The 144,179-nt window shown below is 40.0% G+C and overlaps 3 protein-coding genes across 6 annotated transcripts in view; all 3 read left to right on the top strand.

Moving 5' to 3' along the window:
- Nucleotides 1-31,351: 31,351 nt before the first annotated feature.
- Nucleotides 31,352-125,658, top strand: ITGA1 (integrin subunit alpha 1). Its single transcript, XM_042451259.1, has 30 exons — nucleotides 31,352-31,610; nucleotides 56,230-56,350; nucleotides 56,565-56,677; nucleotides 58,016-58,104; nucleotides 58,696-58,810; nucleotides 63,537-63,664; nucleotides 65,529-65,677; nucleotides 67,183-67,333; nucleotides 71,445-71,610; nucleotides 80,367-80,440; nucleotides 80,921-81,065; nucleotides 82,019-82,161; nucleotides 83,645-83,788; nucleotides 84,085-84,342; nucleotides 85,168-85,298; nucleotides 86,821-86,984; nucleotides 90,308-90,444; nucleotides 91,647-91,757; nucleotides 93,096-93,181; nucleotides 95,796-95,931; nucleotides 97,539-97,619; nucleotides 102,974-103,050; nucleotides 105,096-105,185; nucleotides 108,962-109,064; nucleotides 111,032-111,145; nucleotides 112,329-112,436; nucleotides 115,384-115,488; nucleotides 116,582-116,674; nucleotides 118,171-118,287; nucleotides 121,931-125,658. Exons 1-30 carry the CDS (start codon nucleotides 31,574-31,576, stop codon nucleotides 121,973-121,975), a joined length of 3,531 nt encoding a protein of 1,176 aa, XP_042307193.1. The 5' UTR covers nucleotides 31,352-31,573; the 3' UTR covers nucleotides 121,976-125,658.
- Nucleotides 40,803-49,180, top strand: PELO (pelota mRNA surveillance and ribosome rescue factor). The gene is made up of 2 exons (XM_042451260.1): nucleotides 40,803-41,837; nucleotides 48,454-49,180. Exons 1-2 carry the CDS (start codon nucleotides 41,112-41,114, stop codon nucleotides 48,883-48,885), a joined length of 1,158 nt encoding a protein of 385 aa, XP_042307194.1. The 5' UTR covers nucleotides 40,803-41,111; the 3' UTR covers nucleotides 48,886-49,180.
- Nucleotides 125,659-143,913: 18,255 nt separating the features above from the next.
- The window catches only part of ITGA2 (integrin subunit alpha 2), an 80,383-nt gene continuing 80,117 nt past the window's right edge, over nucleotides 143,914-144,179 (top strand). For all 4 annotated transcript variants that reach the window (XM_042451768.1, XM_042451767.1, XM_042451769.1 and 1 more), the window contains exon 1: nucleotides 143,914-144,179. This exon is cut by the window's right edge and continues 93 nt beyond it. The gene's annotated coding sequence lies outside the window, so the exon portion shown is untranslated.

Raw genomic sequence — 144,179 nt, 5'->3', positions numbered from 1 at the left:
AGTGGAATTTAGTTGAGAGCAAACACATCATAGAAGGTTCTTCGACAGCAAGAAGGGCACTGCTGCTGAATGGAGAACTAAATCAGATGCTGTGTGGGACTTCCATTATAATTCTGCTTCCAGCTAATTATGGATAAGGAAAGTCTGAGCAGTGCAAAAGGGCCTTTGTGTGAAAGCTAGCAGATGTAGGGACTGTTAATAAGTGAAAAATAGATAAAAGTTAAACATTAAAGCTCATACAGGGGGCGGAAAAACCATGCAAGCTTAGATCCTAGACTTTGTAGTATGTGTTGTGGAGTATTATTCCTGAGCAGAGATGGTACTTTCTACATTGAAGCCCCATAAATCAAACCAGTCCTATGCTATTTGTACAGCAAACAACTTAACATAAAAGAGAAAGAATGACTGGTCGGATTTGGTTTGCATGAGACATCCATCACAATGTGTGTATATGTGTGCCCACATGCATGTACCTTCATGTGTTAATATATTTTATGTAAATGAAAATAAAGCATATTGGGCAGGTTTTTCTTTTTAAGATAGCATCCTTTTAAATCAAATACATAAATCTGGGTTTTAAAAATAAATAGCTACCATTATTGCCATGCTGTTTAATGTAGCAATTTATCAGTTTTCAAAACGAGATGTGCATTTCCAGCTTTTTTTTTTTAGTGTGTTTGTTTGTTTGTTTTACTGTAAAGTACATGCTAATTCCACTCCAGGAATATAATTCTTTAACAGATTCAGAAAAGCTTTATTCAGTAAGCAGAGTTGATCACGGTACATAGGTGTCAGGACTGAAGAGTTTTCTCAGTTACCCCAAATACTTAAGAGTCCAAAAATTCACAGTTACAAAAGCCTTCATTCCATTTGTCAGCAATTCAAAATGTATTGTCTTCCCAGGTCTTAGCTTCCTTCTTTTTCCCCTACATGGCTACAGCATCCCAGAAGAACCACTGTAGTAATCTGCAATTCATACGTCCTCCCCACACCTGTGTACAGTCTGTCAAAACCAGAAGTGGATTGTCTTTGGATTCCTTCCTTTTTTATATGGGATGTTTAGGAGTCTATTTTTGGCATTCTGTGTGGCACCCAGAGAGTTGTGGAGTAGAAATTTGGTCCATGGGCCTCCTGTAGAGGAGTCATCTTCTTCTTCTTTTTTCTGAGGCAGCAAAAATGTCTTGGATCAACCTTGTCTATTTTGTCAAGATTTTTGAGTTTTCAAAAAGATTCTTGAGTTTGAACTCCTCAGACTCTGTGTATTTTGTCTTCTTCACTAATGGAACAAAAGCTTCATGAACAATAAAATAAAAGCTAGAGAATGAAAGAGATGTTATATCCTCCTTACTGAGTGAATGCTCAACTGCAAAACTCACAATTGCTATAAAAACTGGATCCAACCTCCTCATGGTGGCATTTAGATGTTTCTGTGTAAATGGTCCAGTTAATTCCCTACAAGTTAGAAACCAAACTTTAAGCAGCTTAAAGGGTGTTGAATTATATCCCACAAAATGAGTTTCAGCCTTTGAATATCTTAATTTCAGACCCTAGTCTCCAGAGTCATAGTCCAACACTCAAACCATTACACCATGCTAGTAGCAATGCCAGTGGTAAAAGAGGGGGGGGGGTGTCCCACTTCCAAAGGAGTTATCACTGCACATTTTCTCAGTTGTGTGACTGGGGCTGCTACCCTCACTACACTTTCTTCCTGACTCTCCCTTAATACCTAGCCAGCATGCCTTCCAGGTTTTTTTTTATTTTAGTTTTCTTCCCACTTTTTCACACAGTTTCAGAGCTCTGCTACTGTGAGTTAAGTTGAAAAGAAAAGAAAAGCAATGGGGGGGGGAATCAGAGAATCAGGCTGTTTAGAAATATCAAGGAGTGGGCGGACAGCAGGAGGAGGACACACTGACACCATGTGACTGCCAATTGACAACTGCCCCAGCAATGATGTTTCACACCTAGAGACTTATGGAATTGTGAGGTCATTGATGGGTTTTCCTATCAATGAAAAAGGACAGGTCAGGGACACAGCAGCTACAGGTCAGAGATGGTGTCGTGTGGTAACTATTGCCAAGCCCACCTTTTTCTTGGTGTAATTGTGGTTTGAAAGCTGCATGTGATAAAGTCCTAAAACCCAAACCATTCACTACCCCACTGACATTGGAACCACTAGTGACCACTGGCTTCTCCTAAATTAATATCATTCAGCTATGTAACAATAGATCAGCATAAATAACTGGAATCTCAAATATGCTATTATATCAAGCCATGTATTCCCAGCTACTGTAAGTTTCAAAGTACAACATTTGTCTTTAATATGTTGAATGGAGTGATTTATTTAATTTTATTTAGTTTTTATTTTGTTCTCACAGCAACATCATTTAAAAATCTAAACTCAAACCAAACAAATATAGAAACAGGCAACAAAAGTAACAGACCACCATTAAATTAGTCACAATGCACAACAACCAGTCTCCTCCTGCAAACAACTTTAGAAACAGGAATGCTTATAACAAGAGACCAAAACTGTATAGCAAGGGTGGAGAAATGTTAGCACACCAGATAGTTTGGACTTCAGTTCCCATGGACCCTATACAGCATGACTAGTAGTAAAAGATTGTTGAAGTCCAAAACACCTAAAGGCCCAAAGATTCCCCAGTCCTGTTATGTAGGAGGTGACCAAAAGGAGGGGTGGGCCTGAAATGTCCCCAAAGTGGCTTGAAATTAGATCAGAATCGGCCCCAAATCTTCTGTAAGTCAATCAATGGGTTGTGCTCCAAGCACAACTTGAAAAAGTTGGTTTTTTGGCCTACAACCCAGCAACCTTTGGATAGGATGGCTGCAGGCCAATTTCCATGGAGATTCTGTAAATCCCCCCCCAAAAGTAACTTGTTCATGCTCTGCTTTCACAGAGCCTCTCATAGGTATGATCTTCTATCCTTCACTATATCTTTTCACCTATGTGAGCTCCTGGTGCATTTATCTGCAAAGATTATTAGATAAGGGTGAATATGTTGACATATAGATGCTTTGCTAGGCTGAATTATTGGGGGTGGAGGAATAACTTTCTCAGAGATATCCAAGATATCAGGGGAAAGGAAGCAGTGGAAGTGGATGAAATCAAATGCACAACAGCTTTGTTATCTCCTTCAAAACCAGAACTGGCTCAGTTTTAGAAGGAGGAGTCAGAGGACCTTATGATTCTGTATGTTCAGCTTCACTGGACCCATTGATAATGGACAATGACTATCTATGCCTAAGAAGCTGGGGGTGGATCAGAGAGCTTTGCACTGACTATCAAGCCAATAATAAAGAAACAGAAAAGAAGAGAATGAGTTCTATGATTTGAACAGATTAGGCAGAATTATAAATGCAGGCAGCTGCTTTTCATTTATGTCTTATTTAGTCACTTGAATCTACATTCTTCTAAAAATGTTGGGGGTGGTGTAGATATCATGTTAAAATGCCTTCTACAAATGGATTTTGCTAGAGTACAGCTCCCATTGTCCTAATGACCATGCTTTCTAGGGATGCTGGTAATTGTAGAACAACACTTCTGGCACATGCTTCAAGTCATGGAAGGCTGTGTTAAGCTGTGTCGGACACATTGCATTTAGGACTTCAATAAAACTCTACTCTGCAGGAATGTAGAAAAGCACCAGACTACTGGTTTATCAACTGTAGAACTGGGAAGATCTGGGTTCAAAACCCTAACTGGGCATGAAGATCAATGAGTGAGTTTGTGTCTGTCACTATCTCTTGGCCTACTCTGTACCCTAAGCTAGTTCTGAAGCCATAAATAGGAAGGAGAACCAGGTGTATCACCTTGACTACTTGGAGGAAAGCTAGGAGATAAATACAACAAATAAACAAATAAAGACAAAAAAGTTGCATCAATTAAGCTTTACAGTGATAAGTATGAGTGATTTCTGACATTCCCATTTTAAGCACATTTTCAGAATTTTAGTAGAATTTGTGGAATGTTAGAGAAGAAACAGTGAGTAACCAGAGAATTCATCTTCAGCCAAGATCCAGTGGGAACACCAGTATGAGAGAAAGCATTAGGGAGAAACAGGACCTAAAATATTAACAGAGAAGAAGACACCCTTCATACACATACAATGCTGTGTTTGGAAGAAGTAAGAACATAAGACAAAGGCAGGACATGAGACTAAGAGCCTGTACAGACTGGCACTTTGTGCTGCCCTGCAGGCAAACTAAGGCTGAACTAGGGCAGAGTGTTCCACTGCTCAGACACCTTCTTGGCGCACACCCATACACACAGGGCGTGCCATGATGATGTCCCTTGGGCACAGCGCCCAAACAGCACTATGCACAAGGGGTGTTGTCATGGCGCACAGGCATGCCAATGGTGCCCCTTCAGGGATACAAAGAGAACCCACCAAGAAGTGGGTTCTTTTTCATCCTTCCAGAGGAATCCATCCGGGGCAAAAATGGACAGCGTTGAACCCCCATCTGTCAAGCCCCTAAGTTGTAAGCAGTGAGAGCAGCTTTTCACAGATGGATTTGATGTCTCTTTCTAGTCATCAGAACATGAGGAATCATTAATCCTCATAAACTATTAAAACCTCAGAAATCTTTGAAGGAGAGGGGGGAGGGTGGCACAAATTGCCACCTCCTTTTCTGCCATTTGCACTTGGCACTTTGCCTGCTTAAGGGCAAGACTAGACATAGAAAAAAGGAAGTTGCATGGCACAGTTGACTCAGAAATTTCTTCTAGTGTAAATGTAGCCTTTCCGAATTTGTCAACTGTTAAATATCCAATGACATTAGAAGAAGAATAGATAAATTAATGGATGGTAATACTGACCATGAGAGCCAGCACAGAATTCAGGTTTGAGTATTGGACTAAAACTCTAAAAGGTGTAGTATGAATCAATGCTCAGTCAGGGAAACCCACTGGGTGAACTTGGGCAATTTCCACTCTCTTATCCTCAGACAAAAGAAATGGCAAATTCCATCTGAACAAATCTTGAAAAGAAAACCCCATAATTTTTGCCTTAGGGGCACCATAAGTTGGGAAAGACTTGAAGATGCACAACAACAAGACTTCTAGTGGCTACGAATCAAGATAGCTAAAGTCATGATAGTTCCCTACTTGCTGAGGAACAGGTGCAAGAGAATACTAAGGTGTTCGTTGTTAATGGTAACAACTTAGTATGACTGTGCTCAGAAGTTGCATGTTTGCATGTCTACCTAAGAATTAGGCATAGCCCCTTTTTATCTCCAGCTAGACTTAGCTTGCTTATCTTCCAAATTGTAGTGTGCAGTTCTCCCTCTATTTTCCATGTTGGAACAGTACATGTTATAGAGCCTCTCATCATGCCATGTAATGAAATCTTCAGTATTTATAAATAAACCTATTTCACATGCTTTTACAAAGGTGATTAAACTTGCTTTCCTAGAACTTGAACGTGTGAGATGAGGGGATGGCACTGGTTGTTGTTACTTGTGAATACTAATTATCCTACTTGTGAAAAAAACAACCCTACTATCTCCCACATTCTCCAGCATTCTTGTCCTGCTTTCCATAGATATTTGGTTGGCTGCTGTGAGAACAGTATGCTAGGGGACCTGATAGGCCTTCAGCCTCATCCAGTGTGCCTCTTACCATTATCAAGTACTAACAAATAAGAAATAGCATGGCATATCAACTATCAAGTAAAATCAGAAAGTAATAAATAATCTAATATTGAAATTAAATATCATTAGGGGTGTAAAATATTGGACAGGTATTCCTAGAACGTGTGGCATCTACTTAAACATCTCATCACTACCAATCTGATTTATTTTTTAAAAAACAGCCGTAGTTTTACTCATTTTGTCCTTTGATTCATTTGTTCCATTCATTCAGCCTTTTCAGTTAATATATGACCATGAAAACTCTTAATCAAAGAAGTCATGAAGCTTGCCAAAGTCTGACCATCCTTCAGAAGTGGAGATGATCAGTTCATTTCAGAACTGATCTTTCCACATCATGAAAGCAGAAGCCAGTACTACAAGAATTACTGTTTTGTTTGCCACTGTACTTGGTTAACCACAACAAATTAAGCTCAAGACAGGAAAGCTAAACATATCATTTTGTTTCTTTGCACATCTCTAACATTGTAACAGCCTTATGCAAAGGGATTTTGTAGCATATCTGAGGCTGTGTAAAGACATTGTAACATAAGCTTTCATAGATTTAGGGCTGGTAGACACCGGCACAATATACCAGCTTCCCAATTATTATTATTATTAGTTTTATTTATACCCCGCCTTTCCACAAGATGTGATCAAGGCGGCTTACAACAGAATCTCAAAATACAAAGCAAACAATGCACAGGGGAAAACAGTATACAATATCATACAATGCCAACAATATAAAATTACAGTACATAATACAATGCAAAAAAACACAACATAATACAATGCAGAAAAACAATGGAATCTCAAAATACAAAGCAGCTTACAACAGGATCTCAAAATACAAAGCAAACAATGCACAGGGAAAAACAATACACAATACCATACAATGCCAACAATGTAAAATTACAGTACATAATACAATGCAGAAAAAAACAATATAATACAATGCAGAAAAACAATCCCCTGACAATAAAACCTGCACCCCCACCTCTCAAATTCCCTCCCTCCAAAAAGGCCGCAATGGCGGCACCAGGCAATTGTCCTTGGCGCTCCTCCCCAATGGTATAGGGGTAATGGAGAGTCCCTTGAGCCGCAGCCCAGATGGAAGTGGGCGGGCGGGCGGCGTCATCTCCGGGGAGGCCGGCGAGCCGGCTTATGAGGGGCCGCTCTCACCTGGCCCCTCCCCAATGGCATGGAGAGGTGTGTACAGAGGATGCATGCCCTGACACTGCCCTGAAGCTGGCATCACACTTCCCACCTGCCCAGGAGTGCCAAAAAGGCACCACTGTGGCAGAAAAGCCAACCTTTTTCCAGCACAAAAAGGAGCTGGAAAATTTTGCCACCTCTTTTTGCAACAGAAAAAAGCCAGAGTGGGGTCATGGCATGTGGTTGCCGTGGCACCTTCCTGGCTCTTTCAGGTGCGATGTCACACCACACCGCCCCTTTGTGCTGGTCTGTTTCAGCAATTGGTCTACTTCCTCATATGCATAGAATGATGCTCAGGAAGGATTTTTATAATCTTATGCTTATGCTACCATTTCTTCTACACGATCTCAATGAACTACAAAATCCCTTTGTATACTGGTATTCCATTCTTACACAGCTATGTCTCTGAACTGTAACAGCCTTATTTGTGATATTCTGACAATAGCCTCGCCTTCTCAAAGGAGCAGAGGTGAAGCATCATTTTCATTGCAAACAATTTTGATCAACAGCACAAATTATCTATATCTTGATGAAGATATCATGATCATGAGTGTTCTTTTCATTGGGTGTATCCTTCTGCCAAGTGGAAAACACCATCATTGGAACCCCCTGTAAATTTCCATGTTTGAGTAAATACATATCAGACTCATCTAGAAGAGCCAACCCTCTTCCCCAAGGAAAGTGGGGCAGCTGCTTCACACAGCTGATTTTATTTGTTAGGAAAGGGTAGCAAGAATATTTCTTCTTTACTTAGCTATAACTAATTAATTCACTCTCTCTCTTGATCTCTCTCTTCAGCTTTTTTTAACTATCAAGGATGAGGAAAAGGTCTTTTGGGACTTTGCTTCATATAACACAACTAATTGGCTGCTTTGTGTACTACACAATGTGATTTGGGTAGATTGTGGGAGAAAGCACCATTTGCTGCTCTGCCGTCAGTAAAATGTCTCTGACTAGCCCTGACCCGTTATTAGCTATAGATTCAGCAAGGACCGTTGACTGATGCACACAAAGAAAAAGCAGGGTCTGCATAGTTTAAATGTAAATTGTAAAAAGATGATGGAGATTATCACACAGGAATAGTCAGATAAGGACCGAATCTCTTTCCTGTCCTTATCCCATATTTGACTGCAATCCCATGAAAGGCTTTCAGATTGCATCACGCTTGTCCCATCATTGAAGTGGCATTGCATTAACATGGACTCCTGTTAATGCAAAAATGCTAGGCAATGCTGCTTCATGACAGCACAATGACAGGGATATATGCAATATCCTTTGAAAGTCTTTTGCACAATCACAGTCAATTGTGCTTTCTTGACAGAATAATGTCTGGATAAGCACAAAAAACTATACGAGAAAACACATTACTGGTGTCATCTGTAGAGATTGTAAAGAGTGGAAGTTCTTTCCTAAAATAGTTCACCTACTCCCAGTAATGATAAATATTATCCTGACAGCACCAAAACATGATTGTCTATTTTTCTGAGTGCATGAAGCAGTGCCACATCCACTGCAAGAAGACAAGATGGGTGTGCTCTACCTCAGGTTTTGCCTGCTGCTGCACTGCAAAATTAATGCAATTTGACGCCGCTTTAGCTGGTTTAAAGTTATGGAATCCTGGGATTTGTAGTTTGTTGTGGCACCAGAGCTCTATGACAGAGAAGGGTAAATATCTCACATAACTACAAATCCCAGATTTCTATTGCATTGAGCCATGACATATCTTTTCGAGCGGGCTTACCCCTGACTCTATCCCCCGGTATATTTTCTCACCCCTCCGTTGTCAGCTGGTTGAGCTGGCATGAGTTTGCTTGTTTTTATTGCAATGTTTTAATGTATTTTAATATGTTTAACTGTATGGATTTTCTTGTTGTACACCGCTCTGATTTTTAGAAGGGCGGTATAGAAATAAATTATTATTATTATTATTATTATTATTATTATTATTTATGACAGTTAAAGTGGTGTCAAACTGCATTAATTCTGCAGTGCAGATGATTTGCTACATGAGTAAGAGGAGCAGGTGTCATTCCCACCTAGTCAGCTCAAGGAACATAGTAACTAAAGCAAAGTTATTTTGTCAGGGAAAAAAGCAGAAAATCACACAGACATCTCTCTTCTCTTTCCTAAACATAAAAATGAATAATAAATTAAATAATTAACAAGTGACTGTCCTTTCATGACACCAGAACGTGCTACCTAAAACAGCCACCTCACTCTGGTAGATAATAGAGCCACCTCTGATGGGAAGCAGTTTCACTTTCCTATGTGTATGGGAGGCTCAAATACCGCAAAAGCATGACAACAAAAGGAACAGACACAGCTCCCCACTTGATGCTTGGGTCCAGCTGTACAATCCATTTACACAAGAGCAAACAACAATTCCTCTTTGAAAAAGATGATTCTTGCAGAGATTTTCTTGTCTTTTTGACCCGCCACAGGAGCTTCATGTTTCTCACTTGTTTGTGTTATCAAACCATCTGTAAAAACAGAAGAAGGTTCATAAATGGACTCTGAAGCTGGGTTGCTTGGAGACGTTTCCTGTGTGACACGTTTCCTCCACTTAAAAGCATGCAAAACATGGGGTGAAGTCTGTCTACCTGTAGTAACTGCATTTCTCCATGAGGCTGTAGTCATCTGAAGCTGGAAACCTCAGGGAAGCCAATGAATATTTTTTACTTGATTTGCAATAGGCAATTGCTACTGGGGAGCCATTATCATTCTGAGAACACCTTCAGCTCCTCAAGTTGCTGGTCACAGGCACTGTTTTAAAGACAGTACAGATATTGCAACTGGTACAAATCTGCTTCTGGGTCAGATGATCTGGGGAAATGGCAGAGGGGGCAATGTAGGTGAATAGGCCCAGAATATAGGTAAATTCTAACAAACTGGGTCATACGGCAACTCAGAGCCAGACCAGCCGGCGGGGGGGGGGGGCGGGGGGAGGACACCAAATCACTTTTTCAGCAGCTGGGCAGGCAGCAAAATCTACAGAGTAAATGCTGCAGTTGCCATCTTTCATGGTAGCTCTTGTATTCTGAGCCTTGTGTGATGCTGCCACTCCCATAGCTTGTTCAATAAGAGGACTCATGAATGATGGTGCTGGCATTTCACTTTCTGACTTGTTTTAGTGGCCATGCTTTCCCACAACTACTGTATATAATCATGTATATGTCTAGATGTTTAGGTTAAAAAATTGACCCCAAAAACCTGAGTCGACTTATCCACAGGTCAATGTAAGTACTGTATCTTAATTCTTATCTAAAAGAAGGAATCATTCCCTGGTGAAAACCAAGAGTATAATCTGTCCTGGAAGCACTGACCCCCACTACTCTCTCATCCATCCGCCTTCAGAGTAAGCACAAAGAGTTATGTCTGCTGGACATTTTTAAAGTTCTTTGACATTGTTTTGCTTTGCTTTGTTCTTTTGCTATATGTCCCTATGTTTTACCCTCAATTTATCCAAGGGTCATAGCAAAATCCATAATTTTGGCCCCAAAACATGCCCTCGACATATACATGAGGTCGACTTATTGTCAAGTATATATGGTATGTTTCCCTGGTCCCATCTGTACTTCTTGGATTTTTTGGTGTGCCAACAAGCATAACAAGCAAACAAGCAACTTTGAACCGAGCCAGAAAGCCACCAGTTCTTGATCATTTTGAACCACTACTGCAAGGTTTTCTCCAAAACTGACACTCCACTCCCTGCTTCACTTCAAACTGTACAATGGGCCAAAGTGCGTGCATGCTTTCTCTCTCTCTTAAGCCCTATCCCCTTGTTCTTGACAACATACCGAAGACCACCTCCATGCTGAGGTACAGTGACCTAGCCCCAGCTGGAACTGGATGGAGACATGTAGGCAGGCTTTAAAGCCACCTCACACAAAAAACAGGGCTTCTTACGTGAATTTTGTCTTCCTATCTGGACCCGTGAGAGCACCAGTGTGGTGTAGTGGTTTGAGTGTTGGACCATCATTTCTCTTTTTTGCTGTCCTTGAACTGTTTCCCAGGCTAATCTCTCTTGTGGCTTCATCCCATCCTTTAAGGCAATGAACAAATATTCATGCTGAGGTGAATTATGACCACTTGAATCCAATTTATCTCCCTGTCAGTTCCCTTTCTTTCCATTTTCCTTTTTACTATAAAGGTTAGAATCTCAAATGGGACGAAAAGCCACCAGTCTCATTGTGTTTCCACAGATTTCTCGATTCTCATACTGTATAATCCTGCCTTCAGAACAAGTGCCAGCAGTAAGGTTGTGGTCCCTCAGCCTTTCATAGGATAGTGGTTTGAGCACTGGACTACAACTCTGGAGACCAGGGCTCGATTCCTGCTCAGCCAGGAAATCCACTGGTTGGCCTTGGGCAAGTCACATGCTCTCATCCTCAGGGGAAGGAAATGGCAAACCTCCTCTGAATAAATCTTGCCAATAAAATCCCATGACAGCCATAAGTCAGAAACTATTTGAAGTCACACAACAACATCTGGATACCCTGAGAAGCAAAGCAATTCCTGGGACTTCAGCTGATGCCCTGAGACCTGGCAACTCTAGTATAGATTGATTGTTGACAAACAACTCTCAGTGCCCAAGAACCAATTTTCTGTTGAGCATCAAAAGCCAATCCAGACTCAGTTCATGCCATACCAGGAACTTATGCATAATCATCTTATTCTGAGATGAAGCAACTGGGAGCTTTTTATGGGCTGACCTGCTTCCTGCAGCCACTACACATTGAACTGTTTGCAAAGATGAAGCCTTAACTTATTCTGACTAGAATGTGCTGGCATTTTTTTTTGGGGGGGGGGGGGGGGTTTACATTTAGGAAGTAAAATAATTCTATTTTAGCAAAGCTGTCTTGTTTTAGCAAAATAAGACAGTTTGCTTGCCATTGCACAACTCATCAATAACCACTTCAGGCTCTCCACTGGCTGCTTAAGATGATCCCTCTTTTAAATTGCTAAAGAAAACAAAACCTTTCAGGCCTGGGAAAAATAAATAAGGGAATAAAACTACTCCTTCCCCTCCTCTTCCATTGTTTCTGCCACCTCTCAAGGGTCTTTTTTTCATACCCAAACAGCCTAGGATTTATGACTGGAAGTAAAGCTCCTTCCCCCCTCCCACCTTCCAAATGAATTTCATTTTTATTATTCTGCCTTTATTTTCCCTTTTCCTGACAGGTTCTTTTTCAACTAAATCCTCCTTTTATTACCAAGAGAAGATGTGTTCTATGGTGGCCTATCTGTTCCAATATCAAAAGAGAATCTTTCCTCTCTCTCTGTTTTGTAAACCCATTCATCACAATGGAACCTGAGCACCTATCCTCCATAAGCAATCCTTCACCCAGCTATCATCACAATCATTAAAGGCACAACAGGAGCCTTAAAAAGCAGGTTGAAATGCACTTTGTTGCTTTGCTGTAATCATTTTATTGCGCTTGCAATGACTGTCCAGATAACTATCAGGGGGATCCCTTCTGGTTGATGCACTGCTGCCATAAAACCAGCATTTTGTTTCTATGAACTAAAAGCATTGGGGAAAATTAGGCAGCATGTCAGGCCATCAGGAATGCTGTACAGCTACGAAAAAATATGTACTGTATTTTTTCCAGCAGGAATGCTGAAAATGCTGTTTATTCCATCGCTTAAGCACATTATAAAGCAAAATGCCTGGAATCTTTTTACAGTAACATGTAGCATGCACTGTAAAGTGTCATCTGTTGTGTGTGAAACAGAAATCTGAGCTTGTCGGAAGGATGTCCTTACAATCTGAGGTCAGCCAATAAGAGCTGAGACAGATAATATTTCGGGGTCTTTCAAAGAGTGGGAAATCTGGAGACTGATTTTTCCCTTCTTTCCCAGGAGAAAGCATAAATATTAAGCCAGGCCATCTGAAAAGTGGAAACAAACATCTGGAGAATAAGAAGGAGTGGGGGGAACCATCTTACTTCCTGGCATACATTAAAGGAGGGTGCACACATCTACTATTTGAGGACAGCATTGTAAACATCACCATTAGTGTCAGCCTGGCTTAATCATATGCCAAATATTATTTAAACTATGACACTAGCAGATAGCATTTATAGGCTTCCCAAACAGCATTGTCCAGTTGTTCATCAGTTGTATTAATGGTATCTTTAAAGATCTGAAAGAGTTACTACTATTAAGGAAGACTACAGTTCATACAGTAGTCTAAAGGAAAGACTAGTGTTCATAGAGCAAGGCTGAAAACAGCTTTGCTAACATCCTTCATCAGCTGACTGCCCACCATGAAATACAGTGAGCTCTTGGTATCTCTGGGGTTCAGTTCAAGGACCTCCCACCACCACCACCACCACCAAGGATATTAAAATCCATGGATGCTCAGTCCCAATAAGTACAATGGTATAGTAAAATGGCGTCCCTTATGTAAAATGGTGAAATAAAGGTTTGCTTTTTGGAAGTGAAAGGTACACCAACATGAAAAACACTTGGTAAGAGTTGCATTTCTCTACACAACACATACAAGCAGTTTCATTCTGAAGGACAAAAAGTACTCCAAAAGGCTGCAGCAAGGAAACAAAACTTCTGAAATTTCCTGAAAGAAAGGTTGCATTTAATGATCACAGTAGTGTAAAATGCTCACAAACCACATCATCTCGTCCATTTATACTAAGAAAGCCCCATCTTTTTTTCATATAATGCTTCCTTTCCAATTAAAAAAAGTGCTCAGCCCAAAGACAAAATATTCTTTGAATAAGTGATTTGATCCAGTAAATTCAATTATGTAAGAAGTTTGGCTGGGTTGACAAATGACTATTCTTCCAAGTTCCTTAAAATTGGATATATTTATTTGATCTCAGACCTTAAGCTAGGCAATAGCTTTAATGAATTTGTTTTTTAACCCCTATTTTATAATATTTACCTTCAAAGAGGAAAGTTTGACTCAAAAACTTTGCACTCTGTGACTCCTCCAGTGGATACAAATTGCCTATATGAATCAATAACAGTATTAAAGTTTTAGCTTTGAGGGCCTGCAGGCTGAAAATTCTGCAAATACTTTCCATATGTTTGTTAAATCAAATTCAGTTGCTTTAAAAAAATGTTTTGAAAAACACAAAATGCCTTAGAGCTCATGATAATTAAGTTCGCTGTCACATTTTATGTCCCAAATCCCATCTGGTTCCATCAGCCAGAGAAGCTGTGGCAAAAATGCACATTTTTGCACTACAAATTACCAAGAGGTTTTTTCCCCCCAAGCATGAATAATCTTGAGGAAGGACATGTTTCACATAAAAAAGAAATGAAAACATGTTCATACTCAGGAAATCAGTAGATATATGAAACACAAGGGTCTCAAAGCTATTCCCTACCTTTGCAATTCTCTTTGGTAATGAAAAAAATAAAGCAGGGTTCCTTTGCCTCCCTCTGAGGCTGAGAGAGTGTGACTTTGGAGAGATTTCTATAGCCAAGTGAAGATTTGAATCCTCCTCTCCATCATCATAACCCAAACCACTACACCATGCTGCCTCATTTACTCATTAACAACCATAAACATGAATCCCAAGTTACAAGAAGGATTGTTAAATCCCTTGTACATATTGAACAAGATACCTTCCCATCAGGGGAAGATGCACACAAAAGCCACGGATTAGGGCAAATTGTGTATGAAATTAAATACGGATGTCCAAATTCTCCTTTTAATGTAGAGTGTTACAGAAAACTGGATGAAGTATCTATGTCAGAAAGGCCTGAAACTCCTTTGATAATCCTTTCTAGAATAGAGGAGATGAATTAACAACTGGGTGCATGGATACATGCCACTGATTTAATAGATTTGCAGGACTTGTAATGTTAGGGATGCTGTGGCTTAGTAGTTAAGATGTCAATTCTGACTATCGGTAAAATGAAACATTGGCAGTTTGAGGCCTGAGTGATGCATGATGGGATGAGCTCCTGTCACTAGTCCCCTCTTCTGGCAAACTTAGCAGTTCGAAAGCATACAAATGCAAGTAGATAAATAGGTACCACTTCAGTGGGAAGGTAACAGCAGAATAATCCTCTGACAACGCTGGTTCTTCGGCTTAGTAACGGAGATGAGCACTGTCCCCTAAAGTCAGTTATGACTAGACATTCATGTCAAGTGACTACTTTTACCTTTACCTTCACCTAGGACGTGTAATAGCATTCAAGCTACTATGTGCAATTGTAAAACAAATCAGATGTTGGCTGATTGGTCCATTGGTGGGTTGTCTTCATTTTCTATACTTCCCATTCTGGGTGAGAGAGAGGAATTTTATTCCCACCCTGTTTAGGTCCCAGGAAAAACCCAGGCTTCCTACTCATGTTCCCACTGCTCTAGCCCTCTTCTACTATTTCATTGCCAATATTTAGTTATTTTAGTATGTTGGCTAGCTTGTTCTGGAAGGGATATAATTTTGCTTTGCTACTAAGTTTCATGAATCTCTGCTGTATGTCTGCTTTCTGTCTCAGTTTTTGGCAGATACAACTGAAAGTACAGATGGGGTGACAGGAAAGGCCATTCAAATTACGTATGTTTTTAAATGACAGTTCATTATAGTTATGTCTTCCAATGCATATTGAAAATTTTAAAAACAAACAAAAACAAAGCCCTTCAGTTTCATGTTGTAGTTAACTGCCTTCAAGTCTATCTTGATTCATGGTGACCCTGTGGATGAGACATCTCCAAGATTCTCCATCCTCCACAACTCAGCTTAGTTCCTGCAGATTCATAACCATGACCTCCTTAATTGAGTCCATCCATCTAACATACCATCTTCCTCTCTTTCTACTTCCTACCATCTTTCCTAGCATTGTTGTCTTTTCTAATGATTCATGCCTTCTCATGTTGTGGTCAAAGTACCCCGGTTAACCTCAGTTTGATCATCTTGGTTTCCAGGAAGATTCAGGCTTGATCTCTTTTAGGACACGTTTGTTTGAGTCTTTTGGCTGTCGATGGTATCCTCAGCACTCTTCTCTGGGACATCTCAAATGAATTTGTTTTCTTCCTGTCTATCAGCTATATTATCTATGCTGGCCACCTCATTCACCATTTTACCCAGTTGGACTCTTTGCTGAACTGACCACGGATGTGGTAGCCTGAACCATTGCATACATAGCTAGGTTGACCAGGGGTGGGGCAAGGAAGCAGCCAGACTTCCTCATTAGATGGGTTATCAAATATTATTTTTAGGCTGCATCTGCACTGCATAAATAATGCACTTTGATACCATTTCAACTGCCATGGCTCAATGCTATGGAATTCTGGGATTTGTAGTTTTGTGAGATATTTAGCCTTCTCTGTCAGATTGCTTAGGTGTCACAACAAACTACAAATCCCAAAATTCCATAGCATGGAGACAAAGCAGTTTAGGTGGTGTCAAACTGCACTTGTTCTACAGTGCAGACGCAGCCCAAGAGAGACATCAAAGTGTGTTAAGACCAGCTATCTTGTTACTCCTAGAAAGTAAACAGATTCTTGAAAATACGTCTTGTAATCATACTGCAGTCCCTTACATGTTCCCTCTCAATTTCATCGAAAGAAGGATTGCATCCTGCATTTCAGGAAAAGGGAGTGGATGGCTTTCAATACTAAACTTCCTCTAAATTGTTTTTTCCTAGGACACTTTTTTTTTAAATTCAAGATTTTTACTGACAAGGTTCAACTTCCTCCACAATTCTTCTATATGAATAGTATCAGCTTGTCTTACTTTTCCTGTTGCCAAAGGCATGGATTTCCTTGAAAGATAACTCTAGTTTGGGAATAATAATCAGAAGAATCGTGTGATAAATTCAAAGCCAAGGCACATCCTAAAATGAAAGTTAAGACACATCCTAAAATGAAAGCTATAGTTTTAGTTTTGCTAAACCAAGCTGCTTGCTGAATCACAACAATTTATGAGTGATAGGAGGAGAGTAAGATGATGTTTGTGTTCAAGAGGATATTTGATATCACAAATTATGCAGATTCCAAAAAACGGATATTCTTCCCTTCAGATAGCCTCTTCAATTATAATTGTCATAGGAATTCCAAAAACTGAATTTAGGGCACATTTTCTCTTTGTGGTGGAAGGGAATGGCTAGTATGCAATAAGGAATAAGATAAGCTGTTTTTGGCTCTTCTCAGCTGTGGCCCAGCCAACAGCAACTCCTTTAGACTTTAGAGCAGAGACGGTGAAATGAAGCAGGGCCATTCCTTCACCTCCATTGAGCACCAAGACCCTTTTGGCTCTTCCCAAATATCTTCTAGAAGTGGGCACACCACCAGGTTTCCATCCCAGCTGTTCAGGAAAAAAACCAGTAACTTCATGGCCTCATGTAATGCCTAGGGATGTAAAGAATAAGTCTTGTTATCCATTTCCCCACCAAGGAAAGGGTTTCCTGACACTCTAGAAAAACTGTCAGGAAAAATAATACAGCAGCAAGACTTTTACCTTTTAGGATACGTACATCCCAGTGTTTTGGAAAATTATTCTGTACAGAAATATTTGTGGTTTTAGGACTGGAGCATGGCTTTGGTGCGGCTTCTGGACTCTTAGGACGCATGCATCTTTTAAACAGCATACCATCAAAGTGACCCAAAACAGCTTTATTTTGGCCTGTCTGTATGGGACCTAAGACTTATATTTTATAACATAAAAGCTTTGTCCAGTATATGTTGAGTGGTTAGTTAGAATTGTTTGTATGAAAATTGTACTTTGTCTAGCATCTTATGTGTTTTTGTATTGCATTTGTTATGTATTTTTATTATGTGTATAAATACTAAATATTAATAATGATAATGATAATGATAATAATCAGCTATTGAGCCTTCATAAGGCAAGCTTTAATTTATGATTTTTTTTCTCTGTCGCTCCTACTCACTCTTTTCTCTTAGCCTCTTTTCTGTTGCATTAAATTTTGTGTTACTTGCATCAATGTAATTTATATTGTTTTATGTACAGTATTTGCTATTTTGTGTTATTCTGTTTGCCTTTATTACTATGGTCCACTTTGTATCTTTTGTATATATTAGTTTTGAATACTTTTGTTTTATACCTTGTTTGGTTACCTTTTAAGCAGATAAAGTACCTTTTGCTTTTGGCCTTTTCAGTTCCATTGTTTCAACTCATCTCCTCCACTCACCAATGCCAATGAACTTACTTACTTCATTTTAAACATTTTGGGAGGCTGGCTTTACAGTAATGGAGCTGGATCTGTACTTCCTAGACTCTATCACTACTAACACGTGCAGCATTTTGATTCTACTTTAACTATCACAGTTCATTTCGACATAATCCCAGGATTTGGTGTAGTTTGGTGAGATACTTTGAATCTTTAGGCGAGAGTTCTAGTCCACTTTGCCTGAACAACAACACTTGAACTCTCTAGCCAAAAATTATAAGTTTGTCGCTGGACTCCAAATTATAGGATTCTGTTAAAGTTGCATTTAGTTAAAGTAACTGTGTAGTCTAGATAAACTCCTTATTCCTTCCCATTGTTTCTGCTTTTCTTGTTGTTCTTGGAGAACTTTTATACTACCACAGTAGAGTCAAATTCAAATAATATATGATTCGTTCTTATTTTTCTCATTTTCTTATTATTAATACTTTTTTTAAAAAAAAATGACTAGTTTTTACCTGTTTGGTGGAGAACAGAGATTATCATGCTAATTTACTTCATGGTAAATTCTCAGGTACTAGGACCATGTGCCCACTATGATTTAAAGAAAATTGCTGATTGGGTCATTCTCATTTGAAACCAGTTCTGATCCTAATGTGATCGGTTTCAATCACGATGAAGTGAGGCAAACGCAAAAAAACCTCTTTTTCCTGACACTAGTTCTTTGGCAGTTCTTTTGAAAAGAACAGATTTCAAAGCATGTTCAACAAGTGGGAATGACGGGTCTGAATCACATAATTCTGGAGGGGAGGGACCAATGGCAGAGGGGTGTTTACCATCCCTCTTCAGTTTTTGGTACATCCCCCCCCCCTCAGCGCTGCCTTTTGTGTTTGTGGTGTGACCTATGGGCGCATGATTTTTAAAAAAAAAATGATACAAAATTCAATTCATTGGTTTTGCAACTACTTGCAATTACCCAGGCGATCCAAGGGCAGCTCCTAGGGAGGCAAGTAGTTGCAAAACCAATGCATCAAATCTTCTATCAATATAGTTCCCAAGCTGGGCTGCCACTTATGTCACTGATGACACACATGTTTGACATGCATTTTGAAAGGGCACAAACTAGTGAGGATGACAATTGTGCCAAAAAAGAAGTGATTACAAGGGGATAATGAAAAGATCTGCTTTCATAGTGGGAACAACAGACCTTTTGGAATCGATTTACTAACACAGAGCAAAGGTGAATTGCATACTGGTTGAAATGTAAGTGGGAATGAGCCCCTAGTCTTACCCCTATTCTTGAGGATATATCAACATTATAACAAAGCTCCTCCAAAAGAAAAGCACATTTGTTTGCATGCTTGTGTTTACACAATGCAATAAACCAAGACTTTAGATAATCCTGGTTTAACTTTAAATTAACTGCATGGTGATACACATCACATGCATGATGATACACACAGACTGTATTTTTCTGCTTTGCTCACTGGCATGATCACTAAACAAACCAGGCTTATCCCAATCAATCTGTCTGATCAGCCTTGTTGCTCCCTTTGCAAGCTAGGATAAGAAACCAAAGTTTGTTCTAGATTTACAATTCCTAACTTGTTTGGGAATGGCAAGACAATATTCCCATTTAGACGACTTACTAAATAAACACTTTTTGTCTTGTTCAGCAACTGGGTTTGCAGTAACCAGGAGCAATCAAGCAGTTTGCAGTACTTTTATATCATGCCAAGATTCTACAGATTATTCTGGGCAAAACACAACCAGTGTTTACTTTGGATAGTTATCAAATCTTTCCCTTTCTTTGGCTGTTCTCACACCTTATCCCACATTCATTTTTGGCTGTAGTAAAGTAAACATTAAAGCTGTCCAGCACTTGCATCCATACATGATGATGGGAGAAACAACAGCTTGGACAATCCCTTTTGTGTTCAGTGTTCTACCGTTGCATTTTATTATTTTATCTAATTTTTGCATAGCTGTCCTTCCAGCCCTAGTCTTCATCTGATTTCTTGACTGCAGTCGCCATTGTCAAGGTCCATGGTATGGGATCCAAGGTATGGTAAATCTGTTAACTATTTCAATTTCATTATTTTCTAGATTGAAATTATGTTATGGTCATTATTTTTGATTTCTTAATATTCTGTATTAAGTGTGCCTTCATACTTTCTTCTTTGACTTTCTTTAGTAATTGTTCCAAGTGTATATTGTTGTTTTTTTGGTAGTAGTATGATGTCATCTACATACCTTACATATGCTGACATTTCTTCCTCCAGTCTTCATTGCTCCTTCCTCTGAGTCTAAGCCTGCTCTTTGTATTACATTTTCTGCATACAAGCTGAACAAATAGGGTGATAGGATGTAACCTTGTCTGACCCCCTTTCCAATTGGGAACCATTTGTTTCTCCATTGTCCAAAACACACTGCATAAATAATCCAGTTTGGGTCAGTTTTAACTGCCATGATTCAGTGCTACAGACTCCTGGGAACTGCAGTTCATTGAGGCACCAGAGCTCTCTGACAGAGAAGGATAAATGTTCAACAAAACTACAGTTCCCAGAATTCCCTAACATTGAGCCAGGGCAGTTCAAGTGGTCTCAAACTATACTAATCCTGCAGTGTGTTTTGGACCCATATTCTTTTCTAATGGTAGCTTGTTGTTCTTTGTACAGGTTACACATCAGGACAATTAAATATGATGCTACACATATTACTTTAAGAACCAGCCATAACTTTTTCTGGTCTTTGCAGTTAAAGATTTTGGTGTAGTCTATAAAGCACATGTTGATTTCCCCCCCTAGAATTATTTGATGCACTCCATTAATTAAATAATAAATGATTTATTTATAGCCTGCCCAATTACAAGGAATCTGGGCGGGATACAATAAAAATACATAGAAAATACAATAAAATTAAAAATTAGTCCCTTCCCAACCCCCCATCCCAATACTAAAATTACGATTAAATAATCATCATTTAAAAACAATAAAATACAATAGTGTTAAAATTAAGGGAAGCATTGGTGGACAGAGCAACGTAAATCACAGTATATCACAATATATGAGGAGAGGAGCTAGGTTGGTAAGGCCTGCTGGAAGAGATCCGTCTTAAGAGCCTTCTTAAAGGCTGTAAGAGTAGAGATGTGGTGGATCTGCTCCAGCAGGTCATTCCATAGCTTTGGAGCAGCAGTGGAGAAGGCCCTCTGGGTGACTGAAATTAGTCTAGATCTTTTAGACTGAAGTGAATTCTTCCCTGAGGACCTTAGTGTGTGGGACAGACAATACAGAAGAAGGTGTTCCCTTAAGTATTCTGGACCCAAGCTATGTAGGGCTTTTTATTATCCAGTGTATTTTTGCAATGTGATCCCTAATGCCTCTTCCTTGCCTAAACCCAGCTTGCACCTCTGGAAAATCTCGTTGCACATATGGTAGGAGTCTTTGCTGTAGTATTTTCAGCACAACTTTGCTTGCATGGGAAAGTAATGCAGTGATCCTGCAGTTACTGCAATCTTTTTACATTCCTTTTTTGTATATTGATAATTTCCAATCTGTGGGCCATTGTTTTGTTTCCATATTTGTTGGCAGATTTTTGTTAGAACTAAAATTGATTCTGACTATTTGGACTGTAGCAGTTTTGTTGGTTTGTCATGTGTTCCTGCTGATTTATTCTTCACAATTGTTTTGAGTGCAGCTTTCACTTCACTTTTCAAAATTTGGGTTTAATCTTTATAGGATTTTTTCCACGTGTTGTTCATCCCTTCATCTCTTTTATATAACTCTGCTATGTATTGCTTCCATCATCTTTTCATTTCATTTTGATCATGTATTATACAGTCGATCCCTGTTATACGCTGGGGTTTGGTTCCAAGATCCCCTGTGGATAACAAAATCCGTGGATGTTCAAGTCCCATTAAATATAATGACATAGCAAAATGGTGTCCCTTGTAAAAAAAAATGGAAAATCAATGTTTGATATTTGAAATTTATACTTTTTTTGAACATTTTCAAACCGTGGATGCTTGACTCCATGTATTAAAAAATCTATGTATAAGAAGGGCTGACTGTATTCCTCTTCTGATCATTGAGCATTCCCATCTTTGGTTTAAATTTTCCTTTGATTTCACGGATCTTGTGGAAGAGGTCTCATATTCTTCCTTTTGTTATTCCATATAAAAAGATTATGATGACTGCTCTTCCTTGACTCTGATTGTTGGCTAATGGATGAATTGTAATTTTTAGAGAACAGGAATTCTTGGTAAATTCAGTGTTAGTATTTTATTGTTGTATCGATTGTAAATTGTACTAAGTGTCTTTTAAGGTTGTAATCCCGCCTCGATCCGTGGGAGAGGCGGGAAGTATAAATAAACTATATTATTATTATTATTATTATTATTATTATTATTATTATTGCTGTTGCCTTCTATTTCTCTACATTGATCATTACAGCATCGGAAAGAGTGCCAGTGTGCACCAAAAGACACAATGGCACATGCGGGGAATGGCTCCCCCGTGTAAAAGAAGAGCGCACTGTAATTCTCTTTATCCTTGTACATTAATAGTTGAACAGTTGCATTCATGGTTCTGGTTCTGTTCTTATCCCCCTTTTCTTTCCCTTTTCAGCTTCTTTTTACTGCTTGAAGTGTTTCCAATCACACATTGTTTCTTCTCTTTCCTTTTGGCTGCAGCTAGTGGCTTTCTGCATTCCTCCTTGACTATGTCCCTGGCTTCTGTCCATAGTTCATCCAGTTCCCAATCAAGTAGGCTTAATAGCACAAATCTATTTTTCACTTTATCTTTGAATTCTATTGGCATATTCTTCAGTTCATATTTTGGCTTGATGACTGAACTTGTGATCTTCTTCAGCTTTAATTTTAATATTGGTTCATTCTTGTGTGCAAGTGTGAAATAAGTAAAATATACTTGCATTAGTGGCAGAATACGTTTTAAGTCATCTCACACTACCATTCCTTCCCTTTCTTTCTTCCTGTGAACAGCTAGCAAATAACCATCATTTTTGGAAAAGAAGAAAATCCTTTAATATACCAACTTTTAAACTAGCAACTGCATTTGAAAACATCTGTGCATGTAGATTAATAGTAGTCATATTTTTGTCTGGTTACACCCCAATAAGAAGCTCAAATCTGCTAGCCATGCATGAGCATGTACAAAGAGAATGTATAATCACATGTACTATCTAGTCTGTTGTAATTCAGTTTTAAAACCACTACAGTTTCCTGGAAATTACTCCTTCTTGAAGACTGACATACAGGAAATACGTTCAACAAGGTTTCATTAAAATTCAAGACAAAAATAGCAACCACATTTTAACTAGAATTTGTAGTCATCAGCAGCTACATTTTATTGCCCTCAAAGGAACACAGGAAAATTCCATGAACTTCCGATTATTCGTCAAAATCCTGGCTCCAACTCAGAAGGGTGTGGATGAACAGTCATTAATAAACTCAGTATCTCCAGAGTCTTGAGATGCATACAATTTTTCGTAGCAATGCAAGAAGACATAATCTTTGCTCCCTCTGTTTTGCAAACAATGATACAAAGGCATAGTAGTGAGATCAAAGAACTGCAGAAACAGTACTTTGGAAGGAAACTGATTAGGAAAAGAGGCCTGTTTAGAGAACAAAAAAATCACATGAAAGGCAGGAAAATTACAAGCCAGAGAGCTTACATTTTGAAGAGAGCAAGCAAAGCACCCCAAACATGAAACCACTTGGAAGTCTAATACCAGCTAAGATTTGCTTACCAGATGATCTGGAAAATTCCCTGGAGGGGAAAAAAAAAGACCTGGAAATGAGTCTAAAACTTTGTTACAGTTTGCTTGGTATTTTCCAGAGCAGACTTCCAGAATTTTTTTTAAAAAAAATCCTGCTATAATAATTAGCTTCCACTATAAAGTAGTTACTTGCTGTCACAGTTACTATTTTGAAAGTAACTCTTTATGTGGGGAACATATGGATGTAGCAGTGTAAGACAGTAGCACAAAAATGAGGTACCACTTAAACCATGTGATATTCCTCATCCACCATTTCATGAAACCATGCTCCCAAATCATAAACTATAGAAGGAAGGAAGGAAGGAAGGAAGGAAGGAAGGAATAAATAGCTAGCATAATTTTCCTTGGGTGACCACTCTGTCTCCTTAGTCAACAATAGGGAGATACAGTATATCCTTCTCTATGTGGGATAGTGGTTGGAGTGTTGAACTATGACTCTGGAAACTAGGGTTTGAGTTCCAGCTCAAACATGAAACCCACAGGGAAAGTCACATACTCTCAGCCTCAGGGAAAGGCAATGGCAAACATCCCCTGAACAAGTCTTGCCATGAAAACCCCATAATAGGATCACCTTAGAGCCGCCATAAGTCGGAAACGCCTTGAAGGCACACAACAACAACAATACAGAGTATATTATCATCCCTTATCATTCTTCCCTCCTTTCTCTGAATCTGCTCTCACCTGTCTATACCTTCCTTAAAATGAGGTGGCCAGAAAGGTAGTACTCCAGATGTGGCCTGATAAGCACAGAACATAGTAGGACTATTACTTCCCTCAACTTAGAAACTATGCTTCTATTAAAACAGGCTAACACAGCATTTGCTTTCTTTGCTTCAGCATCATTGCTGGCTCATGTTCAACATATAATCAACAATAATCCCAAGGTCCTTTTCACATGGAGTACTGCCGAGCCAGGTATTCCACATCCTATCCTAGATATGCATTTGGTCTTTGTGCTTAAATATAGAATTTTTTATTTGGCTCTGTTGAATTTCCTTTTATTAATTTCAGCCCAGTTTTCTAGGCTATCAAGGTCCTTTTGAATTGCCCCTCTATATTCCAATGTGTTAGCTACCCCTCTCAGTTTTGTATCATCTGTAAATCTGTTAGAGATTCTCTCCATCCTCAGACAGTCAGTTAAGAAAACTTCCCAATATGATTTTTAAACTAATTTAAAATCATACAAAGGTTTTAAAGACATACAAAAGTTTTAAAAGACAGATAAAACACCCCAATAAGAAGCTCCCCTGCTCACACATTAAAAGTCTGCTTAAACCAAAAATTATTTGCCTGTTAGCAAAAGGAAAGCAGGGAAGGGGCTAACCTCACCCCTCACAGAAAGGAGTTCCAGGTAGTGAGAGCAGCCACTGAAAAGGCTCTGTCCCCATCAAAGCAGCATTTTGGGCCCATTGAAGTTTCCAAACAGTTTCCAAAGGCAGTCCCATGTAGAATGTGTTAGTAGTCTAAATGGCTTGTAATCAAGGCACATGTTATTTTAGCCAGATCTGATATCTCAAGGAACAGGCACAGCAAATGCACTCCTGTCCACTGCTGAAACATGGGCATCCAGGCTCAGAGTTGAGTCCAGGAGAACACCAAAAGCATGAGCCTGAGATTTCAGGGGGAGCGTAGCCCTGTCTAGAATAGGTAAAGCTTCTTTTCCCAGATCTGCCTTTTAACTGACTAGGAGCACCTCTGTCTTGTCTGGATTAAGTTTCAATTTGTTTCCCTCATCTAATCTATTACTAACAACAAACATTGGTTCAGCACCAAGACACCTCCCTTGGAATCGGATGGAGAGGAGAGGTAGAGTTGGGCGTCAGTTGGTGACGCCACACCCCAAAACTCAAGAGGACCTCTTCCAGCAGTTCCACGTAAATTCTAAACACCATGGGGGACAAAAAAGGGAAATGACCAGGGCACTGAACAGGAGTTCCCCAGCATCACCTTCTGAGTTTGTCCCTCCAAGACCACAACCACTGTACAACAATGCCCCCAAGTCCCATCCCAGAGAGTTGGCCCAGAAGGATTGATGACATCAAAAGCCACTAAGGGTTTCAGCAGAACCAACAGGGACATACTCCCACTGTCCAGTTCCCTACATACATCATTCACCAAGGCAACCAAAGCTGCCTCTGGAGTTTATCGCACTGGCCCTAAAACGGGCCCAGTGTGTTCTAAACGTGTGTGTGTGCGCGCACACATGGAACAGGATGGGGCCCAGAACCCCATTTTATTGCACACTGGAATGCCGCCTTTGCCGCCGGGCGTTCCAGTGTGCGATGAAATGGGGTTCTGGGAACCATTCCGTTCTGTGTGTGCACATGCATGCACACATTTAGAACACACTGGGCCTGTTTTAGGGCCAGTGCGATAAACTTCTCTGTCTCCTAACTAGATCTGAAAGCAGATTCAAATGGATTTAGATAATCTATCTCATCCAGAAACATTTGGAGGTTGGAGGCCACCACACACTCCAGAACCTTGCATTAAAATGAAACATTAAAAACTGTCCAATAATTATTAAGAATGGCGGGACCCAGGGGGGCCTTTTTTAGAAATGGCCTCAGCCCAACCTCTTTTAGGCAGGATGAAAATTTCCCTTGCTGCTGTGAGGGATTCGTTCATTTGGCCAGTCCCCCTCTAGCTGCTTTCAGAAGTCAGGAAGTACAGTGCACCTGCATCATACACCGCGCAGAGAGGAAGGGGCGGTGCGTCCCATAGAGAGTAATGGGGCATGAGCCTCTCGCACGTGGTGTCGCGGGCACAAGCCCCATTCATTTAAATGAGGCTTGAGCATGCACAGAATTTGCTTTACGCTGGGGAGTCCGGAACGGATCCCCCGCATAAAGCAAGGGTGCACTGTACATATGTGGAGACTGTGACTATTCTGTAGGTTGCTCCCTCATTGTTAAAGCCCTCTTTTTTTTTCATTGGCATTTTCTTCCTGGTGCTCCTCTATCTATCCAGAAAGTCCTCATGTTCTCTGATGTGTTAAAGAGTATCAGCATGTAGCTGCAGTGTACTGACTTTCTCTTCTATGAGAGCCACCAGTACTCACTTGCTGCAAGTGTAACCAGGAAGATTTTCTGGCAAGGAAACAAACATTGCACACAGCAGATGCTGACAGATCCTTCTGCCTTCATCCATGCAGGACTGTTGCTGTTTTTAAAATCCCCTTCAGGATGTAATAACACTTGCTGATATGACAGGAGTATGCCACTGGCCCTCAGATAATGAGCTGCTAAGGGAGTAGTTATACAGACCTAGTGGCTTCTAGCTCTGCCTCCAAACAAGTCAGTGACTCAGCAGAAGCCTTGTCCTTTTAGACTAGTGGTTCTCAACCTTCCTAATGCTGCGACCCTCTAATACAGTTCCTCATGTTGTGGTGACCCCTAACCATAAAATGATTTTTATCTCGGTTCCAAAGACCTTTGGAAATATGTGTTTTCCGATGGTCTTAGGTGACCCGTGTGAAAGGGTAATTCGATCCCCAAAGGGGTCGTGACCCACAGGTTGAGAACCGCTGTTCTAGACCATGTGCACAGGGAGAACATACAGCCCAAAACACACTCAAATTGATGTTTTTGGGGAGTTTTTTAAAAACACACACACACACAGTCAAAAAGACATGGATGACCCCCCCCCCCCAAAAAAAAAAAAAAAGAAATAGCTCATCTTTTGTCCTCTCCTCAAAGGTTCTCCTTCTTAACGTAGCAAAATGCTAGTATGTTTTTTCCATCTCCTGCTTGGATGGCTAGATTTCCATTAACAGTGCTATTAGTTCCTTTATCCCGAGTAGCATACATGTTAAGGAAACAATATTGCACCTCAAGTTCCACTGTTACATCCAATTCACTTAACAATGGTGTACACAAGAGGTAAGGCAGGCGTGAAGTCCTAGGGCACATTCAGTAATGGCTGTTGGGTCCCATTTCAGTGTATGGCAATTTGCTCCATTTTCTACTCTGAACATATATAGAAGCTTTGCAAGGTGCTGAACCTAATTTGGGGATAAATTTTCTGCACCATGGATAGCTCTATTAGAGTTTGGGTTAGAACCCTGAGCAGATGCAATGCCTTCACTGATTTGAAAATCACCACTTTCCAATGGACAAATTGCCTAGTTGTCCACCCTGCCCTTGCAGCCTTGGGTCCTCATACAAACAAGAAATCTTGTGCTCCTTTGTAGGACTACAGCACTCAGAAATTTCCAAGCTTTGGATATGTCCTGCTCTGTCCTTCCACTCAAGATTTTATCAGGTCTTTGTGTGCCATTGTGATTTGTATCAGTCTCTCTCTTAGTGTGATAAGAATTCCAAGGGCTAGTATGTAGCTCTTCTTCCTATGGATAAGAAAGCATCAAATGCTCAAGTTATCCTTGAAATAGGTTTTCATAGAATCATAGAATCGTAGAGTTGGAAGAGACCACAAGGGCCATCCAGTCCAACCCCTGCCATGCAGGAACTCTCAATAAAAGCATCCCCGACAGATGGCCATCCAGCCTCTGCTTAAACACCTCTAAGGAAGGAGACTCTACCACTCTCCGAGGGAGTGTGTTCCACTGTCGAACAAGCCCTTACTGTCACGAAGTTCCTCCTAATGTTGAGGTGGAATCTCTTTTCCCATAGCTTGCATCCATTGTTCTGGGTCCTGTTTTCTGGAGCAGCACTCTTAAGCTTCTCTTCTCCAGGCTAAACATCCTCAGCTTCCTAAGTCATTCCTCATAGGACATGGTTTCCAGGCCATTCACCATTTCAGTCACCCTCCTTTGGACATGCTCCAGTTTTTCAACATCCTTTCTGAATTGTGGTGGCCAGAACTGGACACAATATTCCAGTCTTATTTACAAATATACAAGCAGAGCACATTGGAAGCAAGCAGACACTTCTGTGGTGGGCAAAAGAACTGTTAACCATGCCTCGGATCCCAGGAAAAACATTCAGAATCCCAAGTCCCACCACATGAAACCAACTCATATCTCTTGGCCCATTTCTATGGATTTTTATCACACATGGCTTTTAAACTGCCATAAAAATTCAATAATAGCACTTTTGGCAAAACTTATCACACAACACCATCTCCATCTCTCTCTTGTTGCCGCTTTGTCCTCCAATCATGGTTAGCTTGCACCTTGCCATTGATGGGGAAACCCATCAATGAGCTCCCAAATGCACTAATACAGTCCTAGCCCAGAGATGTGGTAAAGAACCATGCAAGACTGAAAACAGCCCAGTCAAGCTAGCGAAGAACTGTGTGGTAGGGAATGCTCCCTATCTGGTATGCATGCACTTTACTTCACTAGAATGATTGCAGCGAGAACAGTGGTCATGCAATACAGTCCTATGTCTCTGACCACTAGCTAGAGAAATTCCTAGCTGACAAGAGACAACATCCAGGTTCTTTCATTAAATCCTTAGCTACCTCCAGGCAACACTGTACTATAATCACAGTAATCAAGCTGGCTGAACTAATAACAGTATTCACCTTTACAATGATAACAATCACCAAAAGCAGGGAACACTAAGTTTTAGCCTGCAGGTCTAGTATGGTTAACCTGCAACTCCCACAATTCTGTTACTTATTCCACAAATATATGTACATCAATATGTATCTCTGCTTTCATCCCAAGCTGAAATACAGTCAAGGATGGAAAGAGATGTTTAAGAGTGGAAGACGCTGCCTAAGAATATGGTGGCATCTCCTACCTTGGAGGTTTTTAGGCATAGGCTGGATGGCCATCTGTCAGAGGTGCTTTGATTATGTATTCCTGCATGACAGGGAGTCCCTTCCAGATTCATGATTTTATGAAAGGAGTCTAGAAATCTAAATTTCTGTGTGAACAGCAATGCATGTTCAGGGCATATTTTCACCTTATGACATGCAACCCATAGGAGAAAAGCACACACACTTCTGACATTTTTCTTTTTCAGCCACCTTTAAAATATCATAGCTCCTCTATCCTTCTGTTTTTTCCCATTTGTCATCAGCTTGTTGCAAACTGAGTTGAAAATACAAAAGAATGTGCACTCATTTAACTGGGGTGGGGGAGGCAAAATGTTGCCTTTCCCAGTAGGCTCAGGCAAAGGCAAACTACTACAGCTTCTCCTAGCATGTCATTAATAACTTTTGCCATCTTATCCACATTGTGGCTCATCACACATATCCCAATTTGGAGGATAAGCAAAGATGAATGGGCATGAAGGAATTGTTCTGAGGTGGATTTTGAACAGAACACATTCTAGTGTTCACTGAATTCTCAACAGGCATAGGAATGAATTAAATACAGTTGGCCCTCCACATTTGCAATTTTGATTAATATGTTCTCTCTAGGAATCTCTGTGTCCTCCAGTGCAGCTCTACCAGAAGCTGATCACAGAGTTGTGCTGGAGAACTTAGAATTTCCTAGAGAAAATTTTTCTCTAGACATTTATAGATCCTCCAGCAAGTTGATTCTGTGATCAACTTCTGGCACATGTTGGTCATAGAGTTGCACTGGGGGAGCTAGATATTCCTAGAGAGGTGTTCTTTCAGGTAAAAAGAATAGTGTTGTTTTATTTGCAGTTTTTCACATTCATGAGGTCCTTCACCCCTAACCCCAGTGAATGTGGAGGGATCACTATACTGCCTTGTATTTTTTTAGAACATGACCCCTCTTTTAAATATAGAATCCACGGTTATCATTATTGATGTATCACTCTGAGAACTGTCACTGTTGTTCTTAATTGATAGCTGGATAACTGAGGCTGAATGACAGTGTCTCATGGACCGACTGAAGGCAGAATGAGACGAAGACCCCTTTAAAACAATGTTTGATAATCTATATGATAAAAAAGCACTGTAAATACTAATCTTAAATAAGAGAGCAAGTGAGAAGTTGCAATTCTGGCCTGCAAAAGTTGGATTCCAAGATCTTGTTCCATAGCCACTAGCCATGCTGGCTGCAGAAATTTGGGAGTGGTAGTTCAGATAATAGCAACAGTAATTTCTCCCAGCTCTCACTTGTTCAGAGTGTTCCACGAAGTCTTGTTTTAGGGCATACCATATCAACCTTCCACAGATGTTTCCACAGAGATTTCCTTTAGGGTAATATGCCACAGTATAGATCTTACACATTTTTAAAGAGTGATGCAAGTGAAATAAAATCAGACCAACAAAGGGCAGCTTCAGTTTGCAAGTCTGTTGAAATGCGAACTTAGCACACACTTCGTGTAACAGAGCTTTCTTTTGTTTCTTGCAAAGACAGCAGTTAAAAACACAGTTTAAAAAGAAAGTGCAGGAATGGAAAAAGAGACATGGCAAGGGGTGGATCCCAAAAAACCTTTGCCTTCTCACTCCCAGTATTTGGTAGAAGTTGCCTGGTAGCTGAAAAGACACCCATTAATTATGAGCCTGCAGATGTCCCTTTAAGGTTTGCTCTGCAGCCTGGAGACTTCAGCCTAAACATTAGCTGTTAAAGATCTGACTTTATTTGTACATGTCTCTCGGATCTCGCCACGTGGGGGTTTCAAAGGCTAACGGCTCACTTCGGAGAGGATGGGGAGTGGGGCTAATAAGAGGGGGGGATAATTCATCTTGATGTCTAGGGGGAGGAAAAGTTAAAGGGCTTGAACAACAAACAGGAAATGCCTCACTGGACTGCTGTTGCTGCTGCAAATGCAGAAGGGGACCAGAAGCAGCAAGAGCAACAGCATTTTGGAGTTAGCAGATGTTTTCTGAACAGCAGAAGAGGTCCTGTTGCTAGTCTCCTTGATATTCGTCCTGGCTGGGTTCCTTTTGCTGTGCAACAACAGTCTCCTAAGCTCTCCTTCTGAGCAACATGCCTGGTGTCACTGCCCCATGCTTGGTCATAGCAGGTAAGAACATCTCTCTCTCTCTTTCTCTTATTGTAGAAATCTTCCCATCTGTCAAACTGTGAGAACAGGGAGAGCCACAAGCATCTCATTCTTATTCTCTCTCTCTCTTTTTGGACCTCCTCAGATGTGAGTTCATCAATCCCACTTCTTTCAGTCTGTCTCCTTTTGAGCCAATCCTGGAGAGCGTTAAGTCAACTTTACAACCAGTGGGGTTTCCGTGACAGGAAATGTGATATTAAACAAAACAAAAAATAGAAAGAAGTAGGAGAGCAGGATTGAGAAATCACAGAATTAGCCAATGTCTAAAGACAGGCATGGAACTGTAGACTTTAATGTACAGTAGTTCTGTAAATCCTGTTGGTCTTAAATCTTGCAAATTACTTTAGGTAGCAACATTTTGGGTTATGGCAGACTACACTTTGTTAAATTCACAGAACAAGAGATATGAAAGATGTTTTAAGAACATGTTCCAGAAGATTTATTAAATCAAACTTGATTCTTACCAGTTCTGTTTTTACTTACATAAACCATTTCTAGAGGGGATGGTAAAATTCAAGGAAATGGAAGTGGAAGTTGGGGGTGGAGAAAAGGAAATGAAAACAATAATAATTGCTTGATACTCTATGGGACTCTGAGGGACAGTTTGGCTAAAATATGTGGGCGAAACACTAAAAAGAAGCAGGGTTTCAGGTTGAAAAAGTGCTGTTTAGCCAAGAAATCACCCAAAGGAGAAAAGAAACAATGTGTTCTGCTGCTCATGTCTTTTGTAAGTTTTGGCTGTGGTTCATCACTTTTGACAGCTAGTTTTATTGAGTTTTGTGGAAGAATTATGGAGTAAGCTGTTCAGAGTTTCAACATTTGTCTTCTTGGGGAGGGAAACATTCTTTGGAAATGTGCACACTATCACTACATTAATGCCTCATTATAATAATCCAAGTTTACCAAGCAATAATAGCATTCAGCATGCATATATCTTATTATTTATACCTTCCAAAATTATAGCATAGTACTATTTTTCTTTCTTCACTCTAATATGTGCAGTGATGGTAGTAGTGAGGGTGGTTTTTATGCAGCTAGTGAACTTTTTTGTTGTTTTACTTTCTGGACTTCTTTTACAATTGCAACTGTTGTTACATAATTTTAATCATTATTAAGTAGCTGAATAAATTATTGTTGTAACTTACTGTGAGATAAAACTCTGCAATACAATGCTAGGCCAGTTGCTATGAAGGAAATCTTGGATGTTGAAAAGGGCATTTGTTTAGTGTTCATATTGTTGATGATTAGATATCCTCCAAGTTCTTGAAAGACATGACCTGAATATTCCCCTACTGCTCTAAATTGTTGGACTCTATTATATGGAATTCAATTTGCCCACTGTTGAAGTGAGGCTAGATTGGTCATACTTTCACAATTTAACAAAGATTGCCATATGTACACATATGTACACATGCCCTTCATTTGATTTCCTATCTTTTGATTAGTCAACATGTGATGATTGGCAGCTGCATGTCTAAAGTGACTCTTTCAATGGAAATAGTATTTGAGATATTACATGATACAGATATTCTGACTGCTTTTGGATCTGCAGTGTGTCATTCAGATGTGCAAGTACTACTAGGTGCTGCAGACATCACATGATGAAAAGAGTGCACTGAAATTGTTTTTCTTGTCCTAAATGGTTGCTCTTTTGTCTAGGTGCCACACATAACCTTCTTTGCATGCACAAACTAATCTAGCTTGGGAGTCATGAATGATTTTTATTTCAGCTTGAACAGAGAGAGTACAGGGCATGAGAGTATTACTTTTTCAGGCACCTATGTTGATCATTCAAAAAAAGGAAATTAGATAAAATCAGCTCAGAATGTACTACATTCCTCTCTTAAAGTCATCCCTTCAAAAATGGCAATCCATTTCATGTACCCAGTAAAAGCAACCTGGTTACAAACTTAATTCGCTCAGTTAGTCACAAATGTATTGCAAGTCTCCTTCAAGGGTAACCTGAAACTGAGGATTCAGTCACACTGCAGAATTAATGGCTCCATCCAATGGAATTCTGAAATTTGCAGGTTGTTGTGGCACCAGAGCTCTGGCAGAGATGGCTAAACATCTCACCAAACTGCAAATCCCAGAATTCTACACCATTGAACCATGGCAGTTAAAGGCATGTCAAACTGCTTTCATTTTGCAATCTAAGGTCCAAAGCACACTGCAGAAATAATTCAGTTTGCGACCACTTTAACTGCCCTGACTCAACGTTAGGGAATTCTGGGAACTGTAGTTTTGTGAGACATTTAGCCTTTTCCGTCCGAGAGCACCGGTGTCACAATAAGCTAAACAATAATTCCCAGGATTCCCTAGCACTGAGCCAGGGCAGTTAAAGCGGTCTCACGCTGGATAATTTTTGCAGTGTGTTTTGGGTCTTAGATTCTGCCTAAGACTGAAATTGCAAGCATACATTGTAGGAAAATTGAGCAAACATGATGCAGGATTAAGTTATTCACTGCCTTGCAGTTCTCTTTTCTCTTTTGAAAATCAACCAAAGTATATAACATTAGTAGCTTTTTAGGGCAACATATAATATTGCATGTTTTCTGCTGCAATACAAAGCACATTTTTCAGACTGAACAAATTTCACATTGAATAAGAAAACCAACAATTAGTTGCCATAAATAAAACCTGTGTCCAATGTTTAACATATAAGGCCAAATTTTGCTTCCAGACACAGAAGTTACATTGTCTCCCTTCTAAGGTAAAAATTATACTCCAGTGTAAATCAACTATTTGGCAGTGTTATGTTGTTGCTATTCTTCAGCTCTTTAATTCTTTTTTAAAGTACTTTATGTGGCACATGAACTCCTATCTTCAATATCTTTTCTAGAACATTTCATTTGATTTTCTCAAGCATGCTTTTGAAAAATTGGGCTGCAGATATTTGAGAAATATTAATAGATGGCTGATTTGCCTAGAGTATGCAAAATGTAACAATTTCTCTGTTTCTAAGCACCTTTCTTTTCCTTCCTTTTTGCTATTTGTCAAGGGTTTTTCATCTGATATGACAGAATAATCATCCAGAAAGTGTTATTTTGGCAGTTCTTGTAAATTCTTCAGCAAGTGTTTCAAAAGTTTGGATTTGCCTAGAGTTACCATATATCTAAGATAACATAAACTGACCCGGAAGTTGTATTTGATATTGTTTCAAGTACTTTTGCTTGGTTTCACAACTCAGTATTCCCCTCTCCCACCCCCAAAACCCCTTGATGAACTTTTTTTATTGTTTTAAATAAAGAAAACAAGTGAGGACACCATATATGGATGGGTTTGTACAATTTGCCATAAAGTTAAGCATTTGGTAGACCAGACATTTTTCATACAAAGTAATAAATATGACCATAAAAACTATATTCCTTGACAACACAGTACTTTTCTATTGTCAGCCTTTAAAAGAAAAAGGTGCATCATGAGCACACTATGGTGGCTTGTGGTTGAGTTTTTTTCTGACTGACAGGCGCTGTGGTACAAAATGGTTATCACCACAATATTGTATAATAGTTTTCAACTGATTCCCCTTTTGCATCCTTTTGCATAACTGTTTTTGTCTGAGAAATAAGTCAGTGCTTATATAGACTTTTTCCTAATTGATTTCTGAACATATCACAAGAATCAACGGAATGTGCTAGGTTAAAACTTAAATATACATATTTTAAAAGCAATCTTTTTTTTAAGCATGCAATTACTTTGGTTGTGTACTTACAGCTGCTGAATAAGTATCTGTTATCTTGAAGAGGAGAGCTATTCCTGAAAAACTATTTCTTTTACAACATTGGTAACAGATGGTTGAATGTAACATCCTGAAACTCAGGATGAAATGTCTACACATCAACAATTTTTTCCTTTCAATATCACTATGTCGTAAATCTGTATACACAGAAATCAGTGGTATTGATTTCATTTAAAATTAAGGCTTTAACAAACAGCAATGCCAGCACTGCTCTTAGAAGAGTGAGACGGCTGCTTCTTATAGCTGAGGGTGCATCTAGACTGTAGAAATAATGCAGTTTTTCACCACTTTAAGTGCTGTAGCTCCAACCTATGGAATCCTGGGACCTGTTGTTTTATAGCCTCCTCTCCAAAAAGTGCTGGTGCCTCACAAAACTACAAATCCAGGGATTTTGTAAAATGGAGCCATGGCAATTAATGTGATGTCAAACTGCAATATTTCTATGGTATAGATGGACCCTGAGTTGGGATGCCAGGAAAAGGCAATAAATGTATTATTGTCACATTTTGACTAGCAGAGTTAAACATAAAATGCATCTTTCAAAGTAACTCAGCAGCTTCTGGCACCTTACCCTCAGTATTAGCTGGTGGGTCCCAAGTCAGTGGGCCTCTGAATCCTCTTCAGGCTTTAGCCTAAAGGAGTTCACCCCCTAGCTCTTTTAAAGTTCAGACCAAAATCTGTACCAAATTCACTGCATCACTGACACAGACATCACCAGCTGTCCTGGGTAGGCATGATTTGTTACACAACCAAACCTTTTGGCATGGCCACTGCTCCATTCTACTAAAACCTAAAACAGTGGAATTTGAAATGAAGACTAGTTTTGTCTGTGATATGCTTTCAGCCTTGTGGAGATCATTTATTTTACAAAACGGCAGTTGCCTTGCAGCACTGGGATTACCAGAAGTGACTAAAATGAAGTCTTCAGAAATACTTCTTACCTTGCAAACAGATATGCTTATTCAGCCCTCGCTGGCTCCCATGGGTTTTGCTCCCAGGCTGGTTCGCTTAAGATTTCCAGTAAATGTTTTGAACAGCTTGTCCCTTCACATATAAGAACAATATAGGTAACGGAATTAATAACTTCCAGAACAGTGTTCACATCATTTCCCTTGCAACACCACACCTTTAACAGTTGTAGAAACAATGCTTAAGACATTGCACAGCAACTGGAACTTTCAATATATGGAGACCAATGGCAACTGGTCTGTCCACCCTTTGTTTCATATGTTCCATGTGATTGCACAAATAAACTAGATTAGCAAAATTATTTTGGGTGCAATCGTAAAAACAGCACACCTCAAAGTTGTCTCCAACATGTTATGCATTGGAATAAGGTGCAGTTGAGAGTTGAGATGATGAGTGCAGAAAACAATTTTTTTTTACATTTATCTTTGCACTGCACCAGCTATTTCTGGCATCATAGTGCTACACAAGGATCTGAAAAGAACAAAACTCAGAGAAACCACAACTTAATGACTCAACAGTTTGTGTTGTTGTTATTTCCAATTTATGGTGATCCTAAAGCGAATTATGGGGCTTCCTTGGCAAGATTTGTTCAATGGTTTACCATTGCCTTCCCCCGAGGCTGAGAATATGTGACTTGCCCAATGTGACCCAATGGGCTTCATCATGGCCAAGTGGGGAATCAAACCCTGGTCTCCAGAGTTGTAGTATAACACTCAGACCACTAGGCCATGCTGGCTCTCAACAGTAAGCCTGCTTAATCTGTGCACTATCATTAAACCTTACTGACAAACTTGATTACAACAGGTTTGTGTGTGTGTGTTAGTACAATAGCTTCATCTGCATTCATATAAAAGAAGTGAGCTTTTACCCAGCGAACAAATTAGTTTCTAGTTACAGTTCAGTTCATCTCTATTATGATCATAGACAAGCACAATTAGTTTCTAGGTATTTCCATATTATTTCTGTATAATGAATGTATTTACTCACACTCTGGAATATGCATCCCCTAACATGGATTAGCTACTTTTGTTTGGTAAGACTGTGGAAGCATACGTTGCATTAGCAGCAACAGATACTTCAACTACAGCTTTTAATTCTGGATCTTGCTTAATTGTCCAATGGAAAAGGGCACTGAATCACCATCAGTTTCTGCCAGATGAGTCAGAAAGCTATGCCCAGAACAGCCACATGAAGGAGGTTTATATTTACATAAGAACTTCATACATGCCACTATTTGGGTGGTATAGTACCCACTTCTGAACCTGCTTAGAAACTAAGAAGATGGATTTCATCCCCAATGCTGAATTCTGCTCCTCCTAGGAACCCGCCACCATAAATAACATAAAACCTGGATGACCAATCCTTTTTGGCTCCCTAAGCCAATATTCCAGACTGTTTCCAGGCTGCAAAAATAAAGCAGTCTGACACCACCTTAACTGACATGACTCAGTGCTATGAATTCAGGGATTAGTAGCTTAGTGGGGCACCACAGCACTCTTGACAGCGAAGGCTAAACATCTCACAAAACTACAAATCCCAGAGGTCCACAGCATTGATTCATGACAGTTACAGTGGTGGTGTCATACTGCTTTATTTCTGCAGCATGACAGCAGGCTAAAGATGGCTGTATATAGGCCACACCAATAGCCTTTTTGGCTGAGGAGGGTAAACAAATGCTTTAAATCAGTAATACCCAAATTCTGGTGCACCACGTTTTTTGGACTTCAGCTCCCAGAAGTCTCAGCCATCTTGGAAAATGATTTAGGATTATGGGAACCAAAATCCAAAAGCCTGGAATGCCAGAATTTGGGAATCACTGATTTAAATAAATGAGAGATCTTGTAGCTAGAGTACCTTTGAGATTAACTGAAAGAAAGAAGTTGGAAGGATGTGTTTTCTAAAGTTAAGTCTACTTCTTCAGATGCATTTGGTCAAAGTCTACAAAAGCTCATGCTGCCAACTTCTTTCTTTCAGCTAGTCTCAAAGGTGCTACAAGAGCTCTCTACATACTGATCCTACAGATTAACATGGCTATATCTTTGAATATATGACAGTTATAGTTGTGGTGTCATACTGCTTTATTTCTGCAGCATGGCAGCAGCCTTAAGATGACTGTGCATAAGCCACTCCAATAGCCTTTTAGCCAAGAAAAATAAAAATGCTTTAAATAGATATAATTAATTAACAAATGTCAGATGACCATACATCATAACCGCAAAGGAGGACAAGGCACCACAAAATGTAGGACCTTTAAGAAAAATGTACAGCATTCCAAATAAAAGTGAAAAACACTAATATAAATTTAAACGCATGGAGGACATTTTGACATTCCTCCTGGACAGAAGAGTGAAATGTAGGGCATGTCCAGGAAAAGTAGGACAACTAGCCACCTTGACAAAGGTAAATCGTTGCGAAGTTGAAGGCTTTTTTGTGGGGTTTTTGGGCTATGTGGCCATGTTCTAGTGGTTCCCAAACTGTGCCCTTGAAGAGACTTTGGACTTCAGCTCCCAGAAGCCTCAGCCATGTTGGCCAATAGTGTGGGATTCTGGGAGCTGAGGTCCAAAATCCCTTAAAGGGCTCAGATTGGGGACCACTGATTTTAGAGTACACCTGTCCCTCCATATTCTCTAGGGTTAGGGGCACAAGACTCCCGTGAATATGGGAAAACCGCAAATAACATAAACACTGTGTTTTTACCTGAGAGGACACCTCTCTAGGAATCTCTAGGTCCTCCAATGCAACTCTGTGGTCAACATCTGCCAGACATTGACCACAGAATTGCACTGGAGGAGCTGCAAGTATTCTCTCTAGGAAACTCTAGAGACCTTTAGTTGAAGTTGACCATAGAGTTGCAATCTAGGAGAACCTAGATATTCCTAGAGAGAACATATTAATCAAATCCCTGAATAATCAAATCCACAAATATCAAAGCTGCAAATATGGAGAGATAAGTGTATTTATACTCCCCTGTGGAGCAACAACAGCTTTCAGAGTGCCTTACAGATTGTTAATTTGACAGTTCCCTCTCCTCAACTTTTCAATTTAAAAATCTATTAATAATAATAATAATAATAATAATAATAATTTATTTGTATTTTCCCGCCTCTCCCTGCGGATCGATAAATTAACACAGTACAGATATGAAATACAATCAATAAAACACTGACTTTATTATTAATTCAATAAAACAGCTAAAACATCTAGAACATCTAAAACATTTAGAAAAGATAGGTCCTATTAGGCAGCAGTGCTTTCTCTCCAGCTCCCATGGCTTTCCCACTTGCCACTGGCCTCTCTGTATCGAAAGCGGAGGCCAGAGAGGGGAAATTGTGCCAGACACCATTTACCTACAACTTTTTAAATCTAACCATTTCAATCAGTGATTTCCCAAACTCCGATCCTCCGGTTCTTTTGGACTTCAACTCCCAGAAGCCTTTGCCAGCTTGGGCAGCAGTCAGGGATTCTGGGAGCTGAAGTCCAAAAAATATGGAGGACTAAAGTTTGGGAAACCACTGATTTAAACACAAACTTTTGTTTCCTGGAGGGATTGCCACTCCTTTCCCCAATACGCTTGCACTGGAAATACTTCTCAAGGGCTGGTGATTAATTTTACAATTTAATAAATATATAAAACATAATAATTTTAAAAAATAATTTTAAATTATATATTTTTTAAAAATTAAAATTATAAATTTTAAAAATTAATAATTTAAAAATAATAATAATTATATAACATACGTTTAGTATGTTTTTCATTAAAAATAAAATAATTATATAAAATACATTTTATATATATATATATATATATATATATATGAGATTTTTCAGTATTCCAACAGTCTCGCCTTCTTTTGCGCGCATGCGCTCTTTTCAATTCTGCCCGTATTCGCTCAGGGTTTGGTCCGCCAAAAGTAGCGGGCTCCGGCGCCGATGACAGTTCTGGGGGGCGTGGCGTTTGGTTAGCCCCGCCCCTCCAATGTCCCACTCGAGCCGGCAGAGGGGAAACGGAGAGGGCGTGGCATTTAGTTAACTCCGCCACTCCAAGTGGGAGAGTAAGCCAGTTGAGGGAAGACGGAGAAGGCGTGGTGTTTGGTTAGCCCCGCCCCTCCAAGCCGGCTGAGGGAATACGGAGAAGATGCGGCCTTTGGTTAGCTCCGCTCCTCCAAGGTTGCAGTCAAGGCGGCAAATAGAAGGCACATCGGATTGGCTGGAGAGCCTAGGAGGGTTAGCTCCGCCCTCCATGCACATGGGGTTGGCTGAAGGGCCGGAGGGGCGTGGGCTTTCGTCAGCTCTGCCCCTCCAACCCAACAGACTGGGCGGCTGAGGGAAGACAAGGAGAGCATGGCATTTGGAAAGCTCTGCCTCTCCAAGCCAGCGGGAGGGAAAATATGGTGGGCGTGGCCTTTGGAAAGCTCCGCCCTCCAAGCCCACGTGGGGTCGAAAGGAGAGGAGTCCGAGGGCGTGGCCTTTGGTTAGCTCCGCCCCTCCAAGCGGGAGGGCGGACAGGCTGAGGAAGACGTGGAGGGCGTGGCCTTTGCGAAGCCCCGCCCCGGTGAGGCAAAATTGTGCGCGCGGTTGCCGGCGCGTCTTCCCAAAATGGGGAGGAGGAAGCGGAAGCGGCCAAGCCGAGCAGACACTTCCTCGAAAATCGAGGCCGGGCTTCGCGGGCGGCGGTAGGCCGCAGTGAGGATCCTGGTGAGGAAGGAAGAGGGAGGCGAGGCTGCCGCGCGACTAGGCCTGCGGCCTCCAGGATGAAGCTGCTGCGGAAGGACATGGAGAAGGACAACGCGGGGCAGGTGACGCTGGTGCCGGAGGAGCCGGAGGACATGTGGCACGCCTACAACCTGCTGCAGGTGGGGGACAGCCTGCGGGCCTCGACCATCCGGAAGGTGCAGACGGAGTCGTCGACGGGGAGCGTGGGCAGCAACCGCGTCCGCACCACGCTGACCCTCTGCGTGGAGAGCATCGACTTCGACTCGCAGGCCTGCCAGCTCCGCGTCAAGGGCACCAACATCCAGGAGAACGAGTACGTCAAGATGGGCGCCTACCACACCATCGAGCTGGAGCCCAACCGGCAGTTCACGCTGGCCAAGAAGCAGTGGGACAGCGTGGTGCTGGAGCGGATCGAGCAGGCCTGCGACCCGGCCTGGAGCGCCGACGTGGCGGCCGTGGTGATGCAGGAGGGCCTGGCCCACGTCTGCCTGGTCACGCCCAGCATGACCCTCACCCGCGCCAAGGTGGAGGTCAGCATCCCCCGCAAGCGCCGGGGCAGCTGCGCCCAGCACGACCGCGCCCTGCTGCGCTTCTACGAGCAGGTGGCCCAGGCCCTCCAGCGCCACGTCAACTTCGAGGTGGTCAAGTGCGTGCTGGTGGCCAGCCCCGGCTTCGTCCGGGAGCAGTTCTGCCAACACATGTTCCAGCAGGCCCTGAAGGCCGACAACAAGCTCCTCCTCGAGAACAGGAACAAGTTCCTCCAGGTAAAGGCAGGCAGAATAGCAATAGCAACAACAACAGCTCTGCCAACCCAGGTTCCAGCAGCCCCTGAGACTGACAGACAGACAGCAAGGTCCTCCTCAACCCAAAATAATCATCATCATAATAATAATACATGTTTATAGGAATAATGATAATACCATTTATTTTACCCTGCTCCTTTGCGCAATGCAAGCGGGACGGTTTTCAGCATTGAAACATACATTCCATAACATGCTCTATTGCTTCCTTTCCACTCTCTCTCCCTTATACTTCCTCCCCTCTCTAAATAGTTGAGTGCATTTCTATACCACTTATTGGTGCGGTGACATATACCTGCTATTGCTATTAAGTACTCCCAAAGCCATTTACAACAAGTAAGATAATTGCCCCCAACAATCTGCATAATGATTTTTAGAGACCTCAGAAGGATGCCAGGCTGAGTTGACCCTGGGCCCCTGGATGGCATTGAACCCACAACCTTGTGGTTTGTGAGTGAGTGGCTGCAGTACAGGCATTTAGCCTCTGTGCTGCCAGGGCTCTAAGGGACACTCAGGATCTACTAAACAACACATCGTATTAAAAATCACAACATGTTCCTTAAAGGAAAACACTTGAGGCAATCATCACCATTCCTTATTATGCAACAGCATCCTGCTAAATATCTGCTTTCATTAATCAGACAATATACCCTTCTCTGTCAGAGAGCTCTGGTGCTGCAACAAACTATAGTTCCCATAATTCCATAGCATTCAGCCATGGCAATTAAAGTACTGTCAAACCAGATTATTTCTGCAGTGTGGATGCAGCCCTAGTCCAACAGCCAAACCACCAAACTACATTGATAGTACACCAGTGCTTCCCAAACTGTGTGCTTTAAGGGAACTTGGACTTCAGACCCCAGAATCCCAGACTATTAGCTACCATGGCTGAGGCTTCTGGGAGCTGAAGTCCAAAATCTCTTAAAGGGCACAGTTTAGAGACCACTGCTCTATACTATGCTGGCTTTCTGGGAAATAAAAGTCCAAAATACTGGGAAGTTTACAGTTTGGGAGCCTTTGTGGGCTGCACCATTGAGATCAACTGAGAAAATGAATTGCTAATGTAAGCTTTCCTAGACTCCAATCAGATCAGATCAGGCTGCTGCCACACAACAAAATTAATAATAATAATAATAATAATTTGTTTTATTTATATACCGCTATTCCAAAGATCATAGCGGTGAACAGCAAGTAAGCTAATTAGCAAGTAAGCTAATTTGCCCCCAACAGTCTGGGTACTCATTTTAGCGACCTCGGAAGGATGCAAGCCTGAGTCGAGCTTGGGCCCTTTTGCTGGTCTTGAACTCGCAACCTTGTTGTTTCAAGTGAATGGCTGCAGTACAGGCATTTAACCACTGCGCCACCAGGGCTTCTTTAATTCTTTAAATTCTTTAATTCTTTAATTATCATGCCTCCATCCTATGGAATCCTGGGACTTATAGTTTGTTGTGGCACCAAAGCTCTCTGATAGAGCAGCCTAGATATCTCACAAAACTACAGATCCCAGAATTCCATAGAACTGAGCCATTGCAATTAAAGCGGTGTCAGACTGCATTAATTCTGCAGTGTAGGCGGAGACTTGGGCCTGTTACAGACTGCCAAAATAAAGCTGCTTGGGGTCTCTTTGGAGGTATGCTATTTAAATGATGCATGGGGTCCTAAGAGTCCGGAGGTCGCACCAAAGCCACACTCCATTCCTAAGCACAGGAGTGCAGCTTTGGTGCAGCTTCTGGATTCTTAGGACGCATGCATCATTTAAACAGCATACCTCCAAAGAGACCCAAAGCAGCTTTATTTTGGCAGTCTGTAACAGGCCATAGTCTCAAAGGTGCTACAAGGGATCTTTATATCTGCTCATGGTAAAAGAGATCATTTCAACTATGCCTTTGAGTAGAAATTCAAGTTTTCAGGGAATGCAAAGGCAAGGATTTTGTCCCCATTTCAGAGCTAGAAGGGAGGAGGTGGGGACTATGCATGAGGATGACCAAATGCAGCATCCTTTACCCAGTGTAGCCCCTGGCTGGGGGATCCGTGGAGTTGTAATCCCAAAAACGTTTCTTGGCGCAACTCATATCACAACACTAGTGATACAGTGGAGTTATAGGAATTGTGTAAATGTTTGCTTATAAAACTTTATTAGAAGTGATCCCAAAGTAAAGATAAAATATATTTATATTAATATAGTGATTCCCAAACTTTGGTCCTCCAGATGTTTTGGACTTCAGCTCCCAGAATTTCTGACTGTTTGACAAGCTGGTTGGGATATCTGGGAGCTGAAGCCCTAATATGTGAAGGACCATGTTAGGGAACCGCTGAACTAGTCCATAAATCAGGGACAAGTCACATGATCAACATATGTTGTTAACTGCTTTTGTGAGCATTGACCAAAATTGGTGGGAATTACAATTCAGCAACATCTGAACAGCAACATTATTCCCATCCTTGTTAAAAAATACATTTAAAATAGGCCACAAAATCATTTACAAGAACAAATAGTTAATAATAGGTGAGAAATGACACCCAGTTCTTTTCTTGTGATGTATATTATAATTTCAGTTTGCTCATGGTAAATATATAGAGTTGGTATTTGTCTCAGAAGTCTTCAGTCTTAAGCATGCATGTTTTAAAAGAGCATTATCAGACTTGTGGCTCTTATGTTGGGCTGCAGCTACGATTTGCAGTCCAGCAACATAGGCCCAAAACATGTTGCAGAAATAATCCAGTTTGGTTTAAGTGCTCTGGCTCAGTGCTAGGAAATCCTGGAAATTATAGTTTATTGTGCCACCAGAGCTGTCTGACAGAGAAGGCTAAATGTCTCACAAAACTACAGTTCCCAGAATTCCCTAGCACTTTGCCAAGGCAGTTAAAGTCGTCTCAAACTGGATTATTTCTGCAGTAAGTTTTAGAACATAGAGACCCTTCTGTTATTCACCCCTGCTTTGAAGTAACTTCTGATAACATCTGTAGGACTTAGTTCTGAATCAATATGTTTAGAATTAAGTGATAGATCAAGCAGAATTTTTTTAAAGGAAATAGATTATTCATTTGATTTATCTACATCCTGCCTTTTCTCCTGTAATTGAACATAAAACATTTTAGAAATTATTAAAAGCAGTATGGATTAGCATTGTTCTAAGACAGTGATTCCCAGTCTCCGGTCCGCCAGATATTTTGGACTTTGGCTCCCAGAATTCCTAGCTGTTGTTTAAGCTGGCTGGGGCTTCTGGGAGTTGAAGTCCAAAACAGCTGGGGAATCAAAGTTTGGGAACTACTGTTCTAAGATAATTTATCTAATCTAGTCCCTCAGATAGATGGCCTACTTACTTGGGAACTGCAGGAAAAGAGATTCCACCTCAACATTAGGAGGAACTTCTTGACAATAAGGGCTGTTCGACAGTGGAACAAACTCCTTCCTTGTAGTGGAATCTCCCTCCTTGGAGGTCTTTAAACAGAGGCTGGATGGCCATCTGTCAGGTATGCTTTGACTGAGAGGGTTGGACTGGATGACCCTTGTAGTCTCTTCCAACTCTATGATTCTATGAACTCAGTGGGACTGAAATTTAGCTAGTCTGTAGCCTAGTTAGAAATCTACATATGATTAAAGCCTTGTTAGTGAGGTATAAACAAGGGAAGGAGTATTACTTCTATATTTATTTACCATGCATACTGTACAGAGTTCATTCATGGTAATGAAAAGATTATAGCATTCCTAGCTCAGTCAGGTTTATTCATTGTATGCCATATAGCCTAAATTTCCAAACCTCAGACATATATTAGCTGATTCTCCAAACAGGGCTTTTTCAGGATCCCCTTCAGTTCAGGTCTTCATGGCAGGGCATGAATGGAAAAGAAGAAAGTGAGTGTCAGGATGAGGGGTGGGAGGCTAGTGCTTGTGTGTGGGCGCATGAGGGCAGTGGGGGAGGGAGCAAAGTTTAGTGCTCCCCTCCTGGTGTTTCAGTGGTTAAATGCCTGTACTGCAGCCACTTAATCACAACCCAGAAGGTTGCGAATTCAGTACCAGCAAAAGGACTCAAGCTCGACCCAGGCTTGCATCCTTCCAAGGTGGTTAAAATGAGTATCCAGATTGTTGGGGGCAATTAGCTTACACTTTGTAAACGGCTTAGGGAGTGCTTAAGTGCACTGATAAGCGGTATAGAAATGTACTTGCTATTGCTATGCTCTTTCCAAAGGCAAAATCCCAGGGCTAGTGGGGATTCTGTCTTTGTGAGGAGCAGAGTTAACCCTCTCCTTTCCATTTGCGCTTTCCAAAGGCAAAATTTCATATATTCCATTGAGCAGAAAGAAGGTCTTCATGCACATATAGATGTAAAGGGCCCAGAGGAGAAAAGTTGCCATATGTACTACTGTACTGAAGAAACACAGGCCTGTTACAGACTGCCAAAATAAAGCTGCTTTGGGTCTCATTGGAGGTATGCTATTTAAATGATGCATGGGTCCTAAGAGTCCGAAGGTCGCGCCAAAGCCACACTCCATTCCTAAGCACCGGAGTGCAGCTTTGGTGCAGCTTCCGGATTCTTAGGATGCACGCATCATTTAAACAGCATACCTCCAAAGAGACCCGAAGCAGCTTTATTTTGGCAGTCTGTAACAGGCCACAGTCTCTTTCAGATTGCATGCATACTTCCCCTTAAGAACTCTAAATCTTTGTAGACTGACACAATATTTAGGATGAAACTACTGACACATTTAGTGTGAGAAGTAGTAAAATTCATATACAGTTAACATAATTCAGAAGTATGGCTGAATAAAATGTTGCTCTTTGAAAATTGGGTTTTCTTGTATGTAAATTCATCATACATTTTATTTAACTTTGGTTTTTACTGCTTATACAACCTGGAAAGAAAAGGGCAAACAGGCTTCTAGTTCCATTGTAGTTTTCCCAGGATTTCGTTAAACTAGATACATCCCAGTAATTTAAACTAAAATGCCTTTGCTTGATAGAAAAGAGATCTTTGAAGCAATGACCAGTACATTTATTTAAACATATTTTAGATAATAAAATGCTCAATACAGTTATTAAAGGCCTGCCTGCATATTTCAGTCCTTGGAAAATAATCTGTGGAAGCAGATTGCCAGTGTACTATTCACACTGAAAATGAAGGACTCAGTTTAGAAATTTCTGTGATTTTAACGATGATTTCAAATATATGAAACCTGATACTGTATGTATGTATCAAAAGTATCTGAACACGAGGGGACAACAAGAGATCTGTGTAACTTCTAAACTTCATCTATTTACAATATATATATAAGGGTACATAATTATAAAAGACATCAACAAAGAAAATATGCATCAGACAAGTGGATAATAACAGTCCATGTGAACAATGTTGCTAATTTGAGCAGTGAAAATGGTTCTACTGCTGCAACATAATATTAAGTTCAAAAACTAGACAGCAATAATAATAGATGATGCTTGGAACAAACCAACTTGAAGTAGGAACTGGTAATATTAGCTGGTAGCAGGGTCCTTTTGGGTTGAATACCGACGGGACGGCTACCTCCGGAGTCCTGTGTGGCCGTATCGACTCACCAAGGTCTTCATCAGCATATAAATTTCATAACCGATTAATATTGTACATTATATGTTCCATACTGCTACAACATTGAACAGCTTGACTTGATGATAAGAATAATGCTGTTCAATGTTGTAGCATATGGAACATATAATGTACAATATTAATCCGGTTATGAAATTTATATGCTGATGAAGACCTTGGTGAGTCGATACGGCCACACAGACTCCGGAGGTAGCCGTCCCGTCGGTATTCAACCCATAAAGGACCTGCTACCAGCTAATATTACCAGTTCCTACTTCAAGTTGGTTTGTTCCAAGCATCATCTATTATTATTGCTGTCTAGTTTTTGAACTTTAAATTATGTTGCAGCAGTAGAACCATTTTCACTGCTCAAATTAGCAACATTGTTCACATGGACTGTTATTATCCACTTGTCTGATGCATATTGTCTATTGTTGATGTCTTTTATAATTATGTACCCTGATATATATATCTTGTAAATAGATGAAGTTTAGAAGTTACACAGATCTCTTGTTGTCCCCTCGTGTTCAGATTGTCTAAGTGTAAGCCTGCTGCTCGTTTGTTGGTGTATCAAAAGTATGCCTCATTAGATTTGATGAGGCATTTCCTAGTAAGCATGCTTAACATTTCAGTCCAGATTTTTCTTAAAAGCCACTTCCTCTCTACATAAGATGATTATCAATAAAAGTACTGTTCAAACAAATAATGAGAAACTTAGGTACTTGGGAAACTGTTTTATTTTAAATACAACTAGAAAATGCAGGGCGGTGGTAAAGTTGAATCCAGATGCAATTCCATCTATCTATAGTAAGTGAATATAGAGCATTACATAAAATATGTAATAATGTTTTAAGATTATTAAATATTTTTTCTTTAACAATAAATATTTTAGTCACTTTTTTGCATTTAAAAACTTACCTGAAAGTACATACTCTGGTCAAAAGAGTTTACATTTCAAGAGAGAAACAACTCAGTATCAAAGTAGTTAGTGTATGCTTTCTGGAATTCTTCTTCTTTAGGTACACTCTTCTTCTGGACATAAATATGCATTGAAAGAAGTTCTGTGTGATCCTGCTGTGACGAGTAGACTTGCTGATACTAAAGCAGCCAGTGAAGTGAAGGCCTTAGATGATTTCTACAAGATGTTACAACACGAACCGGACCGAGCTTTTTATGGCCTTAAGCATGTGGAAAAGGCCAATGAAGCCATGGCTATTGATACCTTATTGATAAGTGATGAACTTTTTAGACATCAAGATGTGGCTACTCGCAGCCGATATGTTCGACTAGTAGATAGTGTGCGGGACAACATGGGCACTGTTCGCATTTTCTCTAGTCTGCATGTGTCTGGGGAACAGCTTGGACAGCTGACAGGTGTAGCTGCTATTTTGCGTTTTCCTGTAGCTGAGGTCTCTGATCAAGAGGAGGAATCTAGTTCTGAAGAAGATTGATGATGGTGATCCATTGCATCTTACCATAGAATAAATCTGCAACAGTGGGGAAAAGGGGAATCTGTTTCTACCATGATTATACACATCTGTACCATGTGTTACTGAAATGAGAATACTATTTTTTTAAGGGACTGATGAGGTGAGCATCTAGTGTCCTTATTTAAATACATTTTCCATGCTGCAGTGCTAGTGGTAATGATTGTTCTAGCAAAAATGAACTGGAATAGCTAATTCAATAACAACATTGGAATTTGTGGAACATGTACAAAAACAATAAAGTAACCCCAAGAAAGAAGATACAGTCTTGCTTAAGTATTTTCTGTATTTGGGGTGGGGGGACCTGTTTGTCCTCATAGAAATCTTGATTCAAAGCCAAGAGTGTTTAGTATGTGAGGAGGATGACTATGAAATGGTGTGACTAGTCCAGTTGAGTCTTAATTTACTCTCTAGTTATTAACATTTTCAGACTTTTGATCCCAGCATCTGACAGTTTAAATGTTTTAACACAACAACATTCTTAGAGATTTAATCAGAACTTCATGGACATTATTAATGGGCAAGTGAAGTCACATATGACCTAGCTTTGAGCTATCCATTCCTATTAAATACATTCATAATGGGATATATAAATACACACACACACATATATATTCAAGCTATTAATAGTTTAGTTCAAACTTGAGCTGCAACTGAAGTGAACAAGGAACAATGGCTTCAAACAATAGAACTTCATGATGGTAAGAACTGTTGGACAGTGGGACACACTGCCTCAGAGTGTGGTGGAAACTCCTTTGGAGGTATATAAACAGAGGCTGAATATCCATCTGTCAAGAGTGCTTTGGTTTCCTGCATGGCGGATTTGGACTGAATGGTCCATGTGATCTTTTCCAACTCAGTCAATGTCTCAAGCCAATAAAGATTCAGTAACCAGTTCAGCACACACACCTGATTTAATTCCAGTTCACATGGGAGATTTTAATGCAAATATATAATTTATAATTATTATTAGTATTAATGCAGGGCAAGCAACAGTGAAAACTTGCAGGTCTAAAACTACTATAGCAAACATGATGTCAAAAAGTATTATGAAACAAAAAATAGTGTTTATTGAAAAGCTCATTTTCTTTTTGCCGTTTAACATTAATTGTACCAAGGCAATAGTCTTGTACTCAGCTAGGCCTAATCCCCACTGAATTCAATGCAAATCACTCCTGAGTAGCATGTATAGGATTGCACTGCTTGGCCCCATACAGACTGCCAACATAAAGCTGCTTTGGGACACTTTGGAGGTATGCTGTTTAATGTTGCATGCACCCTAAGAGTCTGGAAGCTGCGCCAAAGCCACGCTCCAGTCCTTAGGACTAGATCATGGCTTTGGTGTGGCTTCTGGATTCGTAGGACGTATGCAACATTTAAGCAGCATGCCTCCAAAGTGTCCCAAAGCAGCTTTATTTTGGCCTGTCTGTATGGGGCCCTAGTCTTTGCAGAAGGATGAAATTGCTGCTTTCTACCTCCAATTCTCAATGTTCTGCGTGTATTGAGTGATGGTATTTTATTCAAAACATACTGCCTTTTATCACATTTGATTCCAGGGTAAAGGCAGGTTACAGCATTTAACAGTTTCTTAGTGGTGGTAAGACTGAAGTGTCGGGGGTGGTGGTTTTAAATTGTTGAATGTTTTAAAGTTTTCAAAATAGATGTTCACAGTTAGAGAGAATAGGCATGGCTGGATCCAATGTGACTGCTCTGAATGAAAAGAGAATTGCATATATGAAAAGGGGTATTTTTAGACTAGAGGTAGGTAACCTGCCAGAAGTTTTGAATTATCCATAATTCCTTACCATTGGGCACTTTGGCTTTGGGAGTTGAAATCCAAAGTATCTGGAGGTCCATCTGGAAGCCCATTGTACAATTTAAAAGTATGTATGTATGATATTTTACCAATCATAGCCTTATTATCCAATAACTATATCCAGTGTGGTATAGTGGTTTGAAGGTTGGACTAGGACTGTGGAGATCAGGGTTCAATTCCCTGCTTGGCTGTGGAAACCCACTGGTTGATTTTGGGAGAATCACATGCTCTCAGCCCCAGAAACCTCATGATAGTGTCACCTTCAGGTCTCCATAAGTTGAAAATGACTTCCAAAGACTGCAGGCAATGTTTACAGCACACTCACTCCTCCATTATAGTCTTGCAAGACTTCCATGTGATAAGACACAGTGGCTATTCCCATCTTCACACAGTGGACTTTGTCACAGAGTTGGATTTGAACTGGAGATGTCAAAATATTTCAGTTTCATTTTACTGTGTTTTTTAATTCAGTCTGCATTTTCTTGCTGTCCTTGATTCATATCTGGTTACATGACTGAGGTGGGATTGGAGGGAGGAGTTGGGTGTATTTTGGTATGCATTTTTCCTAAATAATAGACTTTACGTGTATTTTTCTTAATGTATGCATTTTTTGTAATGCGTGCATTTCCGCATTGACTAAATCATGTTAATACAGTTTTTTCCCCAAAGATATACATAGAATCATAGAGTTGGAAGAGACCAGAAGGACCGTTTCAAGCTGTACATTTTATTTGTGAATATGTTATTTCTTGTTATTTTCCAGTTATGGAAAATCAAAAGATACTCATTAACAATCTTATTGACCACAGATGAGGTGCATTCATTTAACAACAATTACTATGAGTTTCTTTTCCATCCCTAATGAAAACCCATGTCTCCTTAATTCTCATTCACTACAGTGACACACTGGCTCTGGTTATACAGTTGAACCAGTTACAACTGTATCCAGCAAGTGTTTTTTCTAAATCAGTTTTTATATGCTTACAAGAAGATGTCAAGCCTTTGCTTAGTATATTTCTCAGTTACTATAAATCTGTGACCAAAGCATATGACTGCATACTCCAGTGAATAAAGCCTTTGTTCGCTGGACTTGATCAACGTCTAATACTAGATCTGACATGTCTTAATTATGGAATTTAAGGCTTTTGCAAGATCCATAGTTCTGATTTACTTCAGCAGAGTGTTGTGAGTTTTCTAATAAAAAGAATTTGAACTTTTATTTTTTATTGGCATTTGTCCAGGATGGCAGTTTCTTCTTCTGCAAAGGCTAAAGATTAAGGCAGAGAAGCTAGAAGAAAGTTTAAACAAAAGTTCTTTCATGGATTATAGGAATAAATAGACACATTCTGAATTCTTAGCTGGAAAAATGGAAAGCTTTGTACAAGGGTTTATTGGAAATACTGGTGTTTAGCCAACTATGAAATTAATAGCCATATGAGTTTCAGTTGTGGCTTTTATAAAAAAAAACCAGTCCTGATAATGTTAAAAGGACACTAAGATCTTCAGGCACCAATTTTCAGCTGGCAATAATGTGATACAGATATACTACAGTATATACGAATGTCTTTAGTACCAAAGATTTTTTGTAGCAATGGTCAAGAGCTCAGAGGAGGGATGTGGGCAACTGTGTTGGGCTAGGGACCACTTTTGTGTCCCTGGAACCTTGGCAGTCACACTGCCAAAATGCATTAAAAAGCCAAAAATTGAAATGGACAGAAGTTTAAGTCTGGTTTTGAAAAAAACTGTGTATGTGAAGGGAGGTGTAGTTATAAACACAGGGAGACACAAAATTAGGGCATTTCCTCCCCTAACATGAACCCACCCGCACCCCCATTATTACATTTTCATTCATTTTTCAAATTTCTAGTGATGTGGAGAGTGAAACCTTGAAATCTGTTTGACCTAGCACTTTTCTATTTTCTGCGTTTGTATTCCCTTTCTGTGGAAGCTTAAACTGCATTCTAAATGTTCAACAAGTTTGAAATTACTACAAGGTTAGACAAGAGGCTACCGATAGAACAGAATATAGAGAAACAGAATGGTTCCCAATAGGCAAAGGGGTTAGTCAAGGCTGCATACTATCATTTATTTGTTCAACATGTATGCTGAGAATATCACAAGAAGAGCAGATTTAGATTCAGAAGAAGGGGTGAAGGTAGCAGGAAGGAACATCAACCAGCTAAGATATGTGGGTGACACTATAAAACTTTGGAAAAATTACTGAAGAAGGTAGAGGAAGAAAGTTGAAAAGCAGGCTGAATGCTGCAAATAAAACAAAAATAGCATCCACAGAAGAACTACATAAATTCAACTTAGACAACAAGGAAATCAAAGTACAGTAGTTAAAGATTTCCCATACCTTGGATAAAACATGGATCAGAATGGAGACTGCAGTCAAGAAACCAGAAGACGACTAGGAATGAAAGAACTAGAAAAGATCCTAAAGGGTACTTCACTCACCATGGCTGAGAACATAATGTGTTTGCCATGAGCACATGATGTCATGGATGCTTATAAAGTACCTTTTTAATCTTTTGTAAAATAATGGAGCTTCAAAAGACTATTCAAAAGCACCATAACAAGTTAAACTTTGTGTTTAATAACTACGGAACACCTTTTGTTATGATGGGGAATCTCGCTCTCTGTCTCTGTCTCTCTCTGTATGTGTGTGTGTGGAGAGAGAGGGGGCTTAATTTTTCAAATATCCTTGAGATACAAAAGGTGAGATGCACAGTTCCACATCCACATATATCCGCATCGTGCTTGCTTAGGTTCTGTGAAGGGCAGTCCACAAAGTGCCAGCAGTAGAAGGCAGGCATTTCATCGTGACAACTGTGCCCCTTCAAAAGGTGTTTTATCCACAACAATGACCCAAAGTAGTATTTTTCAATTGAAAAGATCCTAAAGAGCCTACTTTTGTATTTACCCTAAGTATTCTAATACCTTCCTTTGCACATGGTGTTGTTTTTGGATACATAAGAACTCACACTCAGAAAATGGGTTTGCTACTAACATACAGGATAAAATAATTCATCAACTTCAGATTATTTTTCCATTTAAAAACAATTTTTGTTGCAGATGGTTTAGTTATTATAATTTTATTTTTTGTGTTCTAGTTAAAGCTGTTAAAACATGAAAAGAGGCTAAGGGAAGTTACCTTTTTGGACTACAGATCCCAGAATCTCCAGGTGTCATGCCAGCTACAGATTCAATAATTTGAACCTTCAAAATAAAACCAGTCTCTAGATATGGGGCTGTTGGCATTACTTTTGTCAAAAAAGCAAAGCCATCAAAATATCTCCATTTAACTTCAGTTATTGTCAGTAATTTTTAGAGTATGTGTGCACATAAACATGCACAATTTATGTATATGTGTGTTTTCTCAAGGATCATAAGACCACTAATAGAGGCAGGCAGACTTTTACAAGCAATAGTTCTGTTCTATCAGCTTTGACTACTGTAAAAGGCACCGAAAGACTTGATGAGTGCATTTGATATGGGTTTTAAAAAACATGAAAGCTGTATCAGTTCATTACTGAACATACAAAGAGCTCTGCTGCATCAAACCATATCCATTGAGGACACCATACTACTACTCAGTTTGGGGTAGCCTAAACTTTTTTTACTCTGGCTAGAGTCAAGCAACTCTGGTAGTTCATCCTAGCAGCAGAAAGCAGTGACAGCTCAAGCTATTCCTCTCAAGCCCACAACCCACCATCCTCTTCTGTTGGATGGCATAGTTGTATAAGTCACAGCCAGTCCTGTATTCACCAAACTACTGTATTGCTACCCTCCAATTCAGTGGAGGATATAAGAATAAAATGAAACAGTTAGTGATTTGTTAGGATGGGATGGCTGGGTGGGGAGAGAACAGGTCAATGGATATTTTGGATCATTTGCCTCAAACAGCAAGATCTCTTGGATCAATGGTGCTCACAGTGGCAACCAAATGTTTCCACTAGCAAGACAACAATTTATATATTATTTGTACCACTCTTCTCTTTTCTAATAGATATAGTAGAATTGCAGCCAGGATCTGTTTATCTTTTAATATGCAATGTGCAGCTACTTAGCCTGAGCCATGGAAATAGGAGAGGCTAAGATAATCATGCTTGGTAAGGTTAAAGGCAGTAAGAAAGGAAGAAGTTAGATAAATGGAGCCACAGCCCTGAGTCTGCAAGACCTGAGCAGGGTGACTTGGAGGTCTCTTATTCTGATGGTCACCATAAATTGAAGTTAATTTGAAAGCAGTTAACATCAGTGGGAAAAAATACAACTAGTTATGGTTTTCATATCCACATTATCTAAAATTATGAATTGAGTTTAGTATTTGGTGTGCTCACAGAATGTAGAGCAGTGAATACAGAAACTGTTGGTGAAATGTTTGGATCAACATTTACACTGAAGTTTCCAAGCAGAGTATTAGGTCCTTTGACCACAGGTAAGAGAAGAGCAGGACCTGGTTCTTTCTCCCTTTCCCAGAGGTAGCAGTGAATGAGCTGTGGCTATGGAGTCTTCCTGCAGCAAAGGCTAAGAGAATTGTGAAGATGAATTCCTACACATTTAAATTTTCTTGGAATTTCAGTAGGACCAAGAAATAGAAATTCCAAGTGGTCCTTTTTATATAATGAGGTGCCTTTCTGATCACACATGGACAACAAGGATACTGGCAAAGAGGGAGTGTGATGATTGGCCTTAATACAGAGCAAAGTTGGAGGATGAGGGTTAATGGGATGAGAGAAAGAGCAGGAGGGAGGCAGGATCCAGAAAATAAAACAAACGTCAGTTCAGTATCAGAAGGAAGATAGAAACATGGAGAGAAGAATTATGTCATCTTAGTGAGAGAATAAGATATGGGAGAATTCCCAACTGATGCCAAGGAGTAGTACAGTACTCAATTTGAGTTGACTCACAGTTGGATTCATTGCTGGAGTCAAACAGAACAAGCTAGACTGGTTGAACTACTGGTTCAACAACTGGTTGAAGGCACAAGCAGAGAAAGAAGGAAGCTCAGTCTGACAAGCTCCATCTGCATAAGAAGCATGCCTTCAAAAGTCTCTTCTTTTTTTATCCATAAGCTAAATAGTGAACATTGAACTAGACAGCTATATTACTGCTGTACAGCACCATGTACATTGATGGCAACTTTATTGTTATACAGACCCTGCCATGTATACCGATGGTGCTATACAAAACAATAATAAATAATAATATGACTCAACCCAGTTCCACCTGCTACCCAAATTTTCCCATAGGTTACTGCAGAGTTCTTTGTATTTGCAGAGATCCTTGTATTTGGTCCAAAAGAAGCATGGATATATGCTCAATCACACTGCTAAGTAGCAAGCTTAATTCAAAATAATCCAGTTGTAAAAAAGAGGGGCACATATCTCCTTGCAGATTAATCCACTTCCATATTTGCTGAGGCATCCCTAACCTTTCTTGCTTAACACAACTATGCACATTTTTCCACATATTTTTTTCTTTCACAGCTGTGCTGCATCTCACTCTGTCTTTCAATGTTGATGTGAAAGATACAATGACCTTCAGTGGCCCAGTGGAAGATATGTTTGGATACACTGTTCAGCAGTTTGAAAATGAAGAAGGAAAATGGTAAGATGATTTTTTATATATCATCTCACATGTACACACTTTCCCAAAAAACTATAAGCAACACAAACCATTGGATCTCCTACTATAAACATGCTTCTTTTCTGTTGATATATCATCCTACTGATTTTGTTTAATAAAAGAAATAATCCCTTAACTGCAAGAATCCTAGGGTGAAATTTCCAAGAAGATAACTGTGGTTTCCTTCCTTTTGCAGGGTGCTTATAGGGTCTCCCTTAGATGGTCAACCCCAGAAGAAAATGGGTGATGTGTATAAATGCCCTGTGGGCCAAGGCAATGGTTTGCCATGTGTAAAATTAAATTTGCCAGGTAAGAGAGCAAAGGATGTGTCAGAAATTAGAAACAGAACCAGCACAGAAATAGTGAAGGCCTTGTCTGCATTTTCTTCACAACTCTTGTGTTGTCATCTTAGCATCACTTCACATATCAAAAGTCTTTATGTCCAAAAGAGCAACGGAGAACACATTTATTCTCTCTTGGTCCAAACCAGCAAGATCAATAGTAAGAAAAAGGATTTCAACTAAATCTTAGAAAGAACTTCCTGATGGTATGAATTGTTTTAACAGTAGCACAAATTGCCTCAGAAAGTGGATGACTCTACCTAGTTAAATTTTTTTGAATTGACACCTCCCAGGAATACTGTGCCTATCGAGACACTTGCTGCAGTGCATGAGAACTCAAAGTGTGTAGATTCACACACTCTAGCCCTGCTTCTCTGTCTGTATATATGTGCCACTTCATATGAGTCCCCAACCTTGTCATGTAAAGCTAGCAGAACTCTGGGAACCCATAGCATTCAGCTAATATGCAAGCAAGCATAAGCGAAATGTCTCCTCAGACCTCTGTTAGTCAATGCAGCAAAGTTAGGGACAAAGGGCATATGTGTGTGTCAGGAGATAAGCTGAGAGGCCTTTGGTAGCAACCAACCATGATAGCTTTCATGTCTAAATGAATACTTTCAGTCCAAGGAGAAGAGCCAATTTCTCAATGAGCATTTTCCCCTTCCTTTTACTTGCTTTATTTGACAATGCTGAGCTTTGGACAAGAGGAGAAACTATTTTTTCCCTCTTACCTACAGAATCTTCTTTCACCTTCCATGATAGTAAGGCCCTATTCCTGCAATCATACCAAGGGACTTGTTCTTGCACTCAGGTTGGCTTTAACAACCTTTAACTTCATGAGTCACTTTACATATAAAGGAAACTATCCTTTCTCATAATTTTTCACCACTCATGCCCTTATAGAAGTACTATATATGCTGCCAATCTCTTTATATCAAATAATCTTTCAATCTAATAGCAGAATCATATAGAGACTGGAAAGTTTATTTGTTCTAAGGAGCAAGTTTCTGTACATCTTTGTTTCTTGCTGTCACTGCATAGCTTGTCTGACATTTTCTTTGAGGTTCAAGAAAACTATGTGAAGCAGTGTCCCAGACAAAGTTTCTGGGATGAGAGCCAGGCTTTTGGCTTGAGGATCAGAATCCTAATCAAGAAAGAAGAGGGAGGAGGCAGGAAATAAAAAAGAACTGTGGTTTGTTTTTTTTAAAAAAAATAAAAGGTTGGATCTTTCAGTTTAGAGAAATTGCTGAATTTAACAGCTTCTTTGCACATAGACACATACTTAACATTTTTTATCTATTTATAGCTAACACGTCCATTCCTCAAGTTGCAGAAGTAAAGGAGAACATGACCCTCGGATCCACTTTAGTGACCAATCCCAAAGGAGGCTTTTTGGTGAGTACACAAGCATTTTACACAAATATATGTTGGTACACTACACCACAAAACAGGCACCCTGAGTGGTTGTGAATGAGCAGCTAAGTGCTGTGTGTGGGTGCTCCCTCTTACAGAAGGAGTGGCTAAACAAACCATATCTGTTTATCTGTTGTGTCATCTGGCAGCCAATGTCTCTGGTTTATTTCCTCTCAACAAAATTGCAGAAATAATCCTGGCTTTGTTCTTAGCTTCTTTGTCTGGCGATGCTGGCGAAACGTCAGGAAGAAACTCTTCTAGAACATGGCCACATAGCCCGAAAAATCCACAAAAACTACTTCACCTACATTTTGATATTTTAAAATAAAATAAAAAACCCTGATAAAACTGACCTGGACTCAGGTAAATATGGACCGGTTCCAGTCTGTAATTTGTCCATGGATCATTTCTCCTGCTTTTTAGGGGATATTCATCTTTGTGCCCATTGCCATATACTTTACCATTATAAACTTCAAACAGCAGATTTTCAGACATTTTGAGCCAGCAGAGACTGGCAATCATTATACAGTAATCTAAATTATTTAAATTACAACTTTTTCTTCCTTTCTGAAGGCATGTGGGCCTCTTTATGCTTACAAATGTGGACGCTTGCATTACACAACTGGCATCTGTTCCAATGTCAGCTCCACTTTTGAGGTTGTCAACTCCATTGCCCCATCTGTACAAGGTATGTGTATGAGAAGGCTGCTCTTGTATGTGTTGAAATTATTGAGATCAAGGGCGACTAATGTATACAGAGGGATGTGCCAGAAGCACAGTCTATTTGTCAAGGCTACCAGCATTACCAAGTTAAGTAAATGTTATCATTATCTGTATATTACCTAATTGCTTGCTGCCTCTGGAATTCATTTTTGCATAAACAGAGTTTGGGATGCTATGTCATGAGCAAAGTTCCAGCTAAAAATAATCTGCAGAAAGTCACAGTGAACTAAGTGTCTCTTTAGATCAAGAAGACAAATGACTTAAGACACCCTCATAAACTTGCTTTTTTACATCTCATTGTATAACTGGAGCATAAGGGATGCCACAAGTTCTGCTCAAGTTTTGATTAGAAAAACAACATTTAGTCATGATGACTCTCTGCTCTTGGTAATTGGCAAGTGGTTGGATTCTGGGCTTTCCAGGCAGAAGGATATAGACATCACTTGCATGCACAACTCAGTGTCTATATTTGGGTAGAGATAGATCCCAGAGGGTGGTACTTTGTGGCTGCAAATAAGAAAAGATTATTTACTATTATTGATTGATTGATTGATTGACTGATTGCTTTTTTCCTAAACAGGACCCAAAGTGGCTAATGCTGTACATTAAAACAAAATTTCATATATATATATATATATATATATATTTAAAAAAATTAAACAACAGTCCACTAAAAACAGTGATTCTCAACCTTCCTAATGCTATGACCCTTGAATACAGTGTCTCAGTTCCTAAGACCATCAGAAATATGTGTTTTCCGATGGTCTTAGGTGACTCCTGTGAAAGGGTTGAGTACCGCTGATTTAAAATCATTCATTTAGAAGAGTAAAAAAAACCCACATAAAATCTATTACATATTAAAAACCAGCATATCTGTTCCACTACCCCAACCAGTTAGAAGCTTAAAGTCTGTTTAAATAAGATATTTTTGCTGCTTTTATTCCTAGTCACCTCAAAGCCACAGAAGATGTGGCCTAACCTTTCTGGCTGCACAAATCTTCCATGTATAAACACCTATAAACAAATGCACACCTATGACTCTAACATTTTAGCTTCTCTTCCCCTTCATGATTTTTTTTTTTTTACTGTCTTACTTCCAGTGGCTACAAAAGCTAGTACAATTAAATTTGGGCCTCACAATAACACCTGAGCCTACTTAGTATGCTACACAAAAAGCAGCTTTTTGAAGTGGCTTTCCCAAATTTTAGTATACCCAACACCCTCCATGCTATATATGGAGTTTCCATATTTTCATATCTGGAGCCAGGCATGTTCTTAAGAGGTCACAATGACTTTTGGAACACCACAAAACATTCCCATGGGAAGAGCATAGACCCAAAGATAAGTGAAGGACCCCAGTAATACAAAGATAAAATCTGAATGGGTTTGCTGATTGCTCCCCCCTCCCCCCAGGTTTCTGCATGTCCTCTTGCACTTGAAACAACAGCAAAGGCAAGTAAGACCATATTTACCACATACCCCGTGCCATGTTCCCAGCCAACTTCCTTGTGCATTTATTTTGGGGTTGTCCTAAATCCAATCACTGTTTTTGTTACTCCAAAGTTAAAGCCATCAGCCGTTCAGGAATCCCATTGTCTCCCGCCCAAGTCAGTTTGTCTCCATCCATTTTGAGCTTTCAGCAAGCAGCCAAGACGGCACTGTTTTATAATCAACATGCAATTAAAACAATCTCTAAATCCAAGGTTGGTTTTTGGGATTGTTTTAATTGAATGTTGATTTTTCAAACTGCTTTGTACATTGTTTTTAAATGAATGTATTTATCCATTGTGCATCACTTAGTTGGGCTAAGAGGTGATGCATATTTTATTAAACAAAGAAAAAAAATTCATGGGAGTTGGGATGCCCCACAAATGCTACCATGGGTGTTAACTGAATTTTGTGGAAGAACAGAAACAAACTCAGTCTACAGGATCAGTCAGTACTGGAACTTTTTCTGAAAAAGAGATAGAAAGTTGATTTGGTTCTTTCCACAGCAGGCAGTGGAAACATATGGTTTTGCTTCCTCCTTTCTTTTCCTTGCTCCCTGGCTGAGGGCAAGTATAAGTAATGCCAGACTTGTAACCATCTTTCTTCAATTTTTCTGAGTCATGCTTAAGGAGACCGGAACCATTATTTTCTTGATTTAGTACCATTTCAAATTTTACATAATTTTTGCTTCTTTTGCATGTGAGCCATCACAGCCATTCCACACTTGTCAATGTAACATGAGAGCCAGGAAACCATACATATTATTACTTTCAGCAGTTCCTCCAAACTTGAAAGCGCCTCTTAAAAAAATTACTGGCATTTCTTGTAATGACATTGTGGGCTACTTGCTTATTCATGTGATTACAAATTCAGGGATGGCTGGAATGAGTTGCAATCACTGAAAAAAAAACAACAGCTGCCCTAACTCTTAAGGAAAATCATAGGTAATACAAAATACCAGTATAAATGCTGTCAGAAAGCACGTTTGTTGTTGCTGTGTGCTTTTGAGTTGTTTCTGACTTACAGCAACCCAAAGGTGAACCTATCACAGTGTTTTCTGGGACTGAGAGTGTGTGACTCACCCAAGATCACTAAGTGGGTTTTCATGGCTGAGCAAGGAATCAAACCCTGGTTTCCTGGGTTAGTGTGTGTGTGTGTTCTTAAGAACCAGGAAAGACAACTTTGGGGTTTGACAGACCACCCAAAAGGCTCCCATTTTCACTCCGGAGGGATGCTGCAGTAGCCAAACCACGCAGCATCCCTCCGGAGTAAAATGAACCTGTGAAAAGCAGGTTATTTTTGTGACACGCTCTGCATGTCATAACTGTGCCTGTCGGCGTCCATGACGGAAGTGCAGCACCCAGAGGTGTGGATGCGGCACCACACTTGCATCATGTACATGCACCCTGTATGGATGGCACAGTGTAAAGATGGCGCCGTCCATACATGCTAGGTCTCCAGAGCCTGCGGATGCTGCACACTCCGGAACCCTAGAATTGGCCCCAGGCTGCCATCTGTATTGGGCCTATGAATATTATTCAATCTTTTAAACTGGGGGAGGGAGTGTTCCCTTCCAGAAGCTACTGAAATAGTACTGTCCATCATGTCTCGCCACTGACCAGGCTGGCTATACTCAGTGAAATTGAAATATTCTCAATTTTGGAACCATGCTCTATAGAGGCAAAACATATTTCAAAATACTCAAAATATTTGAATGATAGAAAAGGAAAATACTGGGGAAATGAGACTTTTCACAGTTTGGAACATGCTGAGTGGTGATTTCTGGGAGTTCTCGTCCAATAATAATAATAATAATTCAAATTTCCTAATTCTGTTTACTATTCTAGAAGTTCATGATTCAAAAACATGTGTTTTTCAACACTGCAGATGTTCACCTTTCTGCAGAGGACAGTGGGGAAAGTCAAATGATGCAACAGAGTGAACAAAACAAATGCTCTTCCCTTATATTGTCTGAAGAACAAAATATTTGGAAAAGGTTCTTGTTTCTAAAAGGCCTTGACTTCTAGCAGCCTGGGAGCAAGCTGGAGAACGAGCAACTCAGTCACAGTCCAAGAAGGGCTCCATTTAATCTGTGAGGTGTGAAGCTTTTACAGAGTGAAGTGTTGAGGAACCATGCTAATCATTCATTAGTTCATTCATTCATGTCTTTCTCCCAAAATGAATCCCAGGGTAGCTTACAAGTCTAAATCAGAAGTCATCATATCAAAGCATTCCAGAACCATGTAGGCTACCTTCATTACTTTGTCTTGCTAGGTTGAAAGCTGCAATACAAAATAGGGATGTACTTGCATATTTTATTACCCTAATGTAAAGAATGCTTCCCATCCAAAAAGCTGTCAACCACTGTAAGATTTTTTTATTCTCTAGCAAAAGAAAGATCAGCACTTCTGCACTTTTGTTCTGTTTTTGTGCCCAAAATGTATTTTGTACAAAATTATATTGACTCTTTTTACTCAGAATGTTGTGTTTGGAAGAAAACACAATGTATGTAGCAGAAAATACAAAATGTATATTTAAGAAGTGGATTTTGCACAAAGTAACAAAAAAAGTTCCAACATTTGGGGGGGGGGGGGGAGAGAGAGAGAGAAATCTGTTTTCCAATCAACAGTGGAACAGAAACCCCTGCCTCCACCATATCTGTTACATATTCGTAACTACCCAAAAGGAATTCTTACAACAATTTTGAGAGGGATTTAAATGAAAAGAGAGGCATTTGGGGGTAGTGGGGGATTTCTTGGGATGGGTGGTCATACACCTTTTGCCCTACAAATCTCTTTTGCACAACAATGGTAATCTGTCGGGGATGCTTTGATTGAGATTTCCTGCATGGCAGGGGGTTGGACTGGATTGCCCTTGTGGTCTCTTCCAACTCTACGATTCTATGATTCTATGAACAACAACTACAACAATGGAAATTTCAAAATTTGGTCAGGTTGGGGATCTTTTGGGGATTGGTAGAGGGGCTTCAAACACTTTAAACATTTGAAAAAGGGGTTACACATGTCCCATGGGCTGCACTTTTCCCATCCTTGCTGTCAGCACCGACAGCAGTCCCTCTTAGGTGTTCCTTCTAATCAAGGTCAATCATCTCTATTGGAAGAGTGCTGCTTTAGTTTGAGTAGAAAAGTTATGGCATTATTAATAGCTACTAAATAGCTGCTTCCTTATCATTCATTTTACAGAATGCAAGACTCAGCTGGACATTGTCATAGTACTTGATGGCTCCAACAGTATTTACCCATGGGAAAGTGTTACTGAATTTTTGAACAGTTTGCTGCAAAATATGAATATAGGCCCCCAACAGACACAGGTATGATGAAGCAAATATTAGAGATATTTGATGATGCACAGATATCAAAGGTGGGTCAAGTGAGCGATATGAGAGTGAAACCAGACAATATCATGGTTTTGGTAGCTGTGCACCCTCAAGCAGTGATAGTATGTGATTTTCCTCACTAGCACTTGAACTAAGAATGTTGTTGGAATTGTGGCTGGAGGATGTTGCTGCTGCAATTTGCAGGATGAATACATCAGTAGAGGAAATGCTTAATATCTGTGACAAAATAGCAGACTCCTCCATTTGGACTTTGTTGCTCATGATGCTCCTCCTTTTGACCTGGGGACCCCCTCCCTTAAGTATGTGTAGTTGACTGTAGAGGACGGTAGGAAAAAGCCTTACTCATTAGTAGTGGATTCCTGCATGTCTCTTGAGGTACCTTTTGACTCCCTCAGTCTACTATATATTTTCTACTATATAGCAATTCCTATGTTTCATTGATGTGAACCTGTATAATCATAATCATAACAATACCAATATTTGTTACATTTGTAACAGTAAAACATCTATGCCACTCTGCTCCTCTAAGACAGCTTCCATTCCTCAGTTCAAGTGGCAATAGTGAGTGCTAGTAAACACAGACATTCATATTGAAAGGGCTGGGCCATAAAACTGATTGAAAAGCACATCTGCAAAACCTAAAATGCAAGCCGGTGTAGCCATAAAAGAAATATAACTAGATAAAAACTGTAGAGGCCTTATTGATCATCTGTGTCTCAACCTTATGGGGCTTTTAATAATAGATGAGTCAGCAATAAATATGCTAAATCAAGGTGCGTTATCACCCTACAGCAGCCATGTACACAAAGTATCAAAGCCAAACATAAACTTGAAATATGCTAATGGAACATCATGTAGATCACAACTAGTCAGGATGAACCACCCATTAACATTTAAGCAAATGGAAATGGGGAGAGGGAGTCTTGCTTGGAAATATTGCATATCTTCTTTTTTATTTTGTTTCAAACTTTTTCTAGAAGTGAGGCTGGCAAGCTATTAAAGTGAATCCCATGTGTTGTGTAGTTTGTGTTCAATAAACATGTGTATGCACAACATCTTCCAGATTTATAATTCTTTATTTTGTTATTTAGTTAGTTGCCTATTAAGTTACTAATAAAATATTTCTAATCCATCCCATATTACAATACAGGATACAATCAACAATTCTCTTTAAAAAATAGAACAAAGTAGCCAGTTTAATATAATTTAAATGTTAAGAGAGCCAAGTATAGTTTATTGGTTTGCATGTTGGACTATGACACCAGGAGACCAGGGCTCAAATCCCAAGATGGCCATAGAAACGCATTAGGTAGCCTTGGGAATGTCCTTCTCTCAGCTTAGTGGAAAGCAATGTCATACCTCCTTTGACTAAATCTTGGTAAGAAAATGCTATGAGAGGGTTACTATAAGTCAGTGTTGACTTGAAGGCACATAACAATAATACAACCACTTTACATGACATTGCTGAACCTAATGAATATATATTCAGGGATAGGCATGCTTTGACCATACAGCAAAATGAAACAAAATCCAAAATCCACAAAAGAAGAACTTTATTAGCTAGCTAAAATGCACAAAACACATAATGCAATATTTCAGAGGTCCACTGGATATAAACAATTCAGGTAGCCAATCTGTGGTGACTAGGTAGCTTACAGAACTGCCGTTTTTCTTTGAAGGTATTCGATGTATGAGGAATCTTTTCAAACAGGGTAACAGTTGTTTAGTTGAAATAACCTGCTTGGCTCAGTTAGATTAATTTTGTGGTTGCTGCTCTCTAAGCCATCATTAAAACATTGTGGTGAAACCTATTTAAACTGAAAATTATGTACTGCAGGTTGGGATTGTTCAGTATGGAGAAAATGTAACCCATGAATTTAACCTCAATACATACACAACTGTAGAAGATGTGCTTGTTGCAGCAAAGAAGATTGTTCAGAGGGGAGGACGTCAAACCATGACAGCTCTTGGAATTGATACTGCAAGGTAGGTTCAAACCATGTTGTGAAAAAGCATTGGCCTCATGTGCTATTCTGTTGGTTTGTTACACATGTGCCAACTGTTGATAATTGAGTTTGGGCTCACCATTGACTGGACTAGAAATATGGTGAACTTTGCTAGATCAAACAAAAATTATGTCTGGTCTGGCCTACTGTTTCCCAGTCTCATTTCAATGGGACTTACTTCTGAGTAGTTATGGAGAGTAGTGCCTTCTTCCTACACTAAAAACTACTATGTGGTTGGAGGTAAAACAGTGGACACAAAAGAATCACTTGATCCAGTGAATATAAGGCCATTTTCATTACTTTCTTGAATCATTTTTCTAACTAGTCACCACCTCACCTCTGAGGGAAAACATCCATAAAGGAGGTAAAGACGGAATGGCTGCACAATGCCTCTTCATTGGTATTATAAGAAGCTATCCATTAGATCTTCTAAATGCTCCCTTTTCTAGAGAATCATTTCCAGAATTCCAGAGTCAGCGTGAACATGGGTTGTGTTGGATGATGGCACCATGGATGGATGATGGAGTCTGGGAATGTTAGAGTCTAAAAAATAACATCCACGTTCTGGAAAGCATGCACAGTGTTAGAGCCTTAACACATGCCAAAAGAAAGACAAGGCAGAGCAGCAGAGAAATGGCTTTCTCCTTGCTCCACTGCATGCTGTCATAGCACTTCCATTCTTCTTCCCAAGGGAGATAGTTGTAAAATCTTGCCTTTTGCCAAACAGATTTTTCCAGCATGACACAAGATACACTTTTACAGCAGCTTTGGGCCACTTTGGAGGTGTTCTGTTTAAATGATGCATGCATCCTAAGAGGCTGGAAGCCACACTAAAGCTTCACTTCAGTCCTAAGGACCAGAACACAGTTTTGTCATGGCTTCTGGCCTCTTAGGACACATGCATCATTTAAACAGCACAAAACCTCCAAAGTGGCCTGAAGGTGCTTTATTTTGGCCTGTCTGTTCGGACCCTCAGTCTTATTCATTTCCTATCCAATTCTCATCGTTCCCATCAGTATAATAATCTGTATTATAATAGACTTGTATATGCTCCCTATAATAGACTTCTTAATGCATTTCACTTACACCTCATTTACAAACCCTTCCGGATAGCTACAAATCTTCCCTGGCCCATTTTCCTACTCTTTCAATGACAATAAACAGTGAAACAACACCTTCCCCACTTTCCTGTGCAGGAATATTCTAGAGATGCTGTAAGAGTACATAGACTTTGGTTCTGCAGATGTAACATTAGGTTGTAATGAATAAATGCTGAATGCTAACTATTATTTTGCTTCATGTTTTGATATGCACTGCTTTTCAGACTAGAAAGCCAATGGGATATAATGATTAGAGTTTTGATCTCATTGTGGAAAAGCAGGATATAAATGTAACCACTAAAACAACTAAAATTAATTGTAGCCCTCAGTTCATATAATGTTATCAGATTTCTAATTCTGCTTATCTGTTTCTGTACCTGCTCAGAAAAGAAGCTTTTACAGAAGCACGTGGTGCACGCCGAGGGGTACAAAAAGTAATGGTAGTTGTGACTGATGGAGAATCTCATGACGATTACCGTCTGAGAGAAGTGATTCAGGATTGTGAAGATGAAAATATCCAGAGATTCTCTATTGCTGTAAGTGATGTATTGACAGAAGCCTACCTTTTCTTTGTTTGTCTAGAAGCACAATGCATCTATTAGATGTCAATCATGTAATACAGAGAGCATATAAAGCACTGTATAAGAGCCTGCAAAGTAAGCCATTGGTACTAAATTCATATTGTACAAGGCTGAGAGAGCAACTACCTAAGGCCACCTAGTAAATTCTTAGCTAAAGCATAATGTGACCTTCCTAATGTATAACTCACAATGTAGTCACTACACAGCCCTAATTCACATAGGCTGATAGAATTGGATTTGGGGCTTGACAACAGTTTAGCAGAGACATGCTCAGTTTTACAACATGCTCAGTTTGACAACTGAAGGTTTATATGGCTCAGGAGTGGGAACCAGCCCTACAGATGTTGTTAGACTACAATTCTGAGCAACCATAATCAGCATAGCTAATGGTGAGGAATGCTGGGAGTTGCGGTCCAACAATATCTGGAGGATTACCTGATCCCAACCCCTAGTCTACCTGAATAGAGGAGTGTACCTACTCATGGGAGGTTCGCTTGGCCTCCTTTTTGTTCTCTTTTCAACAGTGGGCAAAGACCTTTTTATTTTGAGAGACCTCTGATTTTTAATTGATTTTTCAGAAGGGTGTGCTGGACTTTTATCTTTAATATGTGTTAAACATGTTTTTAAAAACATTTAAATTAATATTAATAAGATTGGCTATGTAATTTTTTATCTTTTGTATTTGTTGTTTTAATTACATTCTGTTTGAAACTACACTGCAAACCACCTTGGATCCCATATTGGAACAAAGATCAATTATAAAAATAAATAAATAAATAAATAAAGTCAGATCACCAACTAACCCAATATTGTTTCTTCTACTTGTCAACAACTCTCTAGGTGCTCAGGGAAAAAATATTACCCAGCCTTGCAACCTTAGATTCTTTTTGTTAGAGATGAAGGAAATCAAATCAGGGACTTTTTCTACAGTGTAAACCACACGTATTAACACCAAGCTCTTTCATGAGGCAGTATGAAATTCTTACTTCAAGCAATGGAAATGTGTGTTTGGGAAGGGGATTTGAATTGCACCTCACTAACTGCTTTCGAAAGTCTTTCATTGCTTTCAGAATCAATTAACCCTTCCTTATCATTTTTCACCTATCTTTTGCTGCTCTTGAGTCATGTGTTACTGAACCTGGCAACTCATGGTTGGCCAAAATGCCTCTGATGAAAGTTGACTCTAAACCTTATCCCTTTAAAGTGCTACGGGGTTTTTGTTGTTGTTGCTTTGCAGCAACAGGTTGTCAAAAACTTTGCTTTGAAAGTTGTACAGGCATAAGCCCTGTATGCACAGCTAGGAACTCTGAATGTTCTCAATCCATGTGTCGCCTCTCATGTTTGTTCAGCCTTGACACATTTTAAAAGGTTAATATGTCCTTCAAAACTCTTTTTACCATTCACAGTAGGGAGCCTATCTCTGTATCAGTTCCTGGTGTTTATCTCCATCTTATAGCCTCCTATTTTAACAAAACAGTTGAATGCACTCTTATTTTCTTTTTATCTCTGACAACAAACCATCCTTTTGGGAAAGTTATTTATTATTATTATCATTATTAACATTATTATTTATTTATATAGCACCATCAATTTACACAGCACTTTATAGGTACAGTAACTGAAAGCAGTGGGCCCTGCCAGAGGCATACAATCTAAAATCTGTGAGGGAAGGAAGGAAAGAATCATAAAATAAAACTATACAATGCAGTTATAAAACAAACTATCTAGGTAGAATACAAAAATATATAATGTAATATAAAATAAAAAGAGCCAATGTGGGATAGTGGTTTGAGCACTGGAGTATGACTCTGGAGAGGGGTTGAATCCTGGCTCGGTCACAGAAACCCACTGGATTTGGACAAGTCACACTCTTTAAATCTCAGAGGAAGGCAATAGCAAAACCTCCTCTGAAAATAGGGTTTTTTGTGGGTTTTTCAGGATATGTGGTCATGTTTTGGAAGAATTTATTCCTGATGTTGTTTCTCCTGCATATGTGGCTGGCATCTTCAGAGAATAGTGGTATAGAGGTATGTGGGGTATATATACTGTGTGACCATTTGTCTGCTGGGAAAACCTGACCCTGCCCTTCCCCCAGAGGGGGATTCCCAGCAAATAATGGATCACTAATTAAATAGACACAAATCCTCCTCTCATATCCTCTCACCCTGAGACCTTGTCATTCACCAACAGACCAACACACAGATTAACATGTAAATCACTTCCTCTCAGCCAAGGGTCACACACACCATGCCACCATTCTCTGAAGTTGCCAACCACAGATGCTCGTGAAACGTCAGGAATAAATTCTTCCAGAACATGGCCACATAGCACCCCCCCCCAAAAAAAAACCCCACAAAAACATTCACAACTATGAAAGCCTTCAACTCCTCTGAACAAATCTTGCCAAGCAAACCCCATGATAGGGTTGCCATAAGTCAAAAATGGCTTCAAGGCACTCAGCAGCAGCAGTATAAAACAAAGTAACCTATACATTTAATCAATGTTATATCCAAATGCATCTGAGGAAGTAGACTTAAGTCTACAAAGGCTCATTCTGCCAACTTCTTTCCTTCAGTTGTCTCAAAGGTGTGCCAAGATTTCTCTACATACTGATTCTATAGACTGACTCATCGATATCTTTGGACATTAAATTAAAGTTCCAAATGCTTTAGAAAACAAAGGTTTTTTATTCAGATTTAAAAACAGCAAGGGAAGGAACAGTCTGCAAAAAGGGAGGTGATTCCAAGAGTATGGAGCAGTGATTGAGAAAGTGTTGTTGCTTCAATAGCAAAAACCTGCTTTAATAGCAAGTAATTCACTACTAATTGTTATATGTTTATGCGACAACATACAGAAAGGGATGGTTGTTTTCCTGTTAGGGGAGCACTATGTCCATTCCAGGTGTTGAAAAGAGCTATCGATTGTATTAAGCCATGTTCTTGAAATAGACTGAGCACCTTTGATAGCTCCATTAATATTTCTATTAAAACCTGGAGGGCATTTCCTGCCCTACTGATGCAGAAGCCACCAGCTGTGACTTAACTGCTTGGCATGGACTCAGAAAGTTTCAACAACTACAGAATTTCAAAGTAACACTTTGCCAGGGAGTAACACTTGTGGAACTTTTAGTCAGGGAGATCTCCATTTACAGAAAACTAAGCCTCTTTAGGAAATTGATATGCTTAGCCTCAGGCTTCTCCCAGTCTTAATGCACACAAGAATGAATCCATAAAGCACGTTTTCATAATATGGATTTTATGGACAATTTCAGTGCTCAGCTGTCCCTAGTGTGATTGCATCTTTGGAAGAAAAACAAGCCCTCCTTTCAGGTGGTATACTGTTCCCCACAGTTAAAACTACCGTAAGACCAACAATGACACGCTGTTGCTAACTTACAACCATATGTATTGCTGTCTTGATGCCACCACAATATTGAGGTAAAATTGAACCAGCAGGTCAGTCAGTTTCTCAATGTGAAATGGGGCAGGAGGTGTTAGATTTGCCTCAAGCAACAAAATGTCATGGCTTTGCAGAATATCTATGGCGCTTTACAGACTGCCCAAAAAGGGTGGTCTCCCGCCACCCTCATTTGTCGCATGAGGGAGCTGCAGCGGCCAAACCGAGTGGCTCCCTCACGCAACAAAAAGAAGCTGCAAAATGCAGCTTCTTTTTGCGGAGCCATTATGATGCTGCAAAGCGCCATTGGCGCACTTGCGGTGTCATAATGGTGCCGAGAAGTGCGGATGCTAAGCGTCCGCTACGTCAAAATGGCAGTGCCCGTGTAGAATGGGCATCGCCATTTTGTACGTGCTTGACACGTACTAGGGTTAGGGGCGTCTGGAAACGACGCCCCTTCCTAACCCTAGTACGTGCCGAGTATGTACTTTTTGGCGGTGTGTAACCCGCCTATGATTTCTTTTCCAATGCCGTATCTTCTGTCTTCCATCTCTGCAATTTCCCATATTTTCCTGTAGTTGTGAGGCTTCTTTTTGAAACGTTACATATCACATGACTTCTTGATGGGTTCTTGTATGTGTTTTCTTTTCTTTTTAAAAAACCTCTATAGATTCTTGGCCATTATAACCGAGGGAACCTCAGCACTGACAAATTAGTTGAAGAAATCAAATCAATTGCCAGTGAGCCAACTGAGAAGCATTTTTTTAATGTCTCTGATGAATTAGCCCTGGTTACTATTGTTGAAGCTCTGGGAGAGAGGATATTTGCCCTGGAAGGTATGTTTTCTTTTTCAGTTTTGGTTTTTCTTTCATCTTTAACATGTTTCAGTACTGACTTTGTGGTAAATAAAGATGTTCCCACTGCCAGATTTCCCCGTTATGGATTTTAGTCAAGATATTGATATCTAGAATTTTTCTCCAAGTTCAATAATGAAGTTAGCCTTTTAAGTCTTTAAAGATTATATGATTGTAATAATGGCCACTTCATTAAAGACCATGACAAAGAATCCATTTAAGAGCAATCCTGTTCTATCGGAGCTTGGAAATGTTCTTCTTCTTTGAACTACAAATCTCTGGGCACATTTTGTGTCTTTATTCTCTTGATGGTGAAATGTGTGTATTGACCAAACACTGTGTTATAAAGGCAAAGCAGGCCTCTGGTACAGTCCCCACCAATTGCTTCAAATTGTTAGATGCAGAGCTGCTAGATCAATTCAGTCATACACGGGATACCCAAAATTTGTTGGACTGTATGTATTAGTTGTTTCCAGGCTGAATTTTTACTGGCGTCTTTTTGCTCCCGGGTACAGGACTTACTGTGACGTAGCCTTGCCATTTCACATTGTGTTCTAGTTACATCTTTGTAACCTCTATTACATTCCTCTCTAATTGCAACATTGCGCAACTGTCAGGGGTTTGCAGTAACATCAGCCTCACCTGGGATCCTGGGGAGCATTTTCATTTCCAATCACTATGGGGGGGGGGGAATTGGATGTCTTTTTTTGCTACAAAAATTGAAGTAATAATTCATTCCCCAAAGCCTTTGAGAGATGTTACTGGATATTTTTCTGTATTTTAGGACTTTTCTCCCAACCTCTCTATCCACCTCTTCCATATCCTTTATTTCTAAACATGACCTGACATCCAAAATGTTGAGCTTACCCCCAAATATGGAGGGGATGGCAAGGAGAGCTTTGTGAGTCAAACAATGACCTTCACATAAAACCCACACTTACCCCATCCGATTTTATAGGCTGTATTAATAGAAATAGCATCATGTTTGCATTTATTTAAGTACTAGCAGTGCTTTAAAATTTTAGGCAGCAATACAAGTAATTTGCAAGAGATTATATCCCTTAGTAGGGAAAACATCTGTGTATACTTTATATTTAAATATCTCAGTCTTTCCTAGATAATCCCAGGGAGCTTGTTTGCAGAGAACAATTGCATCAGTGTCAACAGATGTATATACAGAGGAATTCACTGATGTAACTACATGCATTAGCATTTTATTGCTAATAAATGATTCAAACCTCCTTCGAATAACTGGATTTGTACAGAATCAATGGTAGGATGCAACAGTTTCTCAATACTGCAGCTTGTTTCAGTTGAGCGTAATATATTTTTCTTCTTAGCTTGTGAAAATTATTCATTTCCTCACTTCTAAACTTTGGCTGCACTCCACCCAAGCTGTATGTGTATAAAAGGGAAAGAAACTTGGGCGGGATACAAACCGCCGCTTTGCGGCGGTCTGCCGCCACCGCCGGTTAGTCTGCAGGGGAGCCGGAGCCTCCACACGGCGCGGCTCCTGTGCAGACAGAAAAAGAAGCTCCAAAATGGAGCTTCTTTTTCAGTCGCGTTTGCGACGTAGCGAGGCGCCAGGGGCGCACTAGCTACGTCACAAGGGACGCGACGCGTACGGACGCTCAGCGTCCGATACGCAAAGATGGCGCCGGCCGTGTAGAAGGGCCGGCGCCATCTTGTACGGACGGAGTCCGTATTAGGCACAGGGGCGTCTATAAGAGACACCCCTTTTTTAAAATAGGACGTCCTCCGGACGTCCCAAATGCCGGTGCAGAAAGCACCTTGATATTTCTTTCCCAGTAACATACAAGCCCTTCGCACTACCGAAAAGGAAATTCTCATTTTCATCTGAGATGTAGGAGCTTTTTGCACAGCTTTAAAAAATGACTTACTGCTCCCAAATTGAATTCTAATTCATGATGTATCCTGATATCATCACAAGCATTTTTGCCACTAACACCACCGAGCAGGTGCAGACCAGGTAATCTTCAGATAGAATCCAAGTTCAGACAGCCTCTTTTCAAAGCCGGGAGTTTCCAGGCTTTGCAAATTAGCCATTAGGGCTACACCAGGGAAGAAGAGAATTAAACCGGTACTTTCCTATTTGTATGCATGTGTGCCTTCAGATCACCTGTTGACCTAGGGTGACCTCATGAATTTTGTAGGGTTTTCTTAGGTAAAGAATACTCAGAGGTACCAGCAAAACAGCTCAAGCTTGACTCAGGCTTGCATCCTTCCAAGGAGGCTAAAATGATTACCCAGATTGTTGGGGGCAATTAGCTTACAGTTGTAAATTGCTTAAACACTGCTAGTTCAGTATGAAGTGGTATATAAATTAAGCTGTTTGTTTTGTTTATGTCCCATGCATAAACTGTAATGGACACGCCATTGGATAATAATGGGAGAAGTGCACCAGGGTGTGATAATCTTCCCCCCGATCATGCTATTGGCATGATTTAATCACATTTTAATGATGCTTGTCTCCTGTGTGAAAAAGTCCATTGTTTCCAATATAGGAACATAGGAAGGTGTCTCTTATGGAATCAGATCATGGTTTGTCTAGCCCAGGGGTTGGCAACTGTGGAAGATTAGGCGGCTGCATAGACCCCCTAGGGGAACTCAGGGGGCAACACACATACACTGCTAAAAATCTCCCCCTTTCCCTTTAGGAGCTGTGAGGGGTATGCTTTCCATTATTTTAGCCTCTCTGAGGTACAGGAAAGGATTTTCCCCCCCAAAAGAGTAAGTCACTGGAAGTCTGATTTTAAAAAAGGCATTTTGGGACAAAAGCAGGGCCCCTGGGAGCCACAAACAGCCCTGGGGGCCAATGCAGCTCATAAACCAAAACCTTGTCCCCTGCTGGTCTAACCCAATGTTCTTAACACTAAGTGACAGAACAGCAGCTTTCCAGGGTTTCATTACAGGAAATTCTCCAATCCCAGCTGGAGATGCTGATGACTAAACTGGGGGCCTTCTGCAGGCAAAGCTCACCCTTTAACCATTTGCTGTGGCCCTGGCTATCTTTTATTTGATCATGTACATGTCAAGTTTTAGCATTGTGGAGTCATCGAAGCCTCAGTCACGACTGGATTGTATTCCAGTGCAATATGTAAAAAATAAAATCTGTTGAAAAACATACAGCGTGTTCTGTTTATGGCTTTCTGTAAGTACCCCACTTCTTCCCAAATGCAACTGCATTATGTTCTTGATTCTCTGGTTGTGTACAATCTGAGAGGTTAATTTGCTTAATAACGTAATAAATGGTAGCCTTGAAGATAATGAATAGGCAGCACATGGGTACTTTGAAAATATTTTTGTTCCTTTGAAAATGAATAGCTCCCTTTTGCTTTGAAGCTTTTCCAGAAAAGAAAATTCTCTATGTTCTGGGTTATTCTTGCTGTTTCTTAGCTGGAATGCAATTACACAACCAGATTAAAACAACAAAGATTCTTGTCACACTTTAAAGACTAACAAATTTATCATAACAAACTTTTGTGGATATAGCTCACTTTATCAAACGCCTAACCAGAATGTCCAGTATATTTGCAATATATAAATGGGATAGTAGATTATGAGGGGACAGAACAATGAATTGAAAATCAAATGCAGAAAGTACATTATGAGTATTTGACATCCAACATGTGTTGACAATACAAATTCTTAGTCCTAGTTAAGCCAATGTGGACATCAATTGTTATATGAAACAGTTACCCCATTTAAACTTCTGCTGATAGACTGACCTTTTCTACGGAATAATATATTAGCTGTCTTCTTGCGCCAATCTCCCTTTGAAGTTTCTGCACTGGCTGCTTTAACATCAGTGAAATGTACTGAGAGGCTGAAGGATTCTTCCACTGGTTTTTGAATGTTGCCATTTCTGGCAAGATCTGTGTCCATTTATTTTTCTGCATAAACTGTTTGCCCTATGTCCTATGCAGAAGGGCATTGCCTCACATTAGACAAAGATGCCATGCCTCACACTAGACAGTGACCAAGTAAACAAACCTCTAATATTGTAAATGACATTATTTGATCTGGACATAGTGTTGCCAAAAACAGATTTAGTTCCAGGAGCTAGTTTTCTTTCCTGGGATCTGTCATTAGCCAAATCTCACAAAATTAAAGCCTAGTGCAAACTCAGACAAACCTTTGTGGAAACCAAAACTATATGTGGGGGGCCTGTGTATTGTTTTAATGGAGAATTGATCTAAAGGGGTCCAACTGCGAATTTTAACATATTCATGTTATCTAAGTTGTACATAATTGTTAATGTTAAACTTTTGCTATCTGATACAATTTGTTGTATATTGTTTTTATAGGAATTTTATGTGTATTGTATTATTACTTTGATTTTGCAATGGCCATTGGCCAAAAGCAATAAAGTATGTATTTATGTTAATGGAGAATTGCTTCTCCTGAAGATTTCTGAGAATTGAATTCTTTTTATATTTTTCTGTAGAAAAGGTCTGAGGTCTACAGATGAGATTGGGACTGCATTTGGCCCATGAGTTGTGTGTTATTCAATCCTGAGTTATTGGAATCTGGATTTATTGTGGATTCTAGACCTGTTTTTAAATCTTCGTTAAGTGATCTGTTATTGCTAGTGAGTAGTTTAAGGCTGAAAGGGTTTCTGTAATTCAAGCACAGTACGACCAGGCAGTGGTGTCAGTGGCATCACTAGGGTTGGTGTCATGCAGTGAGGTAACTCATGGTGTCACACACACACACACACACACACACACACACACACACACACACCATTGACCTCCCATTTCACACCATACTTAGGCCCCATTCTCACTAGCCCATTTGCACTGGATAGAACTGGATAGATCCGGTTGCCCCCATATCAAATCTGCTCGGAAAGAAGTGCCCACTACCCGTTACCTCGATTGGGGCAATTTGCCCCTCTGAATTTCACATTTGCAGTACCACTTTAAAATGGAGCCTCCTTTGTTGTCAATCAAATTCACTTCCGCTTTCGTCAAAGGTGACATATCCTACAGGCATTGGCCAACCAAATTGGTGCTTTCCTCCCTCCTTTAAAAAAAAACTGGTGGCAATGTGCACATATTCTGTCAACTTGTCAAATTTAAAAACCTCCAGGTGTGTGTGTGTGTGTTGTGTGTATTTATTACAGATTATGGCAACCCTAAAATGATGCCATCCTGGGGTTTTCTTGGCAAGATTGGTTCCGATGAGATTTACCATTGCCTTTGTCTTGAGGCTGAGAGAGTGTGACTCCCCCAAAGTCATGGGTTTCCACAGCCTTCCCTCTGAATGCCAGCCTCTAGCTTCCCTTCACTTCCAGCTCAGCATTTCCTTCTCTTTGGAACCTCTTCCCTTCCCTTCCTTCCAGCCCAAAGCATTCGCATAATCTGTCATAATAATAATAACAACAACAACAACAAACGTTGCTTGCAGGGGAGGCCACCTGAATGCCATCTCTGCATCTACTTTCTCTCCGATTGCCACCCCAGAATGCCACCTCTCCTTACATACACACATGTTGCACAAGCATTCACACATTGTCTCAATTTGTCAAATTGAAAGGGAAACATTTGTAACATTCACAATGTAGCATGCACATATTCTGTCACACACACACAAAAATAATTTTTAAAAAAGCCACTTGCAAAGTGAGGTGCCATGCCGGCAGCAAGCAAACGAAAGGGAAATGTAGCACGCATATACATTCTATCAATATGTATATGTATCAACCTGTAGAACTATTTGCATAGTCTGTCAAAAATAAAAATTCTAAGAAAGAGAGAGAGAGAGAGAGAGAGAGAGAAAGCTGCCTGCGAGAGGGGAGGCATGTTCTGCTCCTCCCTCTGACCTAAATCCCTCACCTGAACTTGACCCGATCAATGACCGGGGCCAAGTTCACATTTGCCAGCAGCAGGGAAGAAATAGGTTTTCCTAAAAGACCCGGGAAATAATCCACTTCCGAAAAACCGCTCCAAGGGGGATTTGTCCTGGATTGAGTGTGAAAGACCCTAATTCTGATGTGTTTAAACCGGTGCCAATGGGAACTTCTGACTTTTAATCCGGTTTACAATTCAGTATAAAAGGTAGTCTGAATGGCCCCTTAGTAATGCTTTTTTTGCACTGATGTTACTTGTAAATCGTAATTCCCATATACCACTGAATGTAATGCTAATAGTTGTGAAGTAAACAAGTAGCGAAATTAACATTATACTTTCAAATTAAAATTCTACTTTCAATTACAATATCATATGCCCGACCTAAATGTATTTAAATATACATAGTGAAGATTTGGTTAAAATGAGATTATTATTATTATTATTATTAAAGATAAAGGTGAGATTTCTTACATATTTTCAAATTCTCATTAGCTTCTGTTGCTTAACACATTATTTATGTTACTAGATTTCTCTTGACACAATGCAATTTACTCGCTTAGAAAAATAAAAATAAAAATATTGACTACATTTTGCAGACTTCCCCCTCTATTACCCATATATGAGAAGGATAAGTAAATTAAAGAGATAGCTGTACCCTCCAGAGTTCATTTTCTAGGGATAGCTTATTCCCTTCCTCATATACAATTCCTATTCTTTTAAGATTTGCTTTCATATTTTGTTGATCTTGGCCTTTTAGACTCCAAGTTATTTAATGGTTTTTACAACCCACAAAGCCTAACTTATTATTCTTTTGCCCTTTTACCCTTTTATAGCTCCTTTTATAAAGTAATTAACAAAGAGAGAAAAAACTTTGTTTCAGCAAATAATAAATAATACTATTCATTACCTCTAAGATTTAAACCCAGAGTTTAGTTACTATCTCCATTTTCTTTGGGAATTTTGTTCCGATCAGTCCTTAATTTCCATTGTTATTTTATCCATTGCCATAAGTTCACTGATTTTTACTATCCAGTCCTCCAACATATGTTCATTTTCAACTTTCCAGTTCCTCTCATATATTAAGCATGCTGCTGTAATCAAATAAAGAATGATATCTATTTCTTCCTTGTTAAGTTTTCCTTTAAAATCTTATGTAATATTCAGTAAATATATTTTAGGTTCCTTTCCAAAGTTTATTTCAAATACCATCTGAAGTTTTAGGTGGAACTTTTCTCAAAATTTTCTTGCCTCAAATACCATGTGGTAGAAGGAAGCATTATTCTGTCCACATTTCCATCATTTACCATCCTTACGATTCTTCATCTTCGCCAATTGAGCAGGTGAAAGATGCCATCTATAGAGTACTTTATTGTAGTTTTCAATCAGCTGGACACATTTAGTAAACTTTAAGTTTTTCTTTCATACCCTCTCTCAGCACTCCAGGGGTATTTGTTGTCCTAGATCTTGCATCCATTTCACCATGCAACTCTGAACCGTTTCTTCTTCCAACTCAATATTAAACAAGATCTTGTAAATATTAGATATCATATGTTTTCCATGTTGGTGTTACAGGAAAGCAATTGAAGAGGAGGTCTGGGCTTACCAAACCTCCAATTATATTTGAATGTGTGCACCTTAATGTGGATAAAACACTGGATAAATCTAAAAAAATCAAAGTCTTCTGGAACTAGAAGGAGCTAATTTAGAAAAAGGTCGGCACGCATATCTTTGCTACCAGGAAAATGAATCATTTAAAGATTTAAATAAGCACTTTATAAGGAAGGCTTTAATTAGGATAAGCGAACCCTTCACTTAAAATTCCTGAGATGGACATCCACACAGGAAGCTTTTCACAGAAAAGAAGGACTATATTAAGGAAAATGGATCACCTACAATGATTTACTAACTAAAACTACAAAGGGAGAAACCTTCAAAACATGAACAGACCTACAGAAAGAAGGCCTTGAGATTCATTGGTTGCTGTATCATCAGTTTAAAAAGAAATATAAAGAAGATTTAAAAAAACAGTGGAATAGAATTCGAAACAAAAAGCTTAGAGAAAATTCTATTAAAAATGAGATGTTTTAAAGGAAAATCTGTTAAAAATAAAAAATCTTTAATTTTTTTGAAAATTTAAAATTTTGAAATTTGAAAAAACATAATTTCAAAAAAAATCCTTTCTCTTCCCACTGAGCTTCACCCCACTCCCACCATCTCTTAAAGCATTTTAAAGGGAAGCAGATGAATGCCACAGCCTATTTATACCAAAAGATAGGTGTTTTAGGAGCAGTGGTGTCACCGCGCCACACCCCCCTCACACCTTCTGCACCCTAGTGACACCACTAGGAATCTCAGCAGGGTCATATGAGAATGGGCAAGTGTGCCCTTCCTGGCTTTGCCGCTGTTGGGCTCCCTCCCAGAAAGAAGCTGTGGCAGCAGCAAAGCAGAAAGTGTGAAGTGCCCCTTCCATCCCCTTCTGCTGTCTCACTTGTCTGGCAGTCCTCCAGTAGCCCTGGGCAAGCAGGCAGCTCAGTGAGGGAGTGGAAAGACCAGGGAGGTTGCTACCCAACCCCTGGCAGCCCCTTCCCACACTGGGTGACACCAAGCCTGGGGATGCCACTGCTACCAACCAAAGCTTGTGGGAAGGAGGTGATATTGTCCCATCATAGACTGCAGGTCAGCGTCAATATGTTTTGAATGATTTTTGTTGGCATTAATATTTTAGAATTTTGCCCCATTGTACACCACTTTGGTTATTTTTATTGAAAGTCAGTACATAAATGTAAATAAATAAATAAAATTAAGTATGCATGTCATATTCAGCTATGTGTAGTAAAGCATAATGCCTTCACTGTTTTACAGCTACCAAAGACAAGCTGGCAGCGTCTTTTGAAATGGAAATGTCTCAAGCTGGGTTCAGTGCCCATTATTCCCAGGTAAACTAACAAGACTGAGGTAGGGTTGTTTTTTTTAAAGGAACTATAGATGATTCTATGTTAGCTAAAATTAATAATATAAAACCAGCTTCTTATAATTTTGTTTAAGTTATGAATAGTTCATAACCTTCTGTTCTCTATATTTTCCTGGGGCAGCCCCATTTTTTGGCTTAAATAAAAACAATAATAATAAAACTTTTATTTGTATCCCGCTTTTCTGTGACAAGACAATCAAAGCGGCTCACAACACATTAAAATCCACATTTACAAAATTATGTCCCAAATCCCCCCTTAAAACAGGATTAAACATACTACAATTAAAATATCTATTAAAAACACAATAAAAAATACGAGGACAGAGTGGTGGACTAATACATGATGTGTACCAAATACCAAATGCCATCAAGAATATAACAACACAGTGACCAAGTGGCAGAATGTATGATTTATCTAAAGAAATTATTTATCCTGCTTTCTAAGGACTGGATCATGCTTGGAGCAGTAGGAGCCTATGACTGGAATGGAACTGTTGTCATGTTAAAGGATAGTGCTTTCCTAATCCCAAGAAATGACACATTTTATGATGAATCTTCAGAAAAAAATGAGCCCCTTGCAGCTTACCTGGGTAAGTAAAATATTCAGTTCATTTATTAAATTTCTCTTAGCTGCCGTCAAAACCAAGAACCAGGTTGGTGTAGTGTTTTCAGAGTTGGACTACATCTCTGGAGACCAGGGTTTGAATTCCCATTCTACCTTGGAAACTCATTCAATTTCTGGCCAATTTTTCACACACACATCCTACACAAATCCCTCCACACTCTTTCAGCCTCTGAGGAAGGCATTGGCAAACCCTCTTTGAACAAATCTTGCCAAGAAAACCCCATGATATGGTTGAATTAGGGTCATCATAAATCAAAAAGGAGTTTAAAGCACACAGCAACAACAACAAACTCCTAAATATCCTAGTTTTACAACAAGCTACACCATCTTGAAGCAAACAAGCAAACTTTAGGTTACAGATATCTGTTCTATTATATCATAAATATGACTTCACACTGGAAGACATTTTGGAGCAAATGTTCAGAATTTGGAACTAATTCCGTCCATTGCCCATGTTGCTTTGGTTACCTCCTTGTTTTGCAAATCCCAGTGTTTTCAATAGGTCTTTAAAAGATAAAGAAATAGTGAACAAATAATGTGTGCAATGATAAAACAAGATTAGTTTGTGTTCAAAATTTTACAATGTAGTATATTCATTCTGTGGCTAGTTCTCAGATCTTTAATTGCAATAAGACTTTCTCAAGTTCTTCTAAAAGCATGCCAGAAAGAAAATGCCACCCTTAACCTTACAGGATTATTTAGAGCATTTAGAGGACTATACAGCATGAACGACTGACATAGTCACTCAGTGAATACTATGGCCCAGTGTGGATTTAAGTATGGATGTCTCAAATCTCAGTCCAACAGCCTATTCACATTAACTTTACACCATCATTACGTATTCATTTTAATTTAAAAGGATGATGTAGTTATTGTCAAACCATTATGAGAATGACTGCTGTATCTTTGGTTCTTTAGGTTATACAGTAAATTCTGCCTCAGTACCAGGAGATGTGCTGTACATTGCTGGCCAGCCTCGATATAATCACACTGGTCAAGTAATCATATATAGAATGAAAGCGGGAGATATAGAAATACTTCAACGATTAAATGGAGAACAAGTAAGTGTACATATTACCATAAATTTACTGCTAGGATGGCATCCACATATTTGTGGCATGGCATCATCCATGTTAAGAAAATTTAGCACTGCAGAAAAACCAGTATAATATGATAATAATAATAAAGATTTATTTATAGCCCGCCCAATCACGAAGAATCCGGGCGGGTTACAACAATAAAATACATCAAATACAACAGAGTTAAAAATGAAACCCTAGACCTACCGCCCCCCCATGCCCAGTACTAAAACAGAATTAAACAATAATAGTATAAAAACATTAAAAGCATTAAAAGCATTTTAAAAAGGCAGAAACATCGGCAGGGAAGAATAGACAAATGAGAGGACAATATCTCTATATCTGGGGAGGGTAACCAACTTGGCAAGGCCTGCTGGAAGAGATCCATGCTTTCTTAAAAGCTGTCAGAGTGGAAATGTGACGGATCTCCTCCGGCAGGTCGTTCCATAGTTTAGGAGCAGTAGTAGAGAAGGCCCTCTGGGAAACTGATGTTAACCTAGATTTTTTTGGCTTTAGTAGATTTCTTCCAGAGGACCTATGGCGGGATACAGACCTCAGCTTTGCGGCGGTCTCCCGCCGGCGCCATTTGCTCCGCGAGGGAGCCGCAGCAGCCAAACCGCGCGGCTCCCGCGCAGAGCAAAAAAGAAGCTCCATTTCGGAGCTTCTTTTTGCGGCGCCTCTATGACGTCACGAGGTGCCGCTGGCGCATTCGCGACGTCATAGGCGCCACGACACGTCTGGACGCTATGCATCCAGTACGTAAAGATGGCGGCGCCCATGTGGAAGGGGCGCCGCCATATAGTACGTATTCTATACGTACTAGGGTTAGGGGGGTGCGGAAGCACCGCCCCTTCCTAACCCTAGTACGTATAGAATACGTACTATATGGTGGTTTGTATCCCGCCTTAGTGTGCAGGGCGGACAATAGGGAAAAAGGCGTTCCCTCAAGTACTCTGGGCCCAAGCCATGTAGGGCTTTAAAGGTGACCACCAACACCTTGTACTTTGCCCAGTAGTCAAAAGTCATTGCTTTCATAAATTAGTTTCTGATTAAAGCCATTTCAAATCAATGTAGCCTAGTCTATAATTGTAGAGTGTCCATTTTAAATGTCATCAAATGCATACTTTCTTGGCAGTCAAGGGGGAAAAAAGAAACCTAATGTCTTAACATAAATCTAAAACAGCATGGTAGACAGCCTCTGCAAAAAGTTCAGAGTTTTTCTGGGAATTTTGTAAAAAAATAAAATGAAATGAAAATGACTCTCCTAGTCTGCCTTGGAACCCCTACTATCAAAATTTACTTGACTCAAGTACGCAGGAAGAAAGAAGAACATCTAAGGTAAATAGCTTGAGCAGAAGCAGAGGATTTATCTTTAAGGCCTGGATGTACAACTAGCACCAACAAAATATGCAGTTCCTTAATTTTCGCAAACATATGATAGGATACTATTTTTTGTCAATTACAGATTGGATCCTATTTTGGGAGTGTTATTACAACCATTGACATTGACAAAGATACATTTTCTGATATTCTTCTGGTGGGAGCACCTATGTACATGGGGACTGAGAAAGAAGAACAAGGCAAAGTGTATGTTTATGCTTTGAACAAGGTAATGGTGAGAAAATAATTGGTAGGGAGGAACTGGGCTGGGATTTCAACAATACTGCAATACAGCAAACTGCATGAGCTAACAAATGACTCATGGCTGGTTCTGTATATACTGTATCTTGGGGAGTTTATCAAGAACATAACTAAGAATTACTTTTAGGGGCTGGACTGGAGCTGCGTTGGCCAGGGGATTCCAGAAGCTATAGTCTAAACAAAGTACTCTTTACAAGCTCTGATTGAAAGAACCTCTGTAGTGAAATAGACAAAAATCTATTTTTGGCATTTCCTCCTCTACAGAAAACATTTGAATATCAGATGTCACTTGAGCCTGTAAAGCAAACATGCTGTTCACAACTAAAGCACAGTGACTGCACAAATCACAACAAGAATGAACCTTGTGGGGCTCGCTTTGGAACTTCCATTGCTTCAGTAAAAGATCTAAACCTTGATGGGTTTAATGATATAGTGATAGGGGCTCCTCTAGAAGATGATCATCGTGGAGCTGTGTATGTTTACCATGGCAATGGAAACAGCATAAGGAAAGAATATGCTCAGGTATGGAACAAAATTAAATGACTGTCCAAATCCCAAAACCTATATCTTTTGGCAGTACTGGGGCTGTGGCCCCAGAAATCTGGATGTATTTACTTTTGCAACAAAATCCATGGAGTTTTTTTGCAGTTTGGAGGTGTGTTGCCTGGATTTAGATTTCATAGTGGAGAATGTATTTATTCTCAGTTCCACAGTCTATCAATTGTTATTCACTGGAGTTTCACACTATCAGTGATTAGGATTCTATCGAAGCATCATGGAATCAGTGAAGTATGTAAATATAATAATGATTGGATAATGTAGCATGTTTTCAGTAGTGTCACTTCTGGTAATCGTGCTATTGTGATTCTACCTATAGACTAGTAATTTCAATCATTCCCCCCCCCCATTCATCATTATTATTTTTATAGGAAGGGTTTTGGAATTATTGATGTCTTACCAGATTGCTTTTATTGATATCTTACTGGATTACTTTTATTTTTAAACATAAGTTATGATTTATTACACTGAAGATAGTGAACCAAAATTAAAGAGATGAGTGGTATCCATACTGCCCTCTTAATTCTCTATTGTTTTACACTATAGAGTGAAGATTTTTCTTTTCACAGGTTTGATCAATTGCCAGATTAAAGGACTTTTGACAAATGGATTTAAAAAAAAAAAAATCAATCACGAGCAAATCCATGACTAACAGTGTAAAGCTATGCATGTCCCCATAGATGTAGGTCCTACTTAGTTCTGAAAGGCCTGTTCTGAAGGAAATAGATGCATGGTTACAACCATGCTTAAATAAGTTTGCTATAATAAAGATATTGTGGTTTTTCACAGCGAATCGCATCAGGTGGGGATGGGGAAAAGATGAAATTTTTTGGCCAGTCTATACATGGTGAAATGGATTTAAATGGCGATGGATTGACAGATGTCACCATTGGAGGACTTGGAGGGGCAGCCCTCTTCTGGTATGTAAATTAAGTGTTCAATTAAAAGGTCAATTAAGCTGTTACTCACAGATATCTACAGGAGTGGTGCCCAATCACTGATTGTCCAAGGAGGATACTGTAGAAAAAAGAGCCATGTTCCAAGATCTCCAAAGATTGGTTATTTTATTAGTAGAAAAGCTCAGTGAATTTCAGACTGTGTATACTATTAGGTCTTTTACATCTATTTGGGCTGTCTTTTGGAGCAGCGGGTCCAGAAGCACCTTCAAGCTGTTAACACAGTCTTTCAGAGGAGTGTAATCCCATCCAGGAGTGGTTGACACACCTTCGAGTCCAGGTTAGGACCTTTGACAGTAAGCACCTCCATCTTGTTTGAATTCAGCTTCAGTTTGGTTTTCTTCATCCAACCCATTACCTCTTCTAGAGAGTCATTCAGAAGAGATATCTTATCCTTAGCTTTTGAAAGCACAGAGAAATATATTTGGTTGTCATCAGCATAACAGCACCCCACTGCATGCCTCCAGATGACGTCTCCCAGCAGTTTCATGTAGATATTAAACAGCATTGGAAATAGAATAGCACCTTGTGATATGCTGTATAACAGCCATTTAATTTTTTTAAAAATATTTTATTTATTATTAATATTTTAGCAGCTATCTCAAAGCACCACCATCTGGAATGTAACTGAGAGGTAGGACCAGACCCACTGATTTACAGTTTCCCCAGTTGCAAAAGCCCTCAGGTGTTCTAAAGAGATACCATGGTTGATGGTATGAAACACTACTCAGAGGTCCAAAAGCACCAGCAGGGACTCACTCCCCCTCTCAATGATCAGGCAAAGATCATCCACTAAGGTGACCATAGCAGTTTCAACTCTATACTGTACTGAAGCCAGTTTGAAATGGTTTTAGAAAATGTGTGTCATCCAAGATACAACTGCCTTCTCAATCACCTTGCCCAGAAAAGGAAGATTTGATACAGATTTAATAGTTGTTAAAATCTAGAGGGTCCGGGTAGGATTTTTGTTAAATGGTTATATCACTGCTTCTTTTAAACAAGATGGAAAACTTCTACCCAAAAAGATAGTCCAAAAAAAAAAGTAATTTTTCCAAGCTCTGGTTAGGAGAAAGATAGAAACAACTGGAAAAGGGGAGGTATGGCATGTCTTGGAAGAAGGTACAGCTGGCTGGCCAGAATACTGAACAATATTCCAAACAATGGCATTTTGAGGGGGTTCCAGTTACTCAGAAATTTAAAAGTGATTTTTAGATTATTTTCATAGAACAAACAGGAAGGGAGTATGTTTATGGATAGTACAGTATATGCCTGCTGATGAATTCAGACTACTATCAGTTGTCAAATGAAAAACACTGGTTTTGATGGCCCACTATTAATGCTCAGTATGACATCTTTACCTTTTCAACTTATTTGTAATGTGCAAAGCTTTGCACTGTTAAAGTATTTAAAACATTTCTTTCTTCCCACCTACCATGTGTTACTTAGTGTTACAGAATGAAACATTTTTTTAAATGATGTCTTTCAGGTCTCGAGATGTTGCGGAAGTGAATGCATCCATGAAATTCATGCCCAACAAAATTAATATCCAGAAAATAAGCAGTGACATGCAAAAACAAAGGGTATTCATTAATGCTACAATTTGCTTTGAAGTCAAATTAAAATCAAAGGAAGTCACAGTAAATGAAACAAGTAAGTAGATAGCATCCACGTTATTAAATATTACTTCATGTGATGCTTTCAGAAAAAAGGTTTGGGGATTCAAGGGCCAGTTCTACCACTTCCTACCTGCTGTGGGAAACACCACCTAGAAAACTGAGGTCCGATTCCAATTTTGTACATTCATCTTAAAAAAGAATAAGAAGAACTAGGGACTTTATCACACTAAAATTACACCCCCCCCCCAATTGCTATGCAGTCTGGATTACTCTCTTCTTTGTCACACCTTTGTAATTTTCCAGTATGACAGCCTTCATTTCTGCTAATATCTTACCCACATACAGCATTTGGCATTGCCCACCTAGTACCACTCAAGACTGTCCAATGTGTGCCTAGTTTGACAAACAAACTCAGATACTCCCAAAGAAATATAAATTAAAAGGAGGCTTACCTTTAAAAAGGACTTTTTCCCGGGGGGGGCTTCCTGATTCATGATAGACTAATTGCTGGGAAATAAAAACTATTAATCTGCCAGCAACTAATCTAATCTGCTGAAGAACACCTTCATCACTGATCACTGGCAAACAAAAGGCAAGCAACACCTAAAGCCTACCTGTTGGCCATCCACATTTGGGTTTAAAACAGAATTAATTGATCATACTGCAATGCTAGCACAACAGAAGCAGGAAAGGTTATCCAAGGAGGTTTTGCTTGAATGAAAAGAAACGCCTGCCAAATTTATCTCCCACCAAAATACCTACAGAAAAGAGGTGACATTGTGTGATAAGTCCCAGCTAAAGATGCTATTAATCATTTTAATTGCAGTTTACTTCCTCTTATGATAAAGAACTTAGTGTGAGAGGATAGTGGTTTGAGTGTTCAAATCCTTGGTCAGCCATGGAAATCCACTGGGTGACCTTTGATAAATCACACTCTCTATGCCTTAGATAATGGGAAGCCTTGCTAAGAAACCACTATGATAAGTCAGAGCTGATTTAAAGCATAAAACAAGTGTGGGAGAGGGTGTATCCCATTTTAATCACCAAGCAGTCATTTTTCTTTTTCAATAAAATAAAGTGTTGAGGTGTAGTCTGCAGGCTGCATACTTCCCTCATCAAATGATTGGGGAGCTGAAGGCTTGGTTATATTTAAGAGGACATCACAGTTATTATACAGGCATTATGTTATTATATTATTATACAGTAAAGAGGATTTATCATTGAATATCAAAATCAGGATTATCCATTCCATAGTATTTCCAATTTCTATGTATGGTCACGAAAGCTGGACAGTGAAAACATCTGACAGGAAGGAAATCAACTCATTTGATTTATGGTGCTGGAGGAGAGTTCCTTAGATATCGTGGACTATCAAGAAGACAAATAAATGAATCTGAGAACTAGTCAAGGCAGAACTCACACTTGAAGTCAAAACAGCTAAACTGAAGCTATTGTAACTTGAAGATGACATCGTGAAACTATATCACGAGATGTCATGGCTCAGCAAAGTGGAAAGCAGTAGAAAATTAGGATGACCTCATTACTTATGGATTGATTAAATAAAGAAAGCAGTGGCTCTGAGCTTGCTAGATTTCAGAAGATCTGTTGGACAACCGGGGCATATGGAGGTTTCTCCGTCATAGTGCTGCCATAAATGAAAGCTGATTTGATGGCAAATATCAGCAACATAGCTATTTCATCATGACTGCACATGTCTCCTATTGCCTCAAGACCATAAGCATGTTCTGTTTGTGAATTGGAAGAATGCATGACCTGTATAGTGAGAGCCAGCATGGTACAGTGGTCAAGCGTTGGACTGGGATTCTAATAGACCAGAATTTGAATCCCTGCTCAGTCATGGAAACCCCAAGTGTGACCATGGGGAAGTCACACACTCTCTCAGACTCATGGAATGGTGATGCCAAGCCCCTTCTGACCAAATATTTCAGAGAAAGCCCTGTACTAGGTTCATCTTAACATTGCCATAAATCGAAAAGGAACTGAAAGCACACAGCAACAACAGGGTGAGCCTCACATTTAGCAGGGTTTATGAAAGACTTGAGAGCTGTTGTGTGTTAAGGAAAATGCAACATGGGATATACAGTAGTAGAAATAAAACATGTATGTGAAAGTCACAATGACTAAGCAAGAACAATTAAGAAGCCACACAGGTGAAAAAGCTAATGTAATTTAGAAGTCTTGAAAGTCAAGGACAGAATTATAGAATGTACAATTGGAAACACCTGAGATTCATTAAGTGTACAAGGTGAAATGATGAAATTCTTAAGTATGGGTTGAACTATGTGAACCAATCAAAATGAGTGTACACGCCCACTGGGTGGAAACTGACTAAGTGGGCGGTGTTTAACAATGGCTATAATAATTGCTATGTTTGCCTATGTATTTTGTGGAGTAGTTTGGAGTAGACTGGGTAGTTGGAGTGTTTTGGAGATATTGGAGATTGTAGAGGGCATAGAGTATTTGTATATAGTAGAATAAAGTAGATCTTTTATATAAGACTACTGAGTTGTCTGGTGTCTTGAGTGAAGATACAAGAGCCAGCAGAATCCTGGAGAAGTGTGGAGACTTCTGAGGAAGAAGAGTGAGAAGACTTGGAGAGTTTGTCAGGGTCTTCAGCCTATGCTCTGAAACTCTGCTGCTTTGGAAGAAAAGCATTAACCACTGACCAAAGCTGGTCAGCACCGCTGCATAACAAGGTGGTGAGTTAGAGCCAGAGGTGAAGAGCTACAACTCCCATCATCCCTGACATTGTATTGCAGTGATTTGAGTGCTGGACTAGGGCTTTGGGAGACCCGAGTTCAAATCCCTACTCAGTTATTTAAACCACCAGGTGATTTTGGGCAAGTCACATACTCTCAACCTCTGCTGAACAAATCTTGCTAAGAAACCCCTAGCTTCAGCTTAGGGTCACCATAAGTTGGAAAGAACTTGAAAGCACAATACAACAAACAACAACCTGCAACTGATAGGAGAACACATTTGTCCATTATACTTCTTCAGCTATCCCTTCTTTAACATATCTGAAGCAGAGGCAGCTGGTGGTTTTCATACTCATTGAGGAACTGAATCTGCTTTGGGTTTTAGTATGTATTTTAAGGCAGCTATTCAAGAGACTGGATTTTATTCCCAAACAGATTCTCCACCTTGGATAACTCCTTTAAAGTCTAAATTAAAACCTGGCACAGATTCACTATACCACAGACTTCAGCGACATCAGCTGCTACTGATCTGAACCAATTCAAAAAACTGGATAGAAAGTAAGACGAACAGTCTCTATGAGGAATGCTTTTGGAAAAGTTTTCCCAATGCAACCAATCATTCTTGTTTGCTTTTTAGATATCCAGTATTGGATTACACTTGATGCACAAAGAAAGTTGTCCCGAAGTCTTTTCACAGAAACATCTGAAAGGAAGATGCAAAAAAATATCACAGTCAAGGGTTCAGAATGTGTTAAGCACAACTTCTACATGTTGGCAAGTAAATCATATAAAATGGCTATCCTCCCCCTGGCACTTTTTTTACTTGCCATTCCATTTAATTCATGAATGATTTTGGATGTTTCTAAACTGTTTTAGCATGATTATTTTATTTAGTTGTTTTGAAACTTTTCATTTGTATGTATTTTTAACTATTCTCTGTTTTCATCTGTGCAGGGAGGCGCCTTTGGTCCCATGTTGGGAAAAAGGCATGATATAAATTAGGAAATAAATAAATAACCAAACAGCTGTTTTGGGTAGAAATGACCCACTACAAAGAATTTGCACTTATTTTAATGAGAGGAATATCGGCTTATCTCATTGTGTTCTCATCTTGTTGCTGTTGTTCTTCCTTCACTTGAAAATGGCACAGCAGCATTATGTGTTTAATTACATATTGTAGTTTCATAACCTATTTTCTGTTACTGATGTCTGCCTGGGACATGCCACAGTTTGTCCAGGAGGAGTATGGATTCTTCCTGTGTCAGAGGGTATGAAGCTTCATATATTTCTAAGCATCCGCCAGGATCCATAGGACAGTTGCTGTTGATAAATGTGGGGACTTTTCATTCACTTTTTCTCTCTCACACCCTGCTGCCCTCCCACTGAATGCATCTGAGAACACAGAACATGTTCCAGACTGTTATACCACCAAACACCAAGTGCCACTGGAGAAGACACTGTGTTTGCAAATCTTTTCGGGTTTTGCCTTACAGTTACTCTGTTGCTGTGACTGAACAATGTCTTTTAGGAGACAGAATAGACTGTAAACTAGTGAGGAATATACTTCACTTTCAACATGACTAACACAATATGCCCGAAGTTCAGGGTAGGCCAGATGTTTTGGTTTACAACTCCCATCAGGCCTACCAATCATAGCCATTACTAAATATTATGGGAATTGTATTCAAAAACATCTGTCCCAACAGCTTCTACTATTGGAATAAATAAAAAAGAATAGTTGGAGAATGAGTATAATCCATAATATTGAGTATATAATCTACTTAGATCTTTAATCCCAGTCTAGGGTAAGCGTGTCATACTCAGTGTGCTGTTTAGTGTATTTCCTTTTCTATGAATAATATAAAATACAGGCCACTAGCAAACCAATATTTTAAAAACGTGTCTTTTTAAAATTTATTATCACTAGTAAAAAAGGAAAAGTTAGCAGTGATTGCTTTGCTCTTGTTTGCTTCTAGGACAAGCCTGACTTTCGTGATTCTATCAAGATTCTGTTGGAGTTCAATTTTTCTGATCCAGAGAGTGGTCCTATTCTTGACAGTGCTCTGCCCAACTCAGTATATGAATATGTAAGTCACTGCAATGTGGAAAGTGTTATGATACTATTAATCATGTTAATACTTGAGATTCAATTTAACTCACGACTTGCCCCCTGCCCTGTGTTCAATTCTTCCCCTACAGGAAATAATATAATGGGGAGGAGAACTGGGGTGCATGGGGGAGCTTCAGAAGATCTGTTGGGGGCTGGGGGACTGCAAAAGGGCTGTAAAGGCAGCATACAGCCTTCAGGACAAAGGTTCCCAATTGAGAACAGTTTTGCAGAGACTCAGCTGTGTGTAAAAAAAGCCAGGGACCATCTACACATAAACTATCACCCTCCATCTTGCATCAAACTGGAGAAAGACCAAACCATCATCAAACTGCTACAAAAGCCAGGATTCATAAGTGACCCAGTGTTCACCAGGCAGTATCTTGCTTTGTGTACTACAAGATTGATAAAGTTGGTCACTAAAAATATTAAGACAGAACATCTGTGGGTCAGGAAGCTGTCCACAAAAATTTGCCACTTGTACCCCAAAAGCCTTTAGACGATGCAAATGGACATTCCTCTCTCCCCCAGGCCCTGTTTGCATCTCAGGAAATTCTTCCATCAAAAAACTAAAAGTGATTTCTGGTGTAAAACAGACCTGAGGGGTTGCAAATGGTGCAAACGGCCAATCTTGTTCCATAGAGGCTTTTGAGAACTTCCTAACCATGAGGGCTGTTCGACAGTGGAACACACTTCCTTGGAGAGTGGTGTGGTCTCCTTCTTTGGAATTCTTTAAACAGAGGCCAGATGGCTATCTGTCGGAGATGCTTTGATTGAAAGTTCCTGCATGGCAGGGGTTTGGACTCGATGGCCCTTGTGGTTTCTTCCAGCTCTACGATTTTATTGTAGACAATTTCATGGCCAAAAAGCAAAAGAAAAAAAAAAGAAAAAGAAAAGCAGTGGAGGAAGCATGGAAGCTGCAAAAAAGACCTTGTCCATATGTAGCCTATGAACCCCACTTTGCCTACCTCCGGTATAAGATGTCACTACAAATCAGGGCTAGTGGAGTTGGCTTCTCATAGCACAGGATAATAACAGGATATCAAACTCCTGGTGATAGGTTTCACAAATTCCATGGTATACGATGTGATTTCTTGTACTGTCACAATATGAAAATTAAACTATACATTCCACAGATTATTCCACAATAGTTTCTTTTCTAGTATAAGATTGTAAATATTTCATCCTGTAAATACATTATGTTCACAAGCAGTCAGTAAATTACTCCTTCCAAGAGAAGATACAAAAAAGGAGGGGAAAAAGAGATGGGGTTGTACTATGCTAAGCCCTTCTTTTGATGATTAATCATGTCTTGCAGATCCCTTTTACAAAAGATTGTGGAAGCAAGAAGAAATGTATTACTGATCTACAGCTGACTGCCAATGCAACTATAGGAGGAAACAGGTAAGATAAATGAAACTACTTATTTATTTGCCCGTGTATTTAAAATACATTTTTTTTACAAATTTAATATAATACAAATATAGGCCTGGTACATACCACCCTGAAACGGAGAGCTGGAGGTAGCTGGTTTTCCTACAGAGGGACACCACAGCAGCCAAACTGCTCAGCATCCCTCTGCCCCAAAAAGAACCCAGAAAAATTGGGTTCTTCTTGGGATGCCACATGCACATCACAAGTGTGCCATAGGTGCACTCGTGACATAAGTGATGCACAGTGACATCTATATGCTGTGCATTGCTTACATCATGATGGTGGCCCCCATATGGATGGGAGGCTGCCATTATGCCACCACCATGATGTCCTAGGGACTGTGCAGTTAGTGCATAGTGCATCTTAAGAGGCCAGAAGCTGTACCAAAGCTACGCTGAAGTCCTTAGGACTAGAGCATGGCATTGGCATGGCTTCTGACCTCTTTCGACTCATGCATCATTTAAACAGCATACCTCCAAAGTGACCCTGAAGCAGCTTTATTTTGTCCTGTCTGTTCAGGCCCAATAATACCCCATTCTCACAATAAATGTTCACTGCCCACTACAAAAATTGGACTGGAATTAAATGTTCAGCACATGCATAGTTGCTATCAAAAATAGAATCTCCATATGTCTTCTTTTCCTTATAAAGAAGGGCTAAACTGGCTACCTGCAATGCTTGAGACACCTGTATTCTTCAGCAGGGATGGAAATATTTTTTGGTATAATTGCTCTCTCTTCTGGTGTTTTGCTCTCTCTTCTGGTGGAGACAAAATATATATCTTGCCTCAGAAATTCACACATTTGCAAGTCTTGTGATGTATTTCTGAAAACTAAAATATCATGAATTCAGTCATACATTTAAAAAATGCCAACAGATAAAAATATATACAGTTGAAAAATGCACACAGATACATTTTAATCAACCGGTGAAATCTTTTAAATGAATATACAAATGTGTATCAATTAATGACTATATTTTGAGGAGGGTGGGAATATGGAAATTATTTATAAATCTCCATGTAGGGTTTTAACGAAAGTCTTGCAAGCTGCTGTAAAAACAAAAATGGGATGGCAAAACAGTTTGGAGAAAAATAACAAAATTTAGACTAAGTGTTTCTCTCATCCATAGTTCTCAGCATAATTTTGCATAAATTGAGAGAGAAAGTGAGAGGGAAGGGTAAGAGAACAGAGAGCCAAAGAAAATGTAGAAAAAGAAAAAGAAAGGTATGGAAGCCTGAAATGCTGAAAGTGTTATTTCTGGCTCCATCCATCACCAGGATTCTTCCAGACTGGTCTATGAGATATACCTCCTTGGAGGTTTCTGGTTGTTGTTGCCTCCATGTCCACTCACTGAATTGTGTAGCAATTTATTGGTTCTGCACAAGACCTCTTTTAAAAATGGCGGAGTTTGCTGAGATTGCTCATTGTTTGAAGGAAATCTTCTCTCCTCTGAATTTCTTTAAAAATAAAATAAAATAGAGTACAGAGGTGCCACTTCCCTGATATAGTGATGGACTATAGCTCTAACTATGTTGCTTGAAAAGGGGGGGGGGGGAGAGAGAAGGATGCTTTTTTTTCCTGATACAGAATCACAGAGTCATAGAGTTGGAAGAGACCACAAGGACCATCCAGTCCAACCCCCCCCCGCCATGCAAGAACTCTCAATCAATACCCAAGATCTGACCATCCAGCCTCTGCTTAAAGACCTCCAAGGAAGGAGACTCCCCCACTCTCCATATGTCTTGAAAATAATGGATTCCACTTGAAAATGGGGGTGGAATGTTGCAGCTCATGTTGGAATTGCCCACAAATATGAGTCTGCAACAGCAGAAACATGATTAGGATATTTAAAAAAAAACAACAGCAGCAACCAAAAGCTACAGCCACAAATAAGCTCCAGCAGCCTCCTGACACATTTGCCATATCTGGAGGAGCCCTCTGTGGATTTTTCCTGTGTCAATGGCTTTTCTTAGGAAAAAAAATTCTCCAACCTTGATCCTGTCACTGCATCTCAAATTTCTCGGCTTCTGTTCTATTTCACTGTTTGCAAAGATAGGGAAATTCACCAGTTATGATGTTATGTTACATATTATTACATATTACATATTACATGTGTGGAATATTATATATTCTTCAAAGCTAATGCATTGCCAGAAAGAAGAAGGGTAAGGTTAGGACTAAAAATAGGTAAGCTGCTGTTTTTAGAGAAAGCCTATAACATCCTGCATTATGTTATACCCAGCATCAAAAGTAATAGCAATTATGTCATGCCCTTGTTCTAGATCTAGATTGTTCACTAATAAACACTTGCTATATTTTTGAAAGTATACCAGGAGGTACCCAGTCATTTTTATTTACAAACTGCAACTTCTACATGTTCATATTATTTCTACATCCTTCCTCCACCTATCTTTTTGCCTTTTTCTCTTGATCATTCTGGGGGGAAATTCCCCACAAATCTTCTGTATTTCTTTCTATTATACTTTCTTATGCATGTTTCACTATTGTGGAAGCTATAGTTGAGGAGAGGATAAGCCAAAGCTTATTAATTAATTTAAATATTTTTTGTTTATATTTTTCAGTTTTTCACCGTTTATTGTCAAGTTGAACAGCCTCAAGTTCTGGGTACAAATGCTTGTTAGGAATAAAAAAGACAGTGCTTATAATACAAGAGTCGTTGTTCAATATTCTCCCAATATTATTTTTTCTGGGATTGAGGTATGTCTTCCTTCACTATTATCATCTTGGGACAGAGAACTAGCAAAGCGTGAACATTTGCTTAGGTTTGGTTTATGGGCAACCTATGTTCTGTAATAATTGTTTTAGAATCTGGAATTACTGTATAATTAATTTTCACCCATCCTAGATGAACATTGGCCTTTCATTCTATAGTCAGCATGATTTGGGGACAATGTTTGCCTCTCAGACATGTATAGAGCTCCAGAAACCAGAGAAAACATGAAAAAACATACCCACATAAGTGCTTCAGAACTTGATACTACCCCCAAAATCTTAATTTTTCTTGTTTTCCCACACAGTGTCACTTCTTATTTCAGTTTTGAGAGGCACCGCATAGGAAAACAGGATTTGGGCATGCTGTGGAGGGTTATCGGAGGGGATCTGGGGAGAAACTGGTCCCTGCCCCTATGTGTTTGCTCACTCCTGCTTTAAGGAAACTGGCAACTCTTTGCTTCAGCCGGTGTGTGGACTTTGTCATTTGTCATTTTATTACGATTTTCTTGCATGAAAAAGCTTGCATTTTAAAATGCAAAGCATGGTTTTTGTACAAAATAGCTTTTGCCCCAGATTAAGCTACTTATTTATTTGCCCGTGTATTTAAATACACGTGGATAAAAAGCTGACACTTTTTTCAGGATACTATATATCTTCAAGGTGAACTAGAGGGAGAATCAAATATTATTTACAGCTGTATTATATGATATGATTATTTTCTTGGTTAATAATAAATGGTCCCATGCTAAAAAAAAAAAAAAAATGAATTGATTACAGCATGTGCTTTCATGGATGATACCACATTTCAGAAGATGCAAGAAAGCCCATGCTATAATTATTTTTTAGGCTTTTTGATGCCACAGGACTCTGCATTGCTTTTGCTGCAAAACCTAATATGATTACCTCTTGAGAAATTTTTCTTATGGATTTGATGATATGAGGTTCAGCCCATGGGTCCTTTCATACTACACAATGCTAGAACTGGGGCTTCTGCCACACTGCAGATTTAATGCAGTCTGACAGTGCTTTAACTGCCATGGCACAACGCTATGGAGTGCTGGGATTTGTAGCTTGTTCTGTCACCCGATCTCTCTGACAGAGAAGGCTAAAATATCTCACAGAATTATAAATCCCAGAATTCTATTGCTTTGAGCCCTGACAGCTAAAGTGATGTTAAAGTGCATTAATTCTACAGTGCAGATGCACCCTACAATTCTACATTACGATTCTACTTTAACTGCCATGGCAACCTTCTATGGAGTCCTTGCATTTGGAGGATATTATGGTGGGATGGCAGTTAGCATTCTCAGTCAGAGAGTTCTAGTGCCTCATCAAACTATAAATTGCAGGGATCCATAAGACATGCCATGTCAGTAAAGTGGAGCCATAGTGCTATAATTGTGTAGTATGACACAATGTGGGCCAATAAAACTTGTGGCATGATTCTTCGTGATTTTTGCTGATAAAGCCTCCTACAATCTTCCTTAGAAATATGTTGTAGAATGGATACCTTTTCTGTTATCATTACTTTGTTTTTAAACAATTAAATATCACATCAATTTATAGTTTATTTTTTCGTCATTTATGTCCAGAAAATACCAAAAGACAGCTGTGAATCCGGGCATAATATCACTTGCAAAATAGGTTACCCATTCCTATCAACTGGAGAGGAGGTGAGTTGTTGGGACTGAAATTGGTTTGGTTCATTTATATATTTTTTCCATTGCTAGGAAGTGGTGTTATACTAACTTAATAGCTGTGCTTTCCCCCAAAGAAACAGGAGACTACAGTTATATGTGGAGTGAATAAGTGTCTGTCAGAGATCCCATGTTACTGTTGCAAATGCACAATTATCAATACTCTCAACTTGTTGCTGTCTCATTCTTTGTTATACACAATGAGATTTTTCCCCTTTTAATTTTTTTTAACAAAGATGTAATTATGTAGTACAGAGATACTTCCACTGTTGGTATTAAGAACCTAAACAGAAAAGTCTGTAAGAGGGAGAATGGAATGGTGTGTCCTGAATAGGACTGGATAGGACAAGACAAGAGTGGTTTTGTTACAGGTTCCAGTTGTTAGCTAAAATAGGTAACATTGACATCAGAGAACTGGTTGGGATACAGGTAGAATATAAATCCTTGGTATTGTACTAGAAGAAAGGTGAGATATAAACTAACTAACTAACTAACTACAGTGGGCCCTCTCCTTATGCAGGGGACTCGTTCCGGACCCCCCCCCCCCCCGTGTAAGGGAAAATGTGCGTATGCTCGTACCCCATAGGAAACAATGGGGTGTGTGCATGCGGTGGCAATGTGGCACACGCATGCAGGCATGGACACCATTATTTAGATTGTTGTACAGCTTCCGCGTAAGCAGGAAGTCGTGTATAGTGTGCCCACATATGGGGCGGGCACACTGTACAATAAATAAATAGAACAGAGCACTTTTTTTCACCCTGGCTGGGAATTTGTGGAATTGTAGACTGCTAAAATGATAAATGAATGGGTCCTAGAGCAAATCAAGCCTGAAGTCTCCCTAGAAACCAAGATGACTAACTGAGGCTGTCATATTTTGGACGTATCATGAGACAATGTGGCTCACTAGAAAATTCAATAATACTTGCCGTTTATGTTGCAGTAGGAAAAGAGGGAGACTGCACCACAGATGCATTGATTCAAATAAGGAAGGCTGAGTTTGTAAAACCTGATCAGGGATGTTGATGATCAGCTCCCTAAAAGGTGCCTGAATCATAAGGTCACCATAGGTTGAAGTTGACTTGATAGCAAATAGCAACAACAACAGTCTAAAATGGGATGTTTCCAAGTTTTGAGGTGTGTCATGAAAGAACAGATCTCCTGTTTAAGATCACGTGCCAGTAGTGCAATAAAGCAATTAAGAAGAACAACCATCTCTGCTATCCTGCAATCATCAAAAGGATTTTAACTGCCATAATCTGTGAGGACATGAGGGAATTTTTTTTCCCTTTCTGATTGAATATGTCAGCTCTTAGAATCAAATTTTTAAGTGCTGCTGCTTGCTGAAAACACAATGGCTCTCTCCTAGTTTGCTTGAAAGGCTTCCATGAACTTGGAATATAGGAAGTGTCTTTGCAACAGCACTGAACAAAGATTGCAAGATGTTTGCCTTGGACATTCTTTAGAAGGTTTGACTGTGCCAAAATTGGAATCCTAAGAATCACACAACATGTTGAAGTGCATGGGAATATAAACAGTTGTTTTCAGTATGGTCAAAGTACCTGCAAACCACAGATTCTAGACTGCATATTTATTTATTGTTAATCCTGAAGTTAAGAAAGGGTACAGTTACAGAAGTCAGAGGTCCATATATTATCTCCCTTGGGATAATATCAGCAGATGCTTTGTCTCATGCTTCTTTCTGCACTAGGAAGAAAAATGTCTGTGAAGAAACTTGTCCCTGCAAATAGGAGCACAACTTGGATAGTTATTTTTTAAACTAATTTATAACAGGCTGAGTATCCAAAATCCAAAATATTCTAAAAACTAAAACTTTTTTCATGGGTGGCTGAGCTAGTGACGCCTTTGGTTCAATGTACACAAACTTTGTTTCATGCACAAAATCATTGAAAATATGGTATAAAATTACCTTCAGGCTATGTATATAAGGTTATATGAAACATAAATGAATTTTATGTTTAGACTTGGATCTCATCTCCAAGATATCTCTTTATGTATGTCTATGCAAATACAGGTATTTCAAAACAAAATCAAAAATCAAAAATACTTCTGGCCACAGGCATTTCAGATAAGAGATTTTGTTTTGTTTTGAAATACCTGTATTTGCATAGACATACATAAAGAGATATCTTGGAGATGAGATCCATTATCCATTACAGGGTTTAGAAAGTAACTTGTTACGTTGTTCACTGAATTGCTTTTTCGCTACTTTTCTTTTAAAAACTGAATGATGATCTCAGGTTTTGGCCCTGAAACTTCTTCAGGTGCTTTTAAAATGTCCCAGTTGGTCTCTCCTCTTTCCACTTCCCCACTTTGTTCTCAGCTTAGCAGGAGGAAAGGAACTGTGCCCTTCCAATTAGTCTCAGGCAAACGCAAACTGCTGCAGTATATCCTAGTTTGTTTGTTCTTCCTCACTAATAACTTCTGCCAACATGACCACCATCTGATGTTTTTATCTATGAAATGCTGGAGGGTATGGAAATTTTGGAGAATTTTAATCCAAGAGAGTAAGAGGCAGCTACCCCTTTACTGGCAGGATCGGGGCCTTGGCAACCTCACATCATGGCCCCAATCCAGCTTCCAGAGAGGGCAAAAAGAGCTGCAAAAACTGGGTCCTTTTTGTGCCCACCAAGGAGTGCCAAAGCCACGGTGGCGCAGCTTTATGATGCTCCTTCAGTACTGCATCATGTGGATGCAGCACCGGAGGGGTGTCATAATGGTGTGTGTCATGTACTGGCATGCGCCAAAATGGCGCCCAGGGGGCAGGGTTAGGACATCCAGCATGCAGATGCTGCATCCTGACTCCACCCACAGGCCGGCACAAAGTGCCGGTCTGTATTGGGCCTAACTTTTCCAAACTCTACATGGAGCTATGAGACCTCTCTCTGTAATGACACTACATGGGTGTGTTTTGGGGCATTTATGCATTAATATACTTTATAAAAAAAAACCTAGTGAGTTAAATGTTTTCTAAACGCATTCACACAATGTCATGTTCGCTTTGGTCTTCAGTCATAATAACAGCAGGCCACTACTGCAAAAATATTCTCATTTTCTCAGCAACAATATTTTCAAATTCAATGCTGGGAAACTGTGATGACTTGGAACAGGCATGCATCTCTGAGTGATGTCTGGATCCCACAGACATCCCAGAAAAGGAATAAGCAATAATTCCACATCTTGCGCTGCTAACGCTAAAGATAGATATAACTCTTTAGGGACAGTGGGAAGCCAGTGTGAAGTACCCACTAGGTTTAAAAGGCTATGCTTCTCTTCACCCTGTTTTCCTGGAAAGATCATGAGACAGAGACTGACAGCACTTGCTCTTGTAACCTCATATATTGCAACCTTTGTTCTCAGTCATAACATTAACTGTGAAGCTCATTGCTGCTTCTAAAGTGAAATTCCATACTGACTTAGGCTTTTTCATAAACATATGAAAATAAATGATGTGGAATTTCCACTTTATTCCCAGATACTCCTTTGTGACCCTGCTTGGTTCCCTCACCAGTAAATTGGCTAACAGCAAACTTTCCCACAGCTTCTTCTCCAGAGGCGTAGAAGTATCAGACTTCAGCAGTTGGAGCTTCATTCTTCATTGTGCATGAAATATGGCTTTTTGTGGCCCAGATTATCTACTGCTAAATCAACCTAAAAATTTTCCATGCAATAATTTAAAAATGGGAGCATGAGAGTATTTATAATTTACAGCAGATGTTACAGTTTGAAATATCAGAGTGTCTGATCTAAAATATGTGACTATATTACACTAGAGTAATGCTCCCTCCTTCCAGAAGAGGGTTTCACTGTGCAGTCACACTACCTCTCGTTCATTGATGTATGGAAGAAGTCCAGACACTTTGGCCTGATTCTGTTCTGTTGTTAATCCTGACGATTATCCTGACTGGAGTAGACCCCACTAAATCTGTAGGATTTATCTGTGCTAATGCAGACTGAAAGTCAGTGTGGTGTAGTAGTTTGAATACTGGACTAGGGCACTGGGAGACCCGGGTTGGAATCCCCACTTAACCATGGCAACCCATGGGGTGGCCTTGGGCAAGTCACACTCTCAGCCCAAGAAGAAAACAGTAGCAACCCTGTTTCAGCAAATCATGCCAAAAAAACCTGTGATAGGGTCTCCATAAGTCAGAAGTGACTTGAAGGTGCACAACAAAAAGACTGGAGATTAATCAGTAGGATTCAGGCAACACTACAATTTGCTGCCAGCCTATGTTTTCCCATTCTTCTTTCTGTCTTTTTTCTTACCAGAGAAAATCTGTTGAGAAAAAAAAAGTAATAGCTCTGGAAAGCCTTTTAGATGTGAACAGTAGAAGCCCTCTGGCAGTAATTTGTTTCATGTATACACACATATACATTCATGAAAAGCAAGACATGTTCAAGTAAGAGTGGTGTGTCCAAGTGGACATGAAGTCCTAGCTGTTGGACACCCAGTGGAGACTAGGTTTTTTTCCGCACAGCTAAAAAATGTGACTTACATTGCCTGGTTTGAATCCTCTTCCGGGATGCAGCCAGATATTATCACTCACATTTTGCCACCAATGCCACCTCCCACCTAAAACCTGTCTAGAAACCATGCTCAGCTGGCATTTTTTTAGCTGTGCAAAAACTCGTAATTTGGTCAATATACTAAGAATACAAGATACCAAGAATACAGGTACATTGACTAATGGTATTGTATATTGTGGCTATAAATATATATGTCCATATTTGCATTGTCCTTGCTTTATATCTTCTACATTTCTACATGTATTTATTTTTAATAAAATCACTTTCATCTCAGTCTGAATATCAACATTGTATGTAGCAAAGATGTTCCCATTCATGAACTGATTGAATGAGGACATCGAGCCCCTATTTCTTTAAAACAAAATCTTGACAGAAACAGAGAGTTAATAATGCTGGCATAAAGTCATAGCACCCTTAGACAAAGTGTTATTTTTTATTTTTCTTTCAAAACAGCAAGATTTTGTGGTGCATGTCAGGATTTCTCCTGTCTGCATGGGCCTAGGAATGCAGGAAATTATCAACTCAGACCATTAGTCCATTTCAGCCAGTAACTAGCACTGGCTCTTCTAGGTTTTCAGCAGCAGTTTTTCAATCCCTATATAAGAAGTCAGAGATTTAACCAGTGTGCAAAGTGTGTGGCACAAGTCCCTCTTCCAGTTCTCTCACTCACATTTTACTCATGGCATTTTGTTTCCATTTATATTCTTTACTATTTGAAAATTTTATTTCTTTTTTCTTAAAGGCATTGTAATTTTGACACATGTTAAAATCTTTGCATTTAGATTTACTTTGAAATAGCATTCCAGTTCAATGTGTCTTATCTTCTGGAAAATACTACCATTCAGTTTTCTGTAACAAGGTAAGTTTTGTTATATGTATATCTGTATACCTTTAATTTTAAAAAAATCACTATTCAGTTTTGCTTTCTATATTCATAGAATCATACAGTTAGAAGAGACAACAAGGGCCATCCAGCCATGCAGGAACTCACAGTCAAAGCAACCCTAACAGATGGCCATCCAGCTTCTGTTTTACAGTCCACCCTCCCCATATGTGGGGGATCCGTTCCGAACCCCCCGCTTATGGGGAAAAGAGCTTATGCTCAAGCCCCATAGAAAATAATGGAGTGCATGCTTGCGATGGTACACAGGGCGGGCGGCGTGAATATGTGTCCGATTATGTATGCCGGGGTTTGCCTTCTGCATAAGCTCAAAGCTGCAGAAGGCAAGCCCGCCTATGGGGAGGGCTGACTGTATTACTGAATGTGATGCTGTATCTGCCTCAGAATGAAATAAAGTATGTGGCGGTGGTGTAATAATGGCGGTGTCCTGTATACATGGGAGCCACCATTATTATCTAAGTGCCACGCAGCATCCACACATTGTCGCCTGGTGCTTACGTAACAAGTGCGCCAGTGGCACACTTGTTACGCCGCCCCTGCAGCTTTGGGGGGGGGTCCACCGGAGGAGTCTGTACTGTGCCTATATTTTGTATTGGTTAGGAGCTGGTTGAGAGTTAAAGCATTAACTATTTCTGCTGATGGTCTTTTAGCATACTGTCTAGAAATTTTAGTCAAAAAAAGTGACTCAAAAAAACCCTGGGTCAGTTTATACATCGGTCAGTGTAAGTACTGTACCTTAACTTTTATCCAAAAAGAATAAAAAACCCTTCTGTGAGCAGAGTGGTGAAAGACGAGAGTTTAGTCCGTCCTGGTAGAACCTAAAATAAACACCACGACCCCCCCCCCTTCACTCTCTCCATCATGGGGCCATTTCTGGCCATTTTGAATGCCAGGATGGGAAGATGGCATGGGAGTAGTGGCTTTTTGGTGCTTCCCCTCAGAGTTATGCAGAGAGAATAGATGGATAGTGCTTCTAGTTTTCCCAAGGCAGACTAAGCCCTCACCTTTCACCACTATTCAGAGAAGGGGATGGTTCCCTTTTTTTATATGAATGAGCACTCTACCTTAATCTTTAGCAAAAATGGAACCAGCCCTTTCTCTGAGTGGACTAGTGAGAGGTCTTTTTGAGTGCCTGGATGGGAAAATGGCAGTGGCGACTCCCCCCACCTTAGGCAGTGCTGGTTCTTTCTTCTCTTCGCAGAATGACCTTCGACATATCCATGGATCATATCAAAATCCATAATTTTTGTCCCCAAACCTACCCTCAGCGTATACATGAGGTCAACTTATAGATGAGTACAGTGGACCCTTGGTATCCACTGAGGTTTGGTTCCAGGACCCCCTGTGGATACCAAAATCTGTGGACACTCAAGTCATATTAAATACAATGGCTTGAATCTGTGGATAAAAAGTCCATGAATATGGAGGACTAATTGTATGTACATTACGTAAACTTGGTTTCATGCTTGTCCCTTTAAAAAGATTCTCAGAATGGCGTAGTCACACTAATGATGTTCTTCTGTCCCAAAGGGGAAAAGGAATAATTAAATATTTTTCCCCTGGTCCAGTAACTGTGCAGTTTTCAAAGATGTTCTCATAGGAGAAGGAAAGTCTCTCCCTTGACCCATCTATCTCCTGCTCTCAACTCACCAGATATAGCTATGTAGTGGCAGGAGAAGATGAGCATGGATTCCCATCACTACCTATTTTCAGACCTGGCTGGTTCAACCTAACACATTTCCTTAAGACGTACAAGGTAGACTCACGGGGCAGTTTGCCTTTGTATTTGTTCACAAATCTCAGTATGCTGTTTGGTCTCATGATTGCTGTACCTTTATTTGTTAGTCACAGACACCTTGTTTAAATATAAAATACTAAAAAAATGGCAAAATGAATGTGTGCTTTTAAACTTGCATCAGTAAGCAATTCCTTATAACAAAAGTGACCTGTGACTCATGTAGTAGATAAACTCCATAGCTGAACTGTCCACTCTTTCTTTTTAGTGACAGTGATGAACATGATGAGACCCTAGAAGACAACAGAGGAAGTATTGTAATACCCATAAAATATGAAAGTGGATTAATATTCAAAAGGTATCTTTATATGTCTGTCTTAAGATATTTAATGTAAATTTTCTCCTTAATTTGTAGAAAGGAATCATATGCTATATTTAAAGTAAAAAAAATGCAGTATTAAAAGGTGTTTTAACACAGATCAGAAGGATTTAGACTAGTTTTATGCAATTTAATATAGTCATCTTGGAAGGGCTGTAGATTAAGCCACTTTAGGGCTGCTGTAAAGTCAACTAAAATATCCTTAGCACTACAAAATATTCTTAGAACTACTGTGTCTCCAAATATTAGCTAAACTGAAATACTTTATTAATGAGTTGTAGGACTGTCAACCTGGAATAGCCAGGAAATATGACTGAAATCTACTATGCCTTCAGTTGATTATCCCTTCAAAAAAGACCCAAAATTTTCAGCTTTATATAATTTAGGAATCTACATTCTACATGTTTGCACTATACAATATTTTTATTTCAAGCCTATAATTTATTCCAAATAAAGAGCAAAGTAAAGTGAACCTGATCAAACACATATGCCCACTAGCAATACAGCATTTTCCCATTCTTACACATTATAAAAGTTATGGTTCTATATAATACTACTATGGTACAAACATAGATGGAAAACAAAAAACTGCATGCTCATTATGGGTCTGCCCAAATTCAGTGTGTATTTCCAGGGACTTACATGACTCGATATAGAATTAGATAGTGTATTTCTTCAGGATCTATTTTCATGCTTTTGAAATATTGAAATGTTATGAGCCTGCCTCATGGGATCCAGGCTGTTGGAACACTTTCTACAGTAGAGAATTGTGGAAAGTGAGAATCTACATATTGCTGACCAAAGTAGGATTGCCACATATAAAAAGAAGCAACAAATCTTTGATCAAACTATTCATGCAAAAGGAATTGCAGTGGACCCTTGTTATACATTGGGGTTTGGTTCCAAGATCCCCCATGGATAACAAAATTCGTGTATGCTCAAGTCCCATTAAATATAATGACATAGCAGAATGGTGTTCCTTATTTAAAAAGAAATGGAAAATCAAGGTTTGATATTTAAAATTTATATTTTTTTTGAACATTTCCAAACTGTGGATGCTTGAAACCATGTATAAAAAAATCAGTGTATAAGAAGGGCCGACTATAATTTCATTTCCAAGATATCTTTTTTTGGTCTTGTATTAACTTAGAAATATAGGAACCTGCTTTATACTGAAGGAATCCTAGGATTTGTAATTTAGGGCCTCAACAGACTGACGTTATATGCCGGCATGAGGGCAGCATGGGGAGTGTGGCATATACATGCCAGCTACCCCGACTCCACCCCCACACCACCCTACTGACCAGATGGCAGGTGGCATTACACCATGTCTTTAACTCAGCACTTACATGCACTGTGCCAAAGAAACAGTGAAAAGCTGTGGTGGCTAGGGCGGCCTTTACAGCTTCTTTTTGCAGCTTCTTTTTGCACCATGGAAAGGCCACGGCCCCGATCCAGTGAGGAAAGGGGCGGCTGCAGGTCGCTCCAAAGGTGTGGTATGTTGAGCCCCTTAGTACGTTACTTAGAATTCTCTGCTGGAGAGCAGCAGTGCTGTACTTCAGCAGATCATGTAATCCAATAATTGTCACCTTTGACAGGTATTTAGGGGTTCCAGAAAAGATTCTTTCCTGCAGATCCCTTGTATTTCCTAGGCATCTCCTATCCAAGTACAAACTAGGCTTGACTCTACTTAGCTTCTGTGAAATCAGATGACAGATGTTTCCAGGATTGCATGTTGCTATAGCTTTTTCTACAAAATGGTGATACCTTAGCCATCTTTACCTGCTTGAGTTGTTTCCTGGGAGATATAAATGGGTTAGACTGGACTGAAGGAAGTGAGGTTTCAATAGTAGACTGCCTATAGGGAATCCTAGTTTGAAATGTCCCTCAATCTCCCTTCAAGATCTAGCCTGGCTTCTTAATGCATTGAAGCCTGGATATTTTCTTTATCTGGAATGAAAGTACCATACATTAGAGACCTTTGAACCGAGTTAGTATCAACTGAATCAAAACTAGGTTACCACAAAAGTGACTGGGGAATTTCTTAATCAATGGTAGAAACTGATTGATGATGTGATGGCATTCATTTCGTGAATGTTAGATATAACAGATCTTGTGAATGGCAGGTATAACAGATAACCATTTGTAATTTCACATACATTGTCAGCATGGAATGGTCCATTACTGAAGCTGTCATGTAAGGTAACCTATTGTATGTATAATGTCAAGCAAAAATAAGTTATCATACAATGTACATATCTGCCCAAACAAAAATCCTATTTAGTTCAACAGATCTTAATTTTGGACGTAATTCCCACTTAGGTTTAAACCAGATCGTGATTCGACAAGATCTGGTTTAAATCACCAAAGCAATTCGGAAAGGGAGAGCATGGTTTTTGCCAATTTAACCCGCGTCAAAAAGATGTGGATAAAATGGGGTGTTTTTTGGACTGAATCGATTTATTTATAAATAAATCAATTCAGCCCCAGTGGGAACCAGGGCGGATTTAAATCTGCCTTGGTTCCCACTGGCAACCCTCTTTCCTGACCTCTCTGCCCCACCCATCCTGCCCTCCGTCCTCCTGGCCATACCTCCTTCCTTCCTTCCTTCCTTTCTTTCTTTCTCCTTCCCTCCTTCTCTCTGCCTGCCTGCCTGACTACTGGTGGCTTTACGGGGGCCTGGCCACAGTGGCGACAAAAGGTGTCAGAGCTTGCTGGCCCTCTCCTCCAGTCATCGTCCTCTTCCGCCATGGGATCTGTGCCATGGATCCTTCTCTGCTGCCCTACCTCCTTCCCCTTCTCCGCCCTGGTAGGCCTACCTTAGAAGGAGGCCAGGGCGGAAGGAGAGAGGCAGACCAAGAAGATGGCTCCTTCTCCACTGCCCGCCCTGACATGCTCCATCCTTTCAGCCTGCCTTTCTCCTTCTGCCCCGGCCTTCTTCTAAGGTAGGCCTACCTGGATGGAGAAGGGGAAGGAGGCCAGGTAGTGGAGAAGCAAAGATCCCACAGAGGAGGAGGACGATGACTGGAGAAGAGGGCCAGCGAGCCCTGAAAGCCCCCGTGGCCACAGCCACCAGGCCTCCGCAAATCCACCCTGACTTCATAGGACTTCATCAGCAATAATAATAATATTTAAAAATGACATTGCTTAAGCAAGAAATAGGAAGCCCTTTGTGTCATTTGCATTTGAAGGGTCCAGTCCCTTCTGGGTGGGCCCATTCAGTCTGGAGACTCAGAAGGGGTTTTCTGATATCTAATGTCCAAACCAAAATGGCTGTGTGGCCCCATAGTTTATTTCTCTGAGGACTCAAGTCAAATGGAGGAGAAGGTTGATATTTTTTCAGATTCTTACAAAAAGTAATTCTGAAACACACAGATGAGCACATAAGTGTATGTACAGAATCCACTGTTTTGCATTCTGAATGAGACTAGCTTTCTTATGTTCTTTATCCTGAACAGAGAACACCCATTCAGCCAGTAGGATTTACCTATGTATTCACTCATCATTCAGTAATAGATTGAATAGGTCTACTATAGTTGGGACTAAGCAACCGAATGCCAGCCCAAATTGTCAATTGAATTATTAAAACTCTCAGAATACCAATCTCATTTTAGCTTGCACAGTGTTTTTTCAAGCTCATTTCCCTACCCTCTACCTAAAATGTGGGTGCAAATCTTAAAGGTGTATTAGAAGGATTGTTGGATGCTTTGTAAGCTCTCAGTAACCAAATAAATCATTATTGTCTTCTTTTTAAGGGATCCAAGTTCATATCACATCATTATTGCTGCAAATGAACGCACTCCAGAAGTGTTTAATTCCACTGAAAGTATTGGAGATGAAATTAACTTAAACTATTTGGTAAGGAAAAACATGCAGTGTTACTGATTGCTCTGTGCCAGTATAATGGCATTTGCACGGCTCATCACTTCCCTAACCAGCTTTAAGGCTGAGCTGAAAACCATATTGTTTAGGGAAGCATTCTCAGGGAATTTGTGGTTGTCATCTGGCTGTCTGATAATGTTTGATGTGATGTGATCTGCTTTTATAGTTGATGTTTTTAATTTGTCTTTTCTTTTCTACATGGTAATTTTATCTATTCCTCTATTTAATTGTTATTATCTTAGAGTGTACGCCTTGGGCAGGCTTTTATATACCGTATTTTCCGGCGTATTAAACGACTTTTTAACCCCTAAAATCTTTTTGAAAGTTGGGGGGTTGTCTTAATACGCCGGGAAGGCTCCGCTGCTGGTGCGAGGGCCGCTGGCCTTCTCCTCCTCCCCGGCCCCACGGAGCCCAGGAAGGAGCACCGCAGCCTGGCGTGAGGGCCGCTGGCCTTCTCCTCCTCCCAGGCCCCGCGGAGCCTGGGAAGGAGCACCACGGCCTGGCGTGAGGGCCACCTGCCTTGCCCTCCTCCCAGGCCCCCGGGGAGGCTTGGAAGGAGAGCTGCAGCCGGCGTGAGGGCCGCCGGCTTTCTCCTCTTCCCAGGCCCCCCGGGGAGGCTTGGAAGGAGGGCCGCTGCTGGCGTGAGGGCCGCTGGCCTTGCCTTCCTCCAAGGCCCAGCGGAGCCCGGGAAGGAGCGCCATGGCCTGGCACGAGGGCCACCGGCCTTCTCCCTCCTTGGATTTTAAGGAGGGGGTCTTATACAGCGAGTATATCCCAAACTCTATATTTTTACTGGAAAAGTTGGGGGTCGTCTTATATGCCCAGTCGTCTTATATGCCGGAAAATACGGTACTGCTTAATTTTACCGACTTTGTACAGTGCTGTGTATAATTACAGCACTCTAGAAATAAAGTTTAATAATAATAATAATAATAATAATAATAATAATAATAATAATAATAATAATAATACCTATGTTATACAATACTTAAAAGTTTTACAGGGTCATCTTGATTTCTTTTAAGGTGCCAGTGCTCTACATCCAACATTACACTAATGGACATCTACTCACGACAGTGGACCTTTCCCCCTGTATAAGGTTTTATGTGCGCATGCATGCATGCACACATACATTCTGCTAGTGAACACAATTCCAGGATGGACCCAACTATATTTCATTCAGTGTCACATTTCAATCTCATAAACTCCCTGGGCAATGGAGACCTTTACCCAAAGACAACTCCCTTGCGTAAAGTTCCATTTCGTAAAGGAATAAGATGTTAAGTTCATAAACTCCTTGGCTCATCAGAGATCTTTTCAAAAAACAGGCTGCCCTGGAGAGTGGTTATGAAGATACTTCACTAAATTATTCATTCTTGATAAAATAGGTTGTCTCAAAAATTCAAGGCAACCTGTTGAAAATTTGTTGACACCCCCCCCCTCCACCATGAGATTTTTCATCTCCAGCATCAGAACAAGGCAACAATGGCTTTTTTTTTCATGAAGGTTTCTACAATTTGAAATCACTTTTGCCTCTGTACAAAATTAGTGCCTTTTTCTTTTGTGGAGCAAGAGAGGGAGAACAGGCACAGGAGGCCTGCTTGCTTGATTCAAAAGTTACAAACAACCCATCTGATGCTACTAATTTTGAATAGTCTGTGAAATAAGGCAGCATCTATAGTAGTTTAGAAACATGTAATTCTCACAAAAATAATTCTCACAAATGCTGAAACTCCCTTGAAACCAACAGATTGTATCTCACAAATAAGGAGAAAAACTGCAATTTTTCATTCTCATATAGAAAGAGACACATGGGAATTTATATCCTACTATAAAGTAGCTTTATTTCTTGTTAGGCATTTTAGGATGAATGAAGGAGATATTAATAAAGGATGAAGATAACATACCAATAAATAATTATGCTCCATTCTTCTTGTCTTTAGATTGAAAGGGGTGAATATTTTCCAATGCCACAGATTACGTTACAGATCTCATTCCCTCACATGGATTCAGTAAAAAACCCTATTCTCTACTTAACAAAGATATCATACTCAGAGGTAAGTTAGTTATATATTTTAAAATTTACTCTGCTACTTCAAGATAAGCTTTGGTTTTCATATTGTAGAGGACATCTCATTTCATGGTACTCAGCCATTCTGATACCATTCAGATTATTTTGCCTTTTCAATGAATATTTTCTGATCCTTTTTGCAATGTATAATAAATTTTATAATGTAGATTCCCTAACTCCAGTAAAATAATCAAATAAGATTATACAAATTAACTTGGTTACAAATTGGAAACAGAATTTAGTTTCCATGGATGGAAGAGCTAATTCTGTCTCCAGAATGCAGTAGAAATGAGCAGAAGAATGTGTATTCGGTTCAATAATTTCTATTCTTCTGCTCTTTGCACCAAAAGAATTCCACTGGTGAAAGTGATAATTTTTGTAAACATAAAAAACTCCACAAAAACATTTTTATAGCCCCTTACGAAAAAAGAAAACCTCTTTCAGAAGTTGGGAAGCACTTAAACAATGAGGGATGTATTGCTGGGGCAGAAGGGAGAAGCAGTCAAAAATGACCTCTTTGCTGCCTTTTCACCTGCAGAGATGTTCTAAGTGGGACTCCAGTTGAGGGATGTTTCTTTAATGCCAGCAGAAAACCCTTCTGGAACAAATCTTCTGAACCTTTGTTGTTGTGCCCTGGAATGACCGAGTTGGTCAGTGTGGTCTGAATCCTTTTGTCAGACCAGATTAAAATAGAGTCTACAATCCCTACAATGTCTACAATAGGATTTGCTTATGTATCACCTTACCATTGAACATGTGATTGAATGGTCTTCTACTCTAGTTGGGAGCTGCTGCTGCTGCTGTTATTGTTGTTATTTTCTTACACTCTTCTCTGTATCGATCAAGATCAGGAACAAAAAGAGATTAAAATGTAACAAACAAAATCAGTTAGCAACACATAACATCAGTTATAAGAGCATATAAAACCTAGACATAGTTTAAAAAACAGTCATTCCAGAAAAGTATACTATAGGGACTGGGGCTTCATTACATTGATTTGAAATGTTGGTTCACTGCATCTGCCCTCCCCTCCCCCCCAATACCCATGTGGTTTATTACTTATTTGTTTCAAAAGAATAAAATTAATGTTTGTTTCTAAATTTTAATCTCTATTAAAGCTACATGGACTACTAATGAGATTTTTAATTCTTCTCTTCTCTCTGTAACAGACTGTGCAATGCCAAAGCAGCCATCCCACCGATGCATTAAAGATTGATGTTCCTGGCCATTCCTTTGTGGTGCCAAAAACACAAGAGCCTCTAAATGATGCACAAATAGTATGTTTGTTTGAACATTCATTAGGTTAATCTGAATATTCCAGTTGGAAACAAGGCAGGACTATTTAATTTCCCACCCCCAGATTATTTTAGCAACTCGTAGACATTTCACTGTAATTATTGCTTATGCTCACATTCATATATATGCTGAACTTACTGAAAATCATAGAGTTTGGAAATTTTGCTGGATTAGGTATTCTGGGAGGTGAAGTCTAAAAACAGTTTTTGACACTCTGGCTACTAAAAAAGCAGATGCAGCTGTGATTGTTCCACTTATGAAAGTGATTTCTTATTCTGAAGTAGTTGGTAAGAAATATGTGGTTATTAGGACTATAATTTTAAATTTTGAAAACCTTTAACCTTTCAGATCTGGATTACAGCCCCGTTTACACTGTTGTCAGCAGAAACTGTACTTGTGTAAAGTTCAATTTTTATTTATTTAATGCAGTAAACGTTGTTGGGTGTTCTTCCCTGTACATCCAGTTTTATTTCCAGCCATATGTCAGTTACTAGGGGGGAAGGAGGTTCAGGCTGGGAGGAAGCAAATTATTACTTTTTTCTATGTTTTTTTTAAGAACACCTTTTTATTTTAAAAAAATGGCTCAAAAAGTAAAATTAAAGCGTCTGGAAAGAAAGGAAGATCCGTGATTTACAAACAGAAGTATCAAACTTCTGTCACTAGATGGCACTCAGTTCAAAGATTTCCAGGAATAACTGATGACATATTGCTATTAAAAGGAAAACTAAATACCAGGAGTTCTGTGACACCTTGAAAATCAACAGATAGAATTTCACATGAGTTTTCATGGACTATAATCCACCCCCTCAGATGCGGGAAGGAATACAATATTCAAGAATGTATGTGCAATTTCATTGTTATGGAGGTGAAATTAGAGTGAAATAACATACAAAAGATGACACCTGCATTATTACTACTGAATAACTATCAGGTGTAGAATCATAGAATCATAGAGTTGGAAGAGACCGCAAGGACCATGCAATCCAACCCCCTGCCATTCAGGAACTCTTAATCAAAGCATCCCCGAAAGATGGCCTTCCAGCCTCTGCTTAAAGGCCTCCAAGGAGGGAGATTCCACTACACTCTGAGGGAGTGTGTTCCACTGTCGAACAGCCCTTACTGTCAGGAAGTTCCTCCTAATGTTGAGGTGGAATCTCTCTTCCTGCAGCTTGCATCCATTGCTCCAGGTCCTAGTCTCTTGAGCAGCAGAAAACACGTTAGCTCCCTCCTCAATACGACATCCCTTCAAGTATTTAAACAGGGCTATCATATCACCTCTTAATCTTCTCTTCTCCAGGTTAAACATCTCCAGCTCCCTAAGTTGTTCCTCATAGGACATGGTTTCCAAACTCTTCACCATTTTAGTTGCCCTCCTTTGGACACGCTCCAGTTTCTCTGCATCCTTTTTTAATTGTGGTGCCCAGAACTGGACACAATATTCCAGGTGGGGCCTGACCAGAGCAGCATAGAGTGGCACTATTACTTCCCTTGATCTAGACACTATACTTCTATTGATGCAGGTACATCCAGGCTTCTGGGTGGTAAGGCTCCTTTTTGGCTGGAAGGTTCTTTTCTTCTGTTGGCCATGTCTCATCTCTCTCCAGTAGCTGGAGAAAGTTGTTTACTTCCTCCTCCATCCTTGGTCTGGGATTACTGCTAGCTCTCCTGAGCAGCACTTGCTGTTGGCTTTGAGGGATTTAGTTTGGTGTTTTGTTAGCTGGTCTGGGTGAATGACACCCCCTCCCTTCCTAACTCTCAGGGAAGAAATCTACCTGTTGTTGTTTCTATCCTACCTTTGTCCCAGTTCAGGACTCAAAGAAGCTTATAAAAAATTTTAAAAACACATTGTAAAAAATTCATAAGCTACAACAGTTAAAACCTGACATGGTTTGGGTCCAGGTTATCTATGAGATCACCTTCTCCCATATATCCACCACATACAATCAGGTTCTTTGGTTGACATTTGCTCCAGGTGGTCAGTACTAGGTTAAGAAGTGTCAGCTGGAAGACTTTCTTCAGCTGCCCCCAGACTGTGGAACAACCTGCCAGAAGAGATGGCTGAGTATGCTGTTTGAATTTAAACAGCATTAAAGACCAGTCTCTTCTGGCAGGCCTACTGTATCTGGATGGTTTTTAAATTGTGAATTTTAAATGTGGATTGTTTTAATGTATGTTTTATTTGTCCTTTGAAATTGATGTGAGTGTTGTATGTATTTTTAATCTGTCATTGTTCTTTGCCTGCCTCAATCCATGGGTTCTCTGCTTCGATCCATAATACAATCAAAAATTCAAACCAGATTAAAATATCCATCATATGCACACACACACACATACATGCACCAGCACAACAACTGGCAAGATCCTGCACATTGTTTAGATGGCACAGGCCTTATATGGTCACTCATCAAATGCTTGTCAAAATTCAAAAGTCTTCATTTGTGTGCAAAAAGAAAGCAGGAAGGATGCCAATCTAACTTCTCTTAAAAAGGGAGTTCCAGAGTTTGGGAGGAGCCACTGAGGAGGCCCTCTCCCATGTTTCCAGCAGATGTAGCTTTGAGAGTGGCCTCCTTAGTAGATTTCAAAGCACAGGCTTGTTCATAAGGCAGAATACAGTCATACAAATAACCTGGACTTGAGCCATATAGGGCTTTATAGGTCAAAACCAGCACAGTGAATTATGCCCAGTAATGGGCAGGCAGCCAATTAAGCTGTTGCAACAAAAGAGTTATGCATTCACATGAACTTCTCAATTGCACATCCCCAGATCAACGGTGTAGTAATAAACTTTGAATTGGAGGTCCTCATTGTGACAGCTCCTATAGACAAACACATGTCCCAAGAAGAGTGAAAAATGAAAGCTTTTTACTCTGGACAGTCATGTTTTACAAATGTGTCATTCCTAATATATGTTGTTGATCCTTCAAACAGAACTGTGATTCATATGACTGCATATCTATTAACTGTACTGTGGCCCCATCAGATGTAACTCACGTAAACATTTCACTCCGACTTTGGAAACGTACCTTTATAAAGGTGAGTGAAATCTGCCTCATTCAGCCATACTAAGGAAGTAAACCTATGTCATGATCATGTACCTATACTAGCCACATTTATCTTTCAGCAGAGAAATATCCATCTTTGTTATATTCTGAATTTAGCTACAACTTTGACTCTGTGACTTCTAACCCATTATTTTCAACCTCTGGTGTAACACTTATCATATTCTTCTGTACACAGCATGTCCTGGGTCATATAGAATAGTCCTTAAGTATAACTACACTACAGAGCTATAGAAGACTGATAGCATTCTAGCTACCATGGCTCTTTCCTTCAGAATTTGTGGTTGAATTTTCTGCTATAGAACTCTATTCCACTCTGAAATGGAGCTCTCTGGCAGAAGATTATAAGTGGCTCACCAAACTAGAAATCCCAAGATTCTGTAGCATACAAGACAGTTAAGGTGCTGTAACTGTGTAGCTTAGAACAATAGTATCCAAAATCCACAAAACAGTGATACCTTTATAGGGCTATCCAGAATGCACAGTGCAAAATTCAAAATGCAAAATACATGATGCAAGCTTTCCAAGCCCCACTGGCTTCTTCATCAGGCAAAGGTGTTAAAAATTGTACACACACACACACACACACACACACACACACACACACACACAAAATGACAATGTTAGTCACAGGCCTGCATTTTCTCAATTTGTTGTTTTTGTTTTTGTTGTTGTTCTGTGGAGGGATAGCTATGCAAGGAGGCCCCTCCTCCTTTTGGCCACGTAGCACTGGGAACAAAACATATGGGTAATATAGATACATGCTTTTCAACTGTAGTTTGAGTGTCTGCACTGGTTGCAAGGAATCTGGTGACCAATATGAAAGCGTTGCATATTTTCTTCATCCTTTCTGGATCAAGCCAGAGTCCTGCCTTAAATCTCTCAAAATGCAGTTTACTGATTAATAAATGTATACAAGACATGATAGACTCAATAGACTCGTTTTTATTTCACAACACACTTTCACTGATGTTGTCTCTTGTAAGCAAAGCAGCTCTTTTCTTATCCATCTTTGAAATCTGAAACATCACCTGAGTGTCAATCATTGTGCCTTCATTTTATTCTAGGCAAGCATTCACAGTGCAGAGATCACAGCAAAAGCATTACTTCAAAGTGAAAATTCATCACTGATATTGAAAAAAGAAAATGAAAAAGTAGAGGTGAGTTCTACCAGATTCTGTTATACACTGGAAGCTGAATCAATAAACTAGTTAATCCCAGAAAGAAAGAAAGAAAGAAAGATCTAAGCCTGAACATTTACTAGGTAGTAAGTCCTATTAAAAGTAGAGGATCTTACTTCTGAGTTTTGAATCTATGACTTTCCTTTTTCCCCCCACCTCTGCATTCAATCCATTATGGTTCAGGTTACAGTCTGGCTCTTTCAGACATCAGCAGTATCTGAATCAGCTTAACTGGTTTTGGGAAAGTAGGACCTAAATCCAATTGTTCCAACTAGAGTTCAGAGGTTCAGTTCAGTCAATGTTGGTTCTAGTTGGTTCTGAGTGTTAAGCCAATGGCCAGAATCCTTCCGGTGTTTTAAACATGGATGAGTTCCCCTGCAGAAGCAGTTAGACGTTTTTGTCAGGTGCAGAATGGTCACATTCACATGAAGATTACAGAGGTGCCACTATACATGTGGCACCATTGTAGATGGATGTGCACTCCCCATGCATGCACTAGGTGTACATTGCACATGCATGTGATTGTGCATTGAACTGTACATTTGGTGTCCTGGTTCAGTTGCACAATGTTGCTATTCAACACAAGCATTTTATATTACAATCGATCTGTAACTGAATAGAGATAAACTGTGCAAGTACCATCTTGGCCAATGTGTAAATTATATTTCTGGTGGTGGCTGCATAAGAAAACTGCATTATACATATGCACCTTCGCATCATCATCTCCAGCATGGAAATTATTTTTTCCTTATGTGGCAGTTTTGTACTTACTGTTTAAAAACTGGATGGATCCAGACTGATTATAAAGACCAGAAAGTCCCAGATTTTGTTTCTGTTCTTACTGATTTTATTTTGGAGATCCATACACCTTTAATTTATCACAGAATATATTCTGTCAGCTCTCATGATTTATTTTAACCTAGTATGAAATCAGAAAGAAAAAAAACCAGGAACAAAATCTTGGACTTTTCAATCAGACTGAATGTACCCTGTAAAAAGGAATTAAAATAAGAGGATTTTATATACTCAGCTCAGTTTCTGGGTTGGATCAAGACTCGGGCTGTACAAACTGGTACTTTGAACATCGGCACGCTCAAAGCCTTTACCACGCTGCATGAGTGCCATTTTGACATGTGCCCATCCACACATGTGCCATGACGACGCATGCCAGGTGCAGCACCCAAACGGTGCAACACATGGCACATCAGCATGCCTATAGCACCTCTTCCAGGATGCAAAAGAAGCCCCATGTTGGGGGGCTTATTTTTGCTCCCTTGGGAGGCTGTGGCATGTAGTTGCCGCGGCCTGAATCTGGGGCAAACAGGGGTGGCATCCTGCCGCCTGTCTGTTCAGCCCCTTTATTCTTTTAGGACACGATGTTATACTTCTAAAAATGTAAACCAGACTAATTGCAGATTCAGTTCTATGGCATTGCACTATTTAAAAATAACTTTTTTTTCTTTAATAATTTTCAGACTATTATTAAAATTTCAAGAGACCTTCCTCCTGGCCATGTACCATTATGGGTTATTCTGCTGAGTGTATTTGCAGGACTTCTGATCCTTATGTTACTTATATTTGCATTGTGGAAGGTATGGTACTTCCATTGCTTGCTCTCTATTTGGATTTTCAGAATCTTTAGCATTTCAGGTTTCTTTTTCTTCCTGTGCAAATCAGGTACCTTTCACACTCTATGGTTCTTAATTGTTGATTTTTACCCTTATATGGTTTAATCCTTTTTTAAGGGGGAGAGATTATGTATACAGTGGGCCCGCGCCATATGCAGGCTACTTATAGGTGGCTTTCAGCATACCCTGAAGCTGCCTGGGAAACGGTTGAATGCCCGGGGAGTGCGCATGGCCGCACAGCGAGCACGAGCCCCATTATTTCCAATGGGGCTCACAAATGGTGCATGCGGCTGTGAGGTGCGTACACAGCCAAACAGCAAGCACAAGCCCCATTGGATATAATGGGGCTCAAGCATATATGTTTTTTGCTTTACGTGGGGAGGGGTCCAGAACGGATCCCCGTGTAAAGCAAGGGCCCACTGTATATTGATGTATTTTAATCTTTGTACGCCACTTTGATTGTCTTAACAAAAAGCAGGATAGAAATAAAAGTTTTATTATTATTATTTATTATGAGGTTCAGGAATGGGAGACCAACAGTAACAGAGTAAGATGATTACTCTCTGCCAATTATCATACGTATAAAGGAAGGTCTGAGTACTAGGACATAGGGCAAGTAATGTCAGTGTCATCATTACTGTTTCAAATGATCATAATAATAATAATAATAATAATAATAATAATAATAATTTTTATTTTTATTTTTCCCACCTCTCCCTGCGGATTGAGGCGGGATCCCATCAATATCAGCAATACAGTTTACAAAATACATAACAGATTAAAACATCAGCATATAACCTCAATATACAGTAAAATACAGTACAATACAATGCTGGTCAATGCTAGTCAGCCAGCAATATTACAGTAGGGGAAACAATGCATCTGATTCATCTGTTTTTCCATATAATCTAAACGGGGTGGGAATCTTCACTATAGCAGGTCAGGTGGATCTTGATAGGTTTTACTAAATTATCCATTTCTAATATGATTATATCATAAGTGAATTATACAGGGTTTCCAGGCAACTTAAAAAAATAAAAGATTACATGGTTCTAGGGTGCTCACTGAAGAAATATAAAATCTGGGGGCTTTTTTATAAGGGAGAAAACGTTAGTTCACCATTTCCGAATATTGTTGTTCTGTCGGTGTTTATCAAATCAAACTTTACAATGTGTACATGTAGCCTTCCCAATATTTTGGATTCTATGTCCCATCAGTTCCAGCCAGCATGGCCAAGAGTCAGTGGAGATGGGAGTTATAGATCAACAGTATCATGGAGGGGGGAGGTTCCCCTGGGTTTGGTGTTTCATCTCCAGTCCTTTTTTTATTCCAAAAAAGCCTGGGTACATCACTTTCTCTCTTTGAAAAAGGCACTGTTTCTAGAGGTCCGTCATCAGTTTCAGACTGGCATATTTTTGGTGCTGAATATAAATATGAAAAAGTTTTGTGGGCCTTTCCCACTTTTTCAATCATAAATATTTGAGGAGGGATATGAATGAATAAAGCAAGATTCTGAACTTGCCAGAACGACATATAAGTCAACAAAACACAAGGCTACATCTTTAAGATGATTTTATAATTCTCACGAGGTTTCTCTGTCCCTTTTGGCATAAGTATTTCTTCTGGTCTTCAAACTTTGCACCATTATAGTTGCACTGAGCTGTTAATAGTAGTGTGTCTTGGAGTGATACATTGATTGCACATTCATTGTAGTTAGGATCTGGGTGTCAACAAAAACTTGACCACAAGTGGGCAGACCTGTTAAAGGTAAAGGAAGAAACTACATCTTGAGCATCCTTTATCCGAAATGCTTGGGATTAGAAGTGTTTTAGATTTCAGACTTCTTCAAATTTTTGCAATATTTGCATATACATAATGTGAACAGATGAGCAGGAGCACCACAGCCACCACCTTGAAGGCACAGGAAACAGAAGAATGCGCACCTGTTGGCTGGAGCTTACTACTGCCTTCACTGCTGCTTTACCCCATTTTATATGTAAGAACTTCCACATCCATGTTTTTTGTCATCTGCACAGAGTTCTAAAACGAAAACCTCAGAGGTGCGGTAGGCCCACTGTACAGGTATCACAGCTGAAGGGGGCTAGAAGGTTCTTCACCCCACCCTGGGGTGACCTTTTTGACTTGTAGCATCATGTCAAAACTCAAAAAGTTTCAGATTTTGAAGGATTGGGGATTTTCGGATTAGGGATGCTCAACCTTTACTAACTTACTGGAAGTACAGTATATGCATAATTTGAATCAAACAACAATATTTTACACTTGTGCAAATGACAGCAGTGTTAATTCAGGAGTCCCAGTTATTATTAACACACCCAAAAGTTCATTATATTTTATGGGTGGAATAACTGATTCAAAAGTCATTGGATTTGATAGCAGTGCGTCTATTGACCCAACTAAGGAAGCCACAGCCCTGAGTTTGCAAGAACTGAGCATGGCTGTTGATGGTCATTCATAGAGTTCCTGTAAGTGCAAGCTGACTTGATGGTGAATAACAACAACATAGGCTGAGCATAAGGTTGAGGATCACAGCATAACATTCCAATAGATTCCTCTTCCCCAGCTGATTTTACAGTGCCATAAGATTTCCTGCAGGGATTGCATGAGCCCTGCTTGCATTTCATGGACATTTCAAGAATGACCGATTTGCTTACCCAACTACTTTGTTGGCTCTTACCTCAAATTAACTTGTCACATTCCTTATTGTGGGATGAAACCAACCACTTTGGACTAATTTCACACATGTATTTTTGCACCTATATTCTCAAAGAATTAGGTGGGAACAGAACAATAAGCTATTAGCCCACTCCTGCCCCATGGCAACTAGTGGCTTGAATGTCAAAGGAGGGATCTGCACTGCAGAAAGTGTGACACCACTTTAACTGCCATGGCTCAATCCTGTGGAATTCTGGGATTCATAGTTTTGTGGTAGCAAAGGTCTCAGACAAAAAAAGGCTAAATATCTCACAAAACCATAAATCCCAGAATTCTGTAACACTGAGACATGGCAGTTAAAGCGGTGTCAAACTGCATTATTTCTGCAGTACAAATTAGACTGTAGATCCACTCAGGTTTAGTCCAAATTTGAAGGAGCTATCCAAGGTGCTGAACTACTTTAGCACCTCTCTGGATAGCACCTTTTAAGTGTGGAGTAAAATCCAGACAGTAGATTCCCATCTCCACTGGTATTGCAGCTGCCCATGATAGTAGTATTAGGTTGCTCAGTCTCCAAATGTTCATCTTTAAATAGGCAGGATGGCACCCAAAACAGAGTTATCAGCATATCTAAAATTTGCAAAATTATAAAAATACATATATTTAAGAAATATTACCACACAGCATTTGTGAACCCTGAAACAGTCTACTAGAGACTAAAGGTGGTCAACAACCACAAAATCCTTACTGACTGTTGAGGGAACAAATGAAAAATTGGATGGGAGGCAGAATGGAAAGGAATATTCTGAGAGATAGCATGGCTGGCAGGCAGCCTAAACAGGTTCACATTCTGCTGCAATGTGTAATTTCCACTTCCATTTTTTGCTGATAAATTTTCCAAGCTGAATTTAAATTCCTCCTACTCCTTTTATAGGCTGGATTTTTCAACAGGCCCTTAAGAAAGAAAATGGAGAAATGAGAAGTCCTCAAAGGGAAACCAGCAGTTCTACAATGATCACTCCTCAGGCCTTCGTCAGAAATAAGACTGTAAAAGAATTCCTTGCGTGTTGTGGTCACCAGGTTTTCTTCCACATCAACAGAGAATATCTAACACTTAAAGAAAAGAAAACTAACAAATCAAAGGGAATGAAAGAGGTAGTACTGGGGAAAAAACATATTTTTCTTTCCTTTTGACATGGGGAGGAATGAAAGATCCATGGTTGTTCTGTGTGTTTTGGAAAGGTTGGGGCTTCTCTTTTGCAAATATCCTTTTGAAGTGGAAATACAAACTACTTTTGAAACTGAGGAGCATTTTAAAAACAGTTTGGGATACAGCCAGGGTGGGATGGGAGTTTTTCTACTGATGAAAGAAAACAAGTTAAAAAAAAATCACACCATCTGACTGCAAGCAGCTTGACCTGTTTATGGAGGTCTTAACATATTATTACTTTTAAAGCACAACCTTAATGCTGCCATCCCAAGTGCATTTTCATGGAAGCATGCTCTATTGAACTCAATCTGTGATGAGTATGGGAAACTTGCCTTTTATAAACTTGTCCTTTCACTGATCCAAGATAGGGCTACAGGGATAGAAATCTCTCAGTTTATTTCTTGTTTTCAGTAAGTAAAAGTTCAAAACTTGGTACTTGACTAATCATGAATTCCAGGCCTTGGATAGTCTATTAGTTTCAGTAACACATATGTTTATTTGGAAAATAAACCTTCAGAATGTTATCAGAAACACTATGAAATTTGATAGAGGCAAAACCAAGGCAGCTTCAGTTTTGCTTTACTGCAGTTGGTAAAGACTTATTGCTGAGTGGCAGAGCGCATGTTTTGCATGCAAAGGGTTCCAGGTTCAGTCCTTGCCACCTGCAGATATGGCTAGGAAATTCCCTGGTCAGAAATTAAAGAGCTGCTGCTGTGGTGAGATCAAAGACACAGTGGATCAAAACACGGTTCACTTTATGATAGTTTCCAATGTTCCTACTACAATAAGGTACATATATAAAGACTATATCATAAAACATAATTCAGTTGATGTCAACGATATAGGTCTTGTTCATAGAAAGAATGCAGATACAATTTCCTATTTATGAATAGTTTTATCCACAGAAAATGCCAATTTTGTATTAAAAAAACCACATTTGTGTATTTTTCATTCAGAGTAAATCTCAAAATGCACAGATTTGTACCTATCTAGAATTCTATTCATCAAGGTTTCCTGACACTCAAGAAATCCATTTTTCAACCATTTTTGAAATTTTTCAATTATTATTTTCACCATCCCATTTGCTATTTCAGACAAAGAACAAAATAGCCCAGAAACATCTGCTTAAGATTCTAAATAAATTACATTTGCCTGTGATGTTTAAACTCAAGAGAATTGTGGTTTCTTTATGTTACTTTCAGAGAGGACAACCTGGAAGGAAACGAATTTCAGAACCTGGGTCATTCTCAAACAATAGTTTAAAATAAATCACAGTTTCCTGAGTGTGAATGTCACAAAGAATTGTGGTTAGTTTAAAGTGGAAGTGTGATCTTCCAATTTCCTCCTTGTAAATGTGAAAGTGGAAAAGACAGAGGGCAAACACAAGAACATGTCTAACTGCAGTTTGCGCACATAGCAGGAAACATTTAAAGTAAAGCTTGGGGGAAAAATACACTTTAGACTGTTTTAGACTGAATGTTGTAGTCCAGGAAAAAAAAAAAGGCTGAGATTTTGCATCAGAAGGAGCATCCACAATACCAACGCTCTGTCTCCTGGTGCAAGCCCCCCAAAATCTACCTTATAAGCCAGGAAGTGATACCAGCCTACAATTTCAAGATGCTGAGAGGTGAAGTGAAAAAGTGTCCAGTTTTCTCCTGGCAGTGAGGTACTTTATGACAGGCAACTGCAACAGGCCTTGCAGAGAATTTCAGTGCTTTGGAAATCTATGTTGTTGGCACTTCCTGGCTGCTAGAGTAGGGTTTTTTTTTGGGGGGGGGGGCTTTTTGGTTGTTACAATGATGCAATGACTGTAAATGTGAATTCCAAAATTTATGAAGTCCTACATCTGGCTTACGACATAAGTACTGAACAGCAAGTCATCTGTCACTTTTATCAATTTTTATCAAGATCTGAAATAGGGCACAGTGTTGCTGCATTGAACATATGTGCCTATCTGAACCGTTATAATCATTTCCCTATGTCCCTGTAAAAATATTCCCATGACAATGAATGGTATATATCGCAATGGTTTCCTGACCAACACTGTATCACAAAATATGGGTAATGATAGTGTTTACTAGAGATTTCCTGAGCAATTGTTAAATATGAAGATGCTTATTATGGTGGGCAAAGATAATAACATAGTACTCTGAAAAGGACATGACCATTGTTGCTTTATGTCAATGGTGGGCAGCAGTCAGAGGCTATGAGGCTGCAGCTTGTCAAATTCAATTTTTACAACAGGAATTTATCTAGTACTCACTTCCTGTTCATTTTCTGTATTTAACAAAGGACTCCCCTGGGCCTAAAAATGGCAAAAGGGGGCCAAAGTGTGGTGAAAATACTCTACAGCATTTTGAGGGGGATTTGAGGCAACGTTTTTTTAAAAATGACCCCAGCTGGTGTTGGGGGCTACAGAGATGGCTGTGAGTCCACACGCAGCATATATGATACACTTTGCCTGCTTCGAGTAGAAATTGTGTAGATCATTGGTTGTTGGGCCACAGAAACATAATTTAGGAATAGGTATAAGCACAATCCTGAAAAGAGAAAGTTTCCCTTTTACAGTTTAAAATGAGACATGCAAATATTTCTGTTTTAAAAAACAAAATCCAGCATTTAATTCCTTACATAACTATAGATGTTAGGTGTACATTTCTGGCACTTTCCTTTGCTTTCCCTTGAGTGTTTTGCCTGTACACTAAGGTGATATATGTGCATGGAGAAATTGCATTTCTGTGGTTTCACAGTAGACAGTTGGGTTTGTTTTGGGTTTTTTGCACTCACCTTTTCAAAAATTCCAAGTGTGTACAATATATACTGGTTCTTGTGAACTCTGGTGCTGGTGTGCATTTTAAAGACTTAATGTAAAAATTTTCTTCATCAATCTGCCAACTGATGTGCACTGAGTGTGTTTGTGTGTTTGTTTCAAATAGCACCAACCATTAAGTAGCCTCTTTCCTGTATTTGTACAATTACTTATGTATATTGATACAATTTGTACAGTTAAATGGTTCCTTATATTTTTGTTGATTTAATCAATTCACTGAGATTATAAAAATGTGCTTGTACATAAAGGCCACTATCTTTATAGAAAAATAAGCCTGAACCGGTGTGTCTCGCCTGAATTCCATTAAAAATCCCAGCATTCCTTGCCATTGGCTGTGCTGACTAGGGCTTCTGGGAGTTGCAGTCCATCAATAACTGGTAGACCACACAAGTTCCACTACTGATCAAAAAAGTCTCTGTAGCCCTGTTGGTAGAGCACTACAGAGTAGGATCTTTGTTTTTTGTTTCCTGACAGATATTGAATGGTTGACAGATTTTAAAGAATTCACAGATTATGAAGTTGGCAAGTTTCTGTAGTTGTGCCCAAGAAAGGAATTTGCAGCATTAATTCATCGCAGTCACATAGTTTCATATGAATAAACTGTATATTTTTTCCTCTGGCAGTTGATGTTGTTAATGCTTGAAACAACTGCATTATCTGTATTCACTGCTTTCAAGAGTCCAGTTACCCAAGCAGAAGTAAAAGGAATGGAAACTATCAGGGCTGGCCCAAGATGTTTTGTGCTCGAGACAGAGCAGCAAATGGCACATGCACATACAGTTCAATGTACATAAGTAACTGAAGCCAAGTTATTTTGGTAAATGAATTAGATGTTATTTTGGTACATGAAACAGAAAATCAGACAACTGGGTCTCCTTTTCCATGGCAGTAAAAATAAAACAGCAACAAATTAAATGGCCAAATAGTATTAATTAGTATTCAAAAAGATGGCCATGTTAGTCTGCTTTAGCATAAAAAGATATAAATGAGTACTGTAGTGTAGTACCTTTGAGACTAAGAGAGAACACAATATTGTCTTTTGCATCTGATGCATTAATAGATGTAGGTAAGAGTCCATGGAAAATTAAGCTAGACATTTGCTTTTTCTCAAGACTTTATTGCTCAGGAAAAGAAAGTTGAAACCAACTGGGAGTGTAATGGTTTCTACATGTTGCTCCGCATGCCCTCGTAGTACTTCCACTCTCTTTTCAAGGAGAGACAGTCATTAAAGCATGCCTTTTGCTGAACAGGGAAAATACCCTCAGGAAGAGAATCGAAGTGCTACAAAGTTATGCAGAGAGGCACAGAGAAAGCTGCTATGTTTCTGAACTTTTTTTGCCTTTTATTAATTATTATTAATTATCCTTTTGTTATAATCAAAACCTGTTGTCTGAGGAGTCTATCTTTCTCTGTCTAATGGTCTAATAGTAGGACTGACTCAAAAAGCTATAAAGAAATACAAAGTAGGCAGATTTGGATTCACATGTGCAATACTGCATTACAGTCAATGAGAACAAAAAAGGATTACAGTAAAAACAACGCAGTGCATAAACTGTTATAGCCCACATTATTTCTTGCTACTTATCAGCTGTGGAATTGTTTAAATGCATATTGAAGTAGCTATGATAAGTGCCTCAAAAACTACTGTGGATACTGTATATAGGAATACACTGAAATAGATGGAATGTTTAAATCTTCATAGAACACTGATGGCCTGGCCCTAAACACATTGATCCAAATCGAGTCAAATTTAGTCCTCTGTGAAAAAGTCCCATTGAAAACCCTAGAAGATATTACAGGCATGACTAACTGACTTTAGTATATTGCAATGGATAATTATAGAAATAAATCCTATTTATTTTAAAGAACTCACTTTCAAACAAATATGTCTTAGGTAATGATCTAAGGCCTGTTACAGACTGCCAAAATAAAGCTGCTTTGGGTCTCTTTGGAGGTATGCTATTTAAATGATCCATGGGTCCTAAGAGTCCGGAGGTCGCGCCAAAGCCACACTCCATTCCTAAGCACTGGAGTGCAGCTTTGGTGCAGCTTCCGGATTCTTAGGGTGCATGCATCATTTAAACAGCATACCTCCAAAGAGACCCGAAGCAGCTTTATTTTGGCAGTCATTGGCGGGGTACATACCTCCGCTTTGCGGTGCTCTGCCGCCGCCGCCAGTAGGTCCGCGGGGGAGCCGGAGCCTTCACACGGCCCGACTTCCGCGCGGACCGAAAAAGAAGCTCCAAAATGGAGCTTCTTTTTCCGTCGTGTTTGCGACGTAGCGAGGCGCCAGGGGCGCACTCGCTACGTCACAAGCGACACGACGCGTACGGACACTCAGCGTCTGATACGCAAAGATGGCGCCGGCCATGTAGAAGGGCCGGCGCCATCTTGTACGGACGGAGTCTGTACTAGGCCCAGGGGCGTCTATAAGAGACGCCCCTTTTTTAAAATGGGACGTCCTCCGGACGTCCCAAATGGCAGTGCAAAAAGCACCTGTAACAGGCCAATAAATTGAACTCAGTGATCTGTTTACTCCAGAGAAGTCTAATTAACAGCAATTTAAACTACCCTGGAGAATTTAGGTTGTATATTGGGGTTGGTTATTAATTCAAATTGTTATGTTTTTCACATATATCATTCCATTTTGCACAATGAAAATGCTTTGCTATCCATTTGTCTTTTCAAGATAGCATGTAGATTAATGCAGATATTTACCAACACAAGTTTGGTATGGATATTATTTAATTTCAATATCTAATTTTTCTTTTGTGTCATATGTTATTTTTCCCCTTGAGCATTCGTTTTTTCTGTTTCTCTAAATCTTCTGGTCTAGTAAGGGTTTGTTCATACATAATGACAAACCAAAAGAAAAAGGTTTGTACCCATGCACAGCTATTTCTCATTCCTTTCTCCCTTCTTACTTCAAAGCAGTTTCTGAAATCTTTTGCAAAATCCATCGTTTGCCATTACAACCAACATGCATCACTTGTACTTGCCTTCAACTGAGGATTGTGAAACCAGCTTGAATGTGTTTTACAATACTGATTTAGATGGGAAGCACAAATCATAGTTTTCTAGTATTGGCTTAATGGCAGGTTATGGCGCACTAATAATGGAGCTATTAGTTTACATAAAAAGCACAAGGAGACAAGAAGGAGACTTGTGAGAGCTCAAAGGTTTTTGCCATAGAATGAAACCATCAATTGTTTCTATTTTTAGACTCAAATATATTTTAGTATATGCAAAAATGAGAGCCAGCATGGCAAGCGCTTTGCACATTGGGACTATGACTTTGAAGACCAGGATTTAAGTCCCCACTTGGCTATGGAAACCCACTGGGTGATCTTGACCAAGTCATACATTCTCAGCCACAGAGGGAAGCAAAGCACCTCAACCCTCTAAACAATCTTGCCAGGGCAGAAAGAAATGTTCCTTGATTTAAATAAATGTATAAAATTGAAGTAATGAGTAACTCATATTTTACAACAGGGGTGTGTAACATGTTGTTCTCCAGATGTTACTGGGCAGCAAATTCAATCAGCTCTTGCCAACATAGCCATTGGTGAGGGATTTCAAAATTGTAATCCAACATCATTTGGAGGGCCAAAAGTTGTCACCCTTGTGTTATAGCATAGATAGGCCAAGAAGCAAACCAACCACATAGGTTTCTTCTTGAAAATTTATTTCTAAAAATATTGTTTGTGGGAGAAGGCATGTGTGAGACAGTGCATGTTTGTGTATTACTAATACTATTGCACAACCCTGACTGGAACTGTGAACACCCCCTTTGTTTAATAATAAACTACATATAGACTCACAACTTTAAGCTTTATGAATAATTATGACTCTGGCCACCTCTTAAGAAATTCTTAAGGATCAATTGAAATAAGCCTAGTTTCATGTGTCTGCTGTACCTGCCCAGCCCCACTCCATCCCACCTATATGGAATTTACTAATAATTGGGGCTTTGCTTGAATTACATGGCTGAATTCTATTCATGCTTTCTCAGAAGTCCCAGTAAGTGCAAATCATCCGACTCTCTGGTAATAGGACTGAAAATAATGAGACTAGGAATATAAATCTTTGTGTATTTCATTCTTGCATGCAAGAGCAAAATAATCAATAATTTTGTCAGATACAGGTTTAGAATTAGTAAAGACTAAGCCAATGTCTTTAGACAAGTCAAAATTCAGTTATATGCCACAGCTGAAGAAGTGAAATGGGTACTAAAGGGCAATATGCTATGTGCATTGTATCACGAGATAGGTTTCCTTTTAAACAGAGAACAGTAGAAGAGCTTACTTCTGCAAAATAGTTTAGTTGTTGTCAATGTGCATTCTTGTTCATGTTTCTCTAATAAAAAGAAATCAAATACCCTCCATTAATTGTATGAGTTTCTTTTTTCTGTATTGATTCTCTGCTCCATGTTTCATATATAATGACAAACATTAGAAGTTTCCAAACATGGCAGCACTGATAATTCTTTAGTGAGCAATAAGATTAGTTACAGTAGTAGTAGTAAAAATGCTACAGTACTTTGACTAGGATCTCAAGATAAGCAGGAACTCTTTGTTCCCTGCCTTCATCTGCTACAGCCTCTACTAATGACTCACTGTCCTCTCCCACACTATTACCAGCATTTCTTGGGAGGTAGACATTGCAACATTTTTGTATTGCAGTAGGATGAACAATCTGACACAGTGACAGAGGTGGCTTTATCAGATGCCTTCTTGAAACATCATTTCATATTTTTAGAAACATCCTGCTTCATCATAGCATACATTTCCTCAGTCTGATCATTAGAAGAAGCAAATAAAAGATAAGTGTCTATAGAAATAAATGTCACAATGCCTGTCTAGAAACAACACATGTTTAGAAAGATGACGTTGAATCTCACAAAAAAATGTAAGAATGCTAGCTTGTATGTGACAAAACTGTAAAACTGAACAATTCTGTTGTATGGCCACTTTTTTGTTTCTACAGCTTTTTCCCCCCAGTTAGCGGTGCTGCATTTTCCCTCAAAATATTAATAAGCTCCTTCAATGTTTGTTTAAACATATGTCACAAATTATTTTGGCTTGGTACATATAATAAACCAAGCTGAAAAATGCAAACAAAAATAATAGATAAAACATACAACTCTGACACAATTTGATATTAGATTTGCCTTTTGGTAAATATTCTGTATTCATTGAGATTGTATCAAGGCTAACCTTTTAATGAAGCCATTCTAGCTGGGAAAATAGATACTGTATATTGATTCTAAGGTTGTCTCCAATGCAATGTTAACATCACACTGCAGAATTTAGGACAGAGCGTGTAATGTTATGGGTTTAGTTGTTACTTTTTAAAAATAATGTGTTACTTGTTATTCTACATTGAATGCATTAGTAAATGTGTGTTTTAGGTATGCATTTTAATGTACATCTATTTTAAAAAAAAGAATTACCATAATTGTATTTTTAAAATACCTGAAAAATTCTTAAACTGTCAAAAATATCCCCCAAACCACATAATATAGGAGTAGAGAGTAAATATTAATTGCATCAAAAATAATGTTACTTGGGGTTACCTTACTTTTTTAAAAATAACAATACTGGTAACATCATCATCACCTCAAATCAGACATTGTATGTAATATTATCACTTGCAACACTTTCCATGGAAGCTCTGAATAAAGGCTTCATCTACTGTTGAATGAGTGGGACTCTGCTTGCAAAATGGCAGCCCCATTCCCACTCGCCCATTTGCCCTGGATAGAACTGAACAGATCTGGGTCCCCCCATATCGAATCTGCTCAGAAAGAAGTGCCCACTACCCGTTACCTCAATCGGGACAATTTGCCCCTCTGAAGTTTACATTTGCAGTACCGCTTTAAAATGGAGCCTCCTTTGTTATCAATCAAATTCACTTCCGCTTTTGTCAAAGGTGACATATCCTACAGCCATTGGCCAACAGAATTGGTTCTTTCTCCCCTCCTTTAAAAAAAAAACTGGCGGCAGTGTGCGCATGTTCTGTCAACTTGTCAAATTTAAAAACCCCCAGGTGTGTGTGTGTGTTGTGTGTATTTGGGTCATTGCAGATGATGGCAACCCTAAAACAACCCCATCCTGGGGTTTGATTGGCAAGATTGGTTCCGAGGAGATTTGCCATTGCCTTTCACCTAAGGCTGAGAGAGTGTGACTCCCCCAAAGTCATGGGTTTCCACAGCCCTCTTTGAAACCCCTTCCCTTCCAGCCCAAAGTATTCGCATAATCTGTCACAACAACAATAACAACAACAACAAGGATGACTTGGTTAATGGGGTTCAAGTGGTGGGATCATTAGGTGGAAGTGACCATGTTCTCCTGGAGTTTGTAATACAGTGGAAAGGAGAAGCCAGGCATAGTCAGACACGCATCCTAGACTTTAGGAGAGCAGATTTCAGTAAACTTAGAGAAGTATTGAGAGCGATTCCATGGTCAGAAATACTAAAAGATAAAGGAGTTCAGGACGGATGGGAGTTTCTCAAAAGAGAGATACTGAAGGCACAATTTCAAACAGTTCCAGTGAGAAAGAAAAATGGGAGGTGTCTCAAGAAACCAGGATGGATGACTAAGGAACTTTCAACCGAGCTAAGTTTGAAACAGAACATGTATAAGAAATGGAAAAAGGGGGAAATCACAAAAAAGGAATTCAAAGAAATAGCAGGCATGTGTAGGGGTAAAGTCAGAAAAGCTAAAGCGCAGAATGAACTCAGGCTTGCTAGAGAGGTTAAGAACAACAAAAAGGGCTTTTTTGGATATGTCCGCAGCAAAAGGAAGAAGAAGGAAACGGTAGGACCACTGCGTGGAGAAGATGGCAAAATGCTAACAGAAGACAGAGAAAAGGCAGAATTACTCAACACCTTCTTTGCCTCAGTCTTCTCAGAAAAGGCAAAGGGTGCTCAACCTGAGGATAATGGAGCAGAGGACAGAATAGGGGAATTTCAGCACAGAATAAGTAAAGAGATAGTAGAGGAACACCTTATTAATCTAAATGAATTTAAGTCTCCGGGACCAGATGAACTCCATCCAAGGGTATTAAAAGAACTGGCAAATGTAATATCGGAGCCATTGGCAATAATCTTTGAAAACTCCTGGAAAACAGGAGAGATCCCAGCAGACTGGAGGAGGGCAAACGTTGTCCCCATCTTCAAAAAGGGGAAAAAAGAGGATCCCAACAATTATCGTCCAGTTAGTCTGACATCAGTACTAGGAAAGATTCTGGAGCAGATCATTAAACAGAGAGTCTGTGAACATCTAGAAGGCAATGCCATAATCACAAAAAGTCAACATGGGTTTCAGAGAAACAAGTCATGCCAGACAAACCTAATCTCTTTCTTTGATAAAATTACCAGCTTGGTAGATGAAGGGAATGCTGTGGATATAGTATATCTTGATTTCACTAAGGCCTTTGACAAGGTTTCCCATGACATACTTGCAAACAAGCTTGTGAAATGTGGGCTAGACAAAGGAACTGTTACATGGATCTGTAATTGGTTGACCGGCCGAACCCAAAGGGTGCTCAACAATGGCTCCTTTTCATCCTGGAGAAAAGTGACCAGTGGGGTCCCACAGGGCTCTGTCCTGGGCCCAGTGCTATTCAACATCTTTATCAATGACCTGGATGACAGAATTGGGAGCATACTTATCAAATTTGCAGATGACACCAAATTAGGGGGAATAGCTAATACCCCAGAGCACAGGATCAAGATTCAAAATGACCTGAATAGACTAGAAAGCTGGGCCAAAGCTAACAAAATGAAATTCAACACAGAGAAATGTAAGGTATTGCACTTAGGGCGGAAAAATAAAATGCACAGATATAGGATGGGTGACACCTGGCTGAATGAAACTACGTGTGAAAGGGATCTAGGAGTCCAAGTAGACCACAAGTTGAACATGAGTGAACAGTGTGATGCAGCAGCTAAAAATGCCAATGCTATTTTAGGCTGCATCAATAGAAGTATAGTGTCTAGATCAAGAGAAGTAATAGTGCCACTGTATTCTGCTCTGGTCAGGCCCCACCTAGAATATTGTGTCCAGTTCTGGGCGCCACAATTCAGAAAGGACATTGAGAAACTGGAGCGTGTCCAAAGGAGGGCGACAAAAATGGTGAAGGGTCTGGAAACCATGCCCTATGAGGAGCGACTTAGGGAGCTGGGGATGTTTAGCCTGGAGAAAAGAAGGTTAAGAGGTGATATGATAGCCCTGTTTAAATATTTGAAAGGATGTCATATTGAGGAGGGAGCAAGCTTGTTTTCTGCTGCTCCAGAGAACAGGACCCGGAACAATGGATGCAAGCTGCAGGAAAAGAGATTCCACCTGAACATTAGGAGGAACTTCCTGACAGTAAGGGCTGTTCGACAGTGGAATGCACTCCCTCGGAGGGTGATAGAGTCTCCTTCCTTGGAGGTCTTTAAACAGAGGCTGGATCTCCATCTGTCAGGGATGCTTTGATTTGGATTTCCTGCATGGCAGGGGGTTGGACTGGATGGCCCTAGTGGTCTCTTCCAACTCTATGATTCTATGATTCTATGATTCTATGAACAACAACAACAAATGTCGCTTGCAGGGGAGGCCACCTGAATGCCATCTCTGCATCCTCTTTCTTTGCTTTCCCTCCGATTGCCACCGCAAAATGCCATCTATCCTTCCCTCCTCAAGATCTCCTTGCTCTGCCTCTGTTTTCAACCACAAAATATCATCTATCCTTCCCTCGTCTTTGGATCTGCTTGCTCTGCCTCCGTTTTCAACCCCAAAATGCCATCTATCCTCACCTCAGAATGCCATATCTGCATCCTCTTGCTTTGCAACCCCAGAATGCCTTACATACACATACTGTATGTAGCAAAAGCATTCACACATTGTATCAATTTGCCAAATTTAAAAGGAAACACAAGCATCTGCGTATTCTGTCTCTGTCTTTCTGTCTCTCTCTCTCTCTCTCTCACACACACACACAAAATTTTAAAAAGCCACTTGCAAAGTGCCGTGCCATGCCGGCAGCAAGCAAATGAAAGGGAAATGTAGCACAAGCAGACACATTCTGTCAATATGTATCAACCTGTAGATCTATTCACATAGTCTGTCAAAAAAAAAAAAAGAGAGAGAGAGAAAAAAGCTGCCTGCAAGAGGGGAGGCATGTTCCGCCCTCTGCCCTCCCTCTGCCCTAATCTCTCCTTGAACTTGACCTGAACATGACCAGGGCCAAGTTCACATTTGCTGGCACCCGGTTTTTCTCAAAAGATACAGGAAAAACTCCGCTTTCAAAAGACCCGCACCAAGGGGCATTTGCCCTTGAACAGGTGTGCAAAGCTCAAATTCGAGTGTAAAAGAACCAGTGCCAGTATGAACTTTCTGCTTTTAATCCGGTTTCTGAACCAGGGTAAAAGGTAGTCTGAATGGCCCAGAACTTCCTCATCCTGTCCTCTCTCTATTCAGATGATTTGTAGTGTGCTAACAAAACAATTTGGATTCAAAATATTCCAACTTTGGGTCACAGATGAGATTGAGCTCATGTAATATTTTGCACTTCTGCAAGGTAGGTGTCTTTCTCCACCTTTGACATCTACCCAAGCGCTTCATCACCCTGACCACCTCAGAAAACCAAGGAGCCTGTGTTTTGCACCCAAGTGAAAGACACTTGAGATCAACTGTGTCAATTGCCTGGGTTTTATCCCTATTCCACAGATCAATCAGGGCATCAAGAGAATTACCAACTTTAGTAGCTGGAAAATCCTCCAAAGCATTCAAAATCCTTTTAGAGTCGTTAGTCTCTGGCAGTGGACCATTAGACTACCACCCCTGCAGAGGTTAGGAGTCCCAGCAGATCTACACCCTACCCCAAGATCACCATCATCCTGAACAGTAAAAACCAGATGAAAAATTTAGCATGCTATACATGTAGGGCCAAATTTTGGGATAGGCCTATGGTTTCTAGATGAGGGTGCCTTAGCATAGATGGGAGAGATTAACACCACTTCCAAGAACACATCTAGCAGCTCTGGCAGGAAGACAGTGGGCAATGAGATGGATGGTACACCAACAGTATCCCCATGCTCCCTAGTTGTCAGGTGTACACACTCAAAATCCTGGAGACTATTGGATAGGGTACCTCAATACAGGAATGAATGCTTAACAGATCACTGTGATGCCTCCTTCTAGCCCAGCAGAACTTGCCTGCTTCTGCACCCAGAAACCTGGTGGCCATAGCTGGGTCAAATTGACATCCCACTCTTGAGTTAATCAGGTTTCAGCTATACATGCAAGTTCAGCTTGCTTATCACACAGCTCTTCCCAGTTACACAATCTGGCATTAAGGTGCAGTAGTTTGTGGTCTGATTGGGTTTACTAGAGTAGCCAGGAATCTTGCTGAATCAGAAGGAGGAACAGCCATGAGATGCCTCTCCCCCATTCTTCTCTATTGGCTTGTTCTACCTCCACCGTCATACCTTTTCTTGCCCATTAACACTGAAATGGAAACATCCTTTACAGAAGAAACAGGTTCATCTTGGTCAGTTTAGCCTGAAAAGCTCCTGATACTTCGCCAAAGCTGGCTTCATGGGATCCTACTCAATAGGTGCTCCATTGGGATGGACTGTGAGTGGCTAGCCAACAGCTATGGGATGAGAAATGAGATGTTTGCTACAAAATTTCCAGACATATTCCAAAGTTTATTCAAGGGTTACTTTCTTATCTTGTCTTGGCTCAAATGCTGGTTAAATTAAATTCTGCATGTGTGCAATCTGATCACAGACAGACAGAAATTCTAATACACAATATACTGCTTTTGAATTTTGCATCCAACTGATAGAAGAAATATATCAACAGAAGGAATATTCAGTGTGTGGTAGAGATTATTGGATTACATGGAAACCTTAAGCAAGTCACATGCTCTCAGCCTCAGAGGAGGGCAATGGCAAACAACCTTTGAACAAATCTTAACAAGAAAACCTTGTGGTATGTTTGCCTTAGGATCACCATAAAGTGGGAAACAACTTGAAGGCACACAACAATAACAGAAGTGAGAAAGCACTTTCCAATTCTATGTTTATAGTATGTAACTCATGCAATTATAGTTTTGACTCAGACTTACTTTCCCAGAAAGGCTATGCCCAGTGTCTCTCCCTAAGCAGTAGAATATGGATAATTCTACTGAAAGCATATGCAACAAGTTGTTTCATATCCTGGGGCTACCTTACTCAGGATGAGATCCCTAATTCTCTGAATAAGGCAGGAAACTGTGATGAAATGTGCCTCTCCCACTTTTTTTTGGTATTTGGGAAGGTTTCGTTCTTTTATATAGTTGGGAGAACAGGCATGCTATATTAGTGTTTTAACATGAAGCCCACATATGAGGCATTAGATACTATTATTCTTTTTCCTATTTGTCCATATTAGTGACCACACCAAATTTCATACCTTCTATGTCAGGGGTAGGCAACCCTTTTGAGCCGGGGCCGGGTTGCTGTCCCTCAGACAACTGCGGGGGCCGAAGCCAAAAAATAAATAATTAAATAATTGTTTAAAAATTAAATAAATACATAAACCAGGACAAAGGACAAAATTTCAAATGGAGGGCACTTTTTAAATGAAAAATGGAGGACACGCGAAAAAATTTGCTGATTTTTTAAAAAAATGTTAATATAATGCATGTTTCTGAGGCTTCTTTAGACAATTGCCCTCCTTGCCCCTGCGCGCGAGACACCAAAGGCCCCGGCGGCAATTGGTGGCAGGACTGGGCTGGGGCCGGTCCCAAGGCCTCGCTGGGCCGCATCCGGCCCGCGGGCCGCAGGTTGCCTACCCCTGTTCTATGTGATGGTTGACAGAGAGAATAATTTACTCCCAAATGAACAGAAGATTCTGAAGCAACTTTTCTCCAGCCTTGTTTTCACAGTCAGTTCTATGTCAATGAAATGGTGAATTGACTCTGGGTTTTGGTCTAAATCAAAAAGGAGTTATTCAGGACACTGAACCTATTTTAGGAATAGGATTCAGATTAAAACCAAGCATGGCATAGGAGCCACATGGCAATTATGACAACTGTGCATTAGCTAACTGCATAGAGTTGCAGGCCATAGCAACCTGCTCTGAACAAACTAATAGCTTAATCACATAATTTGGTATTTAAAAGATTTGTTCTTCACAAAGACAATAATCAAAGTAATAGGAAGAAAGGGCAGGAATCTCTCTTTTTTTTGCACCAGGTTCACAGACCTCCTCAAAGACCATCCATGATCCCTGAGGGGCAAGAACCTCTGTATCAAAACAAAGGGTGGATTGAGATACGTATCTCTGAGCACAACCCATCAATACGCATTTGTCTGGAATCACACCGGTGACATATGCAGGCATTATCCTTTTGTATGTCTTTTAGGACTTTATCACCTTGGGAAAATTGGAAGGTTAACCAAAGGTTAATCTGGGGTCAGCCAAGGTATTTCACGTAATTTTACAAAAGATTTTCAAATGACGTTGCACGCAAACGAAAGGCAATCCAAACACAATTGTGACACATCCCAGGAATAGCTGGATTCAGAAAAATATCACATTTATAGGTCCCTTTCCGCTGCAAATTCACAAGCAATTCACATTTGCGTTAGCATGAAATGCATTTCCAGTTTGGCCATGGGATTATTGTCGGCCATGGGATCCTGTCCTCCCTGCGCATGCGCAAACATGCTAATTTGAAATCAAGAAGCCGATTTCATTCGCATTCGCACTGCTTTCTCTTTTCGATAGACGTTGTGTTCATCTGTGCATATGATAAACCACTACATAATTTCTTACATTTTCTTGTGCTGGAGAGCACCCACCACATGGCCATTCAGTGGCTGGGAGAGGGTGGAAGGCAGACAGTCAATGGCTGGGTTTTCCTGCAGCTGGACACACAAAGATTGCATCCTCCTGAACCTCTCAGGCACAATCTGTAGCAATACTTTCCAAACTTTGGCCTTCCAGATGTTGTGGGCTTCTGCTCTCAGAATTTCTGTTGGCCAGGCCAGCTAGGGCTTTTAGGACTTGGTGTCCAAAATACCTGGAGGACCAAAGTTTGGGAATCATTTATCTGGAGGTTCAGGATGGTGGTGTTTCTTCCATGCATCCAGATGCAGAAGCACAGATGGCTGCTGCCTAGCCCTGTGATGGCAAACCTATGGCACGCGTACCATGGGTGGCACACAACGCCACTTCTCCAGGCACAGGCCTGGGAGGAGGAGGAACAGGAATACAGGTGCCCATTTCTCCTCCTCCCTGCCTTTTCCTGGCCTCTAGCTGTCTCTCTGAGACAGCTGGAAGCCAGAAAATGGCGCTGAGAAGAAGCCAGAGGCACGCGACTCTGGCTCCTCCCCCCAGCCTTCTCCTCTCCAAGAGAGCTGAAGCCTGGGAAAAGGGTGGGGGGCAGAGGAGCGGCCACATGCTACCTTCTCTGTACCCCATGGGCCCATTCAGAGCCATAGCTGTTTCCGGAGAGCCAGCTATGGGTCTGAACCAGCCAGGGGGTGGAGGAATGGCCAGCAAATGGTGGAGGGGAAGAGCCAGAGGTGCACGCCTCTGTTTCCTGCCCTCAGAAGCCCGTTTGCAGGCTTCTGAGTGTTGCAAAGGGATAGTCAAAGGCTGGCAAACGCTGAGGGGGGGAAGAGCCAGAGGCGCACACCTCTGGCTCCTGCCCTCCAGACAGCTGGAGGCCGGGAAAAGGTGGTTGGAAGCCCTGCCCTTGGAGGGTGGAAACCTTACCCCCCAAAGGGTTGAAGTCCCACCCCCCAGAGGCCAGAAGCCCCACGCCCGGCACCAGGTAGAGCCTGGTGTCTTAAAAAAACAGTTGGGGCATGCGGCCCTAAAAAGTTCGCCATCACTGGCCTAGCCATTCAGAAGGCACTCTGGCAGCAAAAAGATGGATGAGGAAGTAGAGCTACACCTGGCAGAGCTCTACCTGTCAGAACAATGCAGGATTTCAGCCATTGTGCAGTTGTTTGCCTTTTTTCACCTTCATGGGTTGTTGTGAAGGTGGGAGACATAGAAAAAGCTGTAGAAAACATGGAAGTGTTATGAGTGGGAGATGAAATCCCACTCTTCGACCACCACCCAGTAAAATTGCATGAGAGAGGTAGAGTAATTCCATGGTAAAAGCCTAATTTGGAAGTATGGAGTAAGGGCAACAGAAATGTCCAGTCACCCAGAAAGACATTATTCACCCGTCTATGTTTACATACATAAATATTCAATTGAATCATGGTGTCTTAAGAAAGGTTAATAAGTGACTACCTGGGAGTGGCTGAGTAAACCTAGACACTGTGATTGTGGGTGACTGCAGGAAACAGAAAATAGGTACATATCATATTCATAAATAAAAGAGTTATTTAAAATGCAAGTCTCTACTCATCCTTACTAATATACCTGAAATAATTAACATACTGTACAATGATTTCAGTATTCACTCCTGTTTTTATGAGGATGAGGAACTCTGTTTCTATTCTTTGATGTTTGATGAGCTGTTCAGTTTTGTTTTAATTGAATTAAGATTTAATTCCATGCAGAGCATCAAACAATAGAATGTGTAGGTGAACAAGTATTTTATTTGCTAGAACATGAGGGGAACTGAGATTTTGTTGTTTTGTAGATTGCTCTAGTGAAGACTTCAGGGACAGATTTCTTTGAGAGCAGGAGCCTTCCTCTTCCAGTGAGGCAGTAACTCCCCTTTCCCACCACCATTCCCTTCTCCTTTTGTGTTGTATCTTTTAGATTGTAAACCTGAGGGCAGGGAACCGTCTAATTAAAAATAATAATTGTAAGCTGCTCTGATAGCCATTAGAGCTGAAGGACGGGGTATAAATACCGTAAATAAATAAAATAAATAAATAACTTACCAGAAGAAGATCTTAAATCAAGGGGAGAGCTAAATCACTATCTGTGAAAAATAGGGAAGCAAAAAGATATTGTGGGGTTGCAAAATTGGTCTTGGGGATCAGGATGGTGGGACGCCAAATGCCATACAGGCCAACTCTTCTGATTTGGGAGGCACGGTCCCAATTACTCCTCTGTCATCCCACTTCTCATCTGCTTTTAAAATGTTCCAGTTTCTCACTCCTCCTCCAATTTTCACACTTCATCCTACGTTACTTCAATTGCTGTAAATTATATATAAAGTACAAAAGTAGTTTGCATTCAGTTCACTTGATGAGGGGGGAGGGGGGAGAGGGGGAAGGAAACTTGCCTTTCCCAGTAAGATTAGGCAAAAGCAAACTGCAACAGCCTCTCCTAACTTGTTGTGTTCCTCCTCTTCTTGACCACACTCTGATGTTATTTAGCCACATGTGCCCATTTTCACCTGTGAAATGTTGGAAAGAATTAAATGTACTTGTTTCCATGGCCACAGTATTACTTCTCTCAGCTGCTCCTCCACCCTCAGCTTTTCTACTTCATGTAGTGCCAGAGGAAGAATGAGGAGCCTTTTAGTTTCAACTACTGAGAAGCTCTCAAGGGGTGCTTTCTACTAGTTGGCAGGGCGAAGTGGATATATAGTCTCACTGTTTGTAACTAAGCCTTAAGAGAGGTATTTCAAACTTTTAGTATGGGAAGCCAACAAACCTTGACTCCAAAAGCTCATTTTTATATATCCATAGTGTAACCATTTCTATAAATCTATAGTAGGGATATTAATCATTAAAAATCCATCCATCTCATTGTCACTGGGGAGCCAGTTTCATGGGGAATGGTAGCCCATGGACTGAATTGGGACCTCAGAAAAGCCAGATCCAGACCCAAGATGTGAGATTCCTCACTCTTACTCATTTTAGTTAGTTGATATTGCACCTTACTCCCAATATGGGACTCAAAGCAATTTACCACAAGCTTAAAAACAGGATATAGCTATATATTTGTTGATGATACGCCAGCCCTATGAATGAGAAGCCTCCAAGTCACTCTATCATGAACAGTCCTGCTCAAGTCTTACAAACTCAGGGCAGCCATGGCTTCTTTGATTCTGTCTATCCACCTGTAATACCGTCTTCTTCATTTCCTACTGGCTTCCACCTTACCCAACATCACTGAAATCTTCTTAAATGCCAAAATGACTAAACTAAGACTATTGTAATGTATGCTTGATAAGTACTATGCTTGGATGGGACCATGAGAAGGCATGTCTCATTAGAAACTTGATGATACAAAAGTTTTTTAAAAAGAAAATCCTATCTGAGTGCCACTAATTTACAACAGCATAATAACATTTTAAAAGTAACAATAAGGACAAAAAGCACAGCAGCACCCATTAAAGACCCTTAATCACTAAATGACTGCTTGAATAAAAAGGTCTTTATCTTCTGGTGGAAGGAGAGTGGAGAGGATAGCACCAAAAATTGTGACAAAGGAAAGCCACATTGCCATTGCCAAGTCGAGGTATTACATTTCACAGTCCTTCCTATCTTCTTGGAATGACATGCTGTGGCCATTTTGCTGGTTTCTTTTGCTCTTATCAAGAAGAACCAGAAGACAGGAAGCCCAACCGGGGTCTATGGATAGACAAAAAACTTCCCTGTTCGCCACCCAATATAATGCACCCTGTACACTCTGGTCCTCTGGCAGACATTTACTCCACTCAGCCAGGACTAGCTTGGCAACTGTCGGCCAGAGGACTTTTTTGTCAGTCACCCCTAAACTGTGGAACAACCTGCTAGAAGAGATTCAACAGCTGAATATACTGTCAACATTTAAAACAGCATTAAAAGCCAGCCTCTTCTGGCAGACACCATTTTGCTATGCAATTGTGTTTAATGGGACTTGCGCATACACAGATTTTGTTATTCACAGCGGATAACAAGGGTCCACTGAACAGGGACGTTGGCTGGGAACACAGCAGGCAGGAGATATTCTTACTAGCTTTGGTGCAATGAGGCCTCCTTTATTTCTGGGTGCAGGTACATATGCAGAGAGCCTGGGGGAGGATGGAATGATCAGTGCACCCATTTAACCTTCATTTAGATACCACTTAGGTCCTCCACATGTCTTTGGGTCCACATTCCTTTCCTGTGGGAAATTCTCCTGTGTGTTAGAGATCATTGTGACCTCTGTAAAGACCATTAGGTCTTCTTATAACATGTTTGGCTCTAGAGATAAAAAAAATATGAAGAGCCCTATATACAGCGTGTGCCAACATTATGTGCCAAACATGACCTGGCCTAGGCACATCCTTTGCAGGACGGCTTCCTACAGCCCATGTTCTGTGTTCTTTGACAGGTAAGGAAATATGGCTTCAAGTGTGGGCAGACACAAACATGTACAGACAGAGCATACAATTGGGGGGAAAGTGGTCACAGTACAGCTCATTCCCATTATTCACTGTCCTCAGCTGAAGTCAACAATGTCAACAACAACAACACAAACCCCTCAGGTAATTCATTTCTGAGGGTCAGCATAGTCTAGTAGTTTGAACATTGGAGGATGACTCTAGAGACCAGGGTTGGAATCACAGCTCGGCCGTGAAACCCACTGGGTGACCTTGGGCAAGGCACAGTCTCTCAGCCTCAAAGGATGGCAATGGCACCCGCCCAGCCATGAAAACCCCATGATAGGGTCACCTTAGGGTAACCATAAGTCGGAAACTACTTGAATCATCATAGAATGATAAAGCTGGGAGAAAGCTCACAACAACAAACAGACAGTAGGTAAGGAAACACGGCTCCATACCATACAAGAGTGGGCAGACACAAACATGTACAGACAGAACACAGAATCAGAAAAAGAAAAAGTAGTCACAGTACAGCTCATTCCCATTATTCATCATGTTCAGCTGAACACCAACACACACACACACACAGCCCACAGAGCACCCATTTCCAAGAGGCAGCATGGTGTAATGGTTTTGAGAACTGGACTGTGGCTCTGGAGGCCAGTGCTTGAATCCCAGCTCATCTATGAAAACCCCGTGGGTGACCTTGAGCCTAAGCCACACTCTCTCAGCCTCAGAGGAAGAAGGCCATGGCAAACCTCCTCCAAACAATTCTTGCTGAGAAAACCCCATGGTGTCTGGGAAGTCTTATGGCAGTCCTAAATCAGAAACAACTGGAAAGCATGAGAACCACCATGAGATCCATTGCTATCTTCCTCTTTACCTACTGCCTTGCACCATACCAAATATTATCATCTTTTCCAGTGAGCCATGTCATGTTATGTCCATATGATAACCTTGGTTGAGTTGTTTGGATTTCTAGTAGGATTTCAGGCTCAGTTTGCTCTGAGACCCATTGATCCATCTTTTGGGCAATCCATGGTATCCATCGAACTCTCTTCCAGTGCCAGAGATAAGCTGGTTGATTTCCTATCAGCTTTCTTCACTGTCCAGCTTCCACAACTATGCATAGAAGAATAGAATAGAATCACTGATTCATAAGCTTTATTGCTGTTGTTGTTGTTGTTGTTGTTGTTATTGGGCCTGAAGTCATGGTAATGGATTTCACTCTAGTTCTGGTGTGACCTGATTCCATCAAATAAGACCTGAGTTTAAGAACATTAAGATGATTGGGACTCTTGGAAAGAAAAGAAAAGATCTGTGTTTGGAAGACCTGAGCAGGGAACTGGATGATTGGGACTCCTGAACAGAAAGAAGGAAAAGAAAGGAAAGAAAGAAAGAAAGAGGAGAGGATGAGAAGGAAAATGAAGGGAAAAGAGAGAAATAGAAAACTAGGGAAGAAGAGAAAGGGGGAGAGAGAATGGGAGGAGGGAGAAAAGGGGATAGTAAAAAAAGGAAACACAAAGAATGAAAGGGGGGGAAAGAAGGGAGAAAAGGAAAGAGAAAAAAAAAAGAAGGGAGGGGATAGTTTAGTAAAGGAGGCGCTGCCAGGAGGGCGGAGGGAGAAGCTTGCTTTATTTCAGGTGGCCCCAAAGTGGCTTTTGTGGCTGTGGGTGGCAAGTGTGGGCAGCCCCTTTGGCTGAGGGCAAAGGAGGTCCTCTTGTGGGCACGGAAGAAGGCTGAGGCGCCAAAGCAGGGGCTGGGGAGGGCTGCCTTCTTGGGGCACCTTCCTTGTCCCACCCGGGAAGGCGAGCGAGGGAGCTTGGGCGGAGCCTCCCTCTTTCCTTCCTCGGCTTCTGAGGCTGGAGCTGCACCTGGAGCCTTTGGGGGCTT

The sequence above is a fragment of the Sceloporus undulatus genome, chromosome 2, assembly GCF_019175285.1.
Source record: "Sceloporus undulatus isolate JIND9_A2432 ecotype Alabama chromosome 2, SceUnd_v1.1, whole genome shotgun sequence".
In the NCBI taxonomy this organism is placed as follows: Eukaryota; Metazoa; Chordata; class Lepidosauria; order Squamata; family Phrynosomatidae; genus Sceloporus; species Sceloporus undulatus.
Note: the sequence above shows the minus strand (reverse complement) of the source record. Positions and strands in the feature narration are given on the sequence as shown.

Excerpts from the sequence above, each read along its gene's own strand:
- ITGA1 (XM_042451259.1), top strand. The coding sequence starts at position 31,574 with ATGCCTGGTGTCACTGCCCCATGCTTGGTCATAGCAG. Across the intron at positions 58,811-63,536 it reads CATTGCCCCATCTGTACAAG|AATGCAAGACTCAGCTGGAC; the intron begins GTATGTGTATGA and ends TTCATTTTACAG. Across the intron at positions 91,758-93,095 it reads CCAACTCAGTATATGAATAT|ATCCCTTTTACAAAAGATTG; the intron begins GTAAGTCACTGC and ends CATGTCTTGCAG.
- PELO (XM_042451260.1), top strand. The coding sequence starts at position 41,112 with ATGAAGCTGCTGCGGAAGGACATGGAGAAGGACAACGCGGGGCAGGTG. Across the intron at positions 41,838-48,453 it reads ACAGGAACAAGTTCCTCCAG|GTACACTCTTCTTCTGGACA; the intron begins GTAAAGGCAGGC and ends CTTCTTCTTTAG.